This window comes from Arvicanthis niloticus, chromosome 10, assembly GCF_011762505.2.
Source record: "Arvicanthis niloticus isolate mArvNil1 chromosome 10, mArvNil1.pat.X, whole genome shotgun sequence".
Lineage (NCBI taxonomy): Eukaryota > Metazoa > Chordata > Mammalia > Rodentia > Muridae > Arvicanthis > Arvicanthis niloticus.
The window spans coordinates 68,129,932-68,248,970 of NC_047667.1; the positions used below are offsets into that span (position 1 = coordinate 68,129,932).

A 119,039-nucleotide genomic window follows, 5' to 3' on the forward strand; every position below is an offset into this window, starting at 1 on the left:
GAATTGATAAAGTCACACCATGAGACGGGTCTTATGTGAGAGGAAAAAGGAAAGGTGGGAGGGTGGGGAGGAATGGGGCCTTTTATCAGGGGATGTAGTACATGCACAGAATGTGAACATGTGGCACGAGGGGACAGTGGGAATGTGTTACCTCTCTAGCTGCTAGTGATAGCATGTCTTGTTGTTGCTAGGTCCCTTGGGCCGGCCGTGGAGGTGCTTGATTGCTAACACCATGCGCTTTGTTCCCTAGTGCCTGGTCCATAACTAAAATGGTTCACCAGAAAAGGTTTGTAATCATGGAGTTGTTTTCATTGGTATCCTAAATATCTTGTACATTTCAGATACTCAGTTAAGTATGATTGCGTAGATGGTGATTTGTATCTGGGAAATCATGGATTTGACTTGGTTCTGACTTGGACTAACTTTAAAGTCCTTAGGAAACATATGTAACTCTACTGAGAATGGAGTGAGGTCCTGGCATTGCACAGGTACTTAGTGAAGGCCGTATGATAGGCATTATTCTAGTCATTGGAAATTTATCCATTTGCAAAACAATAATCATATTGTAGAGCTTATCTACAGAAAGAACTCCTGTGATGCTTCTGTGTTGGTACCCACAGCTTTTTATACAAGTGCTGACCTGGGGATCAGCTTCCAGGGATTCTCATAGGTAAACAGTGACATCACAGTGCACCTGGCCTTCAAGTGATAGCCTAACTAGTCTTCAGGAAGCACCCACAAGGCTATTTGAAGATGAAGAAGAGAAACGAGGACCTTCTCTTCTGGTTGGGACTGCTCCAGGATTGAGCTGTCCATTGACCTGAGTGTTTTACAGGGACTTCTAGGTAGGATTTCTGCTGTAAAATGAAGAGGAAAAAGGCTGCCTGGGTTTTACTAAGAGACATGAGCTCTAAGGCCTAGTAGGATGGCCACGGGTAGCCACATTAATATTAAAGTCAAAATCTAGTTAGTTGTGGCCACTATCTTGTTTCTGCCTCCCAAGGAGAATATCATGGAATTAAGGACTTCCGAAATGGAAGGACTATGTGAGATATGAAGTGAAATAAGATCCAACGGGTTCTCTTCTGCATTCTGAGGAAGAAGCAGGCAGAAGGGGACATGTGTATGAGCAGTAGCCAGCTGTCACAGTCTGAGGTGGGGGGACACAAATACATAACAAATCTACTCAGCATCTCCATGTCTCAGATATACCCTGTGTCCAAGGAGCCTGCCTTTTGGAGGGAGGGTGATTTGCTTTTATTTTCTAAATTGATATAACATTTGTTCACATTTATGGAATATAATGTAGAAATTTCCATACATGGGAGAGTGAAGCCAGGATGATTAGCATTTCTATGTCTTCAAACATTTATCATTTATTTTTATGTGTCTTAATGAGGGTTTCCATTGCTATAAAGAGACACTCTTACAAGGCCACTCTTATAAAGGACATCATTTAATTGAGGCTGGCTTACAGGATCTGAGGTTCAGTTCATTCTCATCAAGGCGAGAATTCTGGTAGCATCCAGGCAGGCATGGTCTAGGAGAAGCCCAGAGTTCTACATCTTGATTAGAAGGCAGCTAGAAGTCTAGCAAAGCTCACCTCCACAATGACACACTTCCTCCAACAAGGCCACACCTATTCTGACAAGGACACACCTCCTAATAGTATCTTGTGGGCCAAGCATTCAACACATGAGTGTATAAGGACCAAACCTATTCACACCACTATGCTATATATTGGAAATCTTTGAACTTTTCCAGTTTTTTTGAAAGGTACAAACATTGCTAATAGATTATAATTACCCTGCTGTTATAAACTGGTACAGTTATTCTTCCCTTTCAGCCACACCACTGTATCTATTGTCCTTTTCCTAGTCCTTGCCCTCTTCCCTTCTCAGACCCTGGAAATCACTGGTTTACTCTTTAGCTATCAATTTTTAAAGCTTTTACCTATGAATGACAGTGTGCAGTACCTGACTTTCTTTTCTGGCTTATTTTACATATAAAAGTACGATGTCCAGTTTCATTCATTTTCTTAAAGATAATATTAAATCATTTTAAGACTACATAGTATTCTATTGTATATAAATACCACATTTGTTTATCTATTTCTCCACCATTGAGCACGTAGCTTAATTTCCAGTTTTGGTTATTGTTAATAATACTGTAGTAAACACAGGAACTGAAAGCATCTCTCTGCTGAGGGTGATATTGAGTCAGCTGAAGTTGACCTTTCCTTCAACTTCCTTATCTACAAAGTGATGATGATACTAATAATACCACATAGGGTCATGGAAAGTATTGAATGTTCATAGACGGGCTTAAAATAGTGCTTTATTAATCCCAAGTACTCTGTGTCAGTAACTCTTATTGTCTATCACATTTATGTGGCATTGCTGGGCTTGCCTGACTTGTATATGGCCATGGGCTTGGTTATAAGATATGTCTTATATTTCTTATTCCCCGTGCTTATCTCAGTGCTTGCTGCCTAGTGAACATTCTGTTAAAAAAAATATGAAGGAACTGAGACCTCAGGATCTCGGCAGAAATGAGCAGAAAGAAAGATGGAGGTGGCATTGGAGCAGATAATTTGTAGGAAAATGAAGGGGAAAATGTTAGAAGGGCAGATTAGGACCAAATGATAGCAGTTAGGTTTGCCACTGAGGAACTAAGTACAGGAAAGATGCGAAGGGTCACAGTTTTAGAAAAGTTGCTGATAGAAGTTTCTAGACTGGGTTGTAGGAGAGAACCTGGCCCTAACAAGGTGGTTAGGAGGGTTCTGGGACACATGGCTACAAGTCACGAGTTGTGTGGGCAGGAACATTCTGCCTGCTCTTGTTCTCCCTCCTCCTTAGCTCAGTGCTGGAGGAAACCAGCCGGCAAACCGTAACCTTCTCATCATGTCTATCCCCGACTGTTCCCAGGATGGATACTTTTCTGTGTCTTACTCAGATATACCTTGTACATGTTCCCAGGTTACCACACCTTGTGCTTCGTGAGTCCTTGTACCACAGACCCAATGCTACGTTTGTCCCTCTCACTCTCCAGCCTCTCTGTGTTTTTATTATTTTCATCTTAAGTGAGAAACACTGAAGCATCTGGAAGTAGGCCATGTGCTTTTATTTGTTATTCTCACCAAGGACAAGCCTGTTCCCAAGCCCCAGGAGCTAGATCCCTGAGGAGGATGGTGTGAGGAGGAGTTGGAGGATAATGGGCCTAGGGAGACACTGCTTGGAAGACACTCACTGCCTGGGTGCTCCTTTTGTTTCCGCCTGGCCATGGTGCTCCCAGCTTTTGCCTGTCTAACTGGTTCTGGAATACAATAAATTGAGGATAAATTCTATATCCTTATTGTGGCTGTGTCCAGAAGCCTGGTCCCAGCTTCTCCTGGCTGCTGTGTAGTGGTTATCGTTCCTACCTGTGGGACTGGGTTCTGTACTGACATCTTGTGGTTCTGGCCACAGTTATTTTGAGGTAAACACAAATATAGGGATATATCTTCAAAGGAGGATACATTGGCATAAAAACATAAAAAGTTTCTATTAGCCTTCAATTAGTGCCACTTAACATACAGCGACCTGCTATAATTGACACAGGGAGTTGAGAACACCATTGTTTTTGCTTAAGCAGTAGTGTGTGATGAGAACAGACATTTATTAAATGTTTATTGTGGGCTGGGCACCATGCCAGTCACTATGCATAGATATCTCACCTACATCTTAAGCCTTTCACAATGGCTGCATGCCACAGATCTTCTTAGTGCTGCTTCGTGGAGGAAGACGATCTCATGGATGGTTTCATATCATGCAGCCAATGTGAGTCTTCCTGACCTCTGATCCTAGTTACCACCACAGTCTGTTCTTCCTCTCGTACCATGGGTGTTAGAGAGGACGGTTTAGATTTGGGAGTCTCAGGTTAAGTTTATGATGCAATTTAAGTGATTTAGCTGATCTTGTTTTTTTTTTTTTTTGTTTGATGTTTGTTTGTTTTCATTTGGTTACTTGTAAACTGAACAATTTTATATTTATATATTTCACAAGACATCCTTAAGAGAGTAAATCCTAATTTGCCATCAAAGTATTTCACACCCTACTTTAAGTCAGTTAGTTAAAAATAAAAATTACTTAAAAGTATATTATAAAAGAAAGGTTCAGAGGCACTGTTTTACTCTGGGATGTTTAACACACACACACACACACACACACACACACACACACACACACACACACACGTTTAGTACTGATGATGCACACCAGGGGTTGTGAGGTATGTAAATAGGGAATGGTTAATCAAGAAAGGGCACAGCCCTGTGAAGTGACTTCCCGTTGATTGCCAACTGTGCCTCCATGACAGGCTCGCAGTTCTGACCTATATAGTAGGACCAGCTGGATGAGGTGGCAAATATTTGCAGCAGGTCCAGTATGGAGTGAATCATGAAGTCATGTTCGTTATGAAGAGGTTGCTGTTTGGTTAGATAAGAAGCATGAGGAAGCAAGTTAGGTGCTTGGTCTTAGGGGAAAGGACTGAATCCATGTCCAAGGGCCATGGGATGAAGTTGGACACCTAGAAAGGGTTCTACACAAGCCGACTTCTACTGTCCCCACATTCCCAGTGCTGGTATCAGTGAGGAACAGCGTTGTGGGCCACCAAGGGGGATTATGAGGAAGGCAGCCTCTGCCCATGCTCCTGCAGGCCTCGGGGATATGGCTTTGTCTGGAGAGACTAGTCTGGGCCTGAGCAGCCTCCACATCACTGAAAGCAGGGAGTGTGCCATGGTGACACTTTTCTTCATCTTCCTATCCAAGGCACAATTTTGTTTTAACTTCTTACTTGGTTCTATGTAAGTAAAAAAAAAAAAGAGAGAGAGAGAGAGATCGAGAGAGACAAAAGGCACAGTCTTGAGACAATGAAATGCTGGAGCAGCTTGCTGAAACACATTTTTTATATGAAGGTGTAGCTTATAGGCTGAAAGTGTCTAGTTAGTAGAATATTGGCATTTTATAGTTCTGAAAATAATGCTTATAAGTAAGCCCAAAAGAAACCGTCTTGTGTTTCATTTCTGTGTTTACTGGTCCATTTATCCAGTAGATGGTGGCTGGAGATAGTTGTGGCCTACTTGATAAGCACTGGGGGCCATAAGACACAGTTCAGGTTCATGAGAAGCATCTCAGCAGTGAGGCTGTTTTATAACTGTTCCTAAATCATGTTAGCTCTGGAAGCTATTTTAGGAATGCCTTTGGTTATGAACCATATCTTATATTTAATTTTGATTCTCTTTTCCCTCCTGTCCTGGATTCAGTAGCAGCACTAACAAACACTGTATGCCTGGCCTTGTCTTAGGTATTGGAGGTATGTAGAGCTAACCAGTTCATCCAAGCTACCACCTACAGTCATTTTTGAGGGAGGACCTTGGACCTTTTTCTGTGTGGTCACTCTACCTTTCAAATGTCAGAAGGACCTGAGTTTCAATCTTGGGTTCTGAAATGCCAGGACCAAGGCAGCAAAGTGTAGAATTTTGCTGCCTTTTGATCTTGGGTTTGTGTGTGCTTGTAATAGACTTTCAGTCTACCCAGGATATCTAAAGATTTACAAAGCCCTGTCTTTCTACCTGTGAGAATGCCTTTCCTTTGCTCCTTTCCCTTCATCTACTACCTTACCATGTAAGTTCAACATTATATCGTCTCCTTAGCAGAAATTACAGTGTGTAGCGGTAGGGAGCTACTGGTATCTCAAGGGTAAGAGTTGGTTTGACTCTGAGCTTTCATCAGTGTAACAGGACATCTGATTTTTGTGCCTGTGCCTGGAGTTGGTGCAAAGGAAGAGGATGTCAAATAAGACATTTCCTAGAGATGAGTTAGGCTTGTAATTCTTGTGGGAAAAAAAGATAATTTTAGCAGAATCTTCTAGAGGGTGATCTGAATGCTGGGGTTCGTGGCACTATAGGTTGGTCCTTCTCCTATTGCTTGGGGATCCTTTCTAGAAATGAGAGTTGGAAGAGAAAGAAGTTCTGATCAAAGGAAAGGGACAATAGTAGAAACCTCAGAGGACCAGTATGACATGGAAGGAGCTCTGTAGCTATCCCAGTGGGCTGTGGAATGTAGGAGCTGTCCTTTTGACAGGGAAGTCCCGTCTAGCAAGTGCTCATGGGACCTGTAGTTAAGTTAGTTTTGGGAAGATTGAGAATTCTAAAGCTTACCCAGGCCCTACATATGCAAGGCTCCAAACTCACTGGAGGTATCAGCTGAGTTCCATGGGACATGAGATACTATGGCATGTTATCAAATTCTGGATTTTATGTTGGCATTTGGAGAAGAGAGAACAATCATTGTGGCAAGCTTGTAACCTAAAGAAAAGAGTACACTGCATACAAGAAGAATTCAGCTATGACCTTTTTAGGTCCTAAGGATTGAACTTAGGGCCTTCTGTATGCTACTCAAGCACTCTACCGTTGAGCGTGAGGTGGGCTGGGGACAAAGATCGGGTGGGTGGGGTTGCAGCGTTAGGCGGGAGTCAAAGTAGCCTCAGAGTAGCTCTGCTGAAGATCAGAATCTGTGAGACCTTGGGTGCCTAGGGCATTCCAGAAGTGTGTCCAATTGTTAGTCCCAGTTGGGGGCGGAACGTGAGTTAGAAGTAGACAAGAGGGCTGCTGATTGGCAAGAATGCTTGCAGACCTGAGGAGGTGAGGGGAATTTTAGCACATTGCTGTGTATTTTGAAGGGTACCACTTCTGGAGCTGTGGGAAGCCCGGAGTGGGATGTCAGGCGGCCATTCCTCTTGTGGATTCCACAGTGCTCACACAGGCAGATGGCTACCTTACAGTTTTTCTGTAGCAATGGTAACAATTTGGATAAACATCATTTAACAAATATCCTAAATACTTTACTTACATAGACTCATCGTAGCACTGGGCAGGGTGTGTTGAGCTTGTTCGGCCAAGAGACTAATAATCTACTCAAAATCCCCCACCTTCGATACAAATACAAGACCAATTCCTCTTGTGTTGGTACCGGGTAAGGCCAGATGATGTTAAGGATTCCTTTAAAACACCTGAATTCTTTAAAAAAAAAAAAAAAAAAAAAACAAATAAACAAAAAACAACTTTGCGCTTGTGCATTGAAGCCAGGGCCTCATGTTATATCGTCAGCCCAAATCCAGCAGTTCTGAAAGCTCTGACTGGCATTTAGAAGGGAAGAGGAGACCATTGTGCTTTACTGCAGGAATGGTAGTGGTGCTCTAGGGGACCTCGATGTGGCTACTGATTTGTGGCTATAGGGTCATTGTGAAGGTTTTGATTAGGAAGGTTTTACGAGCAAGAGAATCCCGTGGCTCTTAGGTAAAGGCTTTTCTGGGTAAGAAGGCTGTTGAGTCCCGGGATTAGCATTTCAGTATCTTCTGCTTTCATTTTCCAGCCCCTGCGCTATAACTTGGGCTCATAGAAGCTCCAGACCCCAGAAACTTTTTCATCATGTCTTCAGCTTCCTTCCTAACTCTGCTTTTGCAGACCATACGCCAGTGAAGTCCATATACTCATCTAGAGAGGCAGAAGGACTTGAACCATCTTGTTGTGAGGTCAGGTGAGCCCAAAGAACTGGCTATACTTACTTTCCTATATCATCTGCCTCTGCCAATGGCAGAGTTCCTCACACTACTTTATGTTATCTCTGCACTTCACTGGGATGAATGAATGGTCACTCTTTTTGTAGATTCTTCTTACTTTCTAAATGCTCATGCTGACCTTCAAAGAAGTTACAGTTTTTAGAGGAAGGTTGGTGTGTGCTCCTTGCCTCTCATTTTGCAAGCTATTAGAGAAGTTTAAAGTGAGATAATTAGTCTTCAAAGTATGGTTGGCATTGCTTCTCTGCCTTTGAGGAGAGAACAAAGGACTTAGAGCAGATTCTTCAGCCTAGCTTGAGAATAACATCCCAGAGGGCATCCAGAGAGTGGAACTCTTTGGAAGAGTATTGCTCTATCATACTCCTTCTGTATGGAATCATGAGATTTTCTTATTATGGTTAACAACTCTTTTCCCTTAAACTCTAGAACACACGTCACATTGTTACACAATTTGAGGAACTGTACTTTGGATTTTTTACATTGTGAGTATCATTATATAAGTATTCCCTGGGTACTATCCTAAATGATTGTGTTGTCACATTATAGATGGTTTATAGTCCATCCTCTGTCCAGATGATGGCCTTGGCCCTGGAATTCTTGTCTCTGATCTAGCTCTTCAAGCTTTTGCTTGGTTGTTGAAAGCCAGGTTCTGTGCCCTGACCATATTTGATAACTCTTCTCACATCCTCTGTCTGAGGCTATGGAGCTGGAAATGTTGCCCTGGATTAAGACTAAAGCAGTGTGGAATGAAACCTGAAGTTAGGGCTGTGTGTCTTCATGACTCTTGATATCTAGATCTGACCCAGTGGAACAAAGAAGGATTTGTTTTTTAATAGGAAAGAGATTCCACTTTAAAATCACATGTCACTAAGCTTGTCTGGTCACATAGGTCAGCATATCTTGGAGAGTATTCACTTGTTCAGTTTCTAAATGCCATAGAAACATCACCTTGTACCCATAGTGGCCAAGACCGTCAAATCTGCAGCCTAGTCTGTTCAATGAGACCGGCTGTAATCCACTGCTGAAGAAATGCTTTACATGGCCCAGCCATGCTCAGTATCTGCAAATTATTTCCAGCCACTGAAAGGACCAGGATTTTAAGAGCAGCCAGCCAAGGGGCCCACAGGAAGTAGGCCTTTGGGTCATGCAAGTCAGTGGCCCCCAGGTATCATCAGGATAGCAGGTATTGGTCATCTTACCAAGAGGGATTTTGCTTGTAGCCAATGAATAGGACAAGGGCAGGGATTTACATTTAACGACCAGTGGCCTAGGATTCCTAGATCCTTTGGCTCCTTTCATTTTCACATAAGGTGCTGGGAAGGAGCGTGGGCAGGAAGCACACTTTGGAGCCTAAATTTCTGGTCTGAGAGACAGAGTAACTCAGTCTGTACAAGAGAAAGTACCTGCCTACGAGCAGAGAGCACACTGCTCACAGTGTCTGCTCTCCCATTCCTGATTTTAGCCCAGCCACGCCTCCTTCAGATATTGGTCTTAACCATATTCTGTAAGGGGCTCTGGGCATTGCTGACTTCAATTCCATTTGTGTTGTAAATTTAGAACTTGGCATGTCTACCACACATATTCATCATCCTGCCTTTTCCCGTTTGTCTTCAAATCTCACCTGTCTTGGGCCTAAATACATTGGTTTTCAGTTTGCCTCTTCCAGTTATTTTTATAAATAAGAAGCAAGGTGTTTTGTGACTGATCAGTACTTAGATGGAAGACCTGAGAATGCTAGGTATTGCAGGACTAGTGAGTAAGCTCTTGTGAAATGTGCAAAATCATTACATTTACTGTTTTGTTTTCCTTGCGACTATGATAGCGGGCATCAGTTGAGCTGCTTTCTTTGGGTTGATCTTTGGGCTGAGTGACTTTTTTTAATTGTCTCTAATAAACCACTGATCTACAGATGAAATTGGAGCTAGAAGTATAAAAAAGTTAATTGAGTTGTTCAAATTTAACTAGTAGATACGATGCACAAGAATTCAGATTTATATCTGTCTTATTTGAGAGCCAGGAGTATTTTAACCAGTCTGTGTACTTAATAAATGTTTATAGAAAGTCAAGATTGCTTCAGTAGGCCGGTAGTCTTCATGGTATCACTATTAATAATTTCAGCAGTTTTTGAATACTTACAGTACTGGGCTTTCTGGTTCTCTAGGATAGATTATCCCTATTTTGCTGATTAGGAAATGAAGGCTTAGAAAGACCAAGGTGACTTGCTTTAGGTTGCACAGCTAAGCAGTATAAATTGGGATTTGGGTACAGGTTATCGCTAGAATTCTAAGTCTGCATTCTAACAATCCTACAGTCCTTCTGTTGTTGCCCATATAAACTAAGACACATTTTCTTCCTGTGCCTTTCTTCTGGCTTCTCTCCTTAGCTTATGATGCTTTTCATAATTTGTTTCTGCTCTTCCTGTTTGCCTTTTCATATTGTGTCTGTCCATGTGCAGCTTACAGCACACAGTTGATTCTTCAATTTGTCTTTGCTTAAGCCTTATAATAGTGATCCCTACTGCAAGAATTGGCCTCTCTCTCTCTCTCTCTCTCTCTCTCTCTCTCTCTCTCTCTCTCTCTCTCTCTCTCTCTCTCGTCTCTCTCATGCTGGGGATTGAACACAAGGCTTTACATATACTAGACAAGCACTCTGTCACTGGTCTAAATTCAAAGCCTCCTCCCACTCCCCTTTAAACATAGGCAGGCCTCAATCTTATGATCCACCTTCTAAGTTATGGATTATAGGTTTATTCTATCATGCTGTCTCTATTTTATCTTCAGCTAAAGGAAAGGAATAGGAAGCCTCGTAGATACATACATGTTGAACCCCCTGCCTCATGACAAAGAGATTTATGTATTGATTAGAAGCAGGGAGTAAATAGACATTTTGATAAAACAAACAAACAAACAAATCCCCACTGCTAGTTCAGTGGGATAAGATTGAAGGAAAACAATAATCTAGACCATATGAAAAATAATGATCCAGCAGTGGTATGAATGCTGTACAAGCCGATGACATCTTCATGATCTTGGGCTAGACACGCAGTTCCTAAAGGTGGCACAGAAAGCCCTTACCATAAAGAAAAGGCCTGATAATTTAGATGTTTTTAAAATGAAAACCTTTTATTTTTATGACCTTAGCATAAGGTCAAAAAGCAAGCACTGTAGAGAATATCCATGTAGCATAGCACCCGAGGATGGAAGACGGGTCACATCTAGAATATGCGATCCTTCAGAAATAAAGACTCCTCCTTCCAACCCCCAGTGAGGAGAAGAATGTTCTGCACGTAGGCTCATGAGTCATAGGCCGTTTCTTCTACAGTTTCCTGGTTGTAATCTGTGGATCTTGGATTATTGGTGCCTGCTGGCCGCAGACCTGCCTTCCTCTTCTGGGTGAACACCAGGCCTTCCCATGCAGCCTCACCCAGCTGTGCCTCTTTTGACTTGAGTGTTACACATGTCTTTAACTTTCCTTTGGTGTATAAACTTTGATCAACTATTCTAAGAATTTTTCTTTCTAGCTTCTTTTTTTTCCCACTTCCTTTTTAATTTCCCTTTTGTACCTTCTTGTTGAGCTACCATTAAATAGCTCAAACGACTTTGGGAGAACAAGCTTGTTCCATGGTACTCTGGAGGCAGAACAAAGACCAAAAGGCTCATATTTACCTGTAGAGAAGTTTGGTGTTCGCTGTGCTTCAGTTGTCCACGTTCTCTAAAGAAAGGTCAGAGTTACTGAGTCACAAGGAGGCAGAAGAGTATCTTGGCTGCAGTGTTTTCTATGAAGGGCCCTATGCCTTAGATGTGCTAAATTATGATAGCCTCTTCCGGCCTCATGGACATGTACAGGTGTAGCCCTCAGTGGGAGACTGAGCCAGTATACTAACATGATTCTTCTGCACTTCTAGTAGTTCAAGGGTGGGATACAGATGCTGGCACTTTAATGGTATCATGTCTACTTAACAACAGTTTTTAATACAGCATTCTACTTGCATCCACCAAGGGTTGGTCTGAAAGCTTTGATTACCGTTGTTTTCTTCAAATAGCAATATTGGTGTGTTGACTTTCTTTTTTGGCGTATTCTTCAATGTGTTGCATTTTTCTCTGGCAGTTCCTGTTCTCTATCGGGCCCATGAGCACCTTGGACCTTTTGTAGGTGTATGTGGATTTTACAAGTTGTTTTTTTTTTTTTTTTTTTTTTTTTTTGATAGTGTTTGAAAACTTGGGAGTTTAACATAAAGCTAAATGTCTCTTTTATTATGAAAAATTGGACAGTCTGGACGTTGTGATATCCATTTCTAGATATGTCTGACCACACAGAGCTGGAGGGGCTGCCTGCAAAGACTGACATCCCTTCTTCTTGGGACATCCTTTCCTTGTCTGCTTCTCTTCTTCATTACTTGCCTGGCTAGGAGACATTGTAGTTGGTTACTTCAAAAAAAAAAAAAAAAAAAAGGAGAAACTGGACCTCTATGGGCTAGCCTGAGGATCGATCAGTATGTTTTGCTATTAGTTCACCGGAAAAACAAATTCAAACTTTTTAAGAGTAGACTTTTTTAATATCCATAATGCAAATTTGAGAATGCTTATAGGATACTAAGCTTGCAAATCTGTTTAAGGTGTTGGCCCATTTCCTGTACTTCTATACTGTGTGTTAGTTTAGCACTTAGTAGGTACTTCATGAGTGTTTTACCTCCTGAGGTCACAGCAAGTTATTTATTCCCAGGTTCTTAGCAGAAATGCCTACCACGTTTTGTACCCAGCTAGCTACTTCCACAGGAGACCAGATTTGTGTGTAGTTTATCTGGAATACACACTCAGGTCCCAATGTTCTAAGTGTCTGTCAGCTTCTTGCACAGCTCCCCTATTTCCTCTAAAGATCCAATCTTCCCGAGACGGGCCTGAGGCAAGGACGGAATGGTAAGAACCTGGCTTTTGCCTATTAATGCGGCTAATGGAGATTGTGACCAGTACAGAGTACATGCAATCCACACCTTGGACAAGGATAGGTCAAAGTTTAGCTCCCTCCCTTTAAAAAAAAAAAAAAAGAAAGAAAAAAGAAAGCACGGGGCAGGGGGCTGGCTCATTTTGAAATTTTGACCCATATCCTTTGGAGGCCAAGGAGAGTTCACTGTGTCTGGAGAGTTTGTTTAGTTCCCAAGGCCTGTAGTTGTCGAAGAGCTAGGGAACCTGGTGCTATTGGGCAGGAGTTGACACACCCTGCCTTCAGGTTCCCTGGCAGGCCTCTGAGAGTAGATGGCAGAAGCTAGTATCCTGTCCCTGTTAAGGGTTATCTTTACCCCCTGAAATCAAATACTACATAGCACCCTGTAAAGCTGCTTCCTTGTAAGCGCCACCGAGCTTGCTAAGTAAACATCCGCCCATGTTTTTGGAACTGAATTCATTTCTGCTTCCTGGTCATCCCTTGTTTTTCTGTTCTCAGTGCCCCATAGAATCAGGTTAATGGAAGAAAGACCTAAAATTAGTCAGAGGTACCTAAGATGACTGCTTCAATCTTAATAAAATTCTGAGGAGGGTAAATGGGCTTATAGGAAGAAAAGTTTTCCTTCACAGTGTCATCATACTTTGCAAGTCACCACTGTTGTCATGACCATTTCTCCGTGAAGATGCTAGCACAGTCTTGCTGTGGTTGTAGACCACAGTGGCCTCACTCCTTAAGTTCTATGGCTATGTTCGTCCCTACTCTGATCCCATGCATTTTTGCTTATTCTTCATGATTTACCTTTTGTCACTTCTACCCATCATGACATTCCTGTTGCCATGGCACTGAGTTGCTACATCATTCACCAAGTTTATGAGACTATGAGATCACTCTTGCTGAGCCTACTTCCTTCTAGTTCTCGCTTCTGAAAGAGAAGTCTCCTTGGCAGAACTCTTTGTTTATTTGATCCTGGCCTCATGGATAAATCTGGAATGTCCTGACATGAACTTAGGCATTTTCTGTTGTTGTTGTTGTTTTTGTTTGTCCCCCTAACCCCTGAAGAAGGAAACTGAAAAATGGGGATCTGGGTAAGCAGAGGACCATTCTGGGGGGGCATGCTTTAAGTGACATCAAAGCCATATGCCTTTGACCATCAGACCAGTAGGTAACTTCTTTATTGGCATATGCTACCCTGCAGCCCAGAAGGTGCAAATTTGAAGCACTTTCCCCTCGCTGGGAGCCTGGCACAGATGCCCTGGGCTTCTTTGAAAACCAGGGAATACCAGGTTGTCTTCCAGGTGGTCCTTCTCTGCTGGCTGAAATGTTGGCCAGGGTAAATGTGTAAAGGCTGTATGGGGTAGTTGGTATAGAGGAGGTGGTTGCCTGACCTTTTGTTCATCTTCCTGAAAGTTGCAAGATCCTGATATGATGCATTTTATGAATCAGCTTTATTGCCCCAGGACCTGAACACATCTAAAACATCTAGTTAGAGGCTGGTGTGAGAACATTTATATATAAGATAGTTGAAACATGAGCTTTGTTGAATGTATCTGGTTATGTAGGGTTCATTGGGTTAGCATCTGAGCTGTTCTTGGTAGCATTGTCAGGGAAGGGGGATGTTAGAAGCTGTGCTTTGCCGCTGTTGAGAGTTGTCACTATCCTAAAGTAACTCATACCTGCCTCTGAAGCATCAGAGGAACTCTCCTCATAAGAGTTTCCAGATATGTGGATGTGTGAAACTATCGCCCAAGGACTGAGGGTTGGGTTGGTTACCCATCCTAGGGAAGAACCAGGTATTGGCTACCTTAGGTGTAGGCTTGGACGTCACTCTGTTATCTTTTATGTTGTCAGAAGGATCTTCTTGGGAACAAATGACTCAGCAACAAATCTCAGAGTGTGTGGCCTATGTGCCTTTTGGGATGTAATTGGACATAACTAGGTTCTAAAATTTTGAACACTGAATGAATAAAAGTACATTACTCTGGGTTCCTTCAGGCTGCTATTTTGGTTTTTAAAATACCTGACCTGATAGAAGGATCTCATTTGTGGAGTAAACAAACAGTGTTTTAATTATGCTTTTTATCATTGGGAAATTCAGGATTTAAAAGTCCTAATTTCATGCCCCAAAACAAAACAAACAAACAAGTGAAATGAGCAAAAAAGGGAAGAAATAAAAAGAAAAAGACAAAAATAATGTCAGAAAACAGCCATGGTTATAATTTTGGACTGTCTGTGACAGAAAGAGTTAATGAAATGGTGGTCTCATGGTGAGGACTATTTTAGCCTATGGCTAGGAGAAGCCCATATGGCTCAAGAAAAGATGATGTAACATTTAGGACAGGTCAGCCCTGGTTGATTTGAGCCCTAGGGGCTGCCATCCAAAGAGTTAAAACTAGTCTTATTCCCATGAAGCTCAAAGTGAAGAAGAGAGGCTGCAGAAATAGGGACCTGTGTGTTCCCGAGCTGTTACGTATTAAAAAAAAAAAAGGAAAAAAAAAAAAAAAAAAAAAAACAGGCTAAAATGTGTGGCCAAGAAAACAGAATGTAGGTCCAACTTTTTTTTTTTTTTTTTTTTCCTTGTCTGACCAGCCTTGGCACTGCCCTCTGCCTCTCCAGGGGAAAAGCTGCAGTTCTGCTCCTGCAACACAAGGAGCAGACTGGAGAATTTAGATCTGCGTCACAGAGCTCAAAGCAGAGAGAGAGAGAGAGAGAGAGAGAGAGAGAGAGAGAGAGAGAGAGAGAGAGAGAGAGAGAGAGAGAGGAGGGGGGACAGAGGAGAGAAGGGAACAGAAGAGAGAGGGAGACAGGAGAGAGAGGGGAGAGAGAGAAGGAGAGAGAGAGAGAGAGAGAGAGAGAGAGAGAGAGAGAGAGAGAGAGAGAGAGAGCCAGCATGAGCACACAAGCTGTCGATAGGTCTGCTAGCAGCAGCCGTGCTGCAGCGGAGAGAAAAATCAAGAAACAAGTCATAGCAACACTGGGCACCAGGTTCTGCCAAGCGTTCAGAAATCTGTTGGGTGCCAGAGGCCTCTGGGTAGCCTAGGCTAAGATGTCACGCAAGGTGGCACGGGCAGTTCCCATGGGGAGGACGTGGGAATGGGTGGGGGCAGGAGTGGGTACAAGAGTTAGTGGGGTGGCAGTGGAAGGCTTAATCAGAGTGGATTCTGGAACATTCAGGACTGCGGCACCTTGTATCTGGACAGGGATTTGGGACTGCGCAGGAGACGACTCGGTGGTCCGGTGGGGCTTAAGGAGTTGATGGCGTAACCCACTTCTTCCACGTATGTATTTCCTGTGATAAGGGCAATGTCTAGGGGATGTGGGTGCTGTTTTTCTCACCTTCTTTCTTGCCTTTTGCTATTTTTTTCCCTTGGAGGTTTATTTTATTTTTACTTTAAGTTCTCCCTTAGTGTCAGATACTCAAACCTGACCAGGATAGAGAAGAGTGAACCATCCCCGGCCTCCCACTTAACCTCCCACCCTTTCCCCTGTTTTCTGCTGGTGGTTGGAGAGACTGGTTTTCCAGGTTGTTTGGGTGTCTGTGTCCCTCTATGGGCAAGGAACAGAGTGAGAAGTGACAAGAAGCAGGCAAGAGGGACTGTTTTTTTTCTAGGCATTCTCCTATTAAAATGTCTAGTTCTAGGCATCTAGGGTGGTGGAGAGCATCAGCACAGGGTAGGGTGTGGGCTGGGAGAAGTGGGGTGATGCTGAGAGGTTGTCACTGCGTAGTTGAGAAAAGTGGGGAATGGTGACGCAGTCACTGTTGCATCTTGTTAGGAGCTCTGTGGAGACAGGTAGTGAAGCGCTTGGGCTCTGTAGGGCCAGCAGAAGGGTTAAGGATGAATCTAGGTGGGAAGCTAACATTTAGAGATTAAATGTCATCCTTTTGGCGTCGGAAAGTTGTTTACCTTGCTTTCTCTGTGTCTCCATGTTGGCTCGCTTCCAGTTCACATGTGATGGCCTTCCCTGTACTGCTGCATCATTAACTAAGTGACTGAGCTGGCCTTCCATTGGCCAGGGGAGGGCTCTTATTTCAGACACTTCCTCTCATTGGTGGGAGGGCCAATGGCAGGTGAAAACCTTTTTTTGATTGGCTAAAGACAGAGTATCAAATCTGAATTTGCATTTCACTTGCTTAAAGGGGAGGGGGAGAAGCCCAGCAGCTTCTAAAATCTCTTTTAGGGGTGTGCGTAGGTGCGTGTGTCTGCCTGCTTCAGACTGCCCAGTTGAAGCGTCTTCCTTTACCTTTTTAAAAATTTTAGGAGCTATGAGGAAGAGCTTAAAATGCCTCAAACTTTTTATTTTTGAGGGAGGAGACTGGGGAGATGGATTTGAAGAGGATTGACCAAATTGGAAGAAAATATTTGTCCTCTGCTTTGGTGTCAGAAAAGGGAATTTTCCAATCTGCCACACCTCAGTGTTGCAGCAAAAATAATTCTTGGCTCCCCTGGAAACCATCGGGCAAGGTAGGGCAGAACTGCTGCTGCTGTCGCCGTAACCCTGGGCTTCCTATTGAATGGGCTGCTCCCAAGTGAAAGGATCTGCACTGATGCTCTGGTCATCTAAAAGTCCTCGAATCAGCTCTGAGCTGAGCCCACCATTGGAAGAACCTGCCTTTTGGGAGCTGCCGCTACCTTGTGCTTGGAAAGGTGAGGTTGGGGACGAATCTCAGAGTATTGCTTGGAAGCTGGCTGTTGCGATGTTTCCCAAAAAGTGAGTGGGTAGGGCTTTGAAGGACTCCCTTTAGAATGATTTGTCAGTCTAGGGAACCAGGAGATGAATGAAACTGGGGCAGCAGCAGCTGTCTTGTACCGGGAGGCAGAAGCTAGAAAATTAGTGTTCTGGCACCCCCATCTTGTCCTTGTAATGGGTCTCATATTTGTGGGAGGGGGTTTGCTTGGCCCTGCATCATTCATAGTGGCTCCACCCATGACTGCGCATCCTGAGCAAGAACGCAGTGCACTCTGGGTCCCTGGCCTGGGACAAACACCTCCCTCCTTGTTATATAACTCAGGGTGGCCTGTGCCTTCTCAAGCCTTCTTTGCAACTCTACCTCCCCACTTCTTGGGGCTCACAGCTGAGGGTCGGCTAGGAAACAGTGGGAGTTTCCCTTCCTGAATGAGCTAGCTCTTGTCCACTTGGTGACCAAATTTGAGTACAGATATGGTCTGCTGTCTCATCTGAGAACGTGGACCCCAGAATGCCCTTCTGAATACCCTGTTTCATCTGTAGTCCCTGGCTTAGAGGTGGGGATAGTGTCTTCTTTTCCCCCTTTTCCTTTCTAGTTTGGGGGCAGGGGCTTTCTTAAGGGAAGGAGTGAAAACTTTTTGGGAGGGGGTTGGCAGTTTCCCTTCCTTGTCTCTCTAGCTTTCCTTTCCCTGGCTGGGTTCACACTCTTTCTGGATTCCTTTGCGGCTGCCATTTTGAAGGCATCTCGGCTTGTCCTCTACATGGTGGCTGCTGCTGCTGCTGGTTTTGTTGGCCTTGCTGTGCTAATTCCAAGGAGTGGGTGGGAATAAAAAAGGGGTCTTTGATAGAGGGATACAACCGCTGTATGGATAGACGTAGTTATGATTGCTACAGTGAAGGTGGTCGGGAAGTAGAACTGCTTGGTTCCATGCTGGGTCACAGCACTGGGTGAGGGTCTAAATGGAAGCCTTCTGGGTCAGGGTTCCACGGCCTGGAACCCCATCTGTACCAGAGTGTGGATACTTAGGTTCCCTGCCCTAGTCAGCCTGAACCAGTGATGTTCCATGAAGTGCCTAGTGTTGGAAGAGAGTGAAAGCAGACATAGAAGCTCATCTAAGATGTGCTGGACCTGTGGTTTGTGTGTTTCAAGTAGGTTCTCTCTCTAGCAGCCTCCATATGCAGACATGTGTTGAGGTCCACAGCAGGCAGCAGCATTTAGTCAGATGACCCTGCCATTCCTCCTTGCCCCCTGCCAGGGCCACAGTTCTAATTGCTGGTCTTTAGTGAGGCCCCCTGCTGCCCAACCCTTTCTAGGCCCTTCTGCGGATAGCGGCCATCTTGTCTGCCTGCTCAGAGATTTAAAATGGTTTCCCATTGTCAGCTTGGATTTCCTCGTATTCGGTAGGGTATTCTGGGCTGGCTACAAGTGACCTTAGCTTTCCCAAGAAGCCTTCCTCAGGTGAAAACCGGACCACCCATGATTCCCTGCTTTTCTTTTCTCCCTCTTTTCAATACTGCTGTTTTCTATGCCTGTGTTCTACCTGTTGCTGGGCCACTGTCTTTATGGACCTCACTGAGTTACCTTGTAAGAGGAAATCCCTATAACCACTATTACAAGTCTCCTTTCCTTCATGGTATTTTTTTTTTTTTTTATGTGTGGTTCCGTGTATTCTCTATCAGAGTTTGTGTTCCAGTAAGAAGCCTGGGGGAGTAGGGGGTGGGGGGAAGAAGGCATTCCTATTCAGAACCTCTGTTGCCAGATACCATGTTACCTCGTGAATGCTACTTGGGTTGTTTGCTTGTTTGTTTTTGTTTTACCATAACCCTTTAGGGAAAATCCTGTGGCTGACAAGAACTCCAGCCTTCAAAATTTTTTCCCCTCCATGTTTGCAAGATGTTAGAAGGTGGGTGACATCCTCAAATGTGACTATTTTAGGAATATTGTAAGTCTCTAAAGTTCTGTCAGGTCATTCAAGCTGGTCCTTTTCCTTCATGGCCAGGTTCAATCAAGAGGATATATTTTTTGTACCTGAAGTGAACAAACCTCAGTTATTTTGTGTGCCTTCCTTCTGGAAGAGCACGCAGACGTGTGTAGGTAGGAACACCTACTAAGTAAGCCTAGTCACTGAGATAGGGGTACAGATACTGGACTGCTCATACCAGGTCTGCATCCCAGTCTCAGTTGGTTGATTTTAAACAGGGCATCCTATTTCTTGCCCAAGTACCCTTAGTCTGTGAAGTAGACCCCTAGCAGCCAGTTCTGTAGAATGTCCATGGTACCTTCTGTGACTTGTAGATTTGCCTGAAGCCCTCTTTCCCTGCCTGGAGACTTATTGGTGATATAAAATGAGAGAATAGCAGGTGACTAGCAAATTAGGGGAGGACTGTATACTTCTAAGCTGTCACAGCAAGGAGAGAGAGGAATATCTCAGGAGTTTGACCTCAAGCCTGCAAGGTGGTAGTGTTCCACTGGGGGTGAGTAGACCTTTGTTTCTGAAGGGATGAGGTGGTGGTGGGGGCAGGGGTGTTCCTGAGAGCCTTCTGGTGGTAGGTTTGTTTCTTTTCTTGCTGAACAGTAGCTGTATGCTTCCTGATGCTGTTGAGTCCTGTGGGAGGGGAATCTGAGCACCCTGATGTCCCTCATCCCCAATACTGAGCTGTGGGGCTGCGAGTGACAACAGCCAGTGAATCCTTTGTCAACAGCAATCTGGGCCCTGGTGACGGCTGGCTGCTTTGTTCGTTCTCTCTCTCTCTCTCTCTCTCTCTCTCTCTCTCTCTCTCTGTGAGTGTGTGTATATGTGTGTGTCTTTCTTTTTTTTTTCCTCTTTGGAAGATGACTCAGTATATCTGGAGTCGGAAGATGGAGCTCTCAGCTGAACAGCCAGAATGTTCTGACAACATGAAAGCAATAAAAACAGCTCACTGGGGCTCTGGGCCGATTCTCTGCCTTCAGTCATTTTTACTGAGGACAGGGTAGTGAGAAGGCTACTGTTGGGCTTCAGAGATGGGGAGACATGAGATACCTCACAAGGGCCCCAAGACCCTTGGATTTTGGAATTAGAGGAGAGAGAGAGAGAGAGAGAGAGAGAGAGAGAGAGAGAGAGAGAGAGAGAGAGCTAGCTGGTTATCTTATCCAGCTTAGAAAACAGTACCTGTTTTCTCTCTCCATCTGTCTGTCTGTCTGTCTGTCTATCTATCTATCTATCTATCTTCCTTCTCCACCTCCTTTTTTCCTTTTTTTTTTTTTTTTAAGAATTCTTCTCACTGGTCCCCAATGATAGTCATATTTCCAGAGCCAGATACCCCTTTGGGATTTCTCAGTGGATCTGTCTGTGATAGGTGGTCTTATTGAGGGTAAAAGGTAACTCCTACTTCCCAAGAGTGGACAAGGAGTTCTTTACAGTGACACTATAGTCCCCTGGAGTAGGTGCTCCAATGGGGACATGATGCATGAACAACCTTCATCGTTTGAGCTTGGATGCTGGTCTGCCTCACTTACCCTGACCTGAAGTCAGCTCCCCAGTCATATCTCAGCCTCCTCTTGCCTTGTGCTGGCACGTCAGAGTTTACCTTTTTCCTTTCATCTTCCTCATTTCCTGCAAAATGAATTCTCCTCCCCACACCTTCCCCCTGCCCCTTTAGCACATTATCATGAAAACCCTGGGTTCTAGGCTTTTCCTGCAGCATTGTGTCAAAGACATACGATTCCCTGCCATACCTGTCACACCTTCATTGCAATTGTATCCTGGACAAACTATCACCTTTTCTCTCTGCCCATCCTTGGCACAGTCTACATGAGGACCAAGTGATTTAAGTTTGGGCATGGGAGACATCCTGGCCCTCACCTCCATTCAGACTTTTGCCAGGTACCATTTTTAATTCCTATGTTTTTTAGCACTAATTTTAAGGTAGACATTTGCCGCCAGAGTACCTCCTCTCCCAAAGGGCCACCTAGAATGACTCATTTGGGATCTCTGGGAGGTGCAACTCTTGGGCCTAAGAACAAATGGGGGCTGGGAAATATGACTGAGGTCACAGCAGAGTAGAGACGGGCAGGCATAGGAATTAGCTGTCTATATCCACAGTGCTCTCAAAGGGTTCTGAAGCCCTTAGCGTTTGTGTCTGAGTAGAGAGCATTTTGACTAGAAAGGCTGCATTGGTGTAGAAGTTGGGAACTTGGGCATCATGAGCTGTGCACATGATGAAAAGCTAGCTGCCATGCTTCAGAGAACTCTGTAGCCTCATGTTCTCGTGTTCACTTATCAAAGAAGTAGCAGATAGGTACTCCTGGGTCAGATGCTGTACCCACAGCTACTGGTCCTTCTCCACATTGCTCTCTGGCCAGTATTATCTTGCATCTGTCACAGCAGAGGACTGTTGTCCCAGAGGCTACATAGAACTCCAATTGCAGGTTGTTGCTTGATTGGTTTTGTGTGCTGAGCACAGCTGATCTACCTTCCTTTTTTTTTTTTTTTTTTCCTTTCTTTTTCCTAACAGGGAACTCGACAGAGTAGAGTTCCAGCTGTAAGCAGGGGACAATCTCTTGGCAACTCGGGCTCAGCTGAGGACGTTGTTTGTGCATCTAAGCCATCATATGCAGCAGTTTGCTTGCAGTTGTGTGGAACTGCAAAGAGGACCTGCTTGACCACCCTGCTTTCTGTAGGTAAGTTTTCATCCTCATTTTTATATGTTCTTTTCTGCTTTCAAATATGGAAAGCTTGATAGGTATTTATAATTCTGGGCTGCTATACCTTCTTTCTTCCTCTCCTATGTGCCCCGCCCTTTGTCTTTCAGAAGGATGTGTTGGAATTCGGGGTTCAGCCACCATGTGTCTTCCTTAGACTCATACTTTAGAAGCCAGTTTTCTCTAAAATGGATCCAGGAGATATGTCTTTGGTGAGAAGTGTTAATAGCCTCATGAAGGACCCTGCTGCACTCACTGTGCCCAGCTTGTGCTGAGGCTTCTAGCTGACTGGCTGGATGAGGGTGGTCCTTGCCAGCACCTGGCATAGATCTGCCAAATTCTAGCTCCAAATCTCTAGGCTGTAGAAACCTCAACTAGCCTTGAGCTAAGCAGATCTTAGCAGACGTGTCTACCTTTCCCTGTGGAAGAAGAGTACTTCCATCATAACCACAGTGTGCAGAGTGAGTTATCTCCAGGGCTGAAAGGTGTATATTTCCATATCAGGCTTGGTTCTGCCATACTTACTCTTCTTTTTCCTGTTTCAGATGCTGATAGATGAACAGTCATGCTGGATGAGGTTGCTGAGGTGGGATGAGGATGCCATGTTTAGAGAAGGAAAGACTTGGAGCACTCCCTGTGGCCAAAGGTGGTTATGCCCTACATCAAACCCCAGCTTCCAGTGGCTCCTCTGTTTCGCGCTTGATTTGCTCCACTCAGAGATACCTTTTGACCTTTCCTCATTCTTGTGGACCTTTTACTCTCTGCGTTCTTGGTTACTGGCCCAACAGCCGTGTTTATTCTTCCTCTTCTCTTCTCTTCTCTGCCTTAATTCCCATTAAACAAGGCAGAAAGGGGTGATTGTCTTGGGAAGGAAGGTGGTTAGTAAATAAAAGCCCATGGTGTTGAGTGGTAAGGCATAGTAGGTTAGATAGTTTTCCTTCTTGTAAGTACTGTTGAGCCACCAAATTGTGTGATTCCCTGACCTCAAGTGTAGTCTAATATAATGTGGACCTGGTCTTGTTGGTAGATTAATATCAGGCTGCTGATTAGAAACTAGAAGCAACAAATCCTGATCCTGACTCTAAGGTAGGTGGCATATGGCTGCTTCCTAGCTCCATTACCTTAAACTTTATCATTCCAGACCTCACCCTTAACCTTCCAAAAAGTACCCTTTTCTTTCCGTTCTCCCATCCCTGGCTTTTCTGTAGATGGGTAACTAGCAGAGTACTAGCATAAAGGGAGCCTGCTCAACTAGCTAGGCTGTGAGATGTTTGGGAACCATCTGGGTAGCACTGTAGACAGGGTGTGGCAGTAGCTGTTTACCTGGGTTTCCCACAGTCAGGGAAAGGAAGCCCCTTTGCTACTGACAGCTATTCATTACAACTTGAGCTTATTCACTGTGTAATTCCCATAGCATCCCTGAGGTCCTGGGAGCTGCCCAGGGTGCAGACATGCTCTTTCCTTTTCAGAGTGGGTATTTGTCTTACTCTCGACACACTGAGCTTCAAGGGGACTTAGGGTAAATCTGGGATCTGTAGTTTAGACTGGGCTGAGCAGTAACTGGATTCTGGATTTTTCCCTACTTGGAATTTTCCTTTGAGGCTTTCAATTGTCTTCAAAGTATCTGCAGGCCAACAGGGATATGCTTTTCCTCTGCCTTACAATAACAGCAGTGTTGAGTTAAAGTGATGATGTCCCTCAGAACTGGGAAGACAGCCCCATTGTAAACACAAATGAGAAAACAGCAGGTGCTTGCTATGACATCCAAAAGTCCCTGTTCATCAATAGCCAGAGGTCTAGGGTCTAAGGAGAAAAGGAGTAATTCTGGATAATTCTACTAGGTACCTGTGAGATCTCAACCCCAGCTCTCTACTGCACCATGTAGATGTGTTTCTCTGTCCCTGCCCCCTCCCTCTACTGTCCAAGGAAGACTAATGAATCTTACCTCATGTGGTATTGTTTCTCCCTTTGAGGCAAGCCTCTGAGGTCCTTGCTAAGAAAAGTCAGTTTGGATGAGTTGTCTGTTACTTCAAGGAGCTGAACAAGTTCAGTCACTGCCTCAGTGGTGTGTAAGGGAGAGCAGGGGGTTGGAAGGACTGATGTTTAAATGGAGAGGTAAGTTGGAGGTGGAAAGGAATAAACCTAGTTCAGAATGATACTCACGGGAGGACTAGAGCCACATGTGCTTAAGTACAATCTAATGCCTTGCCCCTAGTCCCCAGCCTGGCTTCTGCAGTATGACAGGCAATATTGTGTGTTGCCAGCCGAGCAAGCAAGACAGTTACCATGCCTTGAGTAGGATCTAGGCATGCCTGGCACTTTCTCCTTGGCCTCTGAGTCTCTAGTTCTAGAAGACAGTTGTGGTACTGAAGCTGAGACAACATGGCTATAGAATACAAAGTACCTTACCCAGGCCCCTACGGTCTCACCATCTGGGTTCTACTGAGTCCTGTTCTTACTGGGACTATGAATTGTTCAGTGGATATCTTGCTCTATTTTCTGGCTTGGGTATGTCTCCAGTACTGTAGCTTTACAGGAGGATGTGAATGCTCAAAGGTCATTTTTTAATATACATATAGCCAGCCTTTGGGATAAGTAAGAGATACTGCCCTTTTGATTACCCTGCTGTCTATGGGAGGTCCTTGTTTTCCTTTATTTTTCTGATCAGTGGCCATGAGAAAAGTATACACTGGGTTTGGTTCCTTGCTGGTTCCTTCCAACAGCTTTTGCACTGATAAACAAGAAGCCTTATAGTTTGTGCAGAGCTTGGTGGAATGATACCTATATGGGTAGAGTATAGAAATAGGATGGAGGGAGCCTCAAAGGCCATGTTTCTTGGATAAAAGGAACAAGTCATGAGGTTGGATATGTGGGAAGACATAGACAAATGTCTAGACTCTAGGTAGGGTGGAGTCCGGATGAAACTCTAATGAGGCAAGGAGATGGGATCAGATATCTCAGTCTCCATATGCCATCCATGGAAAAGGAGACTGCCCTCCCACCCTTTGCTAACACAGATATTACTTCCCTTTTATTGTTATAAAAGTGTGATTATTAAATGACTTAAGTTGAATTCACACAATTGATGAGTGATGTTGAGATTTGAGTCACCACTTCTGATTCCAAAGCCTCATTTTCTCCTAACCCTTGGGCTGAAGTCCGACATTTTTGTGAATTAACATCCCCAGGAAACAATAAAATCTCCAGTATTAGCAAACTATGTCCCAGTAAGGCTGTCCACATTCCTGTTTGGGGGAGGTGTGGCAGATGTTACTTGGTGTCTATGGAAATGAAAAATAACTTCTAGATATTGGTGGATGTACTCAGAGCTAGAGGTACAGAGCCCTGAGACTAGCTTTCTTCTTGTGCTGTGGGTATAAGGTTGTCTTTAATATAGCAGCATAAAATATAGAGTAGCCATAGATTCCATTGTATGTGAAGGAAGAGGAAGACACATTGAAAATACAGTGACTAATTTCTGTCATATTAGCACTCAGGAAACTGAAGCAGGAGAATTGAGTTCTGAGCTAGCCTGGGCTAGCTTAGATTAAGACCCTGTCTCAAGCACCCTCCTCCTCCAAAAGGAAAAAAAAAAAAAAAAAACACAAGGAAAACACATTGAGGAGAGTGGAAAGAGGAGGTCCAGATGATAGATAACCAAGTCCATGTTAGTTGGGCTGTCTTCCAGAAGGTTAGAATTGTTATGGATTCCATCTCCTCTTTTATCTAGTTAAACACATCTTCACAAGTTGTCAGTAGCTTACAAAAGCATGTACTGGGTTAGGAAGTGGTGGGAGGAGAGGACAGACTCTGAGTCACCAGCTTAATGTTAAGTCACTGACAGTACATGCCTGCCGTGGGCTAATTTGAATTGTGGTCTCTCCTGGGACCATGGTTTCTATAGGGAATGGACAGGACCAGGTTGGGAGAAGTCACCCGTAGTTAGGTGCTGTGTGCACATTGTGTGTTCTGTGAGGTTAAGGCAGGCCAGTGGTGCTAATCCGTAAGAGCTTCTGCTCCATGTGATCTACCTCAGGATTCAGAACTCACTTACCGGGGAGGAGGTAGCTAAGGTGAGCCATATGCAATTCCCTCCTCCTAGGCCTGACACTGCTACTTGGGACTACTTAAAATATAGGAGCTGCCACTGGCTGAAGATGTGTGTTTAGAAGTTACAGCATGGAGAGGTCAGTCAGGGAACGTGGATTCATGTTGTTTTGTGTTCATGCCTGTGTTCTCACTTTGCTTGTCTATGATACGATAGACAAGCAAATGAATGAGGATCCTGTTGGAGGTTCCCACTGATCTTACCCCTTAGGCCTGTCCTGAATATTTGTGAAGGTTTTGTTTAGCTAGAAACTTGAAGTCAGGAAAATGAACCCAAGTTGTGAAGAGAGAAAGGAGGGATCTTGAAGGCCTAAGAGCAGCCAAGTTTAGTTCCAAAGAGGCACTGTGGTACTAGCGTGAATGACAATTGCTGATGAACATTAAGGGGGTAGTAGAAGTGGGTTTTGGATGGGTGGCAGTGAAAAGAAGGGGTTAGCTGAGTGGAGGTAGCTGGTGAGGACTTACCAGGTGGCAGGATGTGACACTGTTCCCTCTTAGAGACAAGTAGGAGATAAGCATACGGGAGCTGGCTGTGGTGCAGGGCTCCAATTGAGAGACCATGTATGTTCAAGGAAGGTATTCTGCTCAAGGCCTGCCTTTGTGCGGAGAGGACTTTGTGTTTATTTACCCTCTTTTTCTTGTACGGTTGAGACTCTAGCCTAGCTACAATGTGACAAAAATTCTCCAAAGCTGCCTGAGTAGGAGCCCCTGTGCCAAGGGACATGTAGAACAGTCTTAAGGATGTAAGGTGCTTTAAGGAGCCTTAAAGTCACTCCACAGATCTCTTCACGTTAGCTGGTTCACTGGGTCTTTGCATAACACTGAGCAGAGATTGGTCCTGCCATCATTGAACAGAGCCGGGAGGAACCCTCTCAGAACCACATTGCTTGTTTCGCATTTCTAACCTAGGTCCCCTGTTCCAGCTAGACCAGGGGTTGGAGTGGAACTTTGAGGTCCTTGACATTGTCTGCGTCTGAGATCTTCACTTTTTACTGTGTACACTGGAGAGAGGAAGCTCCTGATGCCTTTATTCTCTCTCCCACTGCTTCTCTGACTCCTTGGAGCTCTTGTGCTGTCTGGCTTGCACTTCTTGGCTACAATGCCAGGCATTCCCCATGTTCCTGAAGAGATATCTTGTTAAGCCATTTCCACACCTTCATAGAATTTTCCCTGTGAATTCAGGCATATTTCGGGTGTGTGTTGCTCACTGAGAGAGGAAGTCTCACTGTGGCATCTTGAAGGTTTTCCCATCCTATTTGTGAGGGATGCCTGGAGCTTCCTCAGTAAGTATATCATGTTTGTGTTATCTGTTTGCTGGCTGACATGTATCACCCACTGGAAGCACTGGCTAATGCATTGCGTAGTTAGATGCTAGAGATACTGTCATCAGCTCAGAACCCCTTCTTCATGATCAGTATAGGAGAGTGGACCTCCCCTGTATATGAAAATCGGGTGAGAGGAGTGATGGGCCCTAGGCCTCTTTGAATCCTGAAAACAGTCCTCATTCTTTTAAGGGTACTGAGGGGAAGTATTGCACTGTATCTCCTCTTGGCTATTCAGCCTCTAAGTGACCTTTATTTTAATAGGCCCAGGGTTCTGGTAGAGGGCTAGAGAAGTGCTTACCTTCACTTATCATGGACTTAGGCATGAAGTGGTTAGACTTTCTCTGAGAGTGTTCCATTCAGAACAATTGAGGTTGGGTGGGGTCAGCAAACATCTGGGTCTGTTTATATGTGTCTGTCTCTGTGTTCCCTGAACAAGTCTGTTTGTGAATGAGAAGACACATGGGAACACTTTTGGGTGGATGCGTTTAGCAGCCTCCTGTTACTTTGTTCCGTATTAGAGCTGGTTGTTTCTAGTCACCTGGAGAATGCAAAAGAGAGTGGATCCAACCCACAATTGTGAGGGAAATTCATGTAGGTATCATGAAAAGCCTGTTTATAACTTTGCTAAGTTCCCAGGGGGAGATAGAACTTCCTGAGGAGACATTGTCTGCTCTTGTCAGGTCTGTTTCGTTCTGAGGCTATGGTACTTTGAAACTGTGTGTGGCCAAGTTACTAGGATATAAAGTGGCTCCTTGGTTCTACCTTATTTCAACCTCACCTACCTTTGTGGCATCCTTAAGGAGGGAGACTGAGAGAGACAATGTAGGCATAGAACCTGGGACTACAACCCATTTACCTTTGCACAGAGTATTTCTGACACTGAGCTTAGGAATGAATTGTTCTTAAGTCTCATACAAGAAGTAGAGAAAGTATATGCTATCTCTCATATCTTCCGGGGAAGATCATGCTATCCCTGCACTTTTGTATCATTACTACCTGTATCCTGGGCCATTCCTCCCAGTGAAGGGTACTCTTGACAAGGATTGTGAGTGGCAAGATCAGATGAGATTTTCTAGACGAGTTTTCTAGAAGAGTTTCAGTAAATCCACAGCTTTGGCAGTCACAGGTACTGTCTACGGTGCTAGAGGCTTAGGTGTATGTTCACGTAGATAGACTACCTAGCAGAACTCCAGAGTGTAAGAGAATTAGTTACTGGCTCAATGAAAGTTATATTAAGTGTGGACAATTCTGTGTCCTTTTGCTTTATTGTCAGCAGTATGTTCAGTATCAGAAGACTGGACATGTGGACGGGCTGGGGATGCTTAAGTGAGCTGGATCCTGAGTTCACACTTGCTGTTCACCTTCTCCCTCCTTTCATCTCTGTTTCCGACTGTCTTGCATCCCTTAGCCATTTCTGAACACACTCATTTGTCTATGGAGGATCAGATGCACAAATGCTGAAGCCCCTCTGTGAAATGGAATTATTTTCACTTAATTTACACATACCCTTGTATGAACTCTTTGAGCCATGCCCAGATTTCTTCTAATACCTAATTCAAAGAAAATGCTGACAAATTCTTTTAAGAATTCTTTAGAGGATAGTGACAAAAAAAAAAAAGTCTGTGTATATAAGGTAAAGACGTAGTTCATGGACAGTGATTGGAGTGGATTGATACACAACCTGGGGATATAGAAAGCTGACTATAGGCACCTTCGAAGTTACATTGCTACATTCTTGGAGTACAGTTCTTCTGGTATCCGTGAATTGAGTGACCTTGATCTGGAGTGTAAATAGACTACCCACTGCAGGGATCCTGTCTCCAGGTTTAGCTTCCCATTGGCCTCAGCAGAGAACAGTTTTCCCTATAGTATGTACCTAATTTTTGGACAGTGGTTGTTTAGGTATGCAAATCCTAAACCCAGTTAGCTGTTATTTCTTTTACGCTGAAATCCTAATGACCTTGGATGTCTAAGACCTTGGCTATCACTCTGCTAGGTAAGAAAGTCCAGCGTGAGTTGGCACAGAGAAGGAGGGGACACTGCCTCTGGCCATGGCTGCTCTCCAAAACAGGTGAACTTTGTGTTTGAAAGGAATGCATTTAAGCTTTTGGGCCTAATAGAAGTTACTTGTATTTTCTCTCCTTTTTGCCCCTTCCTTCTCTCCTTTACCCCTCCCCCACCCTTGCTGCTTTCTCAACCACCAAAGAATTTAATCTGCTGCACAACAAACAATACAGTTATAAAACTTTGAAAACAAAAGGGTGTAGCCTCCCCAACAAGGGAAAGGGCATGCTGGGTAATGTCTCCAGGGAACATGCCAGGCTTGTATAGAGCCTGTGAGAGCCTAATTGACTGGGTATCTGGGTGTCTGCCCTGCCCAGAGCTAAGGTATCTCTAGTCCAAAGAAGAAGGAATTCAAATGAAAGAGGTCAGAGAAGGGCTTACAAAAGGGAAGTTGTGTATTTTCTCCCTCTGATTTGATGCTAATGCAGTAAACTTTGCAACTTCCTTGTCTCCTTTTTCATTTTGTCCCTCCTACCTCCCTTCACCCTCCACCTCCTCTTTCCTAATGTTTTTGAGACTAGCAGACAGAAGTCATGATAACAGAAAAGGGTTAGAATAGCAGTGTAGGTGCTACTACTGGCTGGGCCTGCCAAAGATGAAACGGGGCTTGAGGCTTTTCCTGCCTACATGCTCAGACCAGTCTCTGCTAAGCCCAGCCTCCTCCTCTGACCTGAGGCAGTGTAGCCACATATACATCACAGTGTGCCCCAGTCTTTATACTTCTAGGTATGTACCCAGGTACTGGGCAGAACTACCACCAAGAAGTCAGTGGGTCCACCCTGCGTTCCTTAGGGCTGTGCTGAGGGGATGGCGAATTGATAGGATCTTTGCTATGAGTGGTTTTGCCCTCTACAGGAGAAGCAAGGCTTTTGCATAGAACTTAGTTGCTGAGAACCCAATAAGTAAGCACATGGTTTGGTGAGTATGGCCCCAGATGGGATGTTATGCCTGTCCTCTTATCTTAAGAAACATGGAACCTTGTTTCTTAGCAGTAGGAGGAGGAATAGGCCAGTTCTGGCTAAAGGAGAGGTAGGGAAGTTGGACTTGAGTATCTCTTGAGTATCTTCCTGACCTGATGAAGCTAGTATCTCCTTACTGAGTCTGTCTCCTCTGAGCTGTATAGACTATTTAAGAATGTTGTTGGAGTGGGCTGTTTGGATCTAGGGCCATGGGAGACTACAGGCAGGCTTATCTTTCCTCTTCTGGCAAGCTTTAGCCTCCACGAAAGTGGTCTGGGCTGTGTTTCTTTTGCCTATAAGAGCAAAGCTTTCTGCCATAGCCAGGGTACATTGCACTCTGGTCTATACTCTGTACCTCCTTCTCTCCTCCTACACCTTGTGTATTTCATCCCAGAAGGCAGTGTGGTACCATGCACTGTGTAGCCCAGATAGGGTCCTGTGCCAGTACCTTAGTGCTCTGTACAGAATTTTACTGAGTTTAGGAGTTTTTGAGACCCAAGACTTGTTCAGTAGCATTAAGGAGGGAGGCAGAAAACCTAACCTTTAGAAATGTCCTTGCCCAGGAACATAGGCAAATGTCCTTATCTCTGATTCAGTGGAACCAGGAGACTCAGTGCTGGCCCCCACAGGCTTCTGAACTTCTCCCTCAGTTGCCCAAGCAGGTACTTGAGAGACATGCTGAATCTTACCATGACAGCTAAAGACAAAATGTCCTGGATGCTGGGCCTGGGCTGCTGCTGAGTGTGACAAGAAGTCAGGCGCCCTCTTCAGCGCACATATACAGGTGGTCTGTTTTGGAGGTAAGATGTTCCTTTATCTGTTTAAAAAAAAAAAAAAAAAAAGACCTCAGTAGCCTTCTCTCCCAAAGATGAGTTCTTCTATCTGGTGGGAACTCCTCAATCAGTCTTTAGAGGCACAGGCAAGGAAATGGACGGCAGGCTTCTGGCTCCCTCCCCCACCCTGGCTGGAATTCTCCTCATGCACATAGCTGTGACTCAGCACTTGCTGCTGGGTCAGGAGGGAGAAGCTATTGCCTGGCTGGAACCCTCCCACATTCTGCATGTGAGCACATAGAACAGCACAGGCTGGGCCAGCATGGTGAGGTTCCTGGGGCAAGTATTTTCTCCTCTAACCCATATTCTTCCCATGTTTTTGGGATTTCTGTTCTGGGCCCAGGGTATTTAGGATTCTAAAACCCATTCCATCGGCCATAGACTGAAGTATAAATAGTCTTTTTCTACTTTGCTTTTAACCGGTGACCCATGAAAGGTGTTTAACCTTTATTTGTACTGTTTGGCTTTCGTGGTTTGGGTTTTGTATGTGTTAATTTTACATCTAGACAGAATATGACTTTTCCAGATTACCATAACTCTCCTGCATGCTGTTGTTGCCTCTGGCTATGCGTGTGGGTGTGTTCTGACCAGTTTTCCCTAGCTTCTCTTAACAGATGAAGACGCGGAAGCCATTCAGGACTACGGCAGGGCCCTGGTCTCAGCATACAGGCAAGCAGGTGTCTAATTTACCAAGGAGTGACATTGCCTCTACCACTCTGGCCCCTGCCTTACCAAAGGAGTGACCTGTCATGGGAGGGTAGAATGGATTCCAGAGAGAAATAGGCATAGGAACAGATGGAGGCTGGAGAGTGGTGTCTCAGTCTTCTTCCCTGCTCTCTGGCCTGTTCAGAACTGCGACAGGAGTCAGGGCGTCTTTTCTAGACAACCCCGTCGAACCCAGTAACTTTAAAGTTTACTTGAAGCCATTTAGTTGAGGAGGGAAATCCCATTCTTCTCACTGAGAGCAGAGCCCTGACAGTCCTAAGGTTTTCCTGGGCGGCCCTCTTAGACATTCAGGCCTGCTGCTAGAGAGCCACAGTCTTCCAGACTCAATCACATCATCCAGCTATTCCAACCTAGTGAAGAGTCACCGCCTTGTTTCAGAAAAGGGACATTGCTCAGCTGACTACGGGAATCCTGCTTTTATAGGATACTGATGCCTGGATGGGATTGGATGGACAAAAGGTTTAAATGCTAGGACTACTTCTTTCCCTCCTCTGGAGTTCACTGCTTAAGGTATCTACTTTTAGTGATTCTTATTGACCAGAAAGCAGGGTTTGCAGTCCATGGATATAACCCTAGACCTTACCTTTTCTTCACTGGTAGTTTCCCCTTGCCAGGCACTTTATTTGCTGGATAGGAAGAAAGGAGTTAGCTTCATGCCATGTTGAGGACTAAAAGAAACAGGTGTTTTCTAAATGATAGCAAACTGGGATAGCCTTAGAGAAAGCTTTCTAGAGCTGAGAGAGGAGATACCAGCACAGGCAGAGCCTCCTGGGAGGATGGCTGTGCCCTGGATCCCTGCAGGATATCTCTTAGAGGGAGGGGATTTAGGATGCTAGAGGAAGTTGCTAGGAAGATTTGGCTGAAATGGAAATGAGCAGAGCTGAGTATTATCATATGCAAATCTCATCTTCATTTACAGGGTTTTGACCCTTGTTAATAACTGCCATCTAATCTGTTTATGACCTAAAGCCCTCCCTATCACGGGGCCACAGGCCCTAATTTTGGCAACCAGTGTCAGTGTCACTCAGGAACCCAGTGTATAGATCTGCCCAAACTCCTCTGCAGCTAAGGCCCTGGAAAGCCCCAGGGAAGATGCTGGGCCTTCTGTTTCTCCTCTGGCTGGCCCAGTTTCTGAGACACTAAAGCCTGTGCAGTGTCAGCATCGCTAGGCTTCATTGCCATCATCTTCTCTAGTGCTAGGAAGAATAAAGAGGCACCAGTCGGGCAAAAGAACAAAAGCAGGTTCTCCTAGACTACCTGGCCTCTTGCAGCACCAACAGCATGTTCTTATCTTCACCCAGGTATAGCATGTTTAAGGTGAGTCTCTCCACCCCCATCCAGATTGTCTGAGCTAAATACCCCTCCCCAGTCTAGCTCAGAGTTCAGTTCAAGAGAAAGGAGGTCACACTCAAGCTGTGGATCAAGCAGCAACAGTGGGCAGAGGGGAAGGAATACAGACATTAGCTCGTCGTATCCTGTAACTACAGTTTCTGGTGCAGACTTCGGAATAGTAACCCGCCTCATTGGACTCTTGGAACAATTAAGTATTGTGACTCTGGAGGTATTCACATTATATCTGCTCGGTTACCCTATAATAGCCAGGAGCCATAAAGAGAGATGTCGGTATCTGGAGGCCAAAAAAAGTTGCTGGGAAACCTGAAAAATACAGCTCTACTCTTTGTCTCCTTTCTCTGGGTTGTGACAGAGGAAACACACAGCAAAGAGGCAGTCCAATGTGGAACATAGCTTGTGAATCTTAATTTTTAGATACATTTTAAAAACATACCTTGGTTTTGTGTTAGAGGATCATCTGTATAATGTAGTAATAAGGTAACAGTTTTTTTCTAAAAATCATTGGGTTAAATCAAGTTGCCAGCCTGCAGGGTCATGGGATGGAGAGGAGGACGGAACATACTGTTTTTGAATAATACTTGTGGCAGAGTTGTCCTGACACAGGTGACTTACCTGGGTTCAGTTGTTAACATCTCATAGGTCACTGTCTTGATGAAGTGACATAATGTATCTACAGATACCATGAATCTTGAGCAATACTACAGAAATTCAAGACATTACAAGTGTACATATGTTGAATGGATTTGATTCTTTTATTTCATTGTGTGTAATCATTTCTCATGACTACTGTGAAGTGATTCAGGAAACAAGCCTTGCACTGGTCTTGTCTGCTCAGTGTTGGATGTGAACTCTGACGCTGCTCCGAGCAGCGTTGCATTGGCTGTCATCTGCCTCTGACAGGCAAAATGATTCTCAGGGCTGAGGCTGGTTCTTCTGACTGAACTTCTCTGCTTTCTTCAGTGAGATCCTCTTCTTCTGGAAGCTGGTTTCACATGGTGGCTTAGATTTTTCCATCTTTGTATCTAGCACCATTTGAAATCAGTGTTTTAGGAGTAAGAATTGCAGCACAGCAGAGGGTAGACTACAGAGGAACAGCTGTACACAGGACTGCCTCTCTCCTTCAAGAAATCAAGGGAAGACTTGAACAGTGGAATTTGCTCTTGAGTCTGTTTGGTTTAGAGGAAGTGATAGAAAGTTTTTGTGCTAGGAATAAGTGTCAGGGTGTAATCAGGGGCAAGGAGTGATCCGGTTTAGCCAGCATTCCATGGGTGGAGGAGTGTGCCTTGGGCCTGCACTGTTCATTGTCCAGTAATGTTTCCGGTGTCGGTTGTAGCAAGGAAGGGGTGAGGGTTTTGTATGCGGAGGACTGCTTTATTCACATCAGTACTGCCTGCCTCTACCTGGAAGATCTGTGGAGCACTCAGTCCTGGTTGCAGCACAGCTGAAATCAGACTGTCACCTGCCTTGAGATTCAGACCTGAAGAACACCACTGGTCCATCTCTTACACAGGCTGACCGATTTCTCCTGGTGTTCAGAGTCTGTTTTTGTCTAGCACCATTTGAAATCGGTTATGATGTAGGGGGAAAAGCACCAGCCTCCGAGCCTTGTGGTGTCTGGTCAACATCAGCCTGTCATTTCCTACATGGGCAGAGCAAAAAAGGAAGATCACAGTTTCCGAACTTAATGCATATGTATGTATGTGGCTGTAAAAGTTAAAGATCACTTAGTGGGGTTTTTTAATGTTACAATCTATTTTTGTAAAATATCCTCAGTTACAATTTCTGACATGTAGTACTGTTACAAACTAGTTGCTGTTGAACTGTCTGTTAAGTGTTGGCTTTAATAAATAATTTGCTACATTTAATCTATCATGTCTGTGTTTTAGCTATTATTTTTTTACTCACAATTCTATGGCAATGAGAAGTGGGCCCTGGAAAGTTAATTCGCTGTGCCAATCATAAGGAATTGGATGTAGGTTGCTGCAGACAGACATTAAAAATGAAGGTCATTAAGACAGGAATGAACTTCTGAAGATGCAGGATGAGCAGAGACAGAAGTTTGGAGCTCTAGGCTGAGGGACGGCAGTAAACGGGAAGACTGTTCTTGGTTCCAAGGTAACTGTGAACTCTGACCCTCCTCCTCTTGTCAGTGTTGCTGCAGGGAACTTACTTAACCACTGTCATGTGGCCCTTAAAGGGGAGCGGGCTAATTTCAGTTGTATTTGTAGCAGATGGAGTTCTACTTTCCACTGATAGTTTATTTCAATCCTTCAATAGGTGGTGAAACAGTTCTGTAAAACTGTTCAGAGGTTTGCCAGCATTTGGGGTGATGGAGGGGCAGGCTTCATGCGGAGAACTTTCAGGAAGAAAGCAGGTGGCCCCCTCCATGGGAATTGCACAGCTAACTATGAACTACCTGCAGTACACTTATTTCAAGCCAGTGGGTTTTAATAACTAATGGCAAGTCAGCTGCTCAGGAAGCTTTTTCTAAGCCTTCATCCCGGTAGCCTTACCCCAGATGGCTGCCTTGCCCACTTTGTTGGAAGTGGGAGGCTGTTGGAGCATTTGCTGGAAAGACTTCCCAGTGACTCTGATGCATCCTGCAGCTGCAAAGCTATTTCAAGCTTTTGATTGAAGAATCCCATGTTCTAAGCCCCAGAATGTGCTGGTGGGAATAGCTAAGTCCCTCAGCTTTGTTTTTTAATTTGTCCCACTAAAGTAGGAGACTGCAGCTCCTCTAAGTATGACAGATTGGGTCTGTGGAATTGACTACACTTTAAGATTTTTTTTTAAACATAGCTATTCTGTCCAAAGCTCCCAATTAATTTGTATTGAAAATATGATTAAAACACCCCCAGGTCATGATTCTGGATCCTTAATGAGTTAAGTGTTAGAAAGTGGAATTTAATATCAAAGCACAAAAACAATCATTTAAGATTTATTTCCATTTTAAAAATCATAATATTCTCACTGAATACCTAAACTGCCATATCCTGATGTTCTGAGACGCAAAATGAAACCGGAACACCTCTCAGTTATCTTTTATCTAGAGTGTCTATAGCCCTTCGCATAAAATTATCACTCTGGGATAGTTTTTCATAATTGGCTGGTAATATAGGGTTTTTATTATTATTATATTTTTTGCCAACACCCTCCTGAGTCAGGTTTATAAAACCATGCTGTCAACCCAGGTATAAAGTCTTTTGTTAAGGCATTCTTTTTTAAAATTAAGCCTTACCAGACTTTTTAGAAGTGAATACAGTGTATTTTTGTTAACTGGGGAAAGAAAGATCTGAAGCCAGTTTAGTAGATCAAATGAATTAAGCCTAGACTCTAACAGCTTTAAGAAGTTGGTCTAGGCCTTCTGTTTGGAAGCTGGCATACAGTCTCAGGAGTAGATAACACACTAATAGTAACATACTTTTAAGAGAAACCTAACATAGTTCTGTTTGGCCTGGGGCACATCCTAACCCAGTACCACATTGCTGTGGGCTTGGTCACCAAAAGAGTGATCCTCAGGTTCAGGTCCCGTTCCTGCAGGCAAGTACTATTTTAGCTGGTTTTAGAATGAATGGGGGCTCAGACGAGTCTATTGTACAGCCAAGGTTGAGAGCCACTTTGCTGTCTCTGGAAAGGCCATACTATTTTGCTAGTATGTTATGCTAGTTATGTGCATACATTTGTTACATTTGTTACTAGTGTAACAAAGTAGCACAAATGTGACGTCTTAACAACACAACAGCCTTACCAGGTCTGAATAGCAGAAATCGAACATTTTCACTGGATTGGAATCAAGGTACTATCAGACACAAATGCTTCAGAAATAGGGAGGAAATTCCGTTTTCTTGCTTTCGGCTGTGTTCTTTGGCTGGCTCTCCCCCTCAAGCTTCAAAGACCAGCAGGGTCTTTTGCCTCTGTGGTCACACTGTCTTCTCTGATCAGTGTTCACATTTTAACAAAATTGTCATGTGATTAACCTGCACATCACTGTGAGAAGTGTATTGCTGTCGGGGCCTACAGAAGGAATTCTTCATGGCTGAAGCGCACCTCAAGTACAGACTTAATACTTTTTGAGGAGACATTGCAGGTGGAGGTAGGTAATCAAATGACGTAATTTTTCCAAGCACCATACTTAGTATGTTCACTTAACCATTAGATATTCCCTAGTTTCCCAGTGAAGCCACACGCTCCAACACTAGAGCTCCTGTTTATAGTGGTTCAGCACAGGCTTTAGCACTGCAATGTGCAACAGCCTTCAGAGCGATTCCTCTCATCAGTCTTATTACCTGTACTCAGGTTTTACTGGGTTTTGCCCAGTCATGGCAGGAATCAAGGTGGATAGTTTTTCAGCATCGTCTGTGTGGCAGTATGTTTACCTGCTGTATGTGAACAAGCAAGACGGGAAATTATGCATTCACCTGTTCCTCAAGTATTATATTTCCTCCATATTTAAGAAGCGAGCAACAAAAAAAATTATTACCCTCACAAAAGCAGAAAGAGAGCTAGTGTTCTCCCTGATCTAAAATAAAATTAATGGCTCTGGAGTGCCAGCAATGACCGGCACAGTTAAGGGGCAGAAGACTGTCAAATACCTAAACAGTCCACAGGAGGGCAGCAGTGCTATCGTCTCAAAGGCTTACAGCTCATTTTAGGGTCTCCTCAGGATGAGCCTAGGGATCCTAAGCATAGGATTCATCGGGAAGAATACCTGTGTACCAGATTCATTCAGTTCTGTTCTTCAATAGGCAGATTGTTAAACTGAGCAATCCAGTCTTGGTTAAAATGTTAGCTCTCTGACATCATAAGCTTTAGAACACTATAGAAGTCTTATTTCCCTTAAATCTTAAAATTAGGATGCAAATTCAGGTTCTTTCCGCCCCTAAGTCTTTCTAGCAAAATTCAGACAATTTATTGTTGGTTACTGTAAAAGTCCTCACTATATATTTTATGCCAATTAAAAATATGCTAGAGTCTTATGTTAATTTTCTAAAATGCTTTAGTCAATGTAATATTCATTCTGTATTTATATTATTCATAAACATTACTATCATATTTCAAAACTACAATTTATCATTACTTATTTTGAGAGACATCAAGACTTTTTAGTAAACAAGGTTATGTTAATAATCTGTCAATGACTTTTTCCCCCAGTGCTAAGGCTTGAATTCGGGGTCTTATACATGCTGAGCTACAGCCCCAACCCTTGAACAACTTTAAGTTCAAGTCTTTGAAATTTTGGTTTTTAATAGACAGAATTTAAAATGGATTTTCTTTAAGGTTTATCCTGTTTATATGGAGAGCTGACTGTCAGGTTCTCTAATCACTAACACAAGTTCTCAGCCTCAGCTGCAAATTAAAATCACCAGAGAAAGTAAAACCTCCTGTGTTTAGGCCACATCTCAAATTTATAACAGGAGAGCCTACTGGGGTGGTACTCAAGTGTCAATAAAACACCCTGGGGAAGGCTAGTGGACAGCCTCAGGTGAGAAACACTGGCCTGGCTTGGCTTAATCTGCCTTACTTCATATTTGCAAAGGCAGCAAGAATCATTTTCACATACAGAAAATCATGCCCTATTAGTTACACAGGTCAAGTTTTTCCTTTGTTTTTTGAGCCCTTTGAATACATAAAAGTGATATGAAAGTTATATCTCCTATTAGATACATGTCTACAGACTCTTACATGTGCCTAACTTAAGGCTAAGCAATAAAAGATAACGAGCCTGAGGCGTTAGAGCTATCAGGACAGATAGGACACGAGTCGGCCTTGGAGGTACGTGGATCCGGAGAGGGCGAGTGTGGAAGGCACAGATGTGCTTCACTCACAGCCATCATGGGCAGAAAGTGTGAGGCAGAGGGATAAGAGCTGGAATTGGACAAGGTCTAGTGTCTGCTTGGAAATGTGGCCTTCTTCCTGCAGATACCATGACATGGGCGGAACATTCTGCTCAGGCACAGGCACTGAGAGCTGGATGCTGAGAACCCTTGGTGAGCTGCAGGGACTGAAATGTGAGGATATGGTAGAGAGGTTAGACACAGATTGTATTTAGAAACACAGGTTTGATTTACACTAGAAGCACACACACATACACACACATGCGTACACACACATTACCACAAATGAAGCTCCTGCAAATATATAATTTTGCTTTTGCCAGACTTGAAGATTCAATTTTCAAAAATGGAACAGTAATGACTTCCACGCATGGATTTTCATCTTGCTGCAGATACATTCCTGTAGTTAAAAGAACATTTTAAGTCCAAATACACCTCTTTCTCTGCCATTTAGACAATCTTAAAAAAAAAAGTACTTTTCCTCATATTTAAATAACTCACAAAGTATTTGGTAAAAATAAAAATATAGATTTATACAGACATATCTATCAAATATAAATATTAATTTGAAGGTTAAATTTGAAGCAGAGCAAGCTATAAAGGTAAATTTTTTTAAAAATAAAATACTTGATTGTAAATACTTTGAATTAAGTTTAAAAACAGTAAAGCCACTTCTTGTCTTTAAACAGTAAATTCTTTTTATTAACCCGTTATCTTTTGTCTGTTTTTTAAATGCTGTGATTTTAAGTATAGCGCCATGCATCGATACCATTGCTACCTTTTTTCATGTGAAAATGAGTACAGACTTCAAGATTTCTTAATCGAGTTCCTGGGTGGTTTTTTGGTTGGTTTGTTTTTCTGTTTAAGAATTATTTTCCTGGACTCCCGGCCCGGAACACTGGTTCCTTCCTGTCTGGGCCAGAGCACTGAGCAGACCTTAGGTGGCAGCTCTGCCCCCAACATCCAAGAACCCAGAGGAAGCAGGGATCCCAGGCACTCGAACTCAGGCAGTATCCTAGGTAAGCAGACAGCAGGGCCCGCCCTAAACAGGGAGTAACTGGGAACCAAAAGGACCCAGGAAGTCACTCCCCGCACGGAACACTGGTTCCTTCCAGTCTGGGCCAGAGCACTGAGCAGATCTTGTGTGGCAGCTCTGCCCCCAACATCCAAGAACCCAGAGGAAGCAGGGATCCCAGGAACTCAAACTCAGGCAGTGTCCTAGGTAAGCAGACAGCAGGGCCCGCCCTAAACAGGGAGTAACTGGGAACCAATAGGACCCAGGAAGTTACTCCCAGCCCAGAACACTGGTTCCTTCCAGTCTGGGCCAAAGCACTAAGCAGATCTTGTGTGGCAGCTCTGTCCCCAACCTCCAAGAACCCAGAGGAAGCAGGGATCCCAGGCGCTCTAATTTGGACAGTGTCTTAGAAACTAGTTCTCAGATCTGAGGCCTAGATCAGACCTCTGCCAGGTCTGCTGTTGTGTGGACCCCGGATTCCACCTGAGACATACTGGAAGGTCCACTCAATCCAGATCCACAGAGGAACAAATGAACTCAGAGCTTCAGACAACATATCCTGAGATATTCTAGAGGAGACACTGCACCCAGAACAGCAGACACCTAGCTGGACCTTGGAGGCACCATATCCTGAGGCATCCTAGAGGTACCACTGTAATCAGTGCAGCTGGAAAAGATCACAGAGACATCTGGACCCCTAGGAGATCAGACACAAGCTAGATAACTAGAAAGACAGGCTTCAGTCAGAGACAGCAAGTACAGGCAGCACTAGAGTTAACCAGATGGTAAAAGGCAAGAGCAAGAATGTAAGCAACAGAAACCAAAGTTACATGGCATCATCAGAACCCAGCTCCCCCATCAGAGCAAGCCCTGAACACCCCATCACACCAGAAAAGCAGGAATCAGAATTAAAATCACTTCTCATGATGATGATAGAGGGCTTTAAGAAAGACATAAATAACACTCTCAAAGAACTTAAGGAGAGCACTGGTAGACAGATAGAAACCCTTAAAGAGGAAACACAAAAATCCCTTAAGGAATTTCAAGAAAATGCAACCAAACGGGAAAAGGAATTAAACAGAACCATGCAGGATCTAAAAATGGAAGTAGAAACAATAAAGAAATCACAAAGGGACAATACCCTGGAGATAGAAAACCTAAAAAAAAAAAGATCAGGAGTCATAGACACAAGTATCACCAACAGAATACAAGAGATGGAAGAGAGAATCTCATGTGCAGAAGACACCATGGAAAACATTGACACAACTGTCAAAGAAAATGCAAAATACAAAAAGCTACTAACCCAAAATATACAAGAAATCCAAGACACAATGAGAAGGCCAAACCTAAGGATAATAGGTATAGATGAGGGGGAAGACTCCCAACTAAAAGGACCAGTAAATATCCTCAACAAAATTATAGAGGAAAACTTCCCTAACCTAAAGAAAGAGATGTCCATAAATATACAAGAAGCTTACAGAACTCCAAATAGTTTAGACCAGAAAAGAAATATTTCCTGCCATATAATAGTCAAAACATCAAATGTACAAAACAAAGAAAAAATACTAAAAGCAGTAAGGGAAAAAGGCAAAGTAACGTATAAAGGCAGACCTATAAGAATTACACCAGACTTCTCATCAGAGACCATAAAAGCCAGAAGATCCTGGACTGATATCATACAGACCCTAAGAGAACACAAATGCCAGCCCAGACTACTATACCCAGCAAAACTCTCAATCATTATTGATGGAGAAACCAAAATATTCCATGACAAATCCGAATTTACACAGTATCTCAACACAAATCCAGCACTTCAAAGAATTATTGGTGGAAAACTCCAACACAAGGAGGGAAACTACAACCTAGAAAAAGCAAGAAAGTAATCTTCCAAAAACCCCAAAAGAAGATAGTTACACAAACATATCTCCACGGATGTTAGTCCAAAAGCTTGGATTAGCGAAGACTCAACCCACAGACCACATGAAGCTCATGAAGAAGGACGACCAAGAGGGGATGCCTCAGTTCTACTTAGAACGAGAAATAAAAATGCTCAAGGGAGCAAATAGGGAAACAAAACATGGAACAGAAACTGAAGGAGGGGCCATCAGGAGACCTTTCCACCTGGGTATTCACCCCATGTACAGCCACCTAATCTAAACACAGTTGTGGATGGCTGGAAGTGCATAATGTGAGGAACATGATATAGCTGTCTCCTTAGAGGTCAGCCAAAGACTAAAACACTCAGAGGACAATGTTCACAATTAACCACTGATATGATCAGGGGTTTCCCAATGGAGAACTTAGTGAGAGGACTGAAGGAGCAGAAAGGGTTATTGACTCCAGGTGGACAGCAATACCAAACAACCACCCCCCCCCCCCCCCAGGGTCTAAACCACCAGCCTGGGAACACATAGGGAGGGACCCAAGACTCCAGAGGTATATGTAGGGGAGGATGGCCTTGTCGGACATAGGTGGGAGAGGAGTTTCTTGGTCCCATAAAAAAAAAATGAATGAAAAATGAATGAATGAACACACAGGGGGGGGGGGGGATGTGAGGGTGGGGAGGGGATAGTGAGGGGGGTAGGTGTGGTCACTGCCTCATAAAAGCATGAGGAGGGGGATGGGATAGGTTTCTGGGTGGTGGGAGGAAGTAGGCTAAGGGGATAAAATCTGAAATGTAAATACTACAACCAATTTTAAGAAGCGGGGGAAAAAAAAAGTCTTCAGAACCAACATCTTTAAAAAAAAAATGTCAGGCCCCTGGGGGTGGGAAATTTTTTTTTTTTTCTTGATACTAAAACTTGTTCTGAGAATTGTATATTGCAGAATACACAGCCTTGGTGTATCTACTCATCAAGCATACTGAGCAGACCTGCCCAAACCTCTGATGTCCTGGAATTCCATCTGGATTCAGTGAAGACACAGCATCAGAGGCTTATCAACTTACTCTCCCCCCCACCCCTCTTCTAAAATCTCAATGCCCTTAATCAGCTTGAAGAAGTTTAAGAAGAGTCAGCGCCCCTATTCCCTGAGCTTGGGGACTAATGTGGTTAATAATGGTCTGTCTTTCTAGGGACAAGTAGTGGTTTTGTTGGAACAGGGGGATTAGCTAGGATTTACTGCATAGCCATAACCTACTGGTAGAAATCTGTATACTTATTATCAAGATGAAGTTATAAATTCTTAAATGGTACAAAATTTACTTTGATCTCAAATTTAAGGTTTTCATTGGTACGAGCTCCTTATTAATATAAAAGTGAGATGAATATTGATACGCTCATGGGCATTGTGCCTGTATAACACCTTTAGGAATACAGGGCCTAGACCCAGCCCTTTTTTTAACTTTTTTAACTTATTTGGGACGGTTAACCTATGAGTTAAGGGACTATAGCAAATTCATATTTTTGAGTTTATTGTTAGGGTGCTTTCCATATTTTACTTAGAAATAGCTGAGAGGAGTTAACAGAAAACAGTCCAGGTTACCTTACATGGATAGTTGGTTTTCAAAACATCAGAAGTCCATAGAACTGATGCTACAAATATTTATATATTAATGTTCATATTGATTAGAGACCTGTCTGCTCCTGACAGCTTCCTGTTGTGGATTCTAAGAAGAAATTGAGCATCCTTGGAGTTACTCCAGTTGTGTGGTAACAGCCACTAGGCAAGAATTGCCTCTCTCCATCTACAGACAAATTACTGTCCAGAAAAGGACACACATGCAGAATAGTCGACTGATTATATCTGCCTAGACAGAGTAATCAGTCCTTAATAATCCTGCATCACCAAGGTCTGTCAGATGATTCTGGGCCAGAAGGCTGAAGATTTGATGCTCCAACGTTCGGTAGTATAGGGGCTTTTCAGGTGTTCAGAGGTCTCTATAAATTGGCTAAGTTTTAGAAGCTATGATTTGTGCTTCCCACAATTATAGTTAACTCAGTCATTCTGGATTTCTGACGGGGTTGAAAACTTATAGCTATTTACCGTAAGAGAAAAGATTTGAGTGGATGGTCGGCAGCTGACATTCATCCTAAAGCCAGGTTCAGAACTAAATGTTTTAGTTAGGATAGATGACAAAGGTGCTGGTTGGTCAACAAAATGATGGACTGGATATTAGGACTATCTTGTACCTCACTGGTACAAATTGGCATAATTATGCTCTAATTGTATTTTGAGAGAAAAGTTTTATTTTAACAGGAAGGGTGATGTGTAGGAGGAGCTAAGGTAGGAGGAGTACTGAGAGGAAGAAAAGGAGTAAGAAGAGGCGGAGAAGAAGGATAGGAGAAGCTAGGTGATGAAAGAGAGAAAGAGGGGGGAGACAGGGAGGCAGATATTCATGTATCTCTACCAGTCAAAGATAGTTGTTATATCTAGGTCTGTCAGTGGGTTACACCTCTGATTGAACAATTCCAAACTTACAACGCTTATGATTAACATTATTTAAAAAAATGTATAAATGCAAAAAGGAAAAGGGGGCATGGGATAGGGGTTTTCTAAGGGGGGGAATGGGGAAAGGGGATGGCATCTGAAGTGTAAATAAAATATCTAATAAAAAAAAAAAGATTAAAAAAAAAAAAAACTACACCTGCAAGGCCCTTTGCTGCTGTTTTTCTGCTTGAGTCAGAAAGCAGCCAGTTTAACTTTTCTTCAGGGCTTAATAAAGGATCTCTCTGTGAAAAAAAAAAAAAGAATTATTTTCCTGGAATATCCTCTTGGAGGGCACAAATGGGTGGAGTGTCACTCAGAGTGACCCTAGGTGTTTACACTCAAACCAGGATTCACCTTTACTCAGTTTCAATTTGTACTCAAAATCTTCTCAAGATGCTGGATGGTTCCTTGGCCCCTCTATGCTACTAAATATAAAAGTTTAAAATACACCTTAGAAAGGGCAATTGGTCAGGAGAGGCAGTTTCTTCTCTCTGCACCAGTGCCTCAGAGCCTGACTGGGTTGCGGCCTGGGGGAGGTCAAGCTCTGTTCTACTTGAGTCTGGCCGGCCTCCAGAGCTCCTTCAGTGTCACTGACAGCAGGACTGCTACTTAGAAGGGGGAACAAAATAGTCATGGGAGGCAGAGAGGAAGGACCTCGGAGGGGGGAGCAGGGAAGGGAATAAGGGGCAGAGGCAGGTATGGGGGGAGGCAGGAGAGAGGCCCAAGGAGTTACTGAGTGAAGGTGAGTTCCAGGCTTATCCACTGACATTTCAGGATATAACATTAACTCTGAAATCACATACGAGCCAACAGCTAAGTACAGTGCTGTTCAGTGTTTACCTCTCAACTACTCTGTTCAAAACAAATAATGTAAAAACTCAACATTTTGTAAGAAAAACAGTTCAGGTTTATATAATTTTAATATTGGAGAAAAGCTATATAGTAAGTCTCTTATGTTGGAATCAATTTTATGACAAATCACATATTTGACTTACACATTGAGTATAGTTTCTTTCTGTGGCATACATTTTTCTTTTCCATACAATTTTTTTTTTATTTCCTTCCTTCCTTTTTTCTCTCGGGTTTTTTTTTTTTTTTTTTTTGGAGGGGGACGCAGGGTCTCATTATGTAGCCTTGGCTGAACTCACTATGTAGATGAGGCTGACCTCAAACTTAGCTCAGCCTGCCTCTGCCTCTTGAGTGCTGGGATTCAACTCACATGTAGAATGACCCTTATGTAACTTACAGCATGGCCTCTAAATTTGGGGGTTAGTACTAATTTGTTATATGCTGTCTAAACAATTATTCTCCTAACAGTAGCTTCCTATGTATTCTTTGGTTAAAAAAAAAAAAATGTAGAACAGTCTGTTGAATGCTCATACATTTGAGTCAAGTAGAAAAAAATGCTGGAATTAATTGGATTCTTGACTTTTCTGCACCATGTTGTGGTACTCCTTGGGTGTCCGTACTGACCACAGGTTTTAAGCTGTCTCATTTCAGCCCAGACAACTTACGGATGATAAAATAATTAAATCAGTCAATATTAATTTAAGTTACACCAAGTAGTATCTTAGCATTCTATCAGCCGCACTAATGAAAAATAGTGAAAATTACTATTATGGAAAACAAAACACATGAATTATGCAAATAATACTCATTTAGGGAGTAACTCTGACCTCTCTTGGGATGTAAGTAAAGAAAAATCTTAGCTGGAATAAAAATCATGCATATATAGAAAAATTTCACTGAAAACAGTTAAACAAAAAGCACCTGTTCAGAAGCACATAGACTTTTTAAGATGAATGTCAAGCAGTCTGTTGCTTCCAAGAGGAGAAAGTGAACAAAGGAGACTGGGAAGAAAAATGGAGAGAAGTGTGTGGACTATACTTATTTAAGCCATGGCAATGATCATAGGTCCCTTTTGGTGACTGCTCCACAACCTCAATAATAGCCTTGGACCCTCCTCTTGAGCTGGATCCCTCTTTGGGCCTGTCACTGGACTTCCTTTTCCTCAGGCTCTTCTCCACTTTTGTCCCTACAGTTATTTTAGACAGGAACAATTCTGGGTCAGAGTTTTTGACTGTGGGATGGCAACCCCATCCCTCACTTGATGCCCTGTCTTTCTTCTTGAGGTCGGCTCTAGAAGTTCCCTCTCCTCACTGTATTTCATCTAGGGTCCCCCCCATTGAGCCCTGAGACTCTCTCTCCTCCAAGGTCTCTGGTGCATTCTGAAGGGTCCCTCCACCTCCTACCTCCCAAAGTTGCTTGTTTCCAGTTTTTCTGCTGGCCCTCAGGGCTTCAGTCCTTTTCCCCTACCCAGTACCTGATCATGTTCCCCTCTTCCCCCTTTCTGTCCCCTTTCCCACCCAGGTCCCTCCCTCTATCCTGCCTTGTGATTGCCTTTTCTTTCTCCCCCAAGTGGGATTGAGGCGTCCTCACTTGGGCCCTTCAGCTTGTTGACCTTTTTGAGTTCTGTGAACTGTATCCTGGGTATTTTGTACTTTTTTTCTTGGCTAATATCCACTTATTAGTGAGTACATACCATGCATATCTCTTTGGATCTGAGTTACCTCACTCAGGATGTTATTTTCTAGTTCCATCATTTGCCTGCAAAACTCAGGATGTCCTCGTTCTTAGTAGCTGAGTAGTATTCCATTGTATAAATGAACCATATTTTCTGTATCCATTCTGTTGTGGGACATCTCGATTGTTTCCAGATTCTGGCTATCACAAATAAGGCTGCTATGAACATAGTGGAACATGTGCCCCTGTGGCATGGTGGGGCATCTTTTGGGTATAATCCCAAGAGTGGTATTGCTGGGTCTTCAGGTAGAACTATTTCCAATTTTCTGGGGAACCTCCAGATTGATTTCCAGAGTGGTTGTACCAGTTTGCAATCCCACCAGCAATGGAGGAATGTTCCTCTTTCTCCACATCTTTGCCAACATGTGCTGTCACCTGAGGTTTTGATCTTAGCCATTCTGATTGCGTAAGGTGGAAACTCAGGGTTGTTTTGAGTTTCCTTCTCAGCCATTTGAGATTCCTCTGTTGTGAATTCTCTGTTTAGTTCTATATCCCATTTTTTAAAAATTAGGTTATTTGGATTTTTTTGGTGGTTAGCTTCTTGAGTTCTTGTTCCAATGAGTTCAAGGCTCTTCCCCACTTTCTCTTCTATTAGATTCCGTATATCTGATTTTGTGTTGAGGTCCTTGATCCACTTGTACTTGACCTTTGTGCAAAATGACAAATATGGGTCTATTTTCATTTTTATACATACAGACAGCCAGTTAGACCAGCACCATTTATTGAAGATGCTTTCTTTTTTCCATTGCATATTTTTGGCTTCTTTGTCACCTGTCTGTAAGTGTGTGGTTTTATTTCTGGGTCTTCAATTCTATTCCATTTATCAATATGTCTGTCTCTGTATCAATACCATGCAGTTTATTTTTTAAATTTCAACAATGTGGATAATTTTATACAGTGGGCCATACAGCACCCTTGGGAATGCAGTAAATAGTAGGTCTCAGATCTATGCCAGACCAAAGGATCAGAAGATATCCAGGTGATTCATAAGCCTACACAGTGAGAATTTTGGTTTCTTTAAAATCCTAGTTTTGTGAATATGCTTTTGTTTCAATCCCAGGTATGGAATAAGAGGCTGCTGCTTCACAGCAGGTGATTATGATTTGGCTCCTGCACTAGAAGGGATGTTTTTGCCAGCTCCCGATAGTTTCTTCAAGTGTGTGATATTTGGAATTCTGGGAACTTTCAAGATGGTATAAATTTGAGAGCCCTGGGGCTGGTGGGGTGCTCTTGGGAGGCTGCTACTGGTTCCTGGTGCTGCGGTTTGTCAGGGAGTCATGAGCAAAAAGGAGAAGAAGAAATTAAATTTGCTGATGGCATAGATTGGATTTGCCCCAAGGAACTTAAGCCCTTAACCAGCAGGAAGTCAGCTAAAGAGATGTAAGCCTCTAACATTGCCCTCTAACCTCTTTCTTTCCTATTTAGTGTTGGGGAGTGGGGTTGAAAGGGATTAGAGTGGGATAAGGATTAGAAGGGTGGTAGATAGAAGAACCTAATAAAGGAGTCCAAAAAAATAATAATGTGCCAATATAGCTATGTGATGTTTTTATTTAAGTTAATTAGACTTAATAAAGTGACTGTTTTAAAAATAAATAAATGAAAAGATTGAGCGTTTTTCAAGTGAAGAATATATTTCTATCATATAGCCCAAACCCAATGATTAATTTAAAAGGAAACATGAAACGTGGGTCTTATATTTATTAGGGATAATTTCAGAGTTATTTTAAAATGACAAGAAAAAAATAAAATTACCTCAATCCTATCAGAAATTTCAAAGCACTAACCTAATCTGAGTTCCTAAGATTTATTCCAAATCTTTCATTATAAGTAAATTGGCTACATTTTATTTTAATACTTTAACTCCCTGTTTTTACCTAGGGACACACCACCCTAAATGCCTCTGTCTCCTCTAAATCCACATTTCTTTTGAAGTATATGTATTTTCAATTTTTCCTGTTTTAATCTCCCTTTGTTTTAGTCTTTATAGAGGTAGAACACAGATAAAAGATAACAGAGTGCCCTGTTTCATGTTTCCTTTTAAATTAATCATCAAGTTTGGGCTAAACAATAGAAGTATATTTTTCACTTGTAAAAAGCTCAATCAATCTATCTGTCTGTCTGTCTGTCTATCTGTATTAAATTTATATATTCATATATTAGTGATTATTTATTTAAATTTATTTATTTTTAAAATAAATGTATTTACTTTTAAATTGTCACTTTTTTCTAATTGTAGCCTTTCAGTTACTTCTAATACTAATTAATGAATGAATTAGTGGTCAAAGAAGAACATGAAAGATATAAAATGATGATATGATAGTCTTAATCAGTTTGCTTAACATTAATAAATAATTCTAAATTCTAAAAAAAAATAAATCAGACCTTATATAGCTTCTTACCACTAGCCAAGTTAGACAAATGTAAGCTTTTATCATAAAAATCACAGTGACTACAAAGTAAAAATATCACAGTGAAACATTTCAGATTTACTTTTGGCCATGTTTGAACTTAGAAAATAGGGTACACTTCATAATGATCTTGTTTCACTAACCAGCTTAAACTTCAAATCCCATAGAAAACTTTCTTGTACTGATAATAGCTGCTAAAAAAGCAACTTCATACAGATCCTTATGCTGCAATGATGTTAAAATGGCGACCACGTTTTAGCAGAGAAATGCAGTTTGTAGAGCACATTCCTACAGGTATACTTGGAAACGCAGGGTACTCAAGGCAAGGACAAATCTGTTGCATAAATAACAACTTAGAATACTTACGCTTTCTTCCTGTGCTCAAGATACCTGAGCATGATGAGACAAATTACAGCAACTCCAGCTACTACAAGAAAAGGAAAATAAATAGCATGTGACTCTAAGAATTGTTAAGGCCTAGGTAAAATATTAAGGCCTAGATGAAATGTTAAGGCCTGCCTACTAGGTAAAATGTTATGGCCTAGGTAAAAGTTACTTGGTTAGCCTGCCATTATAAGGTGACTTTTTGTTTTTGTTGTTACTAGGAAACTTTCTAATGCCAAGATTGATTACATATTCTATTATGTTCCGTGCCTTTGGAAACCAATTACAATAAAGGTCAATAGAAACGTTTGTATAGTTATCTACAATAAGGTTGGACCCAAACCAACCACTCAACAGCACTCCCTGCACTGTGTATAAGCATTTATGGTATAAGCTGCCTGTGGGATAGACCCTAACATAAGAGAGACACTTGGAGAAACGATTTCCCAAACCTTGGCCGGTATTGATATCCTACTTGGCAGAAAGAGACATGTATGTATTTAACTGGCATCCTGGTTAGCAAGTTAAGACATGAATGTTAGACAAGGCAAGTCCTCTGCCTGCCACAGTTGAATACTCCAACCAATGGGAGCAGGATAATTTTACAACAAAGACATGTTCCTAAATAAATCCCCTATGCCTAAATCCTGATTGGTGAAATAACTTGGCACAGATGTTTGTGGATTTGGAGCTTTAAAACCCTGTAGGATCTTAACTTGGGTCATGGTTCAGTTCCTGAATCTGTACCATGGTCCTGATCGACTAGTCTTTGGGTATATGCTCAATAAATGACCCCTGTCTGACTGAGATCAGTGTTTGTGTGGTTTGTGAGGCAATTACTGGACCCCGTCGAGAATGACTGCCAAGACTCAAAATCTAAGCAGAGGAAATAAGTCAGTTCTAGATTTAGATTCCGTCTAGACTCCTTATCCTCTAAATCCAGTTCCCCGGGATCACAGACCACAGTAAGGAGGAGGATGTGCCTGGTTTGATTTTAGAAATTATCAAAAGCAGACTTACGATAGTACATCATCTTAAGCACACGTTGCTACCAGGCTACTTCTAAGCAGACATATATATTATGAAATAATATAAGTTAACAAAGGGTAATACATAAATGACCAGGTTTTTCTAAGTTAGTTAATTTTAAGTTTAAAAACTATACAAGCCAAAAAAAAAAAATTTAAGCAGTCAGAATTTTGAGATACTTACTTGATGTAATAACAATCAAAGCATTAATCCATGCATCTAAAGAAAAAAGAGGTCAAACATTACATTTAGAAGTCTCTAGATCAGTTCAGATAATCCACACTTAAAAGAACACAGTGACTAATGTACTCAAGTCATTTATACCAAAGAATATTTATAAGCCCATTTCCAGGTTTGGGGTCCAACTTGCGAAATTCAATTTTCAGTATTATTTCTTTTCTTACTCCACCAGTTTATTTAGTAAAGGTTATTACAGAACAAGTAGGATTCACCGAATAGAGGAAAATCATTACACAATATACTATCTTCTTGTATTTGGTTTGGTTCAGTATGCATTCTACAATTTCTTATAATTTCAAAAAGAAATCCATTTTCCCCAAAAAGTGAATCTGTACAATGTTATAAATAAGTTTGAGTAAATTAAACATAATATTTGCAGTTCTTACAAATAATTATCTTATCAGGGCCCTGTTTTCCTTCCATCATCATGTTTTCCCTCATCCCACCCCACCCCCGCCTTCCAAATGAAAACATAATCCTAAATACCAAAGACCTTCCCTTCTCAAAGTATAACCCAAGAGGTGGAGATAGAGCTCAGTAGCAGAGCATTTAAGTGGCATGCTCAAGAAATGTCTGCATACATTGATAAGTTGTGCAGAGGAATTTAAAGAATCATAATTGACTGGCTGGGTGTGCTGGTTTTGTTTCTGTTGATGAGATAAAATATTCTGGCCAAAAGCAACATAGGGAATAAAAGACTTTGTCTGGGTTATAGTTCACTCAGGGAAGTCAAGGCAAGAATTTGAAGGCAGGCCTGTCAGCTATTCTGTGGTACATTACCTTTAACCAGGAAACTCTCAGCTAAAGGAAATACAGCAGAAACCATGAAGAAAGGTTATTGCTGGCTTGATAGAAGGTTCATGCTTAGCTAACATTGTTTTGTTATCTTTTTTTTTTTTTTTTTTTTTTTTTGAACTAGCTCTGTAGACCAGGCTGTCCTCAAACTTACAGAGATTCAGGAATTAGGGTTTGGCCTCAAATTTACAGAGATTCACCTGCCTCTGCCTCCAGAATGCTGGGACTAAAGGCGTGCACTACCACTGCTTGACTTCAGCTAACTTTCTTTAACAGTTTAGAACCATCTGCCTAGGGAAAGGTTCTGTCCAGAGCGGGCTGAGCTCACCTACAGAAGTCAACAATCAAGGCAACACCCTTTCCCCATGCCTGGAGGCCAGTCTTGATGTAGGCAGATCTAAATTGACACTGCCTTTTCAGATGACTCTAGGCTGTATCAGATTAACAGTTGATGCTAATTAGAGAACATTAAATTCTACAAAACCTTAAATTTTGGAAGTATTTATGTCTAGCAATGAATTTGATCCTAAAGTTGCATCATTTTTATTAGATGGCTGTCAGACGAAGAATGAAACGTTAGCTTTCATTCTGGTATTCCCAGTTATCACATGTTTAACAGTTTAAGAAAGCTCAGGTTCTGCTGGCATAGTGATACATAACGACCACAAAACTGGATGCTAAGGCATACATAGACAGTTCCCAGACTGTAATGGTTTGGCCAAACAATTTTCATTTTACATTGGTATGATACTGATGCGTATTCAGCAGAAGCCAGTGTTGAACTTTGAGTTTTGACCTTTGTCTGGATTAGCAATATGCCATAAGGCTGTATCTTAGATTTTTGGCAGCATTGGCAAGCCTCTTTTCCTACAGAGCCAGGATCACATGAGTGAAATCAGAACTCTGACCATGTTACCGTCTCTGACAATCTTCAGATAGATATGCTAAGTGCATTTTCAACTGAAGATATTCAATTTGCCATAGGTTTATCAGACATAATTTTCCATGTATATAGAGACACAATTGTATAAAATAATAAGCCAAAAGTAATTTTTAAGAAGAGTAATGCTTACTAATCTAGTCTAATAAAATGTAGCAGAGTTTTGTTTTATCTTAAGTTAGTAAATTTCACTGAATTTTAACTGTTGTAACTATACTTGGTTTTGCTTAATGTATATTATATAAACTGAAGCCTACATAAATTATGTTAAACCAATCTTTCACAGAAAAAAATCCAACTTATAGTACTTTAAGGTCTGTGTACATCAGACACTGGAGGCAGGTTGTGTTTACTTTAACAGCAGCTGACTAACTTTCCTATTATTAAGACCTTCTATGAAACTGTCCTTACCTACATATCACTCTACATGGTAGGACTTACATTTGTCATGGTGTCAGCCCAAAATTCATAATCCTAAATGTCAACTGTCACTACTGACAAGATACGTTGTTTCTTTAACTGCTAGTAACTGAAATGTATGGTATTTTTATGTAAACGTTAAGGTGTCATATTTCAGGGATGCAAATAATTGAAATAATTACCTAATTCTTGGCCAAATATTCCTTCACGGGGACTAGGATATCCTAGAGAAAGAAAAAAAAAGAAAGAAAAATGAGTCAAGTAATATAAAACAAAAAGATATAAAAGTCAAAATCCTTTAAATTCCTGTTCATTTTCACCCATGTGTAAAGACTTCTAAACTTTCATTTTCCTTAAATATCTCATTAATATTTCCTATTTTGAGTAGCATCATAAAATCCTATAGTTTCATGTGTTCATTGTTAGCTTTCTTCCTGTCCACTAGTACTCCCTATAGTGACTATATTATATAGTGGTATACACAGTTCCTTTTTAGTATATCCTTAAATTAGTCTGTAAATTTCATGAGATTCTAATTAAAATGAAAGATACTGAGTCGGCTCAATAAATACTTTAGTTATTAACCTGAAGTGGAAGAAAACTTCCTCAACAAAATAAATCCCATATAAGAATAAGTCGCAGTTAATTTTATCAATAATGAAAAACTGAAAACTTTCCCTCTAAAATCAGGGACAAAATTGGGTTTGCCACTTATAGTCAATATGGCACTGAAATCTAACCAACGCAATCAGGTAAGAAAGACAAAGAAAACAATTACACGTTAGAGAGGAATACATAAAAATGTATGTTTGACAATGATGTGATCTTGTGCTGTTGGAGTTGAATCCAGGCTTAAACATGGTTGCCTATCACTGTACTACCTTGCTATAGCCCAGCATGACATGCGCATTTGTGTAGACAATCTTCCATAAAACTAATGATTCAGCAAAGTTGCAGAATACAAAACCAACACACCAAGAACAATGACTACTTTGAAAAGGAAATGATGACAACTATATTTGAAATAGCATTTAAAAAGGTAAAATCTAAAAATAATCCCAAGGCGGTAAAAGTCTTACATGGAGAAATCTACAAACCTTTTCTGTAAAAGATTAAAAAGGTAAGTACATGGAAACTCATGATTATGATTTGCATACAAGCATCCCCCAAGAGCGCATGTATTGAAGACATGGTACTTAAATGATGGACCCAGTCATTGAAAAATGGTGGCATTTTGTGGACTCTGGTTTAAATGAATGGAGGCCATTGCTAGATATATAACTTGATGGCAGCATTAGTAGTGGTAGTGACTAAGAAGTGGGCCCAGCTGGAGGATATAGGCATGCCTCTGAAGGTTATACATGGTCTATTTCCCTCTGGTCTCTAGCTGTTAGATAAGTAGACTCCTCTGCCACACACGCTGTGCTAAAACAGAACACACTTCTGTGTTAACAGCACTTCTGAAACAGTGAAAATATATCTTTTTCCTTTTAAATTGTTTTTCATAGTGTTCTAACATAACAACAACAAAAAACTCCAATACAGATATTCTGTGTTTGCTAGACAAGAAATATTTACTTATTTATTTAATACTTATAAAATTATTTAATACTCAAAGCAGTTTACAGAGTCAATGTAAGCCCTATTAAAATTGTGATGATGTTTCCTTTCTGAAGAAGTAGGAAAATCTATCCTAAATCAGCATAAAATCTGAAGAACACAAACTTGAGAGAATTTATACTTCTTGGTTTCAAAGTGTAGTGAGATATATTAATTAAAGCAGTATGATATTGAGATAAAGATAGGTATTACAGACCTATGGAATGGAATAGAACTCAAAAAATAAACTCATGTACACATTTAAGGTGATTTTAAACAAGGATACACAAGAACAGTCATTGGGAAAGGGTAGTCTCTTCACCAGTTTGTGTTGGGAAATTAGGTATTTTCAGCTAAAAGAATGAGGCTAAAGCTTTAAAATTAAAAAAAAAAAACCTTAGATTGATCCAATTATTAAAGAGGATATCTAAAACTATAAAACTTTTAGAAGAAAATATGGGGAAAAACTTTATGATTTTAGGTCTGACTGATATCTTGAGTGTGACACTAAGTATAGGCAACAGTAAGAACAAAGCAGATTAATTGAATTTCATCAAAATGAAAAGTTTTGTGCACTAAAGGACACTAACAGAGTGAAAAAGCAATGCACAGAATAAGAGGAAATATTTGTAGATCGCATATTTGATAAGCTATTTATAGAATATAACTCTCAAAACTTACTAACAGCATGCCAAAATGGAAAAGCCCAAGGACTTGAATAGATATTTCTCAAAAGAAGATACATAGATGACCAACAAGCTCGTGGTAAGATGTTAAATACTTTACTAGTATTAGGGAAATAAAAGTAAAACCCAATGATACTAACCACATCTACTAACTTGGCACTATGGCTTGAATGTTTGTTTTCATCAAAACCCATGCAGAAATTCCTGCCAACATAAGGGTATTGAGAGGATGAGAGCACAGATGTGCCATTGTCTAGGGACCGGGTTCACTATGGCATGATGAATTCTGCCATGTTGCACAGACTTCCCTACCACTTGTTTCCCTTCTGTCATGTTATGCTGTCGTGAGAAGACGTTTTCCAAATAGCAGCACTTTGAAATTACATATCTCCCTCAATCCAGAACTCTGAGAGGGCAGTTTCTGTCCATCAAAAACCATCATCTGTGGTATTCTGTTACAGCGACACAAAATAAACAGGTGGATCTTGTTACAAAACCAAAATAAAATGAAACAAGAAACCAGCACAACTAACAGTGAAGATGTAGGAAACCTGGAGCTTTTGTTCACTGCTAGTGAGAGTATAAAGTATGCAGCTGCTGTGGAAGGCTGCACAACATTTCTTCAAAAAATGAAGTTGAATCACCTAAAGACCTGGAAGTTCTGCTCCAGGATGTACACTAGAAGAATTAAAAGTGGAAGCTTTGAACAGGTGTCTAACTCCATGTTCAAAACAACACTGTACAGAATGGCTAGGAGGTGTCCATAACCAACCTTAGTTTATCAACAGATGAACAAACACGCAAATGGTGGCAATATACGTGCATAGTGGAGTATTATTCAGGCATGGAAGAGAGTTCTAGCACCAGATGAAAGTTACATGGATTGCAAAACAGTTTTAAAGGGATTTAGCTATATGAAGTAAGCAAGACACAAAAGGACAAATGCTATAGGATGTAGCTGTAGGAAGTACTTAGGACAGACAACATTATAAGGGGAAGCAAGGAGAGCAGTGTTCAGGCAGGTGCTGGGAGCCAGAGGGAAGGGAAGTCATTGTTTAACAGTGGAAATCCCAGTTAAGGATAACGAATGGGAATTGGTTTCATTAAAATGTCAGGGTGTGTAATGCCAAAGAATTGTGTGCTTAAATTGTAAAATTAGCAAAATGATCTATAAATTTAAAAAAAATGTCAAATATTAAAAAAATAAAAGTACTGTAGTTAAAAAAGAAAAGACAAATCTGACACAAGTTCAAAGGAGAAAGAGGGCCATAATACCTGTGACTTTATGCACAATGGAAAGGGGGCAAACTGTCTTCTCCTCAGCTGAAGAAGCTCTGCTTATAGTTCCCCCACATTAGCCCTTCTTAGTCCTTAAATGGAAACGAGGGAGGGAGGAACCCTGTTACCTCTCCCTGCAGACATCACCATGTGTTTCAAATGTACCAACAATCTTGGACAACAAACTCAGATGTATGTCTGAGACTATGTAATTCCCACCAGGGAAACACCAAAAGCTTTTTATTTAAAAAATTATTTTTATTTCTTAATTCATGTATGTCTACATGAACGTGTGTGTGTGTGTGTGTGTGTGTGTGTGTGTGTGGTGTGCATGTGTGTGCCATGTGTATCCAGGTACCCTAGAAGACCAGACAAGGGTGTTATTTCTCCTGAAGTTGGAGTTACAGGTGGTTGTGAGCCACTCTACATGGGTACTGAGAATCAACCTGGGGTCCTGTATCAGAGAAAGACTTGCGTTTGCTTTTAACCACTGAAGTATCTCTCCATTCCATCCTTACCTAAAGCTTTTTATGTAACATACAACTCGTAGACATTGGTGGAACAATTAATAAATAGTCACCCAATCATGTAAAATTCCTGGACACACATGACCACTAGGAGAATAGTAAAGTATGATATATAATATGCAACTATTATGAGACTAAATCTAAATAAATCTCAATCTAACACATTAAGTGGAAGGAAAAAAAATCAATGAGAAATATTCAGTTTGATACAAGTTTTGCTTTAAAAAAATATGGACTGAGGAGATAAGCACAGGGGTTAAACACTTGGTACATAAGAGTGATGATTGGAAGTTTTTATTCCCAGAAACCTCCATAAATATACGCAATTTACCTGTATTTCTAGCCTTGGAGGCTAGCTGTATTTGTGAGCTCTGGGTTTGACTGAGACATCCTGTCACAGTGAATAAGGTGGAAGAGAAATAGAAAATGGTCCCCAGTATCAACTTTACACTTTCACAAGCACATGCATATACCCACACTTGCATTCAAGTACATAACACGGACACAAACACACACACCACAAAAAGAATAAGGTTAAAAAAAAAGAAAGAAAAAATAAAGTGAGGTTCATGTACAAAAACAAATAAAAGGCAACCCTAAAAATATTATTAGTAATCAACCTTGGCAACATTATTTATATAATTTAAATGTATAAAAATAAATGTATATCCAGCAGTATAGAAACCTAAAACTTATTAGTATAAGTAAAAATAGTAGAAAAGCATTCATTTTACATTAAAAGTTTATAAACTTTTAATAATAGTTTTTATTTAAAAACCTGTTAAATCCAAATCAACAAAACATTTTAGAAAAATGAGAAAAATTCAACTTTTTTTTTTAAATTAAGAAATGAAATTAAAATGACACCATTTTCACCTATATCCTATGGAACTTTTAACTACATCAGTTAAGATAAAGAACTGTCAAACCTGGATAGTTGTAAACTGGATGTTTGGTGGGATGAATAGGCTTAGGACCTAGAAAAATAAATTGAGTCTATCAATTCATTTGACTTATTAATATAAAATTATGGATTTAATTCTAGCATTAAAATTTTCAAAAAGATTACCTATCAAAGGAAAAAATATACATACTTCCTGTTCTTTATAATTCTATGTCTAGGGAATGTTTGATCTACATATATAACTGCACAGACATGTGTACAAGAATGTTCATTATAGCTTTGTATTTTACAAATACAAATCCTATATGGTAACTAAAAATAAATTATAAAAAGAATGTATTCAAAGTAAGCATGACTCCTAACAAGTCAGATACCATACAAACAGCATCATAATCTCTCTACGTTTCACACACCATCAGACCTACCACAACACCACAAGTACAGGCTGCTACACACATGAGACCTACCACAACACCACCAGTACAGGCTGCTACTGTTGCTTTCCAATGCATATCTTTTCTAATGGACAATAAAAAGTGACTGACAATTCTACCAAGGTTTTTTTTTATTATTATTTACAAAAGGATTCATCTAGTTTTTTTTATTACTTTTTTCTCACATGCCTTGTCTTTCAAAGAAGAAACTAAATTATTGTTTTATAGATTTTTTTATCAGGTGCTTAATTCTTTCAAAAATTCCTTTCAACAGATACTCAACTAACATACAGAAAGGAGCTACCGAGAGGTATCAGGATCTTGTAGAAATTATAAAAATATATTCCAGGGGCTAGGCACTGTGATACACACGCCTCTAATGTCAACACTTGGGAGCCAGGAAGATCTGTGTGATTTTCAGGCCAGCCTGTTCTCCATAGCCTGTTATAGTACATAGTGAAACTCTTGTCTCAAGCAAAGAAAGAAAAGAAAAAAGGCATTCTAATAATTACTGGGTGAGCATATCCATGAGAACTCTCAATTCTCTCCATCCTTTAAAATGTTAAGGACTTAGAATATATTTTAAATAAGTTAGATCCAGTAATTGAGATTTTCTTGAGTTCAATATCCTTGTAAGAGCAACAGAAACCCAAAGCTCATAGAAATGAATTCAGTTTGGTTAGGCAAAGTCAAGCTGCGATCCTGTGTACAGTCTTCCCTGCCTAATGCTCTTTCCCCTGTCTGGCTGGTGCTGCCTTTAAGTGGAACCATGGTGAGGAGCACTGAAGTAGAAATAATGGCTCCTCCCATTAGAGCAACTTCTCCAGCAGCTGATTAGGTATCGCCAAAAACCCTTCTATTTCATTTCAGTAATAGAGACTTCCTAGCTCTCAGTTGCTAAGAAATTTAGTTTCTGCTGTTAAAGCTAGCTGGAAAAGACAAAAATAACAAACAAATAAAAATTTTAAGTAGGTAATGGGAGTGGGAAGGAAATGGAAAATGCAGGTCTTGTTCTGGAGGCAGCAAAAATGTCTGTTTATATGCACTACTTAAAAAGAACTGAAAAGCTGGGTGGGCATGCTGCATGCCTGTAATTCTAGTAATGAAGAGATTAAAGGAGTGTTGTGACTGAGGCCAGTTTGGGCTACAAAGAAGACAAACAAACTGACTAACAAGACTCCCACTCCTAAACTGATTACAATTCAAAAACTAACCATCACCTAAGTCTAACATGATGAAAAGCAAAAGTGTAAGCGAATCACTTGGAAAAAAAAAAAAAAGTAGCAAAGCTTAGTACAGAAAACACACGTCAACAAACAGAAGCCTAGAACCTCCCTTTTCATTCATAGAGAAGACATGGCAGCTAACTGTAGGAGCCTCCTACATGCCAGGCACTGCGCTAAGTCCTTTAAAGGCATCCTACTTAAGTCTTGAACCCGATAAGAAAGGTACTAGATTATTTTGCACACTGAAATACACATTTAAAATCGATATAGCTTTTCTAAGTTTACATTCCTCTTCATGTGTGGAGCTATAGCAAATAAAGCAGAGTTACTGCAGCTGACAAATGAAATGGCTGCAAATATAGCCTGTCTCGCTGTACTAGTAAATATAGCCTGTCTCGCTGTACTAGTAAATGGACTGAGTGATGACTAAGTAGAAAATGTGAGAATTTAAAGGGTGTCTGAAAAAAAAATCACCAGGAATTTAAAAGATTTTTTTTTAAAGAAAATGTGAGCACCATTTTGCTAACCCTGAATAACTCAAAGTTGGAGGATTTCTACTGAGCCGGACCACACTGGAAACCACAGCAATGGAATTGAGACCACCTTTCCCCAGCATGAGCCCATGGCTTTCATTCTTGACTTAATTATATAGCAATGAAAAGGCTTCAATTTACTCTGAAAGTTTGTTGCAATTCACTTTCTATACAGAAGTATTGTTAGGAAAACTTACATCCTGCTATGCTTCATCTAACAAACTAAAGTCCCTGGGGGGTGGGGTGGGGGAACAAAATCCGACCACAATATCAGAATTTTATGTCATATATATGGCACAGGCTTGAGGCAGGTACTAAATTATTGCTTTTCAGGTATCATAACGTTTAACATCAAAGAAATAAATTTTAAAACAAGGAAAAAAAAAACACCAGAAAAATAAAAAAGAGAAATAAGACAACCTTTGTACCTTTAAGACATTTGGGGATAGATGGCTCCCAAGAGTTACTAGCACTACAGACCGCCATGCTACTGCCTTCCATGTAAAATCCCTCCAAACACTCAAACATCACTGTTGCTTGATAGGAAAAAGTTTTTCTAGCTCTTGGTATCTGTCGTCCATTTTGTAGTACTGGGAATGGACATTTTACCACTGAAAAGAGGAAAATTGCAAAGAATTTAATAAAAATCTGGTTTATTTTTCATATTAGTTTTCTGAAACTTAAAACTACAATCTAGAGTTAAAGAAACATATTTTATGTTCTAAATATATGAGCACACAGCTCCCTCAAAAGTTCACATTAATATTCAACCTATGCCAATACACAGGGTATTTTCCATTTTTGCATATTCCTTAAGAGGTAAAATGAGTCACAATCTATTAGATTAATTTATACTCTACAAAAAGGATTGTGGGAGAGGGACAAAAATGGCTAGGCTAGGCACTGTGGATATGTCAGACTACACTGCGAGGTAAAATCCAAGCAGCAGCTATGACCAGATCACGTGGGCCAGAGCTTCTATTCCTTTCAGCCCAGAGCTTCCTTTAACAATTCTTGAAGGTTGCCTAGTAAGGTTCTCAGCTTTGGTTTATATGGAAATGAGTCACTTATTTTAAGCATTTTGTCTTGAAGGGTTTCTTCTTGATGAAAGATCATAGGTTAATTATTTCATTTTAATAGACACCATTGTCTCCCAACCTCAATTAAGAGAAGCCAGCTGTTACCTCTCCTGATTGTTTACTGCTTTTGTGGTTTTTTGAAGTAGCAAACTACTAAAACCTGCCAAATTTCTCACTCTCTCTCTGTCTCTCTGTCTCAGAAACAGAGAGAGACAGAGAGGGACAGAAAGACAGAGAAAGTTCACTGAGTTTCCTAGATCTGAGATTGTTTTGAATCCAATGTTGGTAAATTTTTGTCAGTATTTATTCAAGTAATTTTCAATTATATTTTGAGATGGTGTCTTATTTTGTAAGATTGCATGTATGTAGAGTCACACCTGGCTCAAATAATTTCCCATACTGTTCTTTGCCAATTGCATTTACATTTTACTACTTAATGTTCTTCACAAGTCCGTAAGCCAATCTTCTTTAAAAAAATTCTTGATAAATGATGTTGAATTTCCACTGACCTATCTTCAGGTCAACTAATATTTTATTTAGTTATGTAATACTTATATTATTTATAATACATAAATAAATATGACTATAAATATTTAGTTACATTTAAAGTTAGGGATATTGGCGATAATTTGAATGTTGTAAAACTCACCTTTTCAAGTACAGTGGAGGTCTGAGAAAAACATATTAAGGGCACACTTATCTAACACAGTGCACACACAGAGAAGTTCCAGCACTCTCAAATCTCTCCAGGTCTGCTTGTGACACACCCTTGCTTTCCTACTTCCACAACCAGCCAACCACTAGTCTGTTTTCTATGCATATCATGTAAGTTGACCACCTGCCTTTCACTGTTTCAGTATTCACTAAGTACAAGGGATAAGGGACCCATCCACTTGTGGTTTTGCATAAACCAAAAGTTCACTCTTTTTTTCCTGGGTGTTAATTTATTATTTCTATTAGCAGTAGACATTTGTTCCTCATTTCATAAGGTGAATGTGTTTCCAGTTTGGGGTGATTGTAAATAAGGTAACCAGAATATCCTTAGACGTGTTGTTTGCATGTTTTCATTTAATGTGGGTTGCCGAGTTGTGTGGTACATGCAGTGGCTTGAATGCCAAATGGACCAGACACACTCAGTGTTTGAGCACTAGCTGGGGAAACTGTGGAACCTTTAGAAGGTGGAACCCTCTTTGGAGGAAGTGGGGCCCTGGGAGTGGACTTCAAAGTTTTATAACCCTGTTCCACTTCCTGTCTGTTCTGTTTCTTGTTCCACTAAGATTCGAGAAAAGCTAGTCACAATCCTGCCACCAAGATGCTTGTGACTATGCCCTTCTCTCCATGATGTGCTATATCCTCTTAAAGTGGAGCCAGAGTGCCACCTCTTAATTTGTTTCTTATCAGGTATTTTGTCACAGTGACAATAAAAGTAACTAATACGTAAATATATATTATCAGATATATTTATTCCAGTGTTAAGTGTATAAAAAAATTTCCAAATTTATTCTGCAAAATCCTTACTCCACTTTGCATTGTTCTTACCGGCAATGTCTCAGTTCCAACTACTTCATCTCCTTGCCAGTACCTGGTACTGCTGTGTGTGTGTGTGTGTGTGTGTGTGTGTCTGTGTGTGTGTAGTATCTCAAGGTGTATTCAGGAACAGTTTTACTCTCTTTGCCTTTTATTTCTCATAGCTTATTGTTCTGGGCAGGCCCTCCAGCAGAGTGGTGAGAGTAGATTTTATTTAGCTAGATCCTTTCTTAATTAGGAAAAAATGGAGTCTTTTACCATAGTGTTGGCTGAGGGACTTTTTTAGGACATTGTTTATCAATGAAAGGATAATTATTTTCTCACAGTTTGCTGGGCCTTATCATGAAAAGATAATGAATTCTGCCAAATAGTCTTGTTTAGTTTTGTAGTTGTTCCTCCTTTTTTTTTTTTTCCCCATCTAATAAAATGACTATACATAGGGTTAGGGATATATATAACTCTTGATGGTGAATTGCACTGATTAACTTGGTACTGAAGTGTAACCCTGAGCTACACCAGCGCGTCTTATTTGGTCATGAGAAACTTCTTATGTTCCACACAGGTTTGATCTTCTCGTGTCTTAGTGGACATTTTCGTGTTATTGTTTAAAGATATTGCTAATAAGTTTATTATAGTATTCATAATTTTTGGTCTCAGGAAAGTGCTGTCAACTACAAATTTTATTTCTCTAGAGACAAGGACTGTTTAGGTTATCATTGTTTCCAGTGAACTTGGTATCTTCAAGAAATGTCAGTTTCATTTAAGTTGTCAAATTGATGGCCATGGAACTGTGTGTGATATTTCCTTATCGTCTTCAAATGTCTGCAGGATCTTTGGTGATGCACTTCTTTTTATTCACACACACACACACAGTCTGATTATAGGTTTATCTACTTGATCCATCTTCTCTAAAACTTAGATGTTGATTTCAATTACTTTTCTTGTTCCCTTCTCCATCTTCAGCTTCATTGGTATCTGTATATTTTTATCACTTTCTTGCAACTTGCTATTCAGGGTTAATTGGCTGTTTAGATTTTACAATGGAAGGCTAGGAATAGGTCCTAGGTCCCTGGTTTACAATTTTTCTTTTTATAAAGCAAACATATTGTGCAGGAACTAATTCTTCAGGTGAACCTGGCAGATTTTGATATTCTAAGACATTTCCATTTTTATGGATTTCACATACTTTCCAATTTTCTTCTGACGTCTTTACCAATAGATTATTTAGAAGCATCTTGTATAATTTTCAAATTTTGTGGATTTCTTTACTGATTTCTACTTTCATTTCTTGAGAATAATGTACTTTCAGTTTCTAGATTTTTATATTTGTTAAAAATTCTATTAGTCACCAGGTATGGTGACATACACCTTTAGTTCCAGCACTTGACGTAGCACAGACGTAGGAGGGTCTCAGTGCTAGGCTAGCCGGGGTTACATGCTAACACCGTATATCAAAATAACAAAAACAATCAAAACAAAACAAAAATGTCTGAGTACCTAGACTGTATTTACCTTGCAGGTGTGGGTGAATAAACATTTGCTATGATTCGGTGCTATCTCTTTTTCAAGAGAAAAGCCAAGCGTCTCCATGTTTCTAGTAACTCTTCAGACTCTTAAACATTTTAGAATTAAAACAATGTAAAACCCAAACATTTTTGTCCACATTTTATAATTCTTTCAGAGAGAGGACTGCTGATTATGATCTACCCTGCCATTACCTGTAGCTAGACTGCTCCATCGTCCTGGAATACAAGAGGACACTTTCTTATCAATGTTATCCAGCCAGAATACGTTGAGTTTTTGGTTCTTTCAAACAAAAATATCCTAGCTATGGGTAGTAGCTCACATACCAGGAAATGAGAAGAGAATACCATAACTAGAATTATTTTTTAATTTAACTTAGAAGCTATGACGTTAGATTAGAACATAGTTTCATAAGAGGAGGAAGTACATATGTTTTTACTATGTTTAATTTTAGGTAGAACTATTTACAAACGAAGAAAAATGATTACCTTTACACTCCGGAGGGTTGTTACTCCAGGTGTTATGGCCAGTACAGAACAGCATGCTCGATCCAACAAGGGAAAACTTATCTGGCCCTGGGTTATGATCACAACTGTAAATTACTGCTTCGTGGTATTTGAATACACTTATATTAGTAAAGGTGTGTGTTCCATTTTTTATTTTTGGAGGTGGTAAACAATAGATCTCTTTATAAAAAGGAAAAAGGGGAAATAAAATTTAAAAGATAGTGTCTTCACTCACTACACTCTTTAAAAGTTCTATAAATTATTTTAAACAAATTCATCAGTACAAAATTTCTGTAACTTATTTATGACCTCAATTTTCATCTAGAAGAGAATTTCTGTGATAAAATCCATTACCCCAAGTTTAAACCACTAAGAAATGATCCTTTAGGACAAATATTCATTTTCCTAAGGGAAAACACAAAGTTTATTTGTGAGATCATGCTAAATTTTGTGCTACTCTATAGAAAAGATGATGATCAACTGATGAAAAACTGTGATGTAAGAAACTGAACTGAATACTGATGAGAAATGCGTGTTAAGAGACAGCTGCTTTCACTCGCTAGGCTGGTGGCTTACAGTCACACTAGCATATTATCAGTTATCATTTTTATCCTCACATTACAATAAGATTTTTGCAGAAGCTACGAAGTCTGATAATCAAGTGTATTGATTCCCAATGTCTTCCTCTAAGCCAAACATTGAAAAGATCACAACCAGAAAGCAGTGTCCCTAGCCTCACTTTCTGAAATTTCAATAAGAACATGTGAGTTTATCGTTCTTAAAAAGAAATAATTATTTTAAAACATCTCCAACATGATTAATATCGATAGATATGACCAGAGAGAAAGGGCTTTTTTGGGGGGGTACTTATCAATCTAAAATCATAATAGGGTCCCCAGGCCAAAATGGTTGAGAACTCAGAGTCTAAATTTTAAAAAGAGAATTTACTTACTTTCACAGTTTGGGGGATGGCCATTCCAGTGTGCAGTGTCATCATCTTTAAGCACACAGTGTAGAACTGACATACCAACTAAGTAATAACTAGATGAACAAAGGAAAAAAATTACTGTTTTCTTTGGTAGCTGGTAAGATACGCACAATAAGGAAGGACAGTTTTAAATAGTTTTTTTTTTCCCTTAATATAGTAATTTGAGGGATAGGTTTTTAAGTTATAATGAAAGTATTAAACAATTGAAATAAAGTTTAATCGGATGAACAGCTTGTCTGTGAACACACACTGCGGTATGTAGGAACATGTGATGTGTCATGGTATCTTTGCCATCTCCTACCATCATATTACTATGCTTCTGCATCTTTGTTCATCCGTTCTGCTCTGGGAGGATGAAGCAGAGGAGAAAGGATTCCTTAGGAGGGACTGTCTGGGCTCCAATCCTAGCTCTATGACTGATGGCTAATTAACCTTTGGCAAACCATTTAAAGTTTCTTTTGTTCCTCAACTACAAACATACACATAGCTAGGTGTGGTGGCATACAAATTTAATCCCAGAACCCAGGAGGTAGAAGCATGCATGTTTCTATGAGTTCAAAGCTAGTTTAGTCTACACAGCAAGCTCCAGGCCTACATAGTGAGACCTCTCATAAAAAAAAAAAAAAAAAAAAAAAAAAAAAAGCAAACATTTCATAGGATTGTTCAAAAAAATTAGATAAACTAGAGTCTGACACACAGCAAGTAGAAATAATGTTATCTCTTACTAATTTTATGATAATAATGTCTTTCTGGAAACAACTCAGGATTAATCCCATCAAGTCTCTCCATGATTTAAATCCATAGATTATCATTCTGGACCCTCGTGTCACCACTATGAAGTATTCTTATCTGGTATTCTTTGGTATTTGCTTGATAGCTTTTGTATCTACTGAGTTTCTCAACAAGGTTACAGTGTCTTTGAGAAAGATTTATGACCTGAAAGTTTGGTTCCCTAAACGTGCCTAAAAATTTTTCTCCACATAGCTTTAACTGGATGTTTTTATGTGATAGTTAAAAAATTATCAATGAAACTCTGTGTACAGTCACAGTCTACTTTCCCAAGAACTCACAATTACTTCTGAGAGAGCCCTAGGGAATAAAGACTCAGTGGCTAATGCCTCCTTTTGAGACACTTTGGGTTAAGTAACAGTCTAGAAAATAATGTTTTCCAACTGAAATATCCTGTTACATGCTGGTTAATATGAGTCGTCTTAACTTTTGACTTGTTAATACCGTCCAGAATTCCCCTGGTTAGCAATTCTACCTCAATTTTATGATAACTCTACTTCAACCTTGAGTTGGCAGTAGCTATACTTGATTGTGAAGGACAGGGTCACCATAATCACCCACCCTCTTTGGATCTGTATCCCAGACTGGTCTGGAACTCACTGTGTGTCCTAAACTGCCCTCAAACTCATGGAGACCCATCTGTCTCATCCCTCTGAGTGCTGGAATTACAAGTATGAATCACTACCCCTAGAGGATTTTCCCATTCTTAATGTTTATCATAGACTTATTATTAGATACAGCAAGTATTATACATACTTGTTTTCCTTCAACTTGTTTCTTTATTAAATATCTCTCTTATTTCCAAAAAGTACCCAAATATTGTTTGGCTAGGAGCAGCACAACTTGTCATATAGAAGCGAGATTAAAGTATATTTATTTGAATGCTTAAAAAGAGAAGTAAATCAATGGAATCATGAACATTTACCTTATTTCCCATAAGGAGCAACTTACCCTTCCATACAAGTAAATCTAGCTCGGGCACCCCATGAAAATCTGCCATCTATGTAGTGTACTTTGCCAAATGAAGGGTCCTGTAACATATTACATTGAACTTCTAGAAGAAAATAACAATACAAATTTTAATCCAGCTCCAATGCCAGTTGCACTTGAATCAATGTCAAAATCACATATGGTTCTTTGGAGTGTGTGGCTTATTTAATGATTACATTATCAGAGTGTGGTGGTTTGAATAAGATGCCCTCCATAAAGGCACTTGAATAGTGGGTCCCCAGTTGGTAGCTGTGTGTGGAAGATTAGGAAGTGTATGTACCCTTGCTGGAGGAAGAATGTCGCTGGAATGGGGTGTGCTTTGAGGTTTCAGAAGATTCGTTCTATTCCCAGTATACTTGCTGATCCTACTTGCCATTCTGAGATGTGAGCTCCCAGCTCTTTCTGCCCCCATGTCTCAACAACCATTATGGATCTAACCCCTGAGACCATAAGCCCAATTAAACCCGGCCATGTTGTTTATCTCAGTGTCAGAAAAGTAACTAATACAAAGAGCAAGCATAAGAGTAGCAATTAGAAAATCAACTAAAGAAAACAAAAATAAAGATGCCCTATAAATTTCTCAAAGCCTGAGGGGGGGGAAAAAAAACCCTCATTTAAATCAAAGCTTTGTTTCACATAGGAATCACATCCCTGCAATAGGGGTATATGACCCCATTCTAAAATATCTAAAATCAATCAAGCAATCAAACAAACAAACAAAAAGTTAAGTGTACTTACTAATACAACCATCATCTGAAATAGGGACCCATGTATTATTTGGCTCACAGGTAGCAATCATCAGGTATGGAAACAGATATAGGTACCCTTTTTTACACTTATATTCTATTCTCTCTCCAACTGCATAATAGAGTTTAGGTGCACCCTTGAGTTCCATAGCTTCAAAGGGCGGTGGTAGTTCACAGGCATCTAGGGACACAATACAGCAAGAACATGAAGATGAAGTGTGAGTACCACTTTTATCAACGGGAAAATGTTATTTTATAGCAGGAAGGATAGAAAAAGCAGAAACGTTCTCAGCCAGATTCTAAATTCGGTATGCCTTTCTTTACTCAAGCAGCAGCAGGAACGGTGCAAGAATACCGTGACTTGTTCAAAATAACGTCTATTAAATAATGTTTATTCAAAAGTAAAAATACTGAGCTATGATTGATGGTTTGGGTTTTTTTTTTTTTTTTAAAGATATGAGGCCATCATGTTCTTATGACTGTCGTCGTAAGATATGGCTAATGAAACTGTGAAGGACTATGTGTCATTAATTAGGACTTGTCTAGTACCCAGTACCAAAGCTGACTGAGGGCTGTGATTGAAATTCAAAGTCTTTATTATTCAGGAAATTTGCTTGAATGATATCTGAAAATCATATTTTCTTTGCTATTTTCAGCCACTCTTTTAAACAATTTTTATTAGTTTAGCAATAAACATTTCTGTGTTAATGTTTCTTCCATGTCAAAATATTTACACTTTACTAGTTTATTATGGATTCATTCTGCGTTACTGCTATAACTAGAAAATGGATTCCGAATACTGTGGTTTGTATTTTCCTGTAAGTAGAGTAATAACGGACACCAGAACTTATTTCTCATAATAATAGTGATAAGGATTCTTTTTAAAAACTTAGAAATACCAAATACTCAGCGCTGTGCTAAGCATATCTTTAACTAACTTGTCTTCATGCCATCCTTGAAACAGTGTTTCCCTCGATAAGACAAGAAAACTGAAGACTCACAAGTGGAGGAACCTCTTTAGGAATGCATTCCAGGTAGGCAGCACACTAGGCGTCAGACTAGGCAACCTGTGTTCAGGCTGCACTGGGCACCACTGCCGATGCAATTACCCCTTTCTAGTCCTCATCTGGGACTCCCCAAAGCAGATGCCACAGGATCCTGTGTTTAGTCCTCAAGAAATTGCCTTTTATGGTGCTTGGGGACATTACAGCAGCTCTAACTTAGACTCAAGATTACTAAGTCAAGGGTCAAGTTGGATCAAGTAAAGATCAAGTTGCACACATTGGGTAAAAACATCATAGCATGGACAGCTCCAAAGTAGCCACTCACCTCTCATGATTTTTTTTTTTGTACTCTTCCTTTCTCTTGTCCCTTTTGTGTCAAACTAAGTAACTACTGGACGGCTGTGTCCCCCCGGGATTGTCTTTGCTCACATTGATCCTCAGCCCAGTTCCTAGGTACGTATGCTGAACAACTCTCCTCTTTTTTCAGCCACTTGGAGGGAACATCTTGTGTTTCAACTCTGAACGCAGCACTCAGTTCCCTTTCTTTGGGCTGTCCCCTATCAGGGTGTTTCAGATAGGGCACATGTGGCTGTGTTTAATTCGTAAGATGAAATCTAGTCATCATGTGGCCACAACATCCAGCACCAGCTTCTCTCAGGAACATAGGAGTACAACAAAGACACTTGCAAGGATTATATTGTCATGATTTTTATAATGAAAATACTCATTTTAAAGATTTATACATTGGAGAAAGGAGAGGCATTTATTTCTTTTTTCTTTTTCTTTCTTTTTCTTTTCTTTTTTTTTTTTTTTGTCTGTTTACTAGGATTTTATAAGTCAGGAATTGACCATATAAAGACTATTCTCTGCATTGTAGCACACAGAGTAAAGACTGAGATACTAACGTATAAACATTTACTGATTATAGCAAGACCTAAAATAGATCTAGAGTAGGTATCACAGGAGATTTCAGCTTCAAAGAAGCAGTCACTCTTCTGAAGGAAGGAGGCCAACCTCCAATGTGACAGATTCTCTTCTGCACTCCAGATGGGCACTGTCCAGCAATGAACCACTTTCCTTACAAATCGAGTTGTTCCAAGAATGAGGCCTTATTCTCCTTTAATTTCCCCTACCTAGCACAATGAGTTTTCCTTTTATGTTTTCCGGGTTTCAATCTAGATTTTGCTTTTTCAGATTTTATCTTGTTTCCCTTCATTTATGTTATATCCTATTCATTTTATCTGGTTTTCTCTATTTCAAATAACTGCAGAATCTTCTTAAACTTTTAGCTCATCCCAAACATTATTCTACTTAAAAAAAAAAAATCCACTGGTTTCTTATTATGCTAGTACCCGCCCCTTCTATTTCTTGTGAAGTGAATTTTTATATCAATTGATGAAAAGCAAAGTTTTTTAGAGAACTTTCCTCCTGCAAGCAGGAAGAATCTTTTCTGTGTTCCACGCCTTGGCCAAATATATTTAACATTCTGGTACTTGAGTTTTTAAGAGCACCAACACTAAGACAAAAAACCCAAACACTTGGAGACAGTCATGTGAAAAAAGAAAAGATCTCTTGCCTCCTATTCAGAGAGGTAGAGAACAGAAACACCAGCTTCATAGATGTGACTGCAAGGTGAGAGATGGGTTACGCTGGGTTATGTCTACTGAGGAGGTCTCCCTGGGAGGTAACGTTCCAACTAGGTTTGAAGAGAAGATAGTCAAATATATCAGGAGAATGTTCCATATATAAGAAAAACAGTAACAGACCAGTGGCTCAAAGTGTCAGAGTTTAGATTGTTGTTTTGTCCTGCCCCTCAGACATTTTAAAATCCAGTCAGAGAAGCATGTTCCTTTACTCCAGAGCATGGTTTTAGTCCTTCATGTTAAGCTTTGGTTAATATTTGCTTTGGTTAATATTAGCAAACATTTATAGGTCATATACTATGTATCTGCACTAGGGATCTATCAGCATAATGAAGTGCCTGCTTACATTCCTACACAAATATGTGTGTGAACCATCAATGGCGGTGGTAGTTCACAGGCATCTAGAGACAATACAGCAAGAACATGAAGATGAAGTGTGAGTACCACTTTTATCAACTGGAAAATGTCACTTTATAGCAGGAAGGATAGAAGGAAGAGGATCACAAAGAAAGGCTGGTTTGTCACTCTCTCCCAACATGTCCATCTTTGGGACCAGCGCAGAGCCTGGAACATAGAAGGCGAAAGTTGCTGAATGGATGCCGATAAGGAAAAATACAGAAATACATAAAGACTACATGAAAAAGATTATGTATATATCAGACACAAACACAGAGTGTTGCAAACAGAAGAAAATTGAAGGTCTCTGTGTAAAATTTACAAAGGAACCATGTATAATATTTATTCCATGTAATAAAACACCGTCCAAATGTGGTTGTATAAACTAAATTTTTCGATAAAAACTAGTTGGATAAAACTAAGTTTTAGTTCATGAGCTAAGCTGAAAGCCAGAGTGTTATTTATACTTCTTGTCTCAGGAGTGATGTTTCCATTGTTCTTTTCTACTATGACTTTATCTGTAAAGGAAGATGTCTCAGAGCCATTTGGTAATAGAATCAGACACCATCTATATTGGCTAGGAATGGACAATAATTCCAAGCAGGGAGTAGGGGTGTGAGGAATATGATTAAACACGCTGTATGTGGGAAAAAAAATCTAATAAAATTGTAAAGCCAAACAAAAGAGCCACTGTAACAAGACCCATACTGCCTCAGGCAACAAGGACATTGACTTAAGATAAAACAGGCCAAGTGAGACTTCTAAGCCCAGAGTTGCTTACCCACGGAATAAGCAGTGCAAGCTGCTACTGACACAGTGGAGCTCTAAGTGAACATCTACCCCTCTCTCCACTCAGCTGGCCACCCCTTAAGTGCTGCCTACTAGGCAGGTCTGCACTCGGGATGGGGTGGGGACTGCATGATCTTCACAGCCACAGGAAAACTCATACATTTACACAACCCTAGGAGAACTCTACCAGGTCCTCCTGAGCTCCTCCCAGCTTCTCTGCGACACAGCCTCTCTCCTGGATCCTACCAGATAAACTAGACAGCAGAAACAGAAGGGCCTCAGCGGAGATGCCCAGGGAGCACCAGTACAAAGTGTAGCTCTTCCTTCTACGACGGGGATGCGTCGAGTCTGGTGGAAGAGGCGCCGCTGTCATGTTACCAGACTGAAAGGAAAACTGGGCGCCGGGAAGCCGGAGAGCAAGTTTTGATTTAGGTGAACAGACGCAATAATCCTGAAACTAAAGGGTGCAGAGCGACACAACAGGTGGGCGTGGCCAGGCCGCTCCTGGCAGGCTAGTGACTGGTAGTGCTAAGCTAGGCCAATCGGATGGCAGTAAGGCGGGACCTCAGTCCAAGGGGCTGGGCCATGGGATTGCGCTCCCGCCAGGAATTTTGGGCTTCTCAACTATTTTCCCTTGTCCCGCCTTGCTGTGTTCCTTCCTTACCACTTTTTAACTCCTCCCATATGTAGCTGAGTTACTCCCAAGTCCTCTGCTGCACTACTCAACTTGGGTGGCGCAGGCCTTGTCTTCCGCTGTGCAGGGCTCCTCCCTTGTCAGGGCTGTGCTCCTCCCAGGGCTGTCTTCCTACTGATGCTGCTCAGAATTCCTCCTTCGGCGCTCTATAGGGCTCTATAGCGGTTCTAAGGTGCGCTTACCGGCTGGAGCGAACTTGGCTCGCATATACAAGGATGCCATTTTATTCAGGAAGGGTGGAAAGACTTGTTGGCCCTGTGGTCATTGCTCTGAACTTGAAGAATAAAGTGCGGGAACCTAAGAACAGAGACCTAAATCACTATCAGGAGGCTGCCTCGGACATGTTTTTGGCATTAGTCACATCCGATTAGGGCAAGTACTTATATTTTTCCTCATTTGAATTCTCTTACAGCCTCATCTCACGAATCCTCAAATCTCAAAGGTCTTCTCACTGGGTTCTCAGTTTCTAAAGCCACCCCCCCCACCCCCACACAAAATCCTAACCCATGGCTGCTGTAAATTACTGCACAAACACTTCCCTGTGGCAAGCATTCCAAGTCCACTCCTGAAGTGGAGCTATTATGTTTTAGCCCTGCTTTGGAATGCTTTCAGTGACGGTGTTGACAGTGAACATCCCAGGATCCTGACGAATGCCTGGAGTCTGGAGTCAAAAATGAATGGAGAGGATTCAAATTAGAGGTGTTTTTCTCAGTTCATGAGAAATATTTTGTTAGATTGTCAGAGAAGCAAGGAGAGAAGGGGAAAAGATGTGTGGACCAAAATAGGCCTCTTCATTTCCTGTAAGCTCTGTGAGGGTGGTAGGACAGTGGGGTGGAGGGGCATTTATGAAGTAATGGAGAAACCAGCTGTTAGGTGCTTTCTGTGTGTCTCATGAAGTATGTTTACATTGTGGTTTTCAGAGGGTGGGCGTGGCGGTTTGAATAGGAATGGCCCCCACAGACTCATGTGTTTGAGACTTGGTCCATAGGGAGTGGGACTATTAGGTGTGGCTTTGTTGGAGTAGGCTTGACTTTGTTGGAGGAAGTGTGTCACTAGGTGGTGGGCCTTGAGGTCTCAGAAGCTCAAACCAGTTCTCTGCCTGTTGCCTGTGGACTCAGATGCAGAACTCCCAGCTCCTTCCCCAGCAACATGTCTCCCTGCATGCCACCATGCTTCCTGCCACGATAACGAACTGAACCTCTGAAAATGTAAGCCAGCCCCAATTATTTTTCCTTCTAAGAGTTGTATTGGTCATGGTATTTCCTCACAGTAATACAACCTTAAGACAGTGGGATAACAGCTACAGGTCAGCAGACCTTTCTGCATAGTGGATCAGGATCTAACTTCATCTCCAGGAATTCAGGTAAAAAAGTAAAACAAAACAAACAAGTACAGAAACAAGGACTAGTCTCACAAGGACACTTTATCCATTTTTGGCTTTACATTTGTCTCTGTGGCCTTTGTTCTCGTAGTGTGTTGGGGATGTACATGTCAGTTTGGGTGTGTGCACCTGTGCATGTAGGTAAGTGTGCATGAATGAGTGTGCATGTGGTTGTAGAAGCCAGGGTTATCACCCGTTGTCTTCCTTGGTCACTCTGTCTTCATCAGGGTTCTATTGCTGTGAAGAAGAGACACCATGACCATGACAACTCTTACAAAGAAAAATATTTAATTGGGGTTGGCTTATAGTTCCTATGTTTAGTTCATTATCGTCGCGATGGGAAGCCTGTGACATGCAGGCAGACATGGCGCTGGAGAAGGAGCTAACAGTTCTGCATCTGGATCCTAAGGCAGAAGAAGAAACTGTGAGCCACTAGGCCTGGCTTGAACTTTTGAGTCCTCAAGCTCACCCCTTTATGACACTTCTTTCAACAAAGCCACACCTACTCCAACAAGGCCATACATCCTAATAGTGCCATTCCCCATGGACTTATGGTGGCCATTTTAATTTAAACCACCACACATTCCAACTTATTTTGTGAGGTAGAGGGAATCTAAAGCTTATTGAGCCAGCAAACTCCAGGCTCTTCCTGTCTCTGCTTGTCCATCTCTTCGCCTTCAGGACTTTTGATGTGGGTTCTAGGGATCTGAATGTAAGTCCTCATGCTTATGTAAGAGGCACGTAAAGGGTAAATACATTATATTACAAACTTTCAAGAATTCTCTAATATCTTTTTGCGCGAAAGTTCCACTTTTTGTGTGGTGGTGGTGGGGGTTAGTGGACTTTGCATAGGCCTTTTTCTTCTATCTTTCATAATCTAAAGTCAAGCTGATAACTAGCTCATCCTTATGGTGCCCGTCTTAGGGTTTCTATTGCTATGACAAAATACCATGATCAAGAAGCAAGTTGGGGAGGGAAAGGTTTATTTAGTTCCTATAGAACCCAGTATCACTTGCATAGCGGTATCCCCAAAAGAATAGCTGACCCCAAGCCCCCAAATCAATCTATAATTCTGAAAATGCCCTACAGGCGAGCCCACAACCCAATCTTATTGAGGCATTTTCTCAGTTGAGGCTCCCTCCTCTCCAGTGACTTTATTTTGTGTCAAATTGATATAAAACTAATCAGGACAGTGTCAAACCAATTATTATATAAAACACCTTAAAAGAAGCTATTAAAACACAGAAACAGGCAAAAATTATGTGCAAACCTTTTGTTCAATATCCAGAGAGATTCTGACATTTACTGAGATCATGAGCATAGCTCAAAATATCACTATGTATATAATAGTTAAATATACAGGAACCTTGTTTTAATTTTTTCTATATATATATATATATATATATATATATATATATATATATATATATATATGTTTAGTATGCATGCATGTGTGTTCATGCACACATCTGTGCATACCTCTTTGTGTGTATCTCCATTCATGTAACTTTGAGGCCTGCGGTTGATATTGGGAATCTACAGTTTAAAAAAGATGTCTTTATTTTTATTCTATGAGTATTTTGCCTGAATATACGTCTGAATACCATGTGTATGCAGTGCCTTCAGAGGACAGATGAGGGTGTTAGACTCCCTGGAACTGGAGTTACAGATGGTTGTGAGCCAAGCCACCAGGTGGATGTCAAGAACTAAACCCTAGGTCCTATGCAAGAATAACAAGTGCTCTTAATCATCTCTCCAGCCCCAGGAATCTTGTTCAATTACTCCCCCACTTCATCTTCAGAGGCAAGGTCTGTCTTAAGTTAGGGTTTTACTGCTATGAACAGACAGAGGCCCTTTTATAAGACGAACATTTAATTGGAGCTGGCTTACAGGTTCAGTCCATTGCTATCAAGGCAGGAGCATAGCAGTGCCCAGGCAGGCATGGTAAAGGAGGAGCTGAGAGTTTAAAATCTTGTTCTGAAGGCACACAGGAGAAGGCTGACTTCCAGGCAGCAAGGATGAGGGTCTTAAAGCCCATGCTCACAGTGTCATGCTACTCCAACAATGCCACACCTCCAAATAGTGCCACTCCCTAAGCCAAGCATATTCAAACCACCACATTCCACTCCCTGTCCCCCATAGGCTTGTTAAAACACAGGAGTCTATGGGGGCCATATCTAGCCATAGCATAATAAAAAAAAATACATTTAGTCCAAGTTCCAGAGTCTCCATAGTCTGTAGCAGTCTCAACAATGTTAAAAGTCCAAAGTTCAAATTCTCTTCTGAGATTCATCCAATCACTTAACTATAATCCCCAAAGCAAGACAGTGAGCCAGCTGGGCAAACTCCAAACTCTGCATCTCCATGTCTGATGTCAAAGAGGTCTTCAGATCTCCAACTTCTTTTTTATTTTTTGTTGACTGCAACAAATTTCTTTCTCCTGGGCTGGTTCCACTCCCTGTTAGCAGCTTTCCTCAGCAGATATCCCATGGCTCTGGCATCTCAAACATCTTGGGGTCTCCAAAGCAACTTCAACAGCTTCTTATTCCAGTGTGTGGGATCCACACATGATCTTCTGGGCTCCTACAAAGGACTTTCATCTCTTCTCTGGCTCTGCCTTCTGTAGCATTCTAGGCTCTGGTTGACTCCAATCCATTGTTGCTGCTGTTTTTGGTGGTCATCCCCTGGTACTTGCATCTCCAATATACTGGGCTTTTCTGCTGCAAGTAGGCTTTATCAATAGCCTCTCTTCATGGTGCCAAGCCCCAATTTCTTTGCATGACACCTTCAGTACTGGGCCTTCTCTAGCCTCTCACAGTGTCAAGCCTCAGCTGCTCTCCATGACCCCTTCATACATTAAAAACCAGTACCACCTGGGTAATTCTTACACAGTACAAGTCCAGCTGCAGCACAGGGTACAACTTTGGCTATCTCTGGAACATAACTTCTTTGTGCTCTCACAAAACACTTCCAAGATTTCACTTCAGTGATGCTAGTCTCTTCTTAATCATCACTAATTTCTAAGCTCCAGCTAACCAGCATCAATTGTCCCAGTAGTCCCTTCTATTTTTGACTCTAAAGCCAGAGCCACATGGCTGAAGCTGCCAAGTTTTGATGCTTGCTGGAGCTGGAAGATGCCCCCTTGTTCTCTTAAATTATTACCAGCTTTCTGTTTTCCAACTCCTTCATGGCCTAAGCTTGGCTGTTCTAGAACTTGGTAGACTGATCTGCTTGGCTCTGTCTCCTGAATGCTGGAATCAAAGGCATGCCTGGACTTAAGCTTTTCTCTTGGAACTTGCTCTATACCAGGCTGGCCTTAAAGTCAAGAGATCTGCTTGCCTCTGTCTCCTTGGATTAAAGGTTTATGACCACCATGTTTGGACCTAAACTTAGCAGGGTGGGATCTTGCCCCAAAGTCCCCACTCCCTTAATCTGTGTATCTTCTTGAACATAGGATTTAGATCCATTTTACTTCCTCGTGTCCCTTTATTACTGTACACTTTGTACTTTAACTTTTGAAGCTTGCTGTGCTTCATCAAAAGGCTCTTCCTAAGAGTGAACTTTAGTAACCACACAACAGACTTTATAACAGGCTGTTTGGAGACTTTCTTTGTCAAAGCAATTAATCTAAATTTCTTCACTTTAGTCTCAGGCAGACTATTTGGACAATGGCAAAAAAGCAGACACATTCTTCACCAAAATTTTACAAGAATAGTCTCTAGGCCACATACTGAAATTCTTCTCCTCGGAAACCTTTAGAGCCAGGCTTCAACAGTGCAAATCACCCTCAGCACCAAGCTCTTCCAAATTTCTACCAGAATATCCCACTAAGCTCCATCTAAAGCATTCCATTGCTTTCCAAATCCAAAGTCCCAAAATCCACATTCTTCCAAAGGATGGTCAAGTCTAAAATGGCAATACTCGACTCCTTGTACCAAGTTCGGTATTAGTTGGGGTTTTACTGCTGTGAACAGACACCATGACCAAGGCAACTCTTATAAGAGAAACATTTAATTGGGGTTGGCTTACAGGTTCAGAGGTTCAGTCCATTACCATCAAGGCAGGAGCATGGCAGTGCCTAGGCAGGCATTGTACAGGAGGAGTTAAGTTTAAAATCTTGTTCTGAAGGCAAACAGGAGAAGGCTGACTTCCAGGCAGCTAGGTTGAGAGTCTTAAAGCCCATGCCCACAATGACACACCTGCACCAACAAGGCTATACCTATCTACTTCAGCAAGGCCACACCTCCAAGTAGTGACAGTCCCCGGGACAAGCATATTCAAACTACAAGGTCTCTCAATCAGATTCAAAGCTCACTGATACAGAGAGTCTCAATAGCCAGTTTGCTGAAGAAATATTTCTCAGCCTTCTGAGGCTTGAATTACAGGAGGGATTCTGGGATTCTGAACTCGTTCCCCTTGGTTGTGTGTAAGGGCTTTAAGTGCTAAACTGTCTCCCTACCAAGAGCCATTTATCTTAAGTGTGAACATATAATTATTAACTACTTGAGTTTTCTTTAAAAAAATAACATATAATTTATGAATATCTACAAGGCACCATGTAATGTTAAGATACATATATATCCAAAGACATTGCTTAATTGTGATGGCTAAGGAAACCCCATTCTGTACCAGGTACCCTCCTAGTACATTTTAACCTCTGCCCTAAATTCCTCAAAGATGAGCTTCTAGCATCCTGCACCTTCCCCAGAATGGTGTAAGTGCTGTAAGAGAATTAACCACTTGCTCTGGCTTTTGAAAATCCACTTATTGCTACATCCATGGGAGTAAGACGGCTAGCTCCTTTATTGCTGTGTTCAAGAGGAGAGAGACTCATGTAGCTGAGGGGACTAAAACAGTTTCTCATACAGCTACACATTCACAGAAACAAGATAATTCCACCTTTAAAAAACCTTTCCCTTCGCCCCTTCTGAACAACACACCTTCAATTTAGCTTTAAAGCTGTGGCCCTACAAGCAGCTTACATAAAATTGTAATTATAATCTGGATTGAGTCTGTAGTCTTTCCTGGGTGGTCTTGAACTCTATAATATAATATTTAAATCAACGTATACATCAGTCTCAGTGATTTATCATTCCTTTACAGAGAACAGTTTGTAAATCAATTCTAGCTGTTGTTTCTATAGGGTCATAGGTTTCCCAGAGCTGCCCTGCTTTTCAGTCCACGCCAGCATGACCTCTCCTAGCTGGCTCCAGCGTAGCATGTGATGACTGATGATTCTCAAAGGTTGTACTTTCTTAGTGGATATAACAGTTGTTCTTTTATTTCATTTTAAAAAATACAGAACACAGTACAAAGAACTTTGAAAGAAGAAGAAACCCAGAGTTTAGTTTTCAGATAGTTCTCTTGAGTACTCTTGGTCACCCTCCCTATCACCATTTTTAATACATTTTAAAATTTATTTTTAAATGAATAAAAGTCACTTCTATTCCTTAGAAAAGGTGATAACTGATATTACATGTTTTTCTCCAATCTGTTTTTAAAGTGTGCTCTGTTTTAAAAATGTAGGAACAATTTGAGAAAAATATGCATATATAAAGACATATGAAGAAGCCTAATAAAATAATTTAGTAGTGACTATTGCTACATAGAATAATTATTTGTTTTCATATATTTTTGCATCTTCCTAATGTTCTTTAATGAGCTTATTCCATATTCTGAACATTTTAAAATAAGAAAGGAAGACTTATAAAATATAACTCCTAAACTCCATCTCCTTTTTTCAGGTCATCCAGTTTTCTGTCCACTGTAACTAGATGATATGTGATTTCAACATAAGGTAAGGGTGCAAGGGAGTGACCATCAAGCAGGCAGGATAGAAGTGTCAGTCCCCCCAAAAAATCTTTTGCATTTTTATGCAGTAATGTCAAAGACATGACTCTCAGATCTTATTCTGTTGAAATGAATTGGCTTCTAAACTAACATGTAATTCTAGATATCCATAAAGTTGCAGGTTTTTGTTATTTGTTTTTGTCAAGAAGGGACATTTAAAGTAACAGGTTATTTTCATTTAGATGACAGCACTGTGAATATCTAAACTATGAAGAATTCATACGCTAATAATTGAAAGGACAACATAAACTCTATCTGTCTCCATTTTAGGACCAGGCCTAAAACAACCACCAGTCCCAGGAACTAGGCCATAAGTCATCAGCTCCAGAAACACACCATAAATCCCAGGGACTAGATCATAGGTCACCAGCTCTGAGAACAGACCATAAATTCCAGGAATAAGGTCATAAAAACCCCTCCCAAGGAATAGCCTGGAGATAACCAGAAAAATGGGAAAATATCTTATCTCCGGATGGGCCAACTGTGCTGGGCAGCCCTATCTCATCCTGTGGTTAAACATTCATGACATAGGAATGCAGACCACTGACTACCTAGCACAAGTCAATAGAAGCCAATCCCTGTGACTTCCCCAGAACTCAACAATGAAATTTTAGATTAACTAACTCACTCTCTAAATATAGAAGAACTAACATAAAGATGATCAAAGTTATACTAATGTCACCACTTTGGCCCAGGCCAATCACATTAGAGATTACCTAATCCTTCTAGAGATTCCCCTGCTTCCTTATAGGGCCAGCACGCCTTTGTCTAAGGTTGCCATTTGGAAGAATGACTGACCCCTGCATGCTGGTTGATTCTACAGAATAAATGCTGTGTCTTTGCATACTATCTAATACTTATACTTATGCATAAGGAGTCTAGTCTTCCTTCACTGATTTTCAGACTCTTACATAATCAGGATGGTGGTATTACATATAAATGCAGATTCATCAAAAGTGTTTATTACCCTTTGTTGTGGTTTTTTATGCAGGGCACAAGAAAGTATGATGTAAAGAAAGAAGTGAATGAGAAAGATAAGATTAATGATACACTTTATATTTTTTTTCCTTTTGTTAATAAACAGAAAGCAGTTCAGAAAAATACACATGTAACCCACAACAGACAAAGCATTTCTCTGAGACTTTTTAGAAGTGTACTCGTGGCCAAGCTAAGTTCTCTAAGAGAAGAGTCAGTTTTAAAAAGCATGTTTTCCCCTGTTATAACCATAAAGAATAAGCAAGGGTGGTATATTCAGTACAGGGTACCAGAGTTGTTTTCTGACAAGGCTGGGACCTTTCTTTTCTAGCCTGAATACTGAGCTTCAACCAGTGGACAAAGCCCCGAGGGCCTACCTGGTCTCCAGATGTTATTACCTAGTTGACTATTTTTCATTGTTCATATTCATTCTCTCTCTCTCCTTCCCTCCCCCATCTCTCCCTTCCCTCTCCCCCTGCCCTGCCCCACATTCAACTAGTCAGCATTACCCACTACCTGCAGGTCCTACAAACATTCCCTCCCTCCTTCACCATATGCCTCCACCTTGTCTCTTCTTTGCTTTGACATTTACTGTAGGCACACAGGTCTTGTGCTTAGAATAGATTCTCACCCTTGTCCACAAAGTGTTGCCAAAATTAACTACCCTGATGCTTTGGAAAACTGTAGTCAAGACTGACCTTGATGATCTCTTTGCGAAATGGTTTTGATTTTTCTTTTCAGAATCAAGGTAATCCTCTTGCTTCAGAGTTTAATAAGTGCTAGAATTACAGGAGTCAACCATCACATCTAGCTCAATATATATAATGTAGTCTATATGTTTACTGTTTTAAAGAATGAGTTCATACTACTTTTTATTTTTATTTATTTTTTTATTTTTGAGGCAGGTTAAATGTCCTGAGTGGCCCTGAATTTCCTTCTGTGTCTGCTCTCAAGTGCTGAAATTATATGTACGAACCACACATCTAGATCTTAAAAGAAAATAGTTTATTGTAAAGTGATACAGAGTTTCAGAGACACATCACTTTGCATTGTGGGTATTTAGGAGGCTTCTTGCGTGAGTGAATTCCGTGATGGGCTAGTGGTGCTTCAGCAAAAAGAAAATGAAAAAGGGTTTCAGATGGGTAATCTTGCATATATGGATCGAAATATTTTAAGCACTTTTAATGGAATGTTTAAAAAATAATTTCCTGTGAAGACAAACCTAGGTCCTAATCTGTTAGTCTTTCCCTACAATATAATTACATGGTTAGCTTGAAACTTGTTCTGCACAATTTTACCAACAACAATTCCAATAGTAAAGGAAACAAAGTCTACACCTAAGAACCTTGAATACAAACCTTACAAAAAAAAAAAAAAAAAAAAAAAAAAAAAAAAAAAAAAAAAAAAAAAAACCCAAAGCACTGCATTCTGTTATTTTGTCTGAATTTTTTAAAAAAATGATATTATTTTTTAAAATAAGCTTCAAGAGAAAAGGAAAAAAGTAACTAGGAAACTTGATAATAAATAGAAAGCTTAGTGAATTCACCTCCACTGCAGAAGAAAAGAAAATATTAACTGCTGTTGAGATTTGGTCTTTCGCTATGTACTGTAAAGCCAAATACTGGCCCCCAAGGCCTGGCTGGCCCCGGGGAGGAGGGCATCTGCATGTAGACAAAGTAATGCTATGTGAACTTGCTCCTAAATTTAAAACTACTGGTTGAATAAAGATGCCTACAGCCTATATAGCTGGGCAGAAGAAAGGAAGGGAGATAGGGGATGCGGGCTGTTTTTAGTTTCTGGGCTTGGGATCTGAGGGGGACTACAAGAGGGAAGAGAAGGCAGAGAAGGCAGAGAGAGGAGATGGCATGGAGTAGGTGAATTATGAAATCACAGCCAGATGGAGTTAAGAGCCGCCCAGATGGAATATGGCAAATTATAACTGGGGGTTATGGATAGGGAAGTAGAAACTGATAGCTTAGAGGGTGGGTATCTGCCCAGCTCCAGTGCTTTAAATGCTTAGTATAAACAAAGGTTGTGTGTCTTTATCTGGGAACTGGATGATCAAAGCTGGGGTAGAAACTCCCAATTGAGATTAAATATTTAATACAATAAACTGCAACATTTTTGTTAGAAAAAACAAAAAAAAATTGAGTTGCCTGTATTTACATCTCTTCTGACTATGAAATGCCTTTTCTGTACCCACTATTTTTTTCCCTGAGGCCCTTTTCTACTGTCTCTTGCCGAATGAATTAAGGATTTTTATACTTAAGTAATGCATATTATCAGAAAGAAGAGGGACATAGAAGAATTTTATTAACCATTGTGATACCTTAGCCTCTGCTTATTAGGAGAGCTGCCCATTCCTTTGCAGAGCACGAGCTGGGATAATTTGTTTGTGAATCTGTTGGGGTGTGTTTATTTACACAGGATCTCAGGTAACCCAGGCTGCCCTCAAACTCCTTCTATAACTGAAAATGAGAGATCTGCACTGGCTGTGGTATTTATTTCTGAGAGTGTCCCAAGATCCTATGGACAGGGTCTGTTAGGATTCCTGGGAAGCCAGTGAACAAATGAATAGCTCTGTGTGATACAGACATATAGATCTGTGAATTTGTGAGAAGCTAAAGGGCTGAAGTGAGATGCCGGAGCATGCAACAGAACTGAGCAATCTTTAGAACACCTACTGAAGAAGGCAAGGAAAGAAGGTAGAAATTCAGGGCTTACAGGAACTACCCAGTTTTTGTTTGTGTGTGTGTGTGTGTGTGTGTGTGTGTGTGTGTGCGCGCACGTGTGTGTCAGTCATTTGTCAACATTACTTATGATCAAAGAGTACAATAATACTGTGTCAGATTGCACTACAAAGCTATCGGTATATGAAACTATCAAAATTGGAGTAATCTTATTTGCTAATCAAAACTGCTTAAAAATAGTGCAAATTTGTAAGTCTCTAGGCCTTGGTGGGTCATGCTGCTTCCAGGAAGTTCCAATAATCGCTTGCTTCCCCCGGTGAGAAAGGAGCCACCGGCAACACATATCCTGGGTGAGGATATGTGAGGGGGACGGCTGATGGGCAGCTGCATTTGGCCCAGGTTGGAGTTGGATCCTTGGAATTGTTACTGGGTTTATAGTTCAGTGATTCACAATATTCAGTTAAATCATCATAATGCATTCAGTGTAGTATTAGTTCCCGTTCAACCCTGAACCTTTGGCCAATAGTTGCCATGTAAGGGTTTGTGGTGAGGATGCACAGAAGAGGTGGTTGATGAATTAGGGACGGATAGAGCTGCAGTGGAAAACAGAGAGTGGAGCTATATGGCAGTGGAGCACACATTTAATCCCTGTGCTTGGAAGGCAGAAGCAAGTGGATCTCTGAGTCTAAGGCCAGCCTGGTCTCCATAGTAAGTTGTAGGACAGCCAGGGCTACACAGAGAAACCCTGCCTTGAAAAATGGAGAGAGAGAGAACGCCAAGTGAGTACAGAAATGGGGAAAGAAGTAGAGAGAGCCACTGAGGACCCTTAAGAGATCCCCCATCAGTATACGAATGTACCCCTAGCTCTAGAGAAGGTACTTTCACAGGAAAAAGCAAAACCTACTGTCCCCCAAAGGCTCATACTATACCTTAGCACAGTATTAACAGTTATCAAACAAAATCATGGCAATAACCCAGGAAATAAACTAAACTTTCCAGCTCAAGAAGTATTTTCCAACTTCTGTGTGCAATATTCTGTTTGAATTGTTTCTGTTTTTTAATCTGTTTGGGGGGCTAGGGGTGTTGTTGTTGTTGTTGTTGTTGTTGTTTTTTAAGATGCATTTATTTATTGTGTATACAGCATTCTGCCTGCATGTATGTCTTCAGGCCAGAAGAGGGCATCAGATCTCATTATAGATGGTTATGAGCCACCATGTGGTTGCTGGGAACTGAACTGAGGAGCTCTGGAAAAGCAGCCAGCACTCTTAACCTCTGAGCCATCTCTTCAGCCCATTTTTAAATCTGAGTTGATGCAAACATTTTCAATTCAGGATGTACATATCTACCTGTTGTTCTCCTGACTTGTGAGCAGAGACTGAAGACGAACACAGCTGTCTTCTTTAGAATTTAAATAGACACCCACTTCTTTACACTTTTCATCTGTGGTATTGCTAATTGGTAGTGGGGAAAGGAAAACTGTATGAATTATCTTACAGTTTTGAAAGTAACTAATACCTTTTATTTTGATAATAACTTATAATTTTACTAAGTAAAATCTCAGACTAGAAAATTCTAAACCCATTGCAGCAGAAGACTCCAGCTTGTTTATATACAAGTATCCAAGCTTTAAAATAAAACATCTCACCATTTCTGAAGTAATTTTGGTTAGTAAATAAGTTTACCACAAATATTTACAACTTCACATACTAATAGTTTTGCACTGTAACCTGATATAGCATCACTGTGCTCTATGATCACTAGTGATGTTGGGAAGTTCTACTTTGTATCAAAGTAATCCTCACTATTAGCACAGTAGCAGCAGGTGTTATAAAGAAACACCCTCCCTCCCTCTCTACCTTCAGGCTCCACATCTACACATTCAACGAACTGCAAGTCAAAACCATTCAAGATAGCTGTAACTCTGATGAATATATAAAGCCTTTTCTCTTGATATTTTCCCTAAATCACATAGTATAACTATGTAGTTTAAAATATTTAAAATATTTACACAAAAATTTCATTGTATTATATTATCACAAGTAATCTACAGATAAATGAGACATGTAGGAGGTTCTAAAAAAAGTACTATCCTCTTTCTATGTAGAGTTACTGAACATCCAAAGATTTTTGGTATCTCTGAGAATTCTAGAACCAAGATTCTTCAGATTATGAGGGATGACTAGATGTAATAACTTACAAAAAAAAAAAAGAAACAAAGAAAGAAAGAAAGAAAGAAAATAGTTAATTAATTTTAAGATCAATAACTAATGAAAAAACTTTTTTCTGGCATTCATTATAAGTATAGGACTGTGTTCAGTAAGATAGGAGATAATATATGATAGGCAAAGAAGATGAAGCTTGATGGTCAGTGTTTTGTCCAAGGATTCATAGCTGGTGAGTGACAACGCACTCAGGACTAACTATAAGCCCCATTCTTTTACCAGAAATGCTATACCATGCTTTCTGGGGTTACTTAGCAAGTACTTTATATAACATAAATAACAAATACTTGATGCTGGATTATTTGTGAGTTGGTATTAGTGTTAAGAATACTGAATTAACAATCATTGGTCATTGATATCTCCCAAGATCAATGGACTCCATTCCCCTAATAAAAAGACACTAATGGAATGAATGTGAAACAGAATCCAACATTTACTACATACACCACACATACCTCAGCATCAAAGATAAAGATTACTTCAGAGTAAAGGGTTAGAAAAAGATTGTCCAAGAAAATGGACCTCCACAGATACAAGAAAATTGAAACAAACCCCTGGGTTCTAATAGACTACCATGTCAACAAAAGAAACAACAGAAAGCCCACAAACTCATGAAAACTGAACAAGTCTCTACCGAATGACTGCTGGGTCAAGACAGAAATAAAGAAAAAACTAAAGACTTCTTAGAATTCAATGAAAATGAATGTACAGCATACCCAAACTTATGAGACACAATGAAAGCAGTGCTAAGAGGAAAGTTCAGAGAACTGAGTGCCCACATAAAAAAATTTCTAAGATCTCATACTAATGATGTAACAAAACAATGGAAAGCTCTAGAACAAAAAGAAGCAAGCACACCCAAGAGGAGTAAAGGGCAAGAAATAATAAAACTGAGCGTTGAAATCAATAAAATAGAAACAAAAAGAACAATACAAAGAATCAATGAAACTGACTTGGTTCTTTAAGAAAATCAACAAGATAGACAAACCTTTATCCATACTAACTAAAAGTCAGAGAGAGACTATCCAAATTAACAAAATCAGAAACAAAAGGGGGGAAATAACAGAAACCAAGGAAAGTCAAAGAACTATCAGGTCATACTTTAAAAACCTGTATTCCACAGAACTGGAAAATCTAAAAGAAATGGATAATGTTTTCAATAGATGCCACTTACTAAAATTAAATCAAGATCAGACAGACAACTTAAATGGATGTATAAGCCCTAAAAAGCAGCAGTCATTGAAATCCACCCCAAAAGCCCAGAGCCAGGTGGTCTTAATGTATATTTCTATCAAATATTCAAAGAAGAGGTAACACCAATCCTTCTAAAATTATTCCACAAAACAGAAAATAGAAGGAACTTTGCCAAATTCATTTTTATGAGGCCACAGTCACCTTGATACCCAAAACACAAAAAAGATTCAACAATGAAACAGAATTACAGACCAATTTTGCCTATGAACATAGATGCAATAATACTCAACAAAATACTTGCAAACTGAATATAAAAACATATCAAAAATATCATCGACCATGATCAAATAGGCCTCATCCTAGCGATGCATCACCATATGAAAATCCATCAATGTAATCTACTATAAATAAACTGAAAGTAAAAAAAAACCCACATGATTATCTCATTAGATGCTGGAAAAAGCCTTTGACAGAATTCAACACCCCTTCATATTAAAAGTCTTGGAGAGATCAGGGATACAAGGCACATACCCAAACACAATAAAGGCAATATACCACAAACCAATAGCCAACATCAAATTAAATGGAGAGAAACTTAAAGCAGTTTCACTAAAATCAGGAACAAGACAGGGCTATCCACTCTTGCCCTAGGTCTTCAATACAGTACTAGCTAGAGCAGTAATACAACAAAAGGAGACCAACTTCGAAAGGGAAGAAGTCTAAGCATCACTATTTGCAGATGACATGCTACTATACATAAGCAACCCCACAGTTCTACCAGGGAACATCCACAGCTGACAAACACCTTTAGCAATGTGGATTGATATAAAATTAACTAAAAACAAAACAAAACAAAAAACAAAACAAAACAAAACAAAAAAAAAAAAACTCAACCGAGTAGCCCTCCTATATACAAGTGACTAACTGAAAGAAAGAAATCAGGGAAATAACACCCTTCACAATATCCACAAGCTATATAAGGTATCTTGTGATAAACCTAACTAACCAAGCAAGTGAAAGACTTGTATGACAAAAACTTCAAGTCTTTGAAGAAAACAATTAAAGATTTCAGAAGATGAAAAGATCTCTCATGTTCGTGGATTGGTAGAATTAATGTAAAAATGGCCTTCCCCCAAAAGCAATCTACAGATTTAATGCAATCCCCATCAAAATTCCAACACAATTTTTTACAGGCCTTGAAAGAACAATATTCAATTTTATATGGAAAAATAAAAAAAAAAATTATATGGAAAAATAAAAAAAAGTAGCTAAAACAATCCTGAAGAATAAAAGAACTTCCAGAGATATCAGTATTACTAATTTTAAGCTGTACTACAGAGCTACAGTAATAAAAAACCATATGGTATTGGCATAAAAACAGACATGTTGATCAATGGAATCCAATTGAAGGCCCAGATATAAATCCACACACCTATAGACACCTGATTTTTGAAGGAAAAAAAAAAGCCAGAAATACAAAATGGAAAAAAGGAAGCATCTTCAGCTAATAGTCCTGGTCTAACTGGATGTCTGCATGTAGAAGATTGCAAACAGATCCATACTTATCACCCTGCACAAAACTCAAGTCCAGTGGATCAAAGACCTCAATGTTAAGCCAGACACACTGAAACTGAGAGAAATGAAAGACAGGAATATCCTTGAACTCACTGGCACAGGAGATAACTTCCTAAATATAACATTAAAAGCACAGGCACAAAGACTGACAAATAACAGGATCTCATGAAACTGTAAAGCTTCTGTGAGACAAAAGACACTGTCAGTGAGACAAAATGGAAAGAAGATTTTCATCAATGCCACATCCAGTAGAGGGCTAATATCCAAATATATAAAGAACTCAAGAAGCTAGGCATCAAGAAACCACACATACACACCACATTCACTCCCCCCAACACACACACTTAAAATATCTGTTATCATATATATTTCCTTTGGTGTAAATATACTATTTTGTATAACCAAGGCCACCTTCCTGAGAATTACCTGTCTTTATGGCAGTATGTTCTATTGCTTTCTTTTAATTCACTTTGCTTTCCAAAAGAAGGAACATAACATTTACAGATTCATTTTTTTCTTTTAATCTTTCTCCTTTCTCTTTCCTCCCCCCACCCCCTGTCTCTGTCTCTCTCTCTCTCTCTCTCTCTCTCTCTGTATGCATGCAGGCACATACGCATATTTGCGTGTGTGAGGGTATATGTAAGTGATGTATGTGTTGGGAGTCTTCCTCTATTGTTTACCACCTTATTTCACTGAAACAAGGTCACTAAAATCCAGCTTATATGGCAAGTCTGTGTAATCAGTATGTTCCAGGATACCCACTGTCTCCACCTTCTGAACACTGGAATTATGGGAAAGCCACCATGTCCACCTGGCAATAAAAAGGTGCCAGGGATCCGAACTTTGGTTGCCATACTCTCTGTATAAGTGTTTTAACCACTAAGCCACCTTCCCAGAACTATTTTTGCTTGGTTTGTTTGAGGCACGGTATATTATTCTGTAACGCGGACAAGCCTCACACTGTGACTATCCTGTCTAAGCCACCAGAATGTTAGGATACAGGTATAGGCCACGGCTTCCTGCTACAAGTTTTTAGAGAACGGGACTATACTCACCGTTTTTTATTCTTCAGAATCATCCAACTGAAAACAATGATGACTAAAATCGAGATGACTATCCCAACGGAAATTCCTAAATAGGAAAACAAAATAAATGAAAAGCACATCACAAAAGTTTTACACTCTGTCTTAATAACTAATCCCACTGTCGGTTATCCATGATTCTTTCATATGTAACTTCACCCTATGTCCTGCCCTATTTGGGTTTTAATCCAGGACATCAGACCTACAGTACTACTAGTTATGGGGTGACCAGAGCATTCTATAAGCTTCTTCCCAACAACACAGCCCTTCCCAACAGTGCTGCTGGGCTCAGGACACACAGCTTGCCCAAGTCTTTAATAGAAAGCAGGAGACAGGATGCTCTATGTGACAGAAATCCCCTTGGTATCAAACTATATAAATCCATTTCTGTTGGCTAAATGATCAACTCGACACAGTTTAGAATCACGTGAGAAGAGAGTCTGAGTGAAGAATTAGCTAGCTCTGGTTGGCCTATGGGCATGTCTGAGGGAGATATCTTAATTACATTTATTAAAGTGGCTCTGTAGACACACACTATAGGTGGCGGCATTCTCAGGCAAGGGATCATGGACAGTACAAGAATGGAAAAAGGTTCTTGACTGTGGATGTGTGCAGCTGCTTCAAATTTCTGCCACTCTGAGTCCCTGCAGTGATGGCCTAGACCCTGGAATTATTAGCTCAGAATAAAAACTTTCATCTCTAAATCTTTTATCTCCAGACACAAGATTCACTCACATGATGGTCTTATGGCTTTAACAGTACAAACTATCAGGATGACCACCCAGAAACATATTTCTGAGTACAAAGTAAAGGAGTTGCCTCTCCAGTCAAATTAAAATAAAAAATTGTTGACAGCAAAGAATAATTACTCACTCAAATAATTCAAAGATGAGGTCCTTCAATGTGTATGAAGATGCCAATCTTAACACCCTTAACCAGTGGTTCTCAACCTTCCTAATACTGTGGCCCTTTAATACAATTCCGCATGTTGTGGTGACCCCAACTATAAAATTATTCTTGCTACTTCATAATTGTAATTCTGCTGTTATCAATCGTTATGTAAATATCTGTTTTCCTTAAGTGACCCCCGTGAAAGGGTCTGTCAGCTCCCAAGGGTCACAACCCACAGGTTGAGAATTGCTATCCTAAACTTACACTAATTTTAATTGAACCTCAAAGATATTTTGACTTCTTTTTACAGATCATTTATTATAAGTAGATACTGCTAAAGAATTTCTCAGTAAACCCATCACAGGACTTACCAACTATTAGACCACTGTTTGAGCCTGAAAGAGAGAAAAGCCAAAGAAATGTTACTGGTGCATAATGTGGTATACTGCACAGGGTATGCATAGGTCTAAACCAGACGAGGCCCCAACACTGAGGAAGGGAAGGGAAGTGGGCATGCTCTCCCATCACTAACCAAGTAGCCATCTCAAACTGACAACAGCTCACAAGTAAAAAAATTAGGTTTCTCCAGTGGAGTTTCACTGAGTATACAAAATACACTCAAGGACAGGCCTTATGCCCAGCAATACATGGATAACTCAAAAAAACTCGGTGGTATTAGAAGAGTTTTTGTTTTTTCTCATATTGATTAATCTGGGCAATTTCTTAACCTTACTCTTCTTGTGCTTTTACATATTATGGTTTCTGAGTTTGTGGTTTTCTGGGCTCTCTGTGTGGGCATGCATCGCTGTGTATGTATGCATCTTTTGCTTTTTTCTTTGTTTCTTTATTTTGCACTATTCTGTTCTTTTTGCTTGTTTGTTTTTAAAGAAAAAGAACAGTGTAGCATTGGATGGGTAGGAAGGTGGAGAGGATCTAGGAGAGGGTCAGGAAATCTGGATTAGAATAGATTGTATGCAAAAAAAAAAAAACCACACACAAAAAACAAAACAGGGATTTTTGCTTGCCAATAATCACATGGTTTACCACTCAGCCATATCTACCTCAGCTCAGGTTGCTTGATAAATATACTATTATAAAATTTATATAACTTTAACTCTATATCCTATCTTGTATGTATTTAAGATTAAAAACTGTCTTAACCCGCCTTGAAATGTTAACTGAATTATTTGATAACTTTTATGAAGTCTTCAATATATTTATAAGACACTTTTTTATTTATAAAAACATTTCACTAATATTTTTAACTTATTTATGTTTGCTGTTGTTACTTCATATTTTGTTTTGACTTAGTGTCTGTAGTGCTGTTTCCCCAGATGTCTGAACTTCCTCTCTGTCCCAGCCAGACCTTCGGTATACTCCAAACACTCCTATCCGGTACACCCATTAACTTCTGCCAAAGAGATGCATAAAATTTCATACCACAGAAGTGTCAACTTTATAATTTCTCTAAATTACTGGTAATTATATTAAGTACATTGAAGGAATTAGATGTAAAAATGGATCCTGAACAATCTTAGTACATAACCAGTGTTATAAGAGCATACAAAGGCAGGAAGGGAAATACTAGCACTTAGATGTTGTTATTTATTACTACAAGATTTTGTCATGTGAGGGATGGAACCCACTGCCTTGGGTATGATAGACAAGTAATCTACCATCAATTAACACTCCAACCCAAGATGTCAGTGCTAATTCTGCTCAGCTATTCCTTGATATGTACAAGCTACAACACCCTCCAGTTGCCAGCAGAGGGTGACTGTCCTACAGAACTCAGAATACCATAATTTCCAAATGTGAGTGTGTTCACCATATTAAATGAAGCTCCTTCAGCTACAATAGTGAGAGATACGGCCTGCAGCTGTCTCCAGGGCGGAAGGCGCTCTCTGCACACAGTTAGTTCTCAAAGGCCTCCTCCATCCATTCATGTGCTACCTTGGCTCTCAGGCCATAAAAAAAACCCATATGATAAATGCAGTGGTAGAATGAGGTAGAGCAGGGGGAGCTTGAGGGAGAGATGACAGGCAAGGAAGCAGGAAGACAGAAAGGAAGGGGCGGCTTTCATGTTGTGAGCCTTTGCGGGTCTTGTGTTTTACTGCCTAGCACCTAGTGTTGAGGAAAAGAACGCTTGGTTGGATTGATAGTTAACTAACAAGGCTAAAGAACACAAACATTCAACTTCCATTAAAGCTGCTCATAAACAGCCTGTCACAAATGACCTAAGCAACCTGCTTGTATACTTTGTAGACAAAGATGATAAAGTTGTGAAGGAATGACGAGACAAACGGTCACTGGACCTGGATAAATTCTAAGACTATTATTAAGAGATGTATGAGTAGGAAAGTAAAACATGGTAAAGAAAATGCTTACTACAATGAACTAATTTACTTGTTTTATCACAGCCCTGTTTCATGGTCTCTGGTGATTAAGGTTATTTTCCTGCCTTTGTATGCAAAGAAAATCCCTCAGAAAGTCTTCGAAAAGAAAGACTCCTGTGGTCACACTTCAAGCCATTTTTACTATGATCCCAATTTGTCAAATTTTGAGACAGCAGTACATTCTTAGCTCCCTCATCACTACATATCATCCCACCCATCACAGTGGGCACCAGAATAGACAGATGACTAGGCAGTCAGTGACCATGCTGAGGAGGGGCTCCATCCCCACAGTTTGCACTTACTAGGTACATGAGCTACACATTTGGCCAGAGGAGGATCCCAGCTGACATCGGCCTGGCACTGGCTCTGAGAACTGCCTTCCAGAGTGTACCCAGCCTCACATTCCAAAGTTACATTATCTCCATAGTAATATTCTTTCTTCATATCCAGTCCCTTCTGGAATCCACTCATATCCTGAGGGAGTCTACATATCACTTCTGCAATTAGAAAAATCACAAGGGAATTAGTAGTTTGTGGTTAAATGGCTATTATAGAAACATCTGTAACCCCAGATTTTGCCCTCCACGAAATGGGGTATATTTTCAATAAAGAATTACTGTCACCCTCATAAACTTATTCTTAAATTTTCAGACTTTTATTTCTGTACACTAAGGTAACATGGGACACTTTTGATTATCAACTATGCAGCTGAAAAGTTTTAGAAAAATATCTCAGGACAACCATGTTTTTTTAATCCTTGGTCTATGTGGGTTACACCTAATTTAAAAAAAAATTACAATTTCATGCTAACTCTCTTGGTATACAACATATACTCATATTTTTGATATGGAGTAAACGTATATAGAACAAAGAAATTAGTGACCTGAGATTCTAATTTTACATACTATCTAATTTCTTTTATTTCATTTAATTCATCCTTTAAATTGCTTTCTTTTACTTTCCAGCCCTAAATATCTTCCTCAACTTCAAGCAAACCTCCTTTTCTTTTGTAATTGTCTTAAGATTTATAAAGCTATCTAGAAGTATGGTTTTCCTATATCGGAGGATTTTGATGAGCTGTTAAAAGTAGCCTTCTGATCCTCTTCAAAACAGAATCTGAGTCCGTGGAAATGAGCTAAGAAATACCTTTTTAGCAACATTTCAGTAATTTTGCTACGATGATAATGGAAAGGCACTGGTGTAAAATCTGCTTTATTGGTTAAGACAAAATGAATTATACATATAGTAAGTAAGTAAATAAATAAACCCCCAATAAAGTAATTATATATGCTTCCCACTGATGACAACTTGAGAATATGAAAAAAAATTCTAGAAAGAAGACAATAGGTTTAAGTTCTGTTAATTTTAATCAAACTATCATGATGATGACGCACATGGCTGGGACATTAGTAGTTTGGGATCTGTAAGTTTTTTGTGAAGAAGAGACTGAAGCCTGACCTAAGCTAGAGTTTATTCTAAAACCCCAGGAGACAGTAGTCCTAGATCACCTAGGAAGCTAAGTTTGTAATGGCGTTGGAAGTAAGTTATTTGTTTTGGTTTTTAAAGCAACCATTCAATTGCTTTACACCAGGGATAGTAAGAGTCCTGTTTACGACAAAATTAAGGACAGGTGAAGCTTTGGTCACATGGATACTAAGTTCTAGGGAAACCTGTCTGAAGCATGCACTATCATCTTTGGAAAAATATATGATTCTCAGTGGCTCAAAGCCACTATCAGCACCAACTGAATACACAATGGTGTCATCTCATTATACCAATAACTACAGATATCTTTTTTATACTACATCAGATGATTCTACAAGACGATTCTACCTTTTTCCAAAAACAAACAAAATTTTATCTCACTATAATCAGTTGAAATATATTTATTGTCAGTCTTACGTGTCTCTGTATTGGTTCAATACCTCACTTTCTTATGGATTGAATATTCCTAAAAAATTTCATAATAAAACATACAAATAGATATCTACTAGTTTATTTTAATAAATCTTATTTTAAATGAACATTTTATAATCAACAGAAAAGGGGAATTTAAAAAACTGGTTTGGTTTGCTTTGCTTTAGGAACTGTAAGTAAGATAAACTAGTAATGTTTTATATAGAAAACATGTACTTCAACCCATTTACTGGTTTTTGTAAGCAGATACTTTGGAAATGAAGGGTCTCTCATGATGTCAAAGACTGACTTATTATCCCCACCCTTTCCTGTGCCATAAATAAATTCTTACATTTACTTGTTTTATTTTCTTTACTACACATCATTATCATACTATTTATGTACTATATATTTTTCAAAAGTATATTTATTTTCCCATTCATTATCTGTTTTTTAACTGGAAAACTAACTCCATAAAAATATGGATGACTCTGACCTATTCCTTGCTCTTTCCACACAAACAAAGTCCTGGCACAGAAGCCTTTGTCAGATAACACCAAAGAGCAGAGAACTGGTCTATTAAATAGATCAGTGAGAAGATAAAAGAGCATGGCAATTTAAGAGAGATCAGCCTGTACAACAATTAAGTATAATTTCATCCACCTTTATATCATCCACATATTCCATACAAAATTCAGCATTAGCTTATCATGTGTTGATAAATTGTATCACAATACACATTACATAAGACATTTCTTAAAATTCTCCTAATAAAGTAGTTTAGAAAAGATGTAGACAACAGGTAATTCTATGAGGAAAAACACACTGGGAAAGAAAATCAGAAGTGCACTCCAGCCAGGCTGCCTATAAGTTAATCTTTCTACTCATTTGCACACACTGTATACTGCTGTTCCAAAGACTCTTTATTCCAGCTAAGACACAGTAACTAGCAGAGCTGCCTTTTAACTGCAACCTAAAGCAGGGGAAGCAGGGAACAGTTGGCAAACAATTTCTGTTTTTATCTCTCATTTTATCTTTTTCACTGATAGATGCTCAGGTTCCCCACTTCAGCCTAAGGATTTGCTGCATGGTACAGGCCTACCTAAGTCTTAGTTCATTTGGGATCTGAATTTAGTAGCTGGCAGGAACTCAGAAGCCAAATGTATCTAAATCTTATGACTGACAACAGGGTTAGAGGTGCTGTGAGCAACTGTCATACCAACTCCAGGCCGCTGCCACCTGTGGCACTAAACAGACATCCCCAGGAGTACAAGATCCAGAATATTCTGAGCCCTTCTGATTTCTAGCTGCTATTTCTCTTGTTCTTATCTGCAGGTCAGGAGAAGAAATGGCAAATATTTGGGACAAAATCAGGCACTGTTTTACAGAAGCATCTTATGCTAGATGGTTTAAAAAGAAAGAAATGGATGAGTGTTTGCCATTCTGGATGCCCAGTTTGTTGTTGGGTTCTATTGTCCTGAAATTTGTAATTGTTCTGGAATTTAAAAAAAAAAAAAAAAACCATTGTGGGTGGCAGGTTTCATAAATAGAAGATCCCTTAAAAATTATTCAAGATAACTGCTTTCTTGCCTACTCTTGCTTTCTACAGACCTATAGAATCTGCTACCAACAACAATAGATTCATAAACAACTAATAACTACCACGAAACACATTGCCATTGGCCACTGTGATCCCTGAGAAGATGTATAATTGGATCAACATATACGTATCTATATGCTACTACAGATTCTACTACTGGTTGGTTTTATGTATCTTGAAATGATCCTTGTCTGACTAATCATTATGTAAAGTTTTATGTTGTTCATCAAGACCTCTTTTATTTTAAGCAACAATGCATTTTCTAGTTCTAGTTTGGGATAAAAAAAATCCAAAAGAATCTATGTTTGAACTTGACATTGCGTCCTATTGCCGCCTGATACTAATGTCACTAAGTTCCTATTCTCATTTTGAACTGATCTTTCCAGAGGCTGACCTCCTTGGGAACTTCTTTTGCAATCCTTAAACAGAGTCCCTATCCAGCATTCCATCTCTGATCTCCACTCTGAGTCACACTCAGCCTTCCTCACAAATAAATGACACTTTGCTCCCAAGCTAAATATTCAGAGGGAATAGTAAATGTCCATTAGGAAGATGGCCCAGGAAAGCATCACAGGTTTCACTAAAGGGGAAACAAAGAACTAAGCATGCCATTCTAGAGACAAAGAAAAACCTTAGATGGGTGAGATCTCCAGTGATCACTACTCGAAATCTCTTTCTTAGTGTTTTTCTGACAAGTTGGCTTCTAGTGCAGCTATATTTGTTCCTTTAGATCTGTGAAGTTCCTTATAAAATTCATATTGTATCCTTATGTTTTACATAGCTGAGAAACTATGTTTTCAAACTCGTGTTTTCAGAGTTCTTTCCCACAGCTTTAAGGGCTGTCCTGAAGGTCCCTGCATTTACCATTTTTTTGCTGAAGATACAGACACACCCTTAATTCTTGGGCATGTGCTATTTCTACTTAGGAAATATCACACAAAATATATAATTCAGAATGACTGAAGCTAATCAAAGAGATTCCAAAGCAAGGAGATACTCACTTTGATTCAAAACAAAATTTCATTCATCAAACTTCTGTCAATATACCAGGCTAGAATATAGAAAAAACACTAACAGGGAGGGTATTTGGGTTAAAATACAAAAACTAATGGCATTAACTAGATTAAAGTTACTCTATATACTCACGTTCACACACAGGAACACTGTTATTCCAAATGCTTTCCACTCCATCAAGAACACAATGACTAGAAGAACTGCCTTTTAATTGATACCTAAGGAAGAAGTGGGTACTGGGCTGTAAAATGTTTTGACTAGAGTAATAACTCAATTCCCAGGTCTAGCCAAAAAAAAGCATTTAAGGATTGTGAGGATAAGAAACGAAGAGATAGGAGTGTGTGGATGCTAAGCCATTCAAACAGCACAGCTCGAAGCAGGTGGGTAAAACAGAATTGCACAGCAAAGGGACTCGTTAGGTAGCACTCCCAGCTGAAACTGCAGAAGGAAGTCAGGGCAAAGCCAGACCCTGGACTCTGACTAAGAGACACTGATCATGCTAGAGGGAAGCTGGTACTGCTCACTGTCACAACTGGAAACTCACTCTGCCAAGGCAACACCTTGCCAACTCTAGCACTGAAGAAGCAGAGTTAACTGGCAGGAAATGGAGACTGTACTTATGTCTCATAACTGTGACTGTGGCCTAGCTTAGGACAGCCAGCTCAGCTACTAAGAAAGAACTAATGTTTCTCTGGGTAATTCAGAGAAGCAGGGGCCTTATGAAGTACATGTGTATGGCATAGAAGAGACCTAAAATGTATTGTTGCTGGGGAGTTTTTGTTGTTGTTTGTTTTTCCTTTTAAAGCACTGGAACTGGAGAGAAAACTGAAAGGGGAAAAAAGCCAGTTTTTGCAAGAAGTCATCCCAAATTCTCAAAGGATGTTAAACTCCTATTGAGGGTTTAACTTTTTTTCTGAAAATGACTGCTAAATGTATTATTTACACAAACTTTCTGCAATATGTAATTTTTCTCAAAATTGCTAATGTTATTTTCTATTTAGAAAATGATTTTTTCACTTAGTGTATTACTTATATATTTAAAACCAGTAGTTATATTTGGTTTTGAATCTGTTATTTAATAAACATTGCAGTTTTCCCTTCATATCTTATGAATTCTACCAATCGTCAGTCTTTCCTGTATACAATATTAGAAGTTGTGTCTTCCCCATGCCAACCTTCTCATACTGTGGGCAAGTTCAGACGTATTTTTAATGTCCAGAAGATTAGGTTTGCTTGCACTCACCCTTTATTACAAACAAAGGACACTTTGGCCCCAAGTTGAAGATTTAGTGGAAACAGTACACGCCCATTAGGAAGCTGGTCCAGGAAAGCACCACAGGGTTTCACTGGGGGAAAAAAAAGTCAAACAGAAATAATAGCAGTATAAGTTGAATAAAAACATAAGCCACATATGTCATGCAAAATGACAGACTCTGCAATACAGGGAGACAGCTCAATAGACAGTCTAGCCCAGCTCACAGTAGAGCACTTTCTGCTTGGAGAGAACTGATCTTTGTTTGGGTGCATGATCCTAGTGTTGGATTTTTGGGCAGCTGACATATTGAGGGGAAAACAAAGTTTCAGGCATGAAAACAATTTTCCCTCAATGGTAAGCTGGATCACAGATGCAAAAGGATCCCAACTATAGGTCTGTGTGTGGAAAAAGAAAAAAAACACAGCCTTATTTATATATGACAAAATAACCTTTCTGCCAAAAGTGACAATACAATACAGACACTGTGACTACAACTGATAAATCTTGAATTTACTATTTTATCTCTAAAGTGTACACTAGGGTTACAACACTTCCAATATATTCTTTTGTTCTGTTTTGCTTTGTTTTTCAAGACAGGATTTTTTTGTGTAGCTTTGGCTATCCTGAAATTAGCTATGTAGACCAATTACATTAAGTTGCAAAATGGGGAAAACTCCCTCTCTGTCCCTGTCACACACATACGTGCACATATGCAAACACATACATACACATATATACATACATACACATACACACATACACACACACACACACACACACACACCACACCACACCAAAACAAACAAATACAACAACAACCCCAAGTCTCATTTCAAGTCAATTCCCCCTGACCTTTAGACTTCTCCACTTAAAGACGGGGTACTAATCTACAATAAATTATTTCCCTTGAGGGCTCATCTTTGACTAATACATTGTGCTGTTATATATTAAGACTAGGCTGATTAAATTTATGTCGATTCCCAGCCTCATGCTATATATTACCTATCATATCTAGGGATACGACAGACACCTTTTGTATCCTGGAACAGCTTCAGTTGAGACAGTCTCTCAAGTAAGCAACCGATTCTAGCAACACCAATGATAAGCAAGGACTGGCTCTATTCTGGAAGCATACCAGCCAGAGTCTGGCTGATACACGGTGACAGTGTCCAACAGGGCAGAGCCGGCTGTGTCAGCTCTATTTTTATAGCAACAGTAGCTCCCTTATCTTCAGCAACACTGCTTTCCTGCTCTTATTCTTCCTGAACTTCCAACATCTTTATAACCCATTTTCTATAGGAAAGCCTTTGTTCTTTGAAAACTCTGGCAGACAGGCAGACTTAGAGTTTAATCGTGGCTCTGCAAGCTAGTATCTATGTCATCATAACCTCTAAGCCTCAATATGGAGACAATAGTAACTATTCCACAGCTGTGTTTTAGAAATTAACTATGCATACATTAGATATAACTGCCCATGGATCCGTCATTTCACATTAGTAAATATTATACGTATGAATGTCAGATGGGAGCTGGAGATCACCATGTATGAAGAGAACATCACCGTGTGATACTTCCCAGGATGCATCTCATTCCTTGCTCACATTTGGCTCTGTTTCTCAATTGGAATGGCTGTGCTTACATGGTGCTTGAGCACCCACACAAACATATATCCCTTCTGGATTTCATAGTCCTTTTCAAGAAAACTTATTCATTTAACCTGCTCACCGTATTCCCTCATCCAGAACCAACCCTATCCCTGGTCCTCCAATACCCTCATGGCATTGCTGACTTCAAAGCCCAGGTCAGACTTACCCTCGAAACAGCTTGGTAACTCTGGCTTCCATTCGTTTCGAGCTTGACAGCTCACACTGCTGGCTCCTTTCATGATAAAGCCAGGTTGACATCTAAACTCCACAATATCCCTTAAGGAAAACAAGCTTCTGTTTTCAGTCACTATGACTGCATTTTCAACACGGGGAGGAGTACATTTGTTGAGTTCAATGCACTGAGGAGGAGGGCCACTCCAGACTCCAATTTGATCATCATTGCTGGTACAGTGTAAGGAGCGCTCACCCACCAGGTTAAAGAGCGGCTTCCCTCTCGCATCAGTGTTGCATTGATAGTGAACCACCATTCCATACTGAAAATCTTCTATATTAGGACTGAAGAATCCATTGGGAATGCCTGGGGGTATCTCACAAGGAATCCCTGGGAAAAGAAAGCAGAGTAAACCTAATGAATCGCTAAGCTGAAAAAATTTACACTCATTATTTTCTTTCAATACTTACTGACTTCTAGCTGAATTTTAAAATGTTGCCATTTCGATGCACACAGTAACATGTGCTCTGACTTTCCTATTTATTTCCTATAAACACATGCAGTTGACCTTTTCATTTGAAATAACTCTTTGGTCATATTAGCTGCCAGATTTTTCTTCTTTCCTATAATTTCAAAAGTTGTTGTTAAATGAAAGGAAGTTTTAAAAAGAATATCCACTAAGAAAAAATAAGAGGCAAATGAAGCAAATGAAGAAAAGTACAAAATACAATTTGAACATGCCTGCAAATATTAGAAAATTGGTGAAACTGTAGATTACTCTGTATTAAGCATTTTGAAAATGTAATGCATAAGTGAAAATATAGGCCATTAACATTCATGCAAAATATGCAAAGCTAAATTTGACTTCCAAATATAATTTCAAGTACTTTGAGACATGTTTACTATAAGGTGATTTTTATGAACTAGTTTACAAAAAACCCTAACTATTCTAGAAATGAAAATGATTCATACTGGCTGCTGTTCCTTGGGGAAGAGGGAGTCAAACCAGTAGGAGAGTTTGTGGTGGTCTTAATAAATCAAATGATAAAAACTGGAGTCCAGGGCCTCCTGAACAAGGAAGTTCTGGTAATACCTTGTAAAGAACTGTACTCTTAGAATAAATAATGACTGACACCTACTATCTCAAAAGTTGGAAATCTTCATGTACTGTAGATGGCCTAAAAAATTAAACTTCCTGAGACAAAATCAAAATAGTGTCATTTGGGCAGTGTCCTGGAGTCTCATAGAAAAAAGAAAACTATTGTCTGAGGAGTGTGGGTTATTGCTGTGTTTTAAATATTGGTAATGCTCCCACACAACAATGTACCAGAGGCTTGGTCTACCTGTGACAAGATGGCAATAGAGCTTTTTAGAGGAGTGGCCTACTAGGAGATCCTTAGGTCAGTGAAGGTGTGCCCTTAAGGAGATGTGGAACCCTGACTAGTTCTCTCTGTGCTTTGGCTCCTTAGCTTCTGATAGGAGTAGTTTTGTTCTTCCATATCTCCTGCCATGAGGTGCTGCCTCAGCAGGGGCCCTGAGCCCCTAGAACTGGACCCTCAAAACTGAGCTGAAATAGTTTCTCACAGAAGTGAGATATCTCAATGATATCATTATACTGAGAAGCAACTGACTTCATTAATTTTGTGTCTGATTCCTTTATGTTCACTCACCTGCTCTCCTCCTCTCCTCTTCCCACGAGCAGGGTAGGGTAAGCAACCAAACAGAGTCTGTCCAATCTAGCTTGTTCCCCTTAACAGAAAAATCATTGTCCCAAACCTCCAATCACTTTGTCCCTGTAACTCAGTCTGATCTGTTGTTGTATCAGGGTTCTAGCAGGCTGTGTCGTATAGATATAGTATAGTAGAGATATGGTCACCAGTCTCTAGATGCCAATTAAAGAGAGGGTCAAAAGCAGAGAACGGAGAGTTATTGAAAATGAACACACAAGGAAATGAAACAGATAGGGTGGACCACTGACCCCAAAGCTTGCCTTCTAAGTACTGACAGAAGCTTCGGGTTTAAACAGAGTAAGAACTGGGACAAATGGCAAGAGTTATTTACAGTCAAGCAGCCATGGTCCTTCCTACCTGTTCTAGGGATAGTTTCCTTTCACTGATCATTGTCTCAGCCCTGGCTTTACAAGATGGTCTGAAGAAGTCCTTACTGTGTGAGAGAGCAAGATGATTCTTTGGAGATTACTCCTGTCTCAAGGATAGTCTCAGTGTCTGGCTAATTGTTTCATCCAGGTATGGGGGTAAGGTGGAAGGAGTCTGTCCCTAACAGTTTCACAGATTCAGAGTCTAACAATTTGTCTAGCTATTCCTTGCCCACTTCTGCATTATACCGAACATCCTGAGACTAACAGATAAAATATTTTGGGGGTATATTAACTTAATATAACCCTAATAAAAGACTAAGAATATCATCAGACAGCATCTGGAGTCTATAGAAGTTTCTCCACTTTGCTTCAAGCCCACCTACTTAATATTTCCACCAATGTATTTTAAAAGTGCCTTGATTATAACTTTCCTTATTTTTTTTAATATAGAAACTTTGTGACAGAAATTTCCAGAAAAGAAGCTATATATGCCGAGATTGGTTGAGTGATTAGAATTCCAGTACTGCAGAAATTGGGATGTTGCAAGTCCAGAGGCTAATTACATACTTTGGGTTAGTTCTAGCCCCCAAGAACAAGGAGTCCTTCCCTACTGACATCTTGTGACTAATAGACAGAAGCTTTTTAGAATCTACTAACTTAGCACTCCATGAGCTTCCACCAACCAAAATGCTAAGACTGTTACCAGATATCATCTTAGGTCATTAGAAAAGCTTTTCCCATCTCATTTTAACTGCTGGTCTAATATACCCAATAGTTTACTTAAAACTTCAAGAAACTGCTTCTACACTGAAACATGAAATTTGGGGAAATCTAAATCTCTTTTACTGGGCCATAGTTGGTTCAAATTAGCTCCCACATAAACTATCTCTTGTTCACTCTAAAATAAGATACATAGCTTTTGGAATGGAAACTTCATCAAGTGTTGCCATATTAAATCATGGAATTTGGAGCAACCTAAATCTGTGTTCCCCAGTCATGGTCGTTCATGTTTGACTCCAAAATAAGCTCTCTTTTCTGCTTTAAGGTGAGAGTTGTATGTATGGTGTGGACAGGAGCACAACTTCTACCCCATTTTCCCCAAACTCAAGCTTAAATAAAATTATCTCCAGTAATCTGTCTCCTGTGTTTGATTTTTTTTTTAAAACAAGCAACGGTGATAGCAGGAACTGTGGTATAAAGGAATGACATACACTCAGGTGGCATTACACAGAGAGAATGGAGGGATAAAAGTATGCACAACACTGAAGAATAATGAAGAACTTTCTGAGTCTAACAAAAGATATCACAGAATTATAGATTCAAAAAGCCATATAAACTTTAGCAACAATATTCAAATAATTCTTCATGTAGACACATCAAAAAGATATAAAATCTAATTCTACCATCCTTCATAGCAGCCTTGAAACAAAGACAATGACTAAAAAGAACCAAAGGAGAAAATGATTCGACAATGAAAGTTCCAGATCTATAAAATACAAAAGAATTTCAAAATAATTTTTCAGACTGGAGAACAATAGTTTCATAAGAACTGACAGAGCCACAGTAAGGAGGGATGTTACCTAAAGAGCTCTGGGGGGGCAAACTTTAATGTACGGTATTCAATGAGTAGATCAGAAACAAGATAGAAATTATTTTATTTTCTGTTTGCTCTAAGAGTACATGGAACCCATGAAGTCACAAAGGTCAGTCTGTGTGAAAAGAAGGCCTTCTCTGTGACACTAACCTATGGAATAAATCGCTACTGGAATCCCAGGCAATCAGGCAAATTTCTATTAATTAGTGGGCCAGTGAAAGCAGGCATGAATTCTAAGAGAACATGCATGTGAGTAAAACTACTGTAAGATGTAGGGTCAGAAGAGCTATTCAGTGTCTCTTATCTAGCTGTCCCATGGAAAAGTGGTCACCAGGGATGGTTATTTTATTTAGATATCTATAACAACCACAATGAAGAAGTCGGAGAAAATCAGATCAAGAATTACCTTCAATGATGACTAATTTCTACTTCTGGTACGAGAAAACTATAGAGTAAATTCTAATTATCCATGGGTATACATTCCAAAACTGCCAGTAGATGCCTAAAATCTTGGCTAGTACCAGGCACTATGATAATATTTAATTTATAAATGTCACACAGTAAAATTATAATACTAAATAGAAGAATTATAACTACACTGTAGTAAGCTATATAAATATGGCATCTTTCACGAAAATCTTAATATGCTTTATTCATCTTCTTTGATAATATATGACTAATGAATGAATGAAGTGAATGGCAAAGTGTCTAGCACTAGGCTGCCAGCTAAGGATTATTAACACAAGATAACTAGAGTCGTTTGATAAATGGCTAACGAACAATTTCATACCTGCAGTGTGAATAGATACACTGAAAAAGATCTCTTTACCCTCAGTGGGATAGTGTTGAATAGAAAAGGGCAGCATAAGGGTTCGTCACACTTTTTACAGTGATGCATAACAGTAAAACTTAAGAATTATTTATTTCTAAAATTTTCTATCTAAGATTTTTTTTTGGACCGGTTGATCGTGGGTAACTTAAACCACAGAAAGTAAAAGTATAGCCAAGTAAGTCTGCTGTATTCAAAATGGATGCCAAGGCAGCCAAATTAATTGCAAGGTAAATACAAACAATTTTCTGCTATGAAAATAACATCTCGTGAAGCATGAAGAAGTAGCATAAAAACGACAGTGGCAGGAAACTAGAGTCGCACAGTTGGAGTTGTCTGTAGTCCTGGGGACCTGGGAAAAGTACAGTTGACATTAGACCGTAGTAAACAAAGGAATTATTGCCTTCATAACAAATGGAATTTACCAGTGCTAGTTGTGGTAACACATGACAGTAAGATACTCTGAAGAGGTGGAGGAATGATGATCAATTCGTCTGAATCTAGCCTAGGCTACACCTTTCAACAGCCATATCAGTTTAGAAGTAAAAACTTAATGCTTTCTTATTTGTTCAAGGGCAATACACTGAATTAAAAACTTAAGATTTAAGCTATTGTGGGTTTGATTATAGGAACTAGTACAGTATTCTCTAACAAATGAAAATACAGCAATACAGAGAAGATAGTGTGATGAGGAGACAGGTAGTGATACAGCGAATGATGTCATAAACCATAAAAGTAGAAGAAAAAAAAAAACCAGATTCTCTCTCTTGGCTTCCAGAAGAAACCAAGCATATTACTAATATCTTGACTTGAGTATTTTGGCCATCAAACTACAGGATAATAAATTCCTCTTTTTTAAGCTACCAAGCTTGCAACAACTTGTTATCTGACCTTTAGAGAATGAATATATATACCTTCTATACTCTCATCAGTAACTAAGAGAAAAACAGAGGAAAACAAAAATTTATTCTAAATCATTTTCCTAAATCACATTCATAGAAAATTACACAAAACCACTATTCATTATTTTTAAGAACATTATACTACTTTATCAAATCTGTCCCTATTCTGAACCATAAAATATGACTCAGTATGTTTCAAAGTAAACTAGTAAAAAATAATACACTGGGAAATCACCCAATACTTAGAAATTAAGTATCACACTTTTAATTACCCTGTCAGAAACTTTTGTGCACAGTAGTAATAGACAAATAACTGTTTGGAAAGTAAATAAAACAGTTTGAACCACATGTACAGGTTTAAATGTGCATTATAAAAATTAAAAGTTTAAAACAAATTACTTTATCTGTGCTCTTCCCAGCCTTGAGCAGTCTGAAAGACCATGTTTGCCACACAGGACCTTAACACCTAGGTGAATCCAGCTGGTTTGTTTACTCTTGCAACTTCCTGCAAGAACTTAGAAGAGACTGCCTCCTTCAGCTTTGCAACTGAAACAAAGGATGGGTTCAGGTGGGCTTTCCCTATATAAACGCAGTGCTGAACATTCAACTTTGAGCCTTGACCCCATGTTTCTTTCACCCCTCCATCTCCTTTTCATTTCCAGCCCCCCATTCAGGTGAACCCAGTTCACCCATGGCCACTGGCGGCTACACTTATCAGTCGCATCATAAATTTAGGAGTGGAGAAGTACATAAAGTTGAGGTGAAAGAAAATAATACGTCTGGAATAAAAATTAAAAATAGACATACACTAGGTAAAACTCAACAAAGTTGAAGATTGTTTGTGAAGAGCTTAACAGAATTGATAAATCTCCAGCAAAACTGACCACAGAAACAGAAGACATTAGAACCAATATCTCAACTTTGCATCACTATAGAATCTATAGACATCAGAATGGTGAGTAGATGCAATGATAAATATAATGCTGATAATTAAGAAAACAAAAAGAGATGAGTAAATGCCTTAAAAACAAAACTTATCCCAAATTAATTCAGTAAACCATTAAGTATAATTTGCTATTTTTAGTTATTATGAAAATAAAGTCAGCAATTAAAAATTTAATAACCATAACTTCCCCTCCCCCAGATCTAGACTACTCCATTACTAAACCCACTGAAACATGTAAGCAAAAATAACATTATTATTAAACAAATTATTCTAGAGAACAGGAAACAATAATGTCAAGAACATTTTATGAGGCCAACATAATGTTGATGCCTAAACTAGACAATGGCACTAAAAGAAAAAAAGCTAGTTATAACCTAGTATTTCTTGGAACATAGATGCAAATATACTAACTAAAATTAGAAAACTGATATCAGCAATATTTAAGCAGGGTGATACAATGACCAAAATGGGGTTTTACAAGCTGATTTTTGAATATTAAATCAACTTTATAATGCTAAGATTAAAAAATATTAGCAATCACACGTATATTTGCACACGTACAAATGTAGAAGATAATAATATACAATATATCAGAACCAAGATAGGTTTATTTTACAAATTCAGTTGGTTAGCCTTTTAAAGTCAATGCAACATATTAACAAAATGAAAGAGAAAAAAAGATATGATTATTTCATATGTGTAGAACTTATAACTAAAACACACAACAAGGGCAAATCTTTCAGCAAATTAGAAATAAAGGAGAATGTTCTTAATCTTAATGTTTTATCTGATCATTTATCTGTTAAATGACTGGACTCAGACTTGGAAGTAGAAAAGAACAGTCTATGTCTTTTGGCAATTTGGTTCTGATATTTTTTTTTAACTTCATTCTCTTAGCTAAAAATTTGACATATTCTGCAGCCTCCTCATTTTCTTTAGTGCACTGGTTCCTTAGAGCAAAACTATGTCATTTGTGTGGCAGAACACCTGGAGTATTAAGACACTAAATCTTGGGTGCTTTGACCCTAGGCCTCTTACCATTTTAAAGAGGGTTCTGACAACATATCAGCAGACATCATCATCTGCTTTCATCAGAGATTGAAAATGTACAGATTCTGCCAGCTCTTTTGATCCCAACCACAACCACAGAGGCACAGTATTATCTGTTGGTCCAGAATATCCTTCTCTCCTTTTTTATACAAGAACTAAGTTGGGAACAGTCAGCGGGGGCCTCATCCTCAAACAGACTTGCACCTCTTCTTTTCAGTTCTCCTTGGTCTATAACAAGAATGCCCCAGTCACAAGTCCTTTGTCTTTCCCACACTGATTCAGACCACATAACCAGGGTGTGAGCAGCTCCTTCTGGGGCCATGCACCTCTCATAGACAGCACAAAATTTGTGTTCACTGTCCAGGAGGGATACTCAGTCCAGATAATGTCTTCTTTAAAAAACTGCAGTCAGTAAATGCTTTAAGATGACCTCTAAAAATCTAATGTTATCTCTTGTAGTCAATACATACTGGAGGCTGTAACAAATGTATACACTAAAGACCCAAGGAAGTAAATATTTCAAAACAGAAAGTTTAAAAAAAGTGCCCATTGCTGGGTACAAGGCCAAAATTCGCATGTGTATGCCTGTAAATTTGCAGGTTTATGCCTCTAGTAGAGCATGCATGAGACCCTGGGTTCAATCTCAGTTCTACAAAAATTATACAATTCAAGAGAAATTTTAAAATACATGCATAAAATAGAAAGAAAAATTTCAACTTACGGTCACAAATAGGTGCCTCAGCATCCCACTCGACATTTTGATCAGAGATGATGCACATAGCAGAGGAGGAACCAAGGAGGCGGTATCTACACACAGGATAAAGAATACCAGGTAAGATGTAAGTAATTGTCTGCTTAGGTTGACTATTCCCAGAGATTACTATCTTAGGCGCTTCAGGATATTTTTTTCTTGTCAACAAAAACCTTACAACCTCTTTTGGACTTTTTAAATCCTTCTTCATTCTTTCCTAACTAAATGAGATTTCTCTTTTTATTACCTTACTGCACAAGCTGTAGTAAATTATAGTTATTTCCTATAAGTCTTATATTTAAAGATATTACAAGTATCTTGAAAGCAAAGGAAACGTTCTGTGTATTTGTGTATATTATTTAATATGAATTCATTTATACTGTGTACACATTAATGTGAATAGTTAGATAAGGGACTGCTTCATCAGCAAGATTCAGCAAAGAAACTCAAATCTGAGCAGGAGCTGAACAAAGACTTAAAACAGCAATAATTAATGTTAGCAAGATTTAATGTGCTATAAACTGTATATCACAAAATTAAAACAATTCATGATGCATTTCACAGCAACTGAACTCATTCTTATTTTATTAGTTTCACACATAAACATTCCACCTTCTTTTCCTATGAAAAAGAGACTTTGTTGGTATGTCTGTTTTCTTTATTTGATACAGGGTTTCTTGTGTAGCCTTGGCTGTCCTGTAACTTGTTCTACAGTTCAATATGGCCTCAGACTCAGAGATCTTACCTCTGCGTCCCATGTGCTAGGATTAAAACCTAGCACCATCATCACCTGGCAGAAAAAATAAGACGTTTACAGAATTTTATATGTGTAGGCTTCTGTATTTCCCACAGTGTCAAGATCTACAAGACTCTTTCCTCTCCAAGTTGCTTTGGTCATGGTGTTTCATCACAGCAACTGTTCTCCTAACACGTGGTGGGAGGGGGGCATAATATACAACCTGAAAATTAATATTAGTAATTACAATTGCTCTTTAAAAGACTTTATATTCAGAGGACAGTTAGGCTAGGCGCCTGTCTGCAAGCATAACAGAGTATCATTAATAGTGTCAGGGATCGGTGCTTCTCAATGGAATGGGTCTTTACTTGCGCCAGTTATTTGGCCCTTCCTTCAGTCTCTGCTTCATCTTTGTCCCTGCATTTCTTTTAGACAGGACAAATTTTGTGTCAAAAGTTTGTAACATTCAGGATTTCACTCTGTGTTGAGCAATGAGGAGAACTAACATTAGCACATACGTTGTGAGGACTTCATGCTTTACACGTTCAAAGAGGAATTTGAGGCTGAGGTATGTTCCCTAAATGATATGTTGATCATATAAACTCCTGTTCCTTGTCACTGTGACGTCATTTGGAAATAGGGTCTTTGTAAATGTAGCTAAGCTAAAATTGGGGACTTTAGAATGGATCCTAATCCAACATAACCAGTATCACTATAAAAAGAGAGAACACTGGATATAAACACATACAGAACAACATATACACACAGATACAGACAGAAGTAACCACGTAGATGGACACAGAAATTAGAGTTGTATTATACAGACCCAGAAGGCCTGGAACTCCCAGAAGCTGGAAGAGGCAAGGAAGATCCCACTCCTAAAAACATCAGAGGGAGCAGGGTCCTGATAACACCTTATTTTGGACTTGTAGACTCAGAATAAAACTCTTAATAATTTTTCTTACTTGAAAACATTCTGTGGTTCTCATGTTAGTAACCTTGGTAAACTAATAAAAGCTGTGAATTTGAGGCCTGTTCTTCCTCAGAGCTCCCTGGGCTTCCCTTTCTTCTAGAAACATCCACACTGAATTTAAGAAGTCTGTGTGCTTAGACCGCACTGTCTCACCCAGTGAGTGCCTCACTTTCTATACATGTTTCCATAGTTAGAAACATCCCCTAAAGTCTCAGAGTTAAAAGCTTAGTCTCCCAGGCTATGATCTTATTGGGATGTGGTAGAATCTTTAAGAGGTAGGCCTTAAGGGACAAAATTAGGACATCAGTGTTTCTTGCTTCTTTTTTCTTCATGGCAACTATAAGGTGAATGGGACTTCTTTACCATGTTCCTGTTGTGATGGACCAAAGCAAGAGAGTCAAGAGAACATGAATGAAACTTCTGTAATTATGAGGTAAAATATACCTCTCCTCCTTTTAATTCTTTACCCCAATTTATTTTGCTTATTCAAGAGGGATGACTTTTCCACAAAATCATGTTATACTTCTATTCATCTCAATCACGAATTAAACAATCATGTTCAAGCCTTTTAAGGTAGAAAACACTGTGATGGTGTTGCTTTGTGGTACAGCACTTGTCTAGCATATTTAGAGCCTTAAGTTCAACCTGTAGCACAGACACCACAGAACACAACACAAACCAACACCAAATAAGGAGGTAACAGATTAGATGTCTTTCTTGAGATCTCACTAGAAAGTAGTACTGCTATTCCAGAACTTCTTGAATGAAGACATGTTGCCAACTCACCCTTCATTACAAGAATAAGTAATACGGGATCCAAAATTGGTGTCTGTGTGTACATGTACCAGGCCATTCAGAGGATCTGAAGGAGTTGTACATTTTTTACCTATGAAAAAGAAACAGAATTTTGGAACCAAGTATAGTAAACTGAACTTTCTGTAGTTTATGAATTTCTAACCTGATTATAACTTACTGTAAAATATATACATATAATTGTAATATTTCAAAGGTTTTGCCACTTTGGGGAAATTCATCAGACACTAGTTTCCAAAAGAATTCTCATCCAAGTTTTTTGTTATATTCACACAGTGACGCCCTAAAACATGTATACTTCTTGTATTACCAAAGCATTTCTCTAACTATTCCAATTCACAGGCCTCAAAGTCTGAAATTTTTTCATCTCTTAGTTATTAATACACTTTGCTTCAGAATCATTAATTACTTAATGACCCTTGTGCAAAGTTAGCCACCCTAAGTGAAATATCCTCAGGATATTTTCTCTTAATCATGCCCTGTGGCAATCATTCCTATTAAATTTATTAACAATTGAAAAGACAGAATCCCAGAGGAAACAGATTTGACTGACAAGAATGATCCACATGTACTATATACCTTAGATAAGATTATTAATGGTGTATCATAATCCAAATTCCAGACAAACTGAGGCAGACTCTACTATTTGTCACAAAGGAGCCTCTTCTGCAGTTACTCACGTATACACTTGTCTTCAGCACTTGTCCAGGTTGAGTTTTGTTGGCAGGTGATGGAGAACGGCCTCCTGATATATCCTGGCCGACATTCATACCTCAAAGATGTTCCAATGGGAAACATGGATTCATCAGTTTGGTTTAAAAGTCTGGCAAAATGAATCTGTGATGGGGCAGGGCATTGACCTGGAGAATAAGACACATCAACATTGCATTGGATGGAAGAACTTGCGCCATCCCTCATCACTGCCAGTTCTCCAGCTATGATGGACCACGATCCTCCTCTCTGGCATTCAGGATGGGATCAGTACTATGGTCAAGGGGGAAAAATAATAAAATTCAAAAAAATGAAACTGCATTTCATTTTGTTAATGTATCTTCCAATACGTGTTTTGATTTAACTTCTAGACTTGGTTATTTTCCTTTAAGGCTTAGTAGCATTAATTTAATTGGCAGACAGAGTCAAATAATGTGTTACCAATAATTATCTGTTAGAAAAAAAAATCATTTTAATTTAATTTTGGAAATACTACATTTTTGTTATGGCTTCTTTTCCTCCTAATACTTTCACTTAATAGTCTGCTTATTCTACTAGATGCTAAAAATGTCATATTTAAATATTCTACTTTATTGCACAGTTCCCTATTTCTGTTCATTATACCTACTTTTTATTTTATATATTGTATCAATAGAACATCCAAATTTAAATTGTTATATTTCATAAAAGGTTAATTTTTATATCTCAAATTTTCGCAGTAAATCTTGTTTCATTTTCTATTTCATTTTTGAAATCAAACTAAGTAGAATAGGATTTTTAATACTCAATGTATCAATTGTTTGATTTGTGTGTTTGTGTGTGTGGTTGGTATGGATGCATATAGCCATGGTTTTTCATGCGTGTGTTTGCATATGCATGTTTGTAAGTGCAAATGGAAGCCTGAAGGCGACGTTGGAAACTCTCCTTTATCACTGTTCCCATTCTCCATACTTCAGGAAGACATTCTGCTAAGATTCTGCATAAGCAATTATCAGTTAAAATGAAGTGCATACAATAAAACATAAACAATGCACAAGACTTTAGGGAAGTCTTCCTCTAAGACAGTTCTGACTGAAGAGGAAGGAAAGGGGAATTAGAACTTCCAAGGTGGCTAAAATGGGCACTCTATTTTGCTCTTAACCATTTAATATGTAAATTGTACTGTCCTTTCTACTTGCAAATATTTCATTGCACCTAGAGGCTTCCTAGCTTTTCACATCTTATCCTGGAGTGGGAGTGGAAGGACCTTCCTTAAATCTGGGACTCAAGGTAGTTGATGAGGATTTGGGGTGGGGGGTGTTGGTATCAGGCTTGGAACCCAGTGACATCATATCTAGGCGACCCTCACATCGTTGCCAAGGCAACCGCCATACATTCCCAGAATCCACCTAGCTACCTCACCATTACCTGGGAGAGGCTATGTCACCGCCCATATAAAACAGGCAGAACTGCCTGACCTCCCTATCCTCTCTCTCTTCTCTCATCTTCTTCCCCTCCTTCTCTCCTCGCCCCATCTTTGCCCTATCTCCTGAATGAACCCCACTTGGAACCGTTTGGTGTAGTGTGGTCTGTTCTAAGCCGCGTGCGGAAACGTCTATCAGGAGATAAAGTACACAGTCCCAGGACAAAACAGTTGTCAAGTGAGAACTGTATCCCTGGGCCTGTTTGTCTGAGCCTTTGGAGCAAATGCAGAGGTAATGTCTCCAAGATAGAAATAAATTAAGGAGCAAGAATTGGGTTAGACACTTGACATCACCAATTAAATAGCAATACCACGAAAGACATCAGTATCTCCATTTCACAGATACGAAAACACAAAAACACAGGAACTTTCCTCACAAAACCAAATTCTAGGATTAGAAATTGCATTTCTCACATTTATGCAGCCCCCTGCCCCCCCCACCCCCCACCCTTTCTCTCACTACAATTGGCTCTACACTCAGCACAGACAAGTACAATGTACCTAATGAAGGCAAGCCGCTGGGAGACCAAGCGTTCCTGCCGCCTGAGAACAACACAAGATCTGGGTTGAGCGCGCTCCAGGCTCACTCATGGGAAAGGGGCGCTGGGCACCCACAGGGACCCCAGACCGGCTTTAGAGTCTGTGCTGAGCCTGTTTACCGCGGGTCTCAGGTGAACTGTGCATCCGTGCCTCCCCGTAGCTCACCCCAAGTAAATGGCAGCAAGAACAGCAGCAGGACAGCCAGCAGGACTCTTCTGTGGCAGAAGGCTTCACGGCGCCCCGCGGGGTCCAGAGGTTCTGAACGCCGAGAAATCGCCTCCATTGCTCTGATCCGTCTCAAACACAGCCTTAGCGGCTTAGCGGTGAGGAAAGCAGCCCCACCCAGAGTGCCGAGAAATGGCGCTGGGTTCCGGAATAAAGCTTTCAGCACAGCTTCCTCTGGTTGGGCTGGGTGGGGCCTTGTTTACTCCAAACTCCAGGGATTTCCGTGGAATTTATCCCTTGGGAGATTGATTCAGCAACGCACACTCGGTATCAATACCTGGTAAGTCAGCTCCCGAAAGTTCTCCCATTTGTAAGCACCTTCCACTCCAAAGAAAACAAGGCATTATGGGAACTTGGTTTGCATGTAACCCTGCCTTACTCCTTTTTTATTTTTTTTTAAATCCGCAAGGGTGGAGCCTAACCCTAACCTGCAACCGTTTTTTTAAAACAGTGAGCGGACAGTTGCAGACCCTGTCTAGTGTACAGTAAGAACCTATCTTTTTGTGATGAATTCGGTTGTAACATGCCGCTGGAAACAAAAAAATGAAAGCAGTGAGTTAAGCAGACAAATTTTATAAATACGTAGAGGTAAAAAACCACCACTCTCATCTTAAAAGGAATAAGAGTTTATTCTGAAGCTATTCTGAGTGATCACGGCCCTGGAACAATGATTTAGGTTACCCCGAATTTCATGTTCCAACGTGGAAGCAGTTTCACAAAGCTTTTATGGTTTTACAGAGCAGAGAAAGTCATAAATGAAGGCAAGCTTAAAACACATTGGTGGGTACATCCAAGGAGCAGACGGGGGGGGGGGGGGGGGGGGGGGGGGGGACTTTTCAATAGGCTCACGATGCTATCTAATGGCACTCGGCTTCTGGATTGGTAGAAGCCAGTTGCCTGGTAAGTCGGTAGATTCTAAAAGGTTGTTGGTGGGTTTCGTTTGTTTGGTTGGTTTTCTATCTAATGTGTCAAGAAGTTAGTTTTGACTTAGCCCAAGATAAGGTAATTATTGGCCTCTGGACCTGCAAAACTGCAGTCTCTCCAGAGCACTGAAAGTCTAATCAGCCAATCAGTCTTTTCAGAAACAGGTAACTTTCAGGAATTTCCTTTCCCAACCAGATGCAATTTGTTTCCGGAAGTTTTTGTTCACAGATATAATGTCAATGCTATCCTAGGCCGGGATTCATGCAGTAATGAATCGGGGAGACAAGCCAGGCCTTGCCAGCATCCAAGTGAGAGTGGATGGCAGGTGAATAATTAATAAGATTTCAGAAATGGAGTAAACAGAGGTTGCACTGAATTTTAATTCCTTTCTTAATACTGATGAGAGAGAGAGAGAGAGAGAGAGAGAGAGAGAGAGAGAGAGAGAACACACCCTACTCAGAGACTGGTGATGGAGCTTCTGGATAACGAATATAGAGGACCACGTATGGGGAACAGGATGAAGAGTTCAAAGATTCCAAGAGAGAAATAGAGCATGTGTACAAAAATGTCCCCATTCTGTTTTCAGAACCTGTGGTAGGTACTTTATCATGACAGAAAACTGTTGGCTAATTAAATTAAATCAAGAAATACAAGTGGTGAGGTAACCCTGCCTGCCAAGGTGGACTTGATAATCCTAAAGAACCTTCTAGGAACATGGTCCTAAATCAGAGACGGAGAACAATGAGGACAGAGAGCAAAGTTGCTGCCTCGCCTCCAGAGAGCAAATGCTAGCAGCCTCTAAAAGGTGGAATGAGTAAGCAGATGCTTCCCTGGAGCTTCCAGATGGAACCAGGCCGGCTAGCACTTTGCATTTAGTACTGTAAGACTCATTTAGAATTTAAGTCATGCTTGAAAAAGTATGGAAGAAGTTATACTGCACTTAAGTGTACTGGGTTCCTCAACGTTCTGACGCCATATACTGTCAGAACAGGCTGCTATCCCCATGCTGTTTGGAGCGTACCTTTTAGCATCCATCTTCTTCCCTGAGCCTGTGATGGGTTTGGCTCCTGGCTGATGTTTACTTTCACTGATGCTCCTCTTCTCCCACTCCTCACAGACTTCAAAGATCACGGAAGCTTTTTTCCCACGCGCTTGGCCTCACAGTTCCTTAATTATCTTTGCCTACGATCCTGTCCTCCACTCCACTATGTCACCACGGCTCCTGAGACTGTCCTGGAACTGTCACTGTAATTGTGTCCTCTCCGTGAGCTTAACTGTCCCTCTTAACCACAAGTTCTACCCTTCTAGTTCACTCCCAGTGTCCTGATTCTCAAAATCTCCATCTCACAGGATCTACAAACCCATAAACCTGCCACAACTGGTTTCTTGCTACGTTAGGTTTGTGCTCTGTTGTTACAGTCACCATTTTACATACACCTTCACTTACAGTATTTATTGGACAGAACAGCAACAAAATAATCAATTCTCTATTATTTTGCCTCCATTACTATAACACTGGATGTGGCTAGAGAAAAATAAAGAATTAGTGATGACTAGTCTTACTGTAAGGGTCCATGATTCTCTGAAGAATGATACCCTGTCTCAAATAGTCTGTAAACGCAAAGAGTATTTTATTCTGCAAAAGTTCAGCATGCTGGGATCTACTATCTACAAAGATGGAGAGGCACTGAAGTGAGCTTGCAGGCCCAAATTAAAGCACATTAGGGAAATTCCAGGAAGGGGTAGGTGACCTCTATCTTAATCTTGGCTCTATCTCTAGGCATACTTCAAAACCATTGCTGGGACCTGGGGGCCCGGAAGCTGTTGCCGGAGATGTCTGGAAACTTGCTGAGGAAGTCTGGAAACTGCTGCTGACCCATTGCCCTTGCCTCAGACTAGATGACAGAGCAGCTTCTAAGGCCTGGACTTGCTTGGGCTTGCTCAGTTCTTGGAAACAGAGATTTAGGCCCAGTTTCCTGGACTTCCAATTTGAAGCCTGTCATGGAGTCAGCCTAGCCTTTTCATTACTTTAATGAAAATGTATTTCATTTAGATCTTTGTGCTAGGATAACAACACATTAAGATATAATCCTTCTGGTCAAGAAAATAAAATACCTGGCCTGGATAGAAGCCTAATGTTCCATTTGGGCAAGGTCAATCACCTGGCCAAGAGACCACCTCTAGAAAGATAGGTTCACCTTAAGCCATGCTAAAGAAATAGGTAGAAAAATTATCACTTAAATGAGATACTTTGCTTTTTTTCTTCCCAAAATTCCTCTCCCCCTACTGTAGTCTTTCACAGAGTACAGCTATGTTGATTTGTAAGTCACCAACTTTTCTGAAGCACACAGACAAGGATAGCTTCATTTTCTTTCTATTTTCTTTCTTTTCTTTCTTTCTTTGGTTTTGTTGTTGTTGTTTGTTTCTACATTTTTATTTACTTGCTTTTATGTGTATGGGTGTTTTTTGCCTGCATACATGTTTGTCTGTGCACAGCCTATGTGCAATACATACAGGGGCCAGAAGAGAGATTCAGATCTCCTGTGTTTTGGAGTTACAAGTGTTAGCATTACGTGGGTTTGGAATTGAAGCCAAGTGCTCTGGAAAAGCAGCCAGTACTCCTACCTAGTAAGCCATCTCTCCAGTCCTTCTTTCTACCTCTTTTCTAAGCATACTTTCCCTAATACTTTAGGTTTCCCAAGTACTTTGTGTTTCACTCTTTTTCTGCAGACATCTTCCCCATCATATGGTTGAGTTAAACCAGCATGGAGGTTTAACTCAGATGGCATGAAGTGTTTTCTTCTCCATTTCCCTCCCCTGGGCAACTGCTGAGATTTATAACTTACAGGGTCTGGGGAATGATTTCTGTGAAAGTTTAGTAATATTGTCCATGAGCTTCTGTTTTATTCTAATCTTAATTTATTTTATTGATGAAATTAAGAACTCGAAGAGGGAACCCAGATGTTGGGAGCCAAAGTCCCAGCAGAAAGCGGCTATCATCTTTGCAGCCATCTCTGACCATATACCCTGACAAGAGACCTGTTTTGCAAGCAGCCTACAACAGCTGAGCACACTTAGATAAACATCTTGTTCTTCTCACATATCTTGTTTTGTTTAGTGCCCCAGCTGCAAGGCACTTATGGTCAAATGTCTTCAGCTGCATTCCCCAGCTTGTGCTTAAATATACCCATGATTTTCTTTCAATAAAAGAGACATGAACAGACTTTCTGTCTTGTCTCCATTCTTCATGTCTCTTGCCCCTCCATCCCCACTCTCTTCTCTTGCTAGACCCTGTTGACTGACCCCCGCACCCCCCAGACCAGAGCATCTGGCCCCAAATGTGGGGCAATGTGGAGCAGTGTGGGCAGGGTCACCCAGATTTCCCTAGTATCATTTGGTGATTGCAAAGGGAGTTT

At 40.1% G+C, this 119,039-nt stretch overlaps 2 protein-coding genes and 1 long non-coding RNA gene across 15 annotated transcripts; 1 reads left to right on the forward strand and 2 right to left on the reverse strand.

Moving 5' to 3' along the window:
* Positions 1 to 15,104: 15,104 nt before the first annotated feature.
* On the forward strand, positions 15,105 to 35,161 carry LOC117716207 (uncharacterized). 3 transcript variants are annotated; one of them, XR_013113022.1, is made up of 4 exons: positions 15,105 to 15,833; positions 16,862 to 17,201; positions 21,739 to 21,904; positions 22,036 to 35,161. It is a non-coding gene; the product is annotated as an uncharacterized LOC117716207 (long non-coding RNA). The 3 variants fall into 3 exon arrangements; XR_013113021.1 differs by having other exon boundaries at positions 15,111 to 17,201; XR_004607737.2 differs by having other exon boundaries at positions 15,120 to 17,201; positions 22,471 to 35,161.
* A 23-nt stretch (positions 35,162 to 35,184) lies between these two features.
* Positions 35,185 to 73,392, reverse strand: Cd46 (CD46 molecule). 7 transcript variants are annotated; one of them, XM_076941668.1, is made up of 12 exons: positions 72,783 to 73,392; positions 68,697 to 68,885; positions 67,920 to 68,022; positions 66,144 to 66,232; positions 65,174 to 65,371; positions 60,984 to 61,166; positions 58,388 to 58,435; positions 53,551 to 53,592; positions 51,157 to 51,192; positions 49,927 to 49,987; positions 47,112 to 47,798; positions 35,185 to 39,526 (listed from the first exon to the last, which is right to left on the reverse strand). In XM_076941668.1, exons 1-11 carry the CDS (start codon positions 72,907 to 72,909, stop codon positions 47,744 to 47,746), a joined length of 1,131 nt encoding a protein of 376 aa, XP_076797783.1. In that variant the 5' UTR covers positions 72,910 to 73,392; the 3' UTR covers positions 35,185 to 39,526; positions 47,112 to 47,743. The 7 variants fall into 7 exon arrangements, with proteins under 7 accessions (XP_076797783.1, XP_076797779.1, XP_076797778.1 ...); XM_076941664.1 differs by lacking the exon at positions 72,783 to 73,392 and having other exon boundaries at positions 35,185 to 39,293; positions 39,407 to 39,526; positions 68,697 to 72,707; XM_076941663.1 differs by lacking the exon at positions 72,783 to 73,392 and adding an exon at positions 44,727 to 44,811 and having other exon boundaries at positions 68,697 to 72,707.
* Positions 73,393 to 73,442: 50 nt separating this feature from the next.
* On the reverse strand, positions 73,443 to 115,054 carry LOC143443754 (complement component receptor 1-like protein). 5 transcript variants are annotated; one of them, XM_076941658.1, is made up of 12 exons: positions 114,640 to 115,054; positions 112,442 to 112,621; positions 111,735 to 111,834; positions 109,210 to 109,295; positions 101,064 to 101,459; positions 99,240 to 99,342; positions 98,129 to 98,214; positions 93,789 to 93,983; positions 91,462 to 91,485; positions 90,173 to 90,248; positions 85,473 to 85,577; positions 82,421 to 82,541 (listed from the first exon to the last, which is right to left on the reverse strand). In XM_076941658.1, the coding sequence occupies exons 1-12, from the start codon at positions 114,755 to 114,757 to the stop codon at positions 82,496 to 82,498; spliced, it is 1,515 nt and encodes a 504-aa protein (XP_076797773.1). In that variant the 5' UTR covers positions 114,758 to 115,054; the 3' UTR covers positions 82,421 to 82,495. The 5 variants fall into 5 exon arrangements, with proteins under 5 accessions (XP_076797774.1, XP_076797776.1, XP_076797777.1 ...); XM_076941659.1 differs by lacking the exons at positions 82,421 to 82,541; positions 85,473 to 85,577 and adding an exon at positions 73,443 to 73,527; XM_076941661.1 differs by lacking the exons at positions 82,421 to 82,541; positions 85,473 to 85,577 and adding an exon at positions 74,879 to 75,015.
* Between the last annotated feature and the right edge of the window lie 3,985 nt (positions 115,055 to 119,039).

Coding starts and splice junctions, on each gene's coding strand:
- Cd46 (XM_076941668.1), bottom strand. CDS start 72,909: ATGACAGCGGCGCCTCTTCCACCAGACTCGACGCATCCCCGTCGTAGA. Junction 66,233..67,919: donor AGATTTACTTGTATGGAAGG/GTAAGTTGCTCC, acceptor TTGTTCATCTAG/TTATTACTTAGTTGGTATGT. Junction 47,799..49,926: donor CTTGAGCACAGGAAGAAAGC/GTAAGTATTCTA, acceptor TTTTGCACAAAG/GTCAAGTACAAGTGGATCAA.
- LOC143443754 (XM_076941658.1), bottom strand. CDS start 114,757: ATGGAGGCGATTTCTCGGCGTTCAGAACCTCTGGACCCCGCGGGGCGC. Junction 101,460..109,209: donor TGAGGCACCTATTTGTGACC/GTAAGTTGAAAT, acceptor TTCTTTTCCCAG/GGATTCCTTGTGAGATACCC. Junction 98,215..99,239: donor TCCTTTGTTTGTAATAAAGG/GTGAGTGCAAGC, acceptor CTTCTTCCTTAG/GTATCAATTAAAAGGCAGTT.